Source organism: Pararge aegeria, chromosome 5 (assembly GCF_905163445.1).
Source record: "Pararge aegeria chromosome 5, ilParAegt1.1, whole genome shotgun sequence".
Taxonomy (NCBI): domain Eukaryota; kingdom Metazoa; phylum Arthropoda; class Insecta; order Lepidoptera; family Nymphalidae; genus Pararge; species Pararge aegeria.
In genome coordinates this window covers 10,722,662-10,831,358 of record NC_053184.1, presented here as the reverse complement: position 1 = coordinate 10,831,358, position 108,697 = coordinate 10,722,662, and the positions used below count along the sequence as shown (strand labels likewise).

At 35.3% G+C, this 108,697-nt stretch overlaps 6 protein-coding genes across 13 annotated transcripts; 3 read left to right on the top strand and 3 right to left on the bottom strand.

Annotated features, from left to right (window-relative positions):
- Positions 1–13,918: 13,918 nt before the first annotated feature.
- LOC120623620 (G1/S-specific cyclin-D2-like) lies at positions 13,919–31,324 on the bottom strand. Its single transcript, XM_039889692.1, has 4 exons — positions 30,823–31,324; positions 27,848–28,063; positions 24,791–24,947; positions 13,919–14,391 (listed from the first exon to the last, which is right to left on the bottom strand). Exons 1-4 carry the CDS (start codon positions 31,054–31,056, stop codon positions 14,108–14,110), a joined length of 891 nt encoding a protein of 296 aa, XP_039745626.1. The 5' UTR covers positions 31,057–31,324; the 3' UTR covers positions 13,919–14,107.
- A 5,248-nt stretch (positions 31,325–36,572) lies between these two features.
- On the top strand, positions 36,573–38,990 carry LOC120623619 (anaphase-promoting complex subunit 10). The gene is made up of 3 exons (XM_039889691.1): positions 36,573–36,821; positions 37,957–38,193; positions 38,759–38,990. The coding sequence occupies exons 1-3, from the start codon at positions 36,725–36,727 to the stop codon at positions 38,968–38,970; spliced, it is 546 nt and encodes a 181-aa protein (XP_039745625.1). The 5' UTR covers positions 36,573–36,724; the 3' UTR covers positions 38,971–38,990.
- LOC120623618 (translation initiation factor eIF-2B subunit epsilon) lies at positions 38,886–42,752 on the bottom strand. The gene is made up of 10 exons (XM_039889690.1): positions 42,570–42,752; positions 42,369–42,493; positions 42,075–42,266; positions 41,544–41,727; positions 41,102–41,346; positions 40,910–41,029; positions 40,507–40,814; positions 40,241–40,423; positions 39,822–40,102; positions 38,886–39,381 (listed from the first exon to the last, which is right to left on the bottom strand). Exons 1-10 carry the CDS (start codon positions 42,660–42,662, stop codon positions 39,172–39,174), a joined length of 1,941 nt encoding a protein of 646 aa, XP_039745624.1. The 5' UTR covers positions 42,663–42,752; the 3' UTR covers positions 38,886–39,171.
- Positions 42,753–42,847: 95 nt separating this feature from the next.
- LOC120623616 (Bardet-Biedl syndrome 7 protein homolog) lies at positions 42,848–72,408 on the top strand. Of its 6 annotated transcripts, XM_039889685.1 has the most exons (16): positions 42,848–42,965; positions 43,172–43,294; positions 46,281–46,404; positions 47,002–47,116; positions 47,172–47,316; positions 51,811–52,004; positions 52,135–52,315; positions 52,407–52,591; positions 52,740–52,857; positions 52,925–53,065; positions 54,720–54,952; positions 55,038–55,196; positions 61,078–61,187; positions 61,996–62,098; positions 72,012–72,133; positions 72,259–72,408. In XM_039889685.1, the coding sequence occupies exons 2-16, from the start codon at positions 43,268–43,270 to the stop codon at positions 72,393–72,395; spliced, it is 2,094 nt and encodes a 697-aa protein (XP_039745619.1). In that variant the 5' UTR covers positions 42,848–42,965; positions 43,172–43,267; the 3' UTR covers positions 72,396–72,408. The 6 variants fall into 6 exon arrangements, with proteins under 6 accessions (XP_039745619.1, XP_039745620.1, XP_039745618.1 ...); XM_039889686.1 differs by lacking the exon at positions 42,848–42,965 and having other exon boundaries at positions 43,153–43,294; XM_039889684.1 differs by lacking the exons at positions 42,848–42,965; positions 43,172–43,294 and adding an exon at positions 45,951–46,202 and having other exon boundaries at positions 47,187–47,316.
- Positions 72,409–73,276: 868 nt separating this feature from the next.
- LOC120623819 (probable 28S ribosomal protein S6, mitochondrial) lies at positions 73,277–73,878 on the bottom strand. The gene has a single exon (XM_039890076.1). It carries the CDS (start codon positions 73,794–73,796, stop codon positions 73,344–73,346), a length of 453 nt encoding a protein of 150 aa, XP_039746010.1. The 5' UTR covers positions 73,797–73,878; the 3' UTR covers positions 73,277–73,343.
- Positions 73,879–74,772: 894 nt separating this feature from the next.
- On the top strand, positions 74,773–108,271 carry LOC120623894 (THO complex subunit 2). Of its 3 annotated transcripts, none has more exons than XM_039890180.1 (30): positions 74,773–74,918; positions 75,420–75,585; positions 75,898–76,139; positions 76,215–76,348; positions 76,430–76,686; positions 76,778–76,927; positions 77,911–78,080; positions 78,925–79,090; positions 79,608–79,777; positions 80,895–81,093; positions 82,022–82,269; positions 87,854–87,971; positions 88,066–88,198; positions 88,698–88,861; positions 89,358–89,614; positions 89,696–89,855; positions 90,174–90,422; positions 90,919–91,139; positions 91,908–92,076; positions 93,093–93,206; positions 93,949–94,093; positions 95,552–95,636; positions 95,758–95,827; positions 95,914–95,983; positions 97,046–97,086; positions 98,872–98,970; positions 99,857–99,914; positions 103,811–103,881; positions 106,933–106,982; positions 108,126–108,271. In XM_039890180.1, the coding sequence occupies exons 1-30, from the start codon at positions 74,851–74,853 to the stop codon at positions 108,157–108,159; spliced, it is 4,278 nt and encodes a 1,425-aa protein (XP_039746114.1). In that variant the 5' UTR covers positions 74,773–74,850; the 3' UTR covers positions 108,160–108,271. The 3 variants fall into 3 exon arrangements, 2 of the variants coding, with proteins under 2 accessions (XP_039746114.1, XP_039746113.1); XM_039890179.1 differs by having other exon boundaries at positions 93,934–94,093; XR_005658737.1 differs by lacking the exons at positions 103,811–103,881; positions 106,933–106,982; positions 108,126–108,271 and having other exon boundaries at positions 93,934–94,093; positions 97,046–97,859; positions 99,857–99,880.
- Positions 108,272–108,697: the final 426 nt, after the last annotated feature.

Genomic DNA, 108,697 nt, shown 5'->3' with positions numbered 1-108,697 from the left:
TTATACGTAACAGGTTAAACGTTATTTTTTGATTTTATTGAGAGTTTAAATAATAAACTCTATATTTGTAGGTACACCACTATTATGTTAGGGATATAAAGGAAGAATAGAAATACTAAGATGGAAGGAGCCCGGCAGCGATCATTAAATCATTTTAATTAAATAAATTACCAACTGATTTTTTTTATGTTGATTTGTAATAAACTTGAAGTTGGCTGCGTAGAATAATATAACCTATGCCTAACTGTTAATACCCAATGCTCACCAGTCAAGTTTAAAAATAAATATATATGTGATCCTTACGTAATTCCCATGTTAAAAGTCCAGCGGCTTAGGTTTAAGGCAGAGTCTTATGAATTGGCTAACTTGGGATAGGTCTATTCCCAAAAAAATCAGGAAGTCTAAGTTAGAAGTACTCGTATAACTGAAAATGCTTCGTACTTAATTTGTATCTATTACTTAGAATAAAACTGTAACGGGCTAATTCTGTACTTTGAAGATATTTAAAATTAAATTTGGAGGGCACTATATAATCGACACTGAAATCAAAACTCAAATTTTTATCATTGTCTGTCTGTCTGTCTAAATCATGGCGGCGCATAACGCTGAAACTACTGAATGAACTCAAATAAAACTTTGCATGATTTCAGTTCACACTAAGAGGTAGGACAAATAATACTTTTTAACCTGGAATTCAGCTGTTTATTTTGGAGAGGTGATGAAAGTGTTTGACGATTTAACACCATAACTGCGTCAAATGTTAACTGATTTCAATTATTCTTTTTGTACTGGATAGGTGATATCAGTTTAGTTTTACCCAAATTTCGTGTAGATCTGGTGAATACGATTGGAGATAAACGCCAGAACTTCTCAGCGGACAGCAGCAAACCTCACTTAAGGCTTAACCATACTGAATACATAAAGTGTTGCCAAATTTATGAGTACTTTAGTGCTAGGACTAAATACAAAATTTTAAGATTTTTTTTGGTTTAGCTTTAGCATACAAATAAACTACAATTTGTTTTCGATTGTTTGTTTAATAATTAATAATTTTTATTAATGACAGCTCAGCTCCTTTATCCAGCTCCCACCCAGCCCCATTTTTCAAACTTTGAAAGATTTGCACCCCTACATTTACCGACTTGGGTCAACGTTGCGTACCCAGCGCTATGAACTAATATTTAGTGCTGCTGTTAAGACACACGTAAAAGTGAATTCAAAATATTTTAAATAAGGCAAAACGTGAGTAGGTCCTCGGGACGGGCATTTGCGATTGGCAATGTTTACGTGAATGAAGATTTCAAATGTGATTGGTTATTAAAACTCCAAGAGAAAGACAGATATATTATTCGCCTACACCTCAGTCATTTGTTAAAATATGTTGAAATACTATCTGTACTTAATAACATTGGTTTTTATATTTGACACTTCAAGTACTATTGAATAAAAGGTGTTATTATTCCTACTCTAGAGAGAACATACTGATTATTTTAAGTTATATAGTTTAGTAAAGCGCACTAATCCGTAAATTTGTGTTAAATATAGATAGATAGATACTAAAAAAGCACTTGTAATTTTTAGAAATATGAACATCAAACAGAAAATAAAAAAGGGAGTAACTGTGCTGCAATTAAGATGAATAATAAATAAAGTGACGGGATGCGTCGCGAGTCCCGCGGGACGCGCAGCGTGCGGCTCGCGAATATTATACGCGTCATTTTCTCACGTACAGTGCAGGGATGGGCGATACAAATCGTACCTATCTATATATAACGACGACCTTCATAGCACAGTGGTTACCGGGTTCGATTCCCGGGGCCAATTATGGAATTTATATTTTCTCTGGTCTGTTCTGAGGGGGAAGCTTCAACTGTGACCAGTTACCACCCTACGAAGAAAGACGTGCCGCTAAGCGGTTTAGCGTGTAACCGATTAGGGGTTATTGGTTTAATATAACTGCCATACTCTCTAACGGGTTACCCCGCTACCATCTTAGACAGCATTATCACTTACCAAAAGGAGTCAGTGTAGTGGAATATATTTTTTCTTATATATCAGCAATCGACTGAGGTTCGTTAAATGACCACCAATTGAAGCTTTCGTGCACAGAGTTTTTGACCAGGGTATGCATAAAGAAGAAAGATGGCATGAAATGGAAAAATTCTTCTTCTTTATGAGTCATACAAAAATTTTAGGGTAGGCAGTGCACTACTTGTATGAAGTGCACGCTGCTCACCCAAAAGTACCAGAGTATTTATTACCTTATTATCATCATAAAATAATATACAGCCTATAAAAGTCCACTGCTGGGACCAGCTTCCAACGGGAGGTTTTGCCCATAATCACCACGATCGATACGATCATAGTCGTAGCACAGAGAACGCAACCGTCCTCCGTTATATTTCAAGAGTCGCCTCGTAAGACACAACTTTGACAAAACGGGAACAAAAAACGAGTACCAAATATAAGCTAACCTACAAAGGCTTGGTGACACTTTGCCCACTCCGGATTACTTAAAAAAGGAGTTAAAATCCGTTCAGTATTATATAGTTTCAGTGTTACGCAGGCAGCATTGATATAAGCCTTTAGGTTCTATATCGATAAAAATATTACCACTGATGTTAAAGTTTAAAAAAAAAAAAAAAAAAAATAGTTTATTTCGGTATGAAACAAAGTGGCATCAATATATCGCTGAAGCCTTCTTTTAAGAGTAGTAATAATACCCCTGTGTCAGAAGACTCCGCTCTTCCATTACAATTAAAATAAACTTAACAAAATACATTAAAATGAAGGTAGGTAAACAAACAAAATATAAATAAATGATAATAAAAAAGAAAAAAAATAACAATATACAAAATAAGTATGCGTGTTTCTGTGTATATTTGTAATATAATAAATATATTCATTGCACAGAATTCGTCCAGTTTCAGTATATTTAAAGACTTATTTATATAATACCAATTTAATAACCATCAGGACTAAGCAAAGAGATATAAGCGCCGTTGATTTCTTTATTTATCCGGCACATCCTGCAGGGGATGAAAAACAAGTCCCCAGTAAAATATGTGATCACTTAGCAACCTGCAATCAAACAACTGCTGCGTTGTTTTTCACTCTCGCTATTTTCCCGTTCTTTTCTCACACTAGCCTACGATTTACTTTGTGTAGCAAAATGAGTAATGATAAGTAAATTTTAAAATAAAACACGCTTTTAGGAAATAAGTCACCTATTTTATTTATATATTGTATTCCTCGGTCCGATTACATAAATATAATCATTTGAACTAAATGTAATTTGAATAATTGAATAACAGTATTTTTTTAACGTTTCGATAGGAAAAAAGTTAATAAAAACGGGGAATGTTTATATTTTGAATATTTTTTTTATTAATTAGTACGTAGGTACCTAATGCATAGATTGTCCCTGGGTACTGGACATTAAGCTAATAAAATAAGTTCAGTAAGTTATTATTTTATAGACTACAAGTTAGCTATTCAAATTCCTATTCCAGGCTGTTCTGTGTATGCATAATCAAGGACTTTGAATATTTATTTATGTACCTCATGTTAATTACAAAACAACTGTTACGCATTAAACATATGAAACCCACCAAGAATAAAATCCAAACAAGAACTCTAAAAATCTGAATCTTTCATAGTCTCTTGATTCCAAAATATATGCTTTAAAAATGATATACAACCACCAACCTAAAAAATTAGAGCCCAACGTGATATTTTTTTATGTTAAATATTTAATTGAAGGGAAATCTCTTTATCAACGTTGGAAAAAAAAATTATAGTCACATTTTTCGGTTACGCGGCACATTTTTCCGTTACGCGCCACCTTTTTTTGGAAATAACCATTAAATGTGGTGGACGGTATTAGCAGAAGTAGAGCATTTTGTGACAGAGTGAATTCTGATATCGCCAAGCAGTTCCTCATTGATGTGAAGAGGGCTCCAGTCTGAAGAGGGTGGTTGCTGGTGCAATTACAGAGACCTGAGGATTAATATTTACGCCTCAGGTTGATGGAAACAGTGAAGCGCTTTGTAGGACGAGTTATTTGCATTAAACTCGTCCTACAAAGTTCAATGTATATATAATGTATGTATATATATATATATATATATATATATACATATATATGTGTTTATAAAGACTAGCAGTAACACTATTCGTTTCTTTGGAACATCAAATTTTATTAATTCATTTATTTATAAGCACACTTTAAATATACATATTTTACGTTTTATTTTTAAAGTAACATTGAAATATTCATAACAATAAATAACCTATGTTCTAAAATAAAATGTAAAACGTCTTGGAAACCACCAAAGCGATCCATAGTATCTAAGTTGCTGGCAGCATTTCCCTTTGAATGGCCAAACTAATTCTTTGGCCATGGTACCTGCCAGCTCCAGGGTCGCCGGTAGACTGGTTAAAAACACAGCAACATGAGTTGTTGTAAATCGAAATCTATCTATTTTATATTTCTGTAAAAAAGTTAATTTAAGTTTAAAATATGTCAAGTTGTACTTAATCCATTTTGAATGTCCGCAAAGCATCGCCGACTTCAACTATTAAGAATGTGACGTATAGTTCAGCTATCGTTAATTAAAAACAGTATAGCATGGGGTCGCAGCCGGCATGTGGCCTCAGCCTCAGTCGGGGAGCAAATTGAATTAGGAAACGCACGCGCTCTCCCATAACCGCCGCATTATCAGATTAGTTGCAATGCTTCGAGCATGCGATTACAACTTCTTTGTTTAGCTTTTGATTTACACTTCACTTGTAAGGTAAGAGGATTTGTTAAGACATTTTAGTTTAAGATCTTCGTATTATCGAGTTCGGAGGAATCTAATGGAAATTGAAAGAAAAGTTCAAAGGCTATTGAGAGACAAGAACTTCTGCATTCAAAATAATAATATAGTTCTGAAAATGTTTTTTAACAGGATATTCTTGTCATCACAAAATGCCCAGTCACCGGATCAGTAATAATTACCTATGCCCATCTCCCATTAATGCGGAAGAGGTGATAGCGCACTGGGAAGGAGCTCGAATTCACTCTCGGGGGGCCGAGTTCGAATCCCAGCTCGCACCTGTAACTTTTATAAACTATGTGCGTTTTTTTAAGTAATTAAAATATGATTTGCGTGCAACGGTGTAGAAAAACATCGTGAGGAATCGTGCATGCCTGAGAGTTCTACATAATGTTCTCAAAGGTGTGTGGAGTCCACCCAACCGCACTGGGCCAGCATGGTGGACTACGTCCTTAACCACTTCTCATTGTAGGAAGGTCCCCGTGCTCTGTAGTGGGCCGGTAATGGGTTGGAGTTATGATGATATACCATTAATAATAAGAATTTATTTAGTTCATATCGAAAAATGTGAACAGCAGAAAACTCCTTATGGACTATATACAGTGATACCATTGATTTGTGCATAAAGGAGTGCTTAAACACTCGCACTAAGGTGACTACTGTTACGAGTATCGCAACCTTCCTTCGTACCCATTACAACAACGTGAAATTAATATAATTCTAGTTTATGCAATCATCGCCATACCTCAAAAGATAAAACAAATGCCTTATATTGAAATCTTTTACTAATATTAAGCTGAAGAGTTTGTTTGTTTGTTTACTGTAACGCGATGATCTCAGGAACTACAAGTCCGATTTGAAAAAGTCTTTCAGTGTTGGATAGCCCATTTATCGAGGAAGGCTATGGGCTATAGGCCATAAGCTAGATATATCATAGGCTATTTATCATCAAGCTAAGACCAATAGGAGCATTGCACTAATGAAGAATGTTTCAAAATAGGGGTTTTTTTTATTGCTGAGCTTCCGCTGCGTAAACGGTTAAAGTTTCGATATATATATAAATCATATATAACAAATTTGTTGCCCTTTAAAAGTTCTAGAAAAGTCCAGGTTAGCATATGTCTATCTTTTAAGGTTAAATGATACGCGGACGAAGTCGCAAGGGACCGCTAGTATAAAAATAACAGAAAACAGTGCACCTCTAAGATATTAAATATTATCAGCAATTTATAATAATGATGGAGATGCTTTACGTACTCTTTAAGGTTAGAGCTATCAGTGGTACAACCATCTAATTACTGAATTGAATTAAAGTAATTTAACCTGTACTCTCAAAATGTAGAGTCCACCTTCCGCAATGGGCCAGTGTGGTGGGCCTTAACGCCTTCTCATTGTGTGAGTAGACACGTGACTTGTAGTAGACCGATAATGGAATAATATGATGATGATGATAAACTTATAAATATATATATATACACATATATATAAAATCAATTTATTTATTTTATTTATTTATTTTTTATTTTTTATTATTTTTACGATTTATTTTCGCTGAATTGAGTTTAGGTCCTGATCCCGGATAGAGAAGTACTTTTAATCCGTAACTTTACTCTCTGTAAACGATAAAAAAGCTTGGGTGTTAATTATTGCTCTAACCAGGTTGCTCTTTTAATAATTTAAAATGACATTGTGAGATGATGATAACAAAAAAAAAACACTCGGCTAAGTTTGTGTGGGCTTCTTCTTAGACTAGTACGCGTTTGGAACCCTCGTACCTTTAGTTTTAAGTTTACGAATGTGGTTATCGCCATCATTTCACTACCCTGTAATTCTTATGTACGCATCAAAAGTGCCACCTATGGGCCTACTTGAATAAAGATATTTTTGACTTTGACTTTGACTTTCTGGAACCACTCCCGCAAGAGTAAAAAAAAGGCGACCTAACATCATATAATTCATCAAACTCACATCATCAAAACTTCATCATATAATTTATCGGCTTGCAGGCATGATTTACTTATATCTTTTAGCCCAGGAAATCTTACATTTCTCGCGGACAGTTACTGACCCTCAAGTATGCCTTGCACGTCTTAAAATAAAGATTTACATTCATGAATGTTGCAACAAATGGCAGGTCAGACAATAGCGTCCTTTGCACAGTTTATAATTTCCTCTAGATTACCAGCCCGAGAGGAGAGGGTTCCGACAAGCACCTGCGCCAGTGATTGATGAGCAGCCATCATTGCCAGCTACCGAACGCCCGGCAAACTGTACCTTTATATCTACGTATTGAAATTCTTTGAAGTTCCATAAGTTGTATCTATATGTATAGGTACGTATAACTTAACTTTATAAGAGTTTCAAAATTACTGATTTTCTTACATCAATGATCTTTAACGACAAGATGTGTAGTAAGTAGAACTAAGTAGTATATAGTTGAGCTTCTTGTGACCGCCAAGCTTATTTCTCGCGACAAGAAGCATTTTTTCATTGTAATTATGGGCACATGTGGCGTAACACCTACACCTGTGGGGAACTAGTACAGAGGTACATCCACTTTTTGTACTACAAAAAAAATGCGTTCGTATTATAAAAAATATTAAAAACACAGAAAGCTGTGCGCCTCGTTTTAAAAATTTTGACCGTGCCTTGCATATACATACTGGAAACATGCAAATTTGTAAGAAAACATCCTGATTTTTTTTAAAGTCCATCCCGGCAGGATACATTGCGGCGTATGCGCAAACACAACTTGGTCCTACCGCCATCTTAGTTAAAAGTCCACAGCACCGGCCCAAACCAAAACCATGTGCACAAAAATTTACAAAAAAATCCCAGAACATATAAAAGGAAAAGAAAGTATAAACTTATTTACAAAATCCTTAAAACATTACTTGCTGGAGAAAGCTTATTATAAAATAAACGACTTTCTTAATGAGAATATTTAATATTGGCAATAGTAAATCATATATAACAAAAAATATAATAATTATGTATTCTATATGACATTGTAATGGACTTGTTATTGAATAAATAAATAAACCTATTTCCTCGACCCTGCGAATTATTCCGATGTTTTCAGGCGATGGTTTTCCACTTTTAATATAGGTGTTCATATGACTCTACATCTTAACAGCTGTAAAACTTTCATTCGAAGCCTTTTTATGTCCTGTGCTGGGCCTTCTCTCTCGTAGGAAAGAGGGAATGAAAACATTGACCCGCAACGCTACTAAAATCCGGGCTGGCTAAATGGTTATAACGAATGAATGAATGAATAAATACACTTATTATTATCTCGATATATTAGAATGAAAACATCGTGATCAAACCGGCATGCCTGATGGTTCTCCATAATCTTTTAAAAGACGTTTGATGGTGAACTTTTGCCTAAACACTTTTCAAGCTGAGAGGAAACCCGTGCCATGTAGGCCGCTAAGGGGTTATCTGTACGATTTAAGCTTATTTATTAGGGAGAGAAAAAAAAAATAAAGATTTTTTTCTTTCCATTTACTAACACCGAGTTCAATACGGCCCTAACATAGTCGACATTATTGACAACAAGCACATTTTCAATAATATTGGCAGGTAAGCGGGGAGCCTTACTTACGAGGGATACGAACTTCTAACCAACGATGTAGTGATAAGTTAAACAGAGAAAATATACATTGCCTTTATTAAAGAAACGTAGATGGATCACTAATATGTACTTGCGATGCGATGTTTAAACGCGGTACAATAACAAACGAACCGTTATATTTATACCTAAAGTTCTGATAGCTCTTCAGTTAACCTTAGACCAGTGAAGGGGAAGAATCCTGTAGACGTAGGTCGAACAGTGCTGTCGCTTGTCAAAGTAGCCGCCGCCGGGGTGTTTGAACAACTAATGAACGGCTCTCCGGAGACGCTGTGTTTGCTTCGACGCCGACGCCCCGAGCTCTCCTCGCCTGGCTTTTTCGAACGGCTGGCTTTGCGGAGTCCCCAAATACCCCCTCTCCCCCTTTGAACCTCCGTATGTTTACTCCCTTGGTGTCGTATCGGACTTTGAAGTGCAAATGGGAAAATTGTAGATAAACCTTGTGACCGAGACGCAAAATTTAAATTGAATGAGTAGCTATACCTATGTTTATTATCAAAAGTCTACATTTGAGTAATTTTGGGGCGTGTTATCTTTGCTTTTGCAGTCTACAGTTCAATTGTACTCGTAAATATCTACCCATTCCATTTTAAATTATGACGATGTCTAAAAGGGTGAACATCGTTTTGAAAGCCCCGTTAAGGGCAATATGGAATTTATAATATCTGATTTTTCTTTGGTATGGTCTGGTGGGAGGATTCGTCCGTGGCTTGTAACCATCCTCCATACCAAACAGAACATCGGCAATGTAGATCATCCATCCTCAGGTGATCTTGACTTTACAATGAATATTTGTTAAAAATGTTTGGTGTGGAGTATAAAGATTGAAGAAATTAGGTAAGTATAAGTTACATACAGATTCTCCTGCTTTTCGAGGAGTATAGCAAATTGAGCAGAATTTTCATAATATATCATGGAATTTCGAAAAGTAACGCCTCCTTTTGTCCAATATGTAATGTTATTTTTTGGTACAAAAATATTATATACGGTCCTTCTGGACTTTACAATGTCCTTTTGGCTTTGACAATATTATAATTTTCATAATACCGAAGCGTTGTCGCTAAATTAAGTTTTACAATATGGTAGATTACATCAATTTATCCTCTTTTACCTGGTCTGCAATCTCACCTGGTTCTAGTTGCACATATCCACTCGAAAAATAAAGCCTTTGGTTAAGCTTTGATAATTTAAGAGCGCATTATAGATAAAAAAAATCTATGAATTTTACTCAGACAAACACACTTATTTTTAAATAAAGTACAACTTGAATGAATGAATGAATCCATTTTTATTTTACACCGCGATATACATAGCGATCTCTCCGATGCTCTGAAAACACTGCTCAAGACCAGAGGTAGGTGCATGCATGTAGGTGCACATAAATACTATATATATATAATAAACTTCTACGCAATATTATATATATATCTACTACTAATTAATATATATCTATACAAAGAATATCAATAAATAGGAACATATCCCCAAACAAAACAGAAGAGAATAGGCATTACTAAAGTTCCGAAGATTCAGACAAAAAATGTTTTTAACAAGTTTTTTGAAGATGCTAATCGACTGTGCCTCTCGGATTTCTAGAGGCAAGGCATTCCAAAGCTTAACAGCCTGAATAGTGAAAGACTGTTGGAAGAAAGATTATTTTTTTTTATTTAGAAATTATATCAATCTTTTAATCGACATTACATCGCCATCTGTTGTGTCGTTTAATGTACGTTAAGTAATGCCCTCTCTTGGCAGACTACCTAACTAGATAGACCGTCCTTGTTCTATACGGGTTCCAATGTTTTCCCGGTACTAGCGACATCTAGGAAGGTGTTAAGACTTTTTTTATTTATTTTAAATAAATATAGATGGAGCCAAATGCAGTGTGTTATTTTCTACATTGTAAAGGGTCATGAACAAGAAAAATTAATGAATGTTCTTCCGTAATTTTTTAGGTTCATATTTTTAGTTCGTTTATTCCATGAGGTTTTTAAGAGCTTAGGTCTAGGCTCCTCATTAGACGCAAAATAATAATATCTTACAAACACGAAAAGTAGAGATGGTAAAGATGGGTAGGTGCGTACCTCAAAGCATAGATAGGTTCTTCCTTCTTTATAATATTATGATTATGATAACATTTATCATAGAATAAGTATCACTCTCAGCAACAATGGTACTCCTTGCTTATAGTTTTATCAGTTCACCGTAAGAAGTTGTTTAGTCGTGATATTTCTATTAATAAAACCATAAACAAATTTAAAAAACACGTAATGAAATAATTGTTTTGAAACTTTTCTAATTTTTAACTGTTGATCGAAATTCTTATAATAGAAATAGATAAACGATTTTAATTATCTAGTCTGTAAATATATACTCCGCAATGTACAACTTTTTTTTTTCAATTTATACGTGCTGGACTATTATAATTTTCTCGTGGAAAAACTATTTATATTTATTATTTTTTCTTATTTCTATAGGAATAGACGAAATAATGGGGAGACATAACTCTCTCGTGGCGCGCATGCTAGCCTCGGTTTACTACTGGAATGCGTTTCGAGAATCTTCGAGTTTCGAGAATAATGTAATTTAACAAATTAATGTCAAAGCAAAGTGAATCATTTTGAAATCGTCTCTACAATATTGTGAGCGAATAAATCTCATACCTACAACTGACTAGGTTAAAATCCGTTCATGCCTCGGTGCTCATTTTCAAGTGCTGCACAAACGGACTGAAATAGGCTAAAACTCGTCAAATAACATAGGTACTCTGACGAAAATCAACGTGAACTTAGACATTTACGTTTATTCAGTTTTACTCGAACTCTAAATCAAATCAAATTTAAAGCAAGTATTTTATGAATTACTTTAAAAACCTAACTATGAGTAAACAACTTGCTTTTGTCTCCACATCTTTAGATAGGTTTTCTCTACATAAATATGTTACCTATTAACGTGGTAAACATAAATTTATGATCATCATTGCCCACTGCAGTCTGCAGGGCATGGGTCTCATTTTAGCATTAGAAGGGTTTATCCTGTAGTCCGCCACCCTGGTCAAGTGTGAATTGGTAGACTTCCTCAAGCGGCAAAATGCACAAAACTTTTTTATTCTATATTTTTTATTCTTCTGTGATCGAACTCCGTCTCCCCAAAATTCAGATGCCAAAAGTTCTAAACAGCTATCACCGGCTTTAAATAAAATAAATTATTGTTTTAAGGTGTTTATTTTTCTATAAATTTTTAAACCAAAACTGTACATAGATCTTGAAAACTTAGTAACTAACACACTTTTTTGGCTAGCTAACAATAGTTAGAAATGTGCATGAATAAGTATATAAAAGATTCGGAAAAACATGTACACAATATTCTAATGATTTTATACTTTACATTAATCGTAGTCTTTGAAGAAAAAGCTCCTTTCAACGGAAATTACCAACCTTCATGTAAACCAAATTATACAACTGTCCAACGAACTTTTATTTCAACATTATTTTGGTTTACAATTTATTGATATTAGATAATAGTCATGAAAAGATATGGACACGAGGATAAAACCCAATTTAAAGAAGCTTTCATCAACTTTAATTGTTTTAAGACAAACTTATGAGCTCCATCATTAATTTTCCTAATTAGTTTAACCATCATCGCGTAACGTCCGACACGCCTCGGTACTTCGACTTAAAATAAATCTCCCTTAGTACAAAAGTTTACATTATAAAGTTATTAAATACAATACAGTAGATATAAATTACAGAAATGCCACTTGCTCTACACTATCTCTCTTTGTGTTATGAGTATTAACAAAACAATTAACAAGCTTTTTAAAGCTCATGTAGCATGTTTTACTGCATCAAAAATGAGTAAGTACTCACCTACTGATGTTTAAAAAGTGTGTATGGGTAAGAGTAAGTGACATCTCAATATTACACTAATTAATTAAATAACTATTCATAAGTAAATCTAAATATAAAGTTTGGTCGAAAACAGGAATGTGTAAAACATGTGACTAGAATTTACTAAACTTAACATCGACCTAAATAAACAAAATTACATACTTTAACATTTTTACTCGAAATGATCTAATATTAAACATGTAGTCTCACTGTACAAGTACTTCATATTGAATCTACAAAAACTGAGATCCTATTTAATTTAATCAAACAATACACACAAAAACTCTATACACATCTTAGTCTGTAAAATATCAACATTATAAATGTATTCGAAGTATACAGATGTAGACTAACATTTAATTTTTCTTTTAAGTAAAACCAATTTAAGTTGAAAGTTGCAGTAACATTGATTTATGAGTTGTAGAAAAGCATTAACAGTCTTAAAAATAATTTTTGGAATCAACGGAGATCAACATAGAACAAAACTCAATCCTTGCGCACTGTCGAACTGTACTAATCTGTTTAATCGTAAAAATAATAAATATTAAAGTAGATCTTACGCTAAAACACATAGCTATTACATAAATAATAATTTGAGATCAATGGGCAATTCTTCTAAGCTATATTCCAAGTTAGTACTGAGGAAAAGAAACATACTTCAGTAAATAAAGTTTTTTCTCCATCTTCCTGAGTCCTGACTCGCTTTATTGTACACCCAGGTGCGCGACAAAAAAACTATCGTAACAATGAAATCTATTCAAAACGATACACAGCAATTTCATCAAAACCGATGAGATCAATTGACTCCATATTTATGTAGGATGTGTGTATGTAGGTACCCAAAAACCTGGATAAGACGTCGGTGTTTTGCAGCAAGCGTGAGTGATTCAGAAAAGCAATTTTTTATTTTTTTATTTAAGTTTGATTTCATTCACTATATCTCATTCACTTATTTGTTCTTGTGTTTATGGAACAGTTTATAAAAAGCACCCTGTTTACTTATTAGAATATATAGGTATAAGTACAAGGACTGAAATACAAAAGGAACTACAATCAAGTCCAACTTGTTGAACGATAGTTTATCCATTCGAAGCTCAAGTCTGACACTTAGAGAGTAAGGAGGAATATAAGTGTTGTTGACTTTGATAGTTTCATAGCGCGTTTAAAACATAATTAAATAAGGATGCGTGAATAAACTTTTTAAATATCGCCTAAGTATAATTTTGCAAGTTAAACAGGACCTACAAAACCAAGTTGTCTAAAAACTAATAGATGCTTTGCCAATCGTTCATAAGTTATTTTTTTCAGTAGGTCAGTCATAAATCACTGATGTGTTATTATCTTTTTAAATAAATATATTACGACAACACACACATCGCCATCTAGTCCCAAAGTAATAACTGCTGAAACTGATGAATATTTTTATGAATTGTATACATAAATACTTATAATACATATAAACACCCAGACACTGAAAACCATTCATGTTCATCACACAAACATTTTCCAGTTGTGGGAATCGAACCCACGGCCTGGGACTCAGAAAGCAGGGTCGCTGCCCACTGCGCCAATCGGCCGTCAAAATCTGCCATCTTCAAACGACTCTGGACCATTATCATTTCTTACGCGGACTTTCAACGACGATATAGCTGATCATATTGATTTTAAAATTCTAGAATCCTGATCGCTCTTGATACAAAACACCGACGGAGAATATGTAATTTAGAATTTTACTATATTCTTAGTATAATTAGAAAATATTAAAAGCGTACATCTTGAACGTCTGTGGGAGTGTCCGGAAGCTGCGTTTGTTCTGGGGTGCTTTGTTTCACGGGTTGGACGTGTCTGGCTCTAGGTTCTTGCGGTTGTGTTTCCCTGGCAAGCACTCGCTCGACGTGCCGGGCTACAAGTTCAGCGGCCGCGGCGGGCGTCCGCGTGAGGGTGCATAGATCGTTTATGGTCATGCGCACACGCAACCCTCTTGCTGCTGCCGTTATACACGCCACGGCGATCAGCGATGGAGGCACCAACAGGAACTCCGTTTCTGTTAACAAGAGAATGTTCAGGTCATTAAACTTTCCAATAACATGTGTGTAAAGCGGACAATAAAAATAAATTAAAAGTTTAAACAAGTTGCAAAACAAGAAATTTATCAAGTAGTCTTCTGACGCATTAGAAAATAATAACTTAAAATAAAACTTAAGGCTATGTTTTATCCTAAGTACCCAATATTTTTTAATTGCAGGAGGTTTGTATGAACGCGAGAAAGCTATCTTTATTTCTCAAAAAGTCGGAAAATCTCGGTTTTAATTTTGCCTCTCTCTACCAACATACGGATAGACCGAAGTATTCATTGTGAAACTAGGAGACAGACACATGAAATTTCTGATTAAATTAATGTCGTGGATTTAATTTCTTACCACAAATTTCGTTATGTTAATTCAGACTTAAGTATTTCATATTTCAAGCTCCGCAGTAGTTTAAATATGGCGATACAAACAAGCTCGCAGGCGCAGGTAGAGCGCATCTGTTGCAGGATAATTAAGTAAACCGGACAGGTGGCACCGGGCCCGGCACCTTGCACCTCAGCGTCCTTGCAGCCACTCGTATCCACATCTTAACTTTACCGAAAGCTCACGCAATGAAACAGTAATCAAACTATCTGTATTATTATTATTATAAATGCGAGTGTTTATGGTTTGTTTATATTTAACAAAAAAAATAACACCTAGGCTTTTTTATTTCAAAAATATGCACGGTTTAGTTTATCTTCATGTTCAAATGGCTGAACAAATACTAACTTTTCACCCCGATATACCTACATAGATAATAATTTACGCCGATAACGTAGAACGCCGCCGATCTCGGGATAAATGTTGACAACGTCTAGATAGCGTCGCAAGGGATAGGACCCTTACTACTGAGGCCAGTTCGGGTCCTTTCCTCGCCTCGCACTTAGAAATAAGAAAATAAAAATATGTAGATATCGCAGCAATTTACACCATCAGTAAGTAACAAAGTAAGTCACAAGTAAGTTGAACTTTCGATAGTACGTACATGAGCGCTAAAGTTTAATGCTAAATTCGGTCGCCTTTAGGGGTCCACGTGAAAAAAAACCATCGCGTTACATTTTGCACAATGCGTAACGCTATTGTTGTTTGAGAATAAGGAAGGAAAAGTTGAACAGCTGCGAGATTTGTGCCTGGCGTCCCCGTCTGCATCTTTGTGCATTGCGTACGGGACAATAGACGTGGAATAATGGTAATTTACATCTTAAGTTCGCTAGCCAAGGGCGCAGCTGCAATTTCGCCAGGGCCAAGGCGAGCTTCTATTGTCAAGATTTATTGGAGACTGATATCGAGACTCCCAATGATACTCTTATCGAATGCCGTTATGTTATATGACAGTTTTACTAACGTTCATCGAATTGAAGACTTCTCGTTTATTTGTTTCTTTAAAGATAACGAGCTATGATACAATCGTTACAACCGCACTGCATCGGAAGCAGGGTAACAATTTCGAGTAATTGTTTGTATTTATTCTCTATGAGTTCATATTTAGCAGATAGTTTTTTTTATTTGATGAGAATTATATTTATCTTAGTTGTGGGAGAAACAAAACAATAAAGTATTAATAAATAACAAAAGTGGCACGCTCGCTTGAAAGCCTTCAAAACTTAGGAATTAATTTTCGTTTTAGTTCTGTTTAAACTTTTAAAATGAGGTATACGTTGTGCAACCTTTCACGCAAAAGAATTTATCTTTAGTTTAATACATACTTTCATTCTTATTTTGCCAGTATCATTTATATTTATAAAACCTACGCCTACCTCCTTAAGAAAAATCATAAAAAGTAAATAACGTCAGGCCTAATAAGCGCAACGACTTATTCCTCGTAGTACTGCATATGTACATAATATTTCTAACGGTGAAGGAGAGGTGATGAAGCGAAACAACTCAGAACGTTTAGTCGTAGGTAGTGTGTCCGTGTGGGCTGAGGGAAGTCAAGACGGCAGATGTGACGCCACCTGGCGCGACCCTTCCGTTTGCTGACTCCTTAGGTAACCGGAGGGTCACTGGCCGCCTACATACATCTAAGGCTCGACACATATTAGAATCCTTTTAATCGCAGATAGTTTACTTTCCAAAGATGAATAAAACCATAGAAATATTGTTAGTATGTCCTCATACTAACATTAACATTAATATGGGGCATACCTACTGGGCACAGGCCTCCTCTCTCATAACAGGAAAAAGGGAATTATAACTTAGGTCCTATAAAGCTTATTTTTTAGTAATTTCAAGTTATCCCTTCACTATAATCTCGCCTGGTGGGGCAACCTCTTAGGAGTATTGCAGTTACATTAAACCCACAACTCTAATCAAGTTTCTACGCAAAACCGTACTAGAATGCTAAATCAATATCATGTATAGTACCAGAATGGACACTAATTACGGCCGAAGTCCTATTCATTAGTACCAAATGTTATGATTTAAATAGAATGATGGCTTAAGGTGCTATGTTAACAGCCTCCAAGGTTAGGCTATCAACAAAACTAATTTCTTAACTTAGTCGAGAATTATATGCTTATTTATAAAGTAAGCATATCATGAGCCATGAGAAATGCTAACCTTAAAAAGGAAGTTAATGTACATTAAGATCTAGAAATGCGGAGCCGTAAGCCATTACCTATTGTCAAAACTGATGCTGAGCTTTCTTGTTTTCGCACTAGTAGGTATTTTGAAGAGAAATACAGACCTAAACAAAAATCTAATGATGTGTTTGCACCCTAGCTCTGCCTTCAAGCGTTCCTTTACGCTATTAATTATTAAAAAAAACAATATCGCAACACGCGAGTAGGTAACTCGTTATTTTAATTAGAAGAAAAAAAAAATGACTTACACGTTAAGGTCAAACTTGCGGGTAACTAATTAAATCAACCAGCAACGGTTTAAGGAAATGAAAATCTAAGTGGACGTAGCCCTTTACAGGTACCTACGTGTTTAAGTACGTTTTGTATGTATGTTTTGAAAAAAAATACACTTTTTAAAGCAATTCAGCACTATATAATATTATTTTTCAAAAGTATTTAAAGAATTTTTTTATGTATACCTACTATATATACACCATATTTTTTTTGTCTACTAGAAGTTTCCATATTCATCCAACTTTTTTTTTACAAGTCACACATGCCGTCTATCCCCAAAGCAAACGTTGCTTGTTTTATGGGTACTAAGATGACTGATGGATATTTAAATGAATAAGGTAATCGAACCCACAGCCTTGGACTCGAGAAAGCCGGGTTGCTGCTCACTGCGCCAATCGCAGCGACGACGCGACGTTTAAATTTTAAACTTTAATTATCCTGTACGTGTACACTTACTAGATAGTTCTTTATTTATATAACGTATTGATAGATGTAGGTAATATTATGTCATGGACAATATTACCCAGGAATGCTTTTATATTGATGTAGGTACTTAATAAGGATCATAACGCGTAGCCCGCATCTTGTAAAACAACGTTCAAAGAACTTATCTACTGATACCTAGGTAAATACCTATCGGGGAACTTATTTTAATCGAAAAGGACAACTGTAAAGGTTATGTAAAATAAACCCCGGCATGTCAAACGCGTGACAGTCGGCAGGTAGCTCATTAATGCACCAAAAACGTATGCTAGCATTATCAGACGTATCAGGTACGAACAATCTCTGGCGATCACCGGACCGGAGCGATCCGTTGTACGACAGGTTGGCCGTCAGTTGGGACCAACATCTGCCAGGCACGAGCCAAGGGGCTCATCGCCTAAGAATACACCCCCGTCTTACCCTATTCCTAATTACCCCAACCAATGTAATAAGCGTCGCTTTAACAGACCTTGGAACCGTTAAGTTCCGTTTGGAAAACCTGTCTTATTTCACCCTCATTGGGAATCCTTAGTTATACAAATAGATGCAAAAGTGCATGGGTTGCAAATAGTTAATGTCATTATCTAATTGTGGGGAACTAGATGTAATATAATACTGAATACGTCTAATGTCTAATGTCTATTTTAAAATATTTATCCAAGCTGGGGTTCTTGAAACGGTTGCTCGTAAAATCAGTTGGGTACATTTTATTACGATTTCATTGTGCTTATGAATGCCAATTAATGTGAGAAATGCGAAATATATGCGGAGCGCATTAGTAGCTATCTGGTATTTTTTTATTCGTACAAATTATACATATCCACAAGTGAAGTTAAATGAGCTTTTCGCTCATTTTACTTATGCTTTTGGAAACTCAACTGTTGTGCTTAGAAAAATAAATTACTGATTGTAAAAAGGTCGCCATTGCAACGCAATTTGCATGTTGCACAATATTTGTATTTGTTTTTGTGTGCAACAAAGTATTTCTTTTGATTGATATTCGCAAACAAAATTAAATTAAGTAATTAATACATAAATTTTGTGAAGATTTATTTTTACAGTAATAAAATAATTGATGGACCAAGCAGAAGGTCCACCTGGTGGAAAATATAAAACCAACGTCTATAAACAGCGCAACACTTCTTAGTACATGCAACAGGTCCTGCCAAAGGGCCGCCATGACTCTATGAACCATAAAAATATCAACAATAAAAAATGGGTATACCTCATGCGCCTAAATTCGTTAAAAGACATTATACCTTTCGTTTGCTTTCCCTTAAAGAGATATAAATACTGAGAAGATGCAGATATTTCTAGTAGAAACACATAAGCAACGAGCTTGTTCTAGGCGCTTAAACAGTAATTCTTCAGTATCGCGACATAGACTGTCAATAATGTCATAGAATGTAAACAAGCACTGGTGGCATTCAAGAAAAAAACAAACCGCATCACGGTAATTGAGTTTTTATACGTCGTCATGAATTCGGCAGAGTAGAAATTATAAAAACACGAGGTCAAAAAATAGAGCTTAAGTTAGGTGTATGCAGTGCCTTTACTCAAGTATTAAGTGCACGCCACAACACGTATATATTGGTACGTACTTTATAAAAGATCGGAAGTGACGACGGAAATATAGCTTGACATTCGTATATCACAGAGATTTGAGTCGCTAAGTATCAGGTTAGATAGCTAAGGGTCGGGTCGCCAGGTGCGTACTGAGACGGTCTTTGTCGGGGGCCCTTTGTCGCGGCGGTACAGGCCTGGGTATTTGGGCGACGACAATGGCCGCGGGACGTCTTCGCACATTGTCGCCGACTCAGCTGGCGCGGTCGCTCCCCTCAGTCGCCAACTCGTCTCATAAGTCACCACGACCGTGACACTGTTACTTACACCACTACAACAGTAACACGCAACGTTTGATTGCTATCTTTGAACGTTGAAGATATCTAACTTAAAAATCAACGCATGTATCTACCGTTATTTCTGCTATTTAGCGCTAGATAGGTTGTGGTAACATAATAAAGTTAGGTTCCTACATATTAACCTACATATGTACCTAGAGTAGCGGTGATAGCTTAATGGTTAGAGCCTCGGCCTACCTTTAATTGTGATCCTTTAACTTTTCGGAGTTATGAGCGTTTTTACTTGAAGGAATTTAAATCATCACTTGGTTTAACGGTGAAGGAAAACATCGTGAGGTAACCTTATGAGAGTTCTCCATAACGATCTCAAAGGTGTGTGAAGTCTACCAATCCGTACTTTGCCAGCGTGATGAGCTTCGGCCTAAATCCTCCTCATTTTAAGAGGACGCCCTTTATGGGGTCCTTAATATGTTTATTTTGAGGATGATTATATATATAACAAGCAATGAAAACGAAATATAAAAAGTTGATTTTTCTTTAATATAAATAAATATTTGAGAGGTTTCTTTGTTCGTTTGCAATTGTTTTATCAAGTTAATCTATATATATAAAAGAAAGTTGTGTTAGTTACACCATTTATAACTCAAGAACGGCTGGACCAATTTTTATGATATTTGATTTTTTGGATTTCTCTTAGACTGGAATAGGATAATAAGTATTAAAATATAACATTTATAAAAATAAAAAAAATTATCCGCGGTACGAAGTTCGCTGGGACAGCTAGTATACTATAAAGGTAGGATGGTCAGAAGCGTGCACTTCATAAAAGCGCTGAGTAAAGTCTGCTTTAAGTTTTTGACTGGTATTGTTATTGTTTCGAATCTACTAGGTACTTAGTTTAAAAATCTGGCTATTACAATAAAAGTTTTTTTTTATTTACTTAATTACTATTATAAATATTTAACACTCGTATTAATTACATGGGCGTACATCCAAAATAAACCCCGCCGAAAGATGAAGAAAACTCAGGGGTCAAGAAGTGTTATTAACCTGTTAACACCTAGGGTAATGCACGATCGGTTACCAGCAATTATGGGTACTTCCGGCACCCGACACCGGTGCACTGGACACGAGCCCTTAACATTTCCGCTCTTAATCTAATGTCAATCACCGTCACAGCGTAGTATGAAATATATATGAAAATATTTTTCACACTATCGTTTTGAAATATTTTTTCAGAAATTCAATAATAATTAATTTTGAAGGGAACTAGAAAATTTAGTGTAAAATTTACAATGATTCTCTAACGGTATCGGTTTTTACTCCATCCAAAGTCATTTTCTTGCACGATCAAAGGTTGTCTGGAATAAAATGCAGAGTAAAAATTTTGCATAACCACTTCACTGCAAAATCACTTGTCAATCTCTACTAACATTCATATTTTTTCAAATCATAATATTCTATTAAATTTGTTATTAAACTGGGAAAAATTATATTTTTTAATTAGCCGATCTATTTTAGACAATGTAAGGCAATGGAGGGTAACCAACTGCTAGTCATAAATAACTTTTATCGGGATGCGATGGACCATAGGGGCCGTACAGGGTTAAGTGTCATCACGATCCTTAAATTAATTTCTACGACCGAAATAATTATTCCTTTACTCTCATACCACTAATCTAGAGCTCGTATTCGTTATCTCCGACCGAAATAAAAACGCCACTCTGGGACACAATAATTGTTAAACTCGTTATTGTTTTAAAGCTTAGATCTGGGAGATGCCTGAGTGGAGGTCGGTATGAGATTACCGACCTCCACTATAAAAGTTATGCTAATTTAGACTCTATCCACATTCCTTCAAGTATAGGCACGCTATTTTTCACACAATGATAAAAGCACAAGCTATCATTATATTGACTTCAAAAATGATTCACCAACTTTTTTTTACAACAAAAACTTATAAGCTTGTATTATATTATTAGTACCTACGGTATCAAGCACATGGTTGAGTACCATAAATCAGATTGCTTCGAGATAACATAATCGCTTTAACGCATTAAATAGTAAGCTATACACTAACACGTCGCATATATTCTTGGGTTATCAAAGAAAGACATTAAATCTTATATCTTTAAACGAGCAATTCTTGAATATATATAATTGGAATCTTAGAATCGGCTCCAACGATTTTCATGAAATTCAGGGGGTTTCGGGGGCGATAAATCGATCTAGCTTGGATTCATTTTTAGAAAATGTCATTTTATTTGTGTTTTCCGGTAATAACCGATTTGGTGCAACGAAGTTGACGAGTCAGCTAGTGTATTTAAATATAACAAAGCCGAAGATTTTGTCTATGTGTTTGAACGTGCATAAAAAAAAAAAAACATGTCGTATTTAAATAAAAATGTTTTAGAAAGCCTAGATGGAAGGAAGGTTTAACATAAAATCACACTTCGACTCATTCTTAATGCGGATGCCAGTAAGATACGAAAAAAAGAGTATGTTACATCATAGGTAAAGGTAGTCAAACTAAACCTGTTAAATAAATAAAATAAATAAATAACAAACATACTACGACAGTACAAATATCGCCATCTAGCCCCAAAGTTAGCTTAGCTTGTGTTATTAGTCTTATGGGTCCTAAGGTGACGGATGAATATTTTTATGGAAAATTATAGAAATAAATACTTTTAACACCCGGACATTGAAAAACATTCATGTTCATCGCCCTAACAGTTTCAAGTTTTGGGAATCGAACCCACGGCCTAGGATTCAGAAAGCAGAAAGGATGCCTACTGCGCCAATCGGCCGACAGAGCTATTGCGGTGTATATCTAGGAAAACAGTCTTTGTTATAGACGACTTTTTTTTCTCTGACTACCTAACTACGAAATAATATTGTTACGTCCAATTTAAAGTCAGTTTAAACCAGAATTGTCAAGTGACGCAAGTACACTCTTTCTCCCTATCAATTATGTCACTTCTCTGTGCGTACAAAGAGGTACAAAGTTTTCTCTACATATAAGTAACCTAGATACATTTCGATACGGTTAGCTGTAAATTGTATTACATCGCAAGAAATACCGATAGGTGGGTACATGCTATAAAATTTTATAAACACAATTGCAATAATTTGTGTGTATTTTAACAAAGGGAGGTTTTTGGAAAGGGTCAGTTTGTGGGGTGGCGGCACAAGGTGTACGATAGATATCACAGCACTAGCGGCATGTGCGTTCCGATACATCGAACCCCCCTAAATGCTCGTGACCACTCCACTCCACTCCACTACACGCACTCTAATCGCATTATAACAATAAGAGGACCCATTTCGGTGGGTCTAATGACGCGCTGTAGCTCAAGTTTATATATACTCGTAGTTATACTAATTATTAAAAGAATAGTAGAAAGCTCTTTGCTCGTTTCCTGGTTACGTGAGCTCTATACCTACTAAATGTTATGAATTTGAAGAGGTTATATTTCTGTTAAAAGACTGCAAATTTCAGGAATAATAATATAAATTCCCGATTTGAAAATCAAAACCGCGTTTGCCCTTTTATTGGCCATATTTTTTTTATGATTAGCATAATTAAAACAACTTAACCAGTAAAAAACAATAAGACCATTTGTACCTTCCATTTATTTATCTTTTATTTATTTATTGCTATGGAACTTCGGAGCCAAGCGAATATCAATGTGCTTATCAACAATCCCTCACGTCTTCATACGATAATTAACTACTTATAGCTTTTTTTAAAGGCTCTTAAAATGTGTATTTATCAAGTTTTTGGTGGTAGGCCTCGACGTAAGTGTTGATCAATGCTATATAGACTTTTCAATGGATTTTTAAAACTTGTTTGCCGCAGCTTATCGACAGGCGCCATAACATAAAAGACAAAAGCTTTTTCAGAAGAGTGGGGGGGTCATAGAAACAAAGCACAAAATTATTGGCAAATCTCAAATATAAATTGTTCAATATTGTGTGTTCAGGTTACAATCGCATTTTGTCAGTCCCAATCGTAAACAGAAAGCCTTAATTTTTTTTTCTTAAGTGTCTTAATTTTGAAACAACACTTTCGGTAAACTCGGCCAGGCATTGATCATTAGTTTAAGTTATAAGACTTTAAATACATTTGAGCTAGTGTTTCTATAGTTATTTGATAGTATTTTTATCCAAGCCTTAACTAAGTACCGATAGATAGAGTAGGGAACTCAACTAATATTACAGACATGAAATTACTGATTATACAAAATTTGCATTAAGTCAAGGAAGGCCAAAGTCTATACGACCCGCATGTTACAACAACGTAGACATACCTACATTCCCAAAATATAGATACATACTGCGGCTGGGTGTACGGAAAAAATTATGTATAATGAGTTAATAAATAAATAAAACAAATAATACAAATAGTTAGCTAGTAGTTCGTAATGACTGAGGGAATATAACATTGATCGGCCGCAGCGTCCTCAGTTCTACTAACACTATGTACTGCAGTCACCAAGCGTGGTGATAATGGGCAAACCATCCTATTGGGAGAAGCATCAGCAATGGAATTTCATGTACTATTGACACTGATGATGATAAATGATGTGAACACTTTACGTCCAGTATACACCAGCTAAACTATTTTAAATTAAATAACTAAATATGGTACTTTTTAGTCATCTTATACAGCCGAATTAACTTCCTTTATTTTAGAAGTTTATGTTTATTACTTATATAAATTATTGATCAGTCATCCTAGAACCCATAACACAAGCTACGCTGCTGGTTGGCGATGTGTGTATTGTCTTAATATATTTATTACTATTATATTTTTTTTAATTGGAAAAGATTCATGCTTACTTACAAATAAATGATTTAAAAGTTACGTTTTGAACATGTACCTAATTTTATATACACATATATGTGGGCATACAAAGTACAGCATATCATTGCCTTTTTTTCTGGAAAAGAAGGCCATAAAGCGTTTAGGCAGCGGACGTTAGGTATGCAGCGCTATAGTTTATTCGTTGAATGTTTGTGATACTTTATTGTAAGGTCTATCATTCATCTCAACTCTTTTTATTGTGGGAGGAGACCCATGCACTGTAGTGGGCCGGTAATGGGTTGATATGATGATGGTTTAGCTACAATGAGAGTATGTATAGGGATTCATTAATTATTCTTACCTGTGTAACAAACTGAAGTGAGTGTGAGGGCATGTGTTCGTACGAGAGTATTAGAGCGGCCCCAGGGCACTCGCGCCAGAAGAGGCTCCACAAAATCGAAGGCTGTCGCAATTGAGAGCTGCCAGTTCAGTCGCTGGAGCAGCATCACTTCCCATTGCTGAAACAAATAATCAGAAATATTATACTGGCCGATGCTTTATCTCTACTCTCTCTACGTTTATATGTATTTCAAAACAAAGACTTAAAAGCATTTTTATTTTCCTTATTATATTAAGTTTTTTTTTTTATTAAGTTATTATTTTTGTATTAAGTTTATTTTTGGCTTTTTAGTTGCATATTTTACGATTCGTATACAATATAATCAAAAACCGATGTAACATACATTTTAATTACGTATACTTGTACCTCCAGCATTTTCGATTAAAGCGATCCGCTATCAGAACCCAGCTTATTATTCCAACATTTATTGCAGAAATATTCTAAGTATAGCCGTAGTATATAACTTTATCATAGCAAAAAATACCATACCTAGGTCATATATGTTTGATTGCCTTGCTTATAAAATTGCCAAGGTAAAGAAGTCAAGTGTGGCCCATCGCTCTTTTCACTTTCATTTTCATATTCAAACATTGCTTTAATTTTAAAACTAAAATAATTACAGTACTGCCCAAAGAAATGTATAACAGAGACAAAGACGTTTACGTAGTACAAGTATTTACAGCTGAATCGTAACCGTCATACACGACGGCTCAGGCGGAAACCGCAAAAAAATAGCGAATCATATTACAATTACCGTAAAAGAAAAGGGCAAAACAGGGAAGTCTAGGGACTTTTCAAAGGGAAGCTTTAGTTTGGAATAACAGGGGTGAGTACATGTAAGTAATTATCTGTTCTCAAGAAGAAAAACCGAGGTTTTACGTGCATTCCCACGCTCCTAAAATTTGGACCAGAAGAAGAGCAATAGTTTAAATACATTGTCAAAAATATGATTATCTAGCTTAATGGAAAAAAGACCAATTTATTTCCATCGATGCCAAATGTTAGCGTTCTTTATCGTACACACTTATCGCACCAAAGTATGGGAATGCACTCCTCCATGCCTTTCGGCCTCATTATCATACGCATTGTAGACTTATCAGGATCATCGCCCGAATTAATTGCAAGGAAGTGTACGCTACGAGTACTATGCCATACGGTACCTCTGCGTTATAAAAGAACGATGAGCGCTTTCTCACGGTCATGGTTCATAATTAAGGCATAAGTAGGTATACATTTTACCAAATGTCAGGACAAATTATCATACGAATAGCTAACCTTATGTTTTGTGTGGGAAGCGAATTTGAGTTATCTTACAGAAAGATGGACGAGGAGACCCCACTCATCACGCCGTTTAAAGACCTTTTTAGGTAAACTCATACGGCATATTCTCCATTTAGGTACTAAAATTTAATTACTTGTTTACAAGAACAAACCAAGGCGTTTGTCTTCGCACATAGTGGTGTAAAAATGTCCGTCGTACATGCAAGTACAAGACTCTTAAGACTCTTAATACATAATACATACTCTCAACGCAATTTGTACTTGATAAAATAGATTGGTTTTAGTGACCTATTTCAATGCAAGGATATTATAGAAAAACATTATGTTGGCGAGGGTGACAGTGCGTGTGAATAATGTGACAAGTCAAACTCACGGGTACTACGAAACTAATTGAACGAATCACACCTGCCTACCTGCTCACACAATATTACAATTAATGACAATAATATTCATAATGACCCTTTGTGTGAATTTTCATAAAACAATAGTGATAGTCTGTAGGTACTATTTTTTATTCCATTACAGGTTAACCCTTAACTGCGATCTCACCTGATATAATAACTCCAACACCCATATGGTTTCTACAGAGCATCGTACTAGAACCCCAAATCGGTTGGCGGCATGTCGTTGTCAGTAGAACAGACCATAGAAAAATCTAAGTTATAATTTTCCAAAATTGCCCCCGCCGGCAATCAAATCCAGGACGTCCAACTCATAAGAACACAGCGCTCACAATTGAACCATGGAGATTGTCATAAAAACTGACCACTGAGGTTATGAATGAACTACATATCAAATACTTTGAATATAAAAAGAAAGAAACTTATCAGCGTATCATAACACTTCTTATCATCACACCCACAAGTATGTCGCTACCCACATATCCGTCGGAAGTAAAGACTAATGCTATACTTGGTCACACATCGTACCTACGTACACGTAAGGAAGGCGGTATTAGTGTAGGTATTCTTCGCCCCATGAGTTTGTCCGTCGAGGAAGAAATAATTACCGGAAACCCACAAGCAGTACTTTAAGGAAACAGGCAATATAATGTTGTCCCTTGGGGCGAAGGAATGACATTTGACTCGGCTAATCGAGTTCATTCACGGCACAATCAAAACAATGCACTCCGTCTTGCGGTTGTCGCAGGATGTAAGGTGTATTGCTTTGCGACACGTTGCCTTATAATATAAACTGATCTATTTAAAATTATATCCTTCCTTCACCATAACTGTTTATACGTGCAGAGAATAATTTATTTTCGTCCATTCTTCAAAATTGATATCCATGGACATGACACTATTTGTTGAAAAGTAGGTGCGTGTACGCTTATGTATATACCCACTTATTATATTAAGCTAAAGAATTGTTAGAGCACCCCAGTCAAGTTACGTTAGCGTTTAATAAAAAGGTTTTTAAGTTAGCAATGTTTTATATATATATATACCTATATACTAATCGGCAACAAATCTCCATTATAAGTAGATTAATTTTTATTATTTCTTATAGCATCAGCATAGCATTGATCAAGGTATTTCAATCTCAAAAGAGAAAAAAATATTGCCTATGCATCAGTGAACTTTTAATTTAAAAAGTATCAATACTTACTACCACCATTGGCAAGACTTTAAATAAGATCTATTGTAATCGCACTCTGATGTAGAGATATTAAAATGCTAAAAATAAGAATAATATAAGTAGTGTAGGGAACAAAAAAAAGAGTTCATTATAACTTACCCTGACTTCATGTGGAAATACGGAGTTGTCAGTATAAGCGCAGAGCAGATCTACAGAAAGTGGATGACATTGACGAAACTTGGACGCTAGAAGAAGCGCCGTGACTGCAAGCAACTGCAGCTGTTGTCGCGAAATCGCACGCTGCGCCAGAAACCTGTCCATGTAGCTTACGGCCAGAGGATACACCTGCTCCTCGCACTGTTGCTCCTCGCATACCTGATAATGATAATGAATATGTTTATTTCAATCAAATCCAGTTGGAGCAAAATGCATCAATATAAACAATGAGACGAAAAAAATCTGTACAGTGTGAATTTACACTAATTTGGCTGGCTGGAAAAGACCGCCATGTGTGTGATAATGCCACCAAATTGTACCTTTCCAATCTTGTATAGGTTTTGAGTAACGATTAAAATACGAGATAACTAGACAAATCTGTTGTGGAAGAAATCGCTATGTAGCGATTAGGTTACCAAATTATACCTTTATAAATTCTTACTTCTTTCCGACTTTTTCTTATTTACGGTACCAACCATACTAACCAAAGAATTATTGCAAAGATTATCAATTGTAGGTACATTCTGTGGTCAGCGCCTTTTGAGGATGTTACGGTATCTTAGATAAACGTGTGTAGTTAGCGTAGGAACTTTGGAGGATCAGTATGGTATAGTGAATAATGCTTAACCTTCATCGGTTATCATGGAGTTCACTAAATTAACGCCTGCTTTTATCCAATACGAAAGCATAACGACTGAATCCAAAAATTGGAATTGAATGTTAATCGGGTTACGGTGTTGTAAAAAAAATTGCCTACTCGTTGTTACTCACGTGCTTAAAAAATAGTAGTTACAGGTAGGCGTTCAACTAGTTACTTTCTAAATACACGATTACTGGTAGTCTAGACAATTCGAAGACAGACGTGAAGGTGAACAAGTTTGCATTCCCTTGAAACGATAGATTTACCAATATTGAAATCGCTAAGTAGGTATAGGTAGTTATTATATAAACCAACATATGTAAAATAAAAAAGTAAAAAAGAAAAGTTTTCTTTAAAAACAAAGTTTCCAAAGCGCAGTTTTTTCTACAAATGGTCTTAGACAAGTTAGCATAACTAAAGAAAAAAGTTAAAACAACCTCCCATAAAAACCTTTCATTGGAAGGACAGCCGTTGAATATTAAGCTAAGTCGTTTTTTGCAATCCTAGTTACGCTGCGTTACAAAGATTCCGTTGCTCATTGAACTTGAACAGAGCCCTCGTGATAAAAACTACTGTAAAAAAGTTTCCGTTCGCATCAGACGATTGTAAGGGTTCGTACAGGCTACCTACCTAGATTTACACACGTGCATCACGTGGATTATGCTTGTGTTCATTTTTATACAAAATTAATTTTCGCCCACTAGCATTTTCTTCAGTAGCGGTTTAGAATTCATAATAACTAGGTAGGTATTACCCATTTATGATCATTTAAATTTTCTACAGTTTGTTTTTTTATAAACTTTATGAAATATACATATAACACAAAATTTATTAATAATATACCATTAGGTATAGTAATGTCAAAAATATTGCAAAAAAAACCTTGAATAAGTACCATGAAGGCATACCTAGTATCTAACACAAAATGAAATTTCATCAAACTCATCTTAAACACCACTTAGGATTATATAAAGCTAGTTTTGATGTATAGCAAAAAGAAGTACCTACCTAAAGTAGGTTCTTCTTAAGGCCTGAGGAATACTTGGACTTATTTACAATTCTTAATTAGTTAGGTAGTAGGTACCTACATCCGTGCCTAGTGTTTTAAATTATGATCTACCTAATCTTAATGTTTAGTACGTAATCCTAACTAATAATATTATATCCTAAGTAATATTATAAATGCGAAAGTGTGTTTGTTTGTCCTTCTTTTACGTCCTGACTTAGCATAGAGTTAGTTAAAAGGATGGAAAGTAGGTAGCATAGGATACATTTTATCCCAAGAAAACAAATGGTTTCGACGGAATTTGCAAAAGAAACCTTAATAAATGTAAACGAAGAACACGACAATAGTACCTACTAATATTAAGTATACCTAAATGCGAAAGTTTGTAAGGATGGATGGATGCGGGTGGATGTTTCTTCTTTTACACAAAAACCTACATAGTAACCAATTTGACTGAAATTTAGAATGGAGATAGATTATACCTTGGATTTACACATAGGCTGCTTTTTATCCGGCGAAAATGTACGGTTCCCGCAGGATTCATGAAAAACCAATAAACCGCGTAGGTACAAAGCCGCGGGCTGATACTAAATATAAATTATTATTCGTAAACTAGGTATTCTTATGACACTCATGCGCAAATCACAAATAAATAAACCCTTCTGCGAAGTTTGACAATCAGCTACCTACGTCAGTACTTTTTTAAGTCACTAAGTTACCTATAATGGTTTAATAGTTTGCTTAGGCACCTATACAGAAAAATGCTAAAATAGTCCACAAACTGGTCTACTAAATTAATTACAGCATACACGGAATTGAAGCCAATAACTAATCTTACCAGAAACTTTATCTATTCCTAAGCACAGTTGGAGGTAGACAAAAAAATATCAAGTTCCTTTCAATATCTTTATAGGTATTTAACTTTAAGTACGTACAAGTTTTAATTGAGGTATGTATACGAAAATAGGTCGCCAATTAAATGTAAATATAATATTATATAATGGCAGGCATCATAATTATGCTTAAATAGGAGAGTTTAAAATCAAGATCAGCTTGAAACTTCAAGATCTATAATGAAAGCATACACTCACCCACAAATTTAAGGTCATTCACTTCAACTTTAATCAGCTGTTGTCGGAAGTTAGAGGCATTGGTTAAGTTTTAATATACAAAACTTGTATCTTTATAAGTAGAATAGATATTTTTACTTCATAAAAACAGATTGAAGAAAGTACCTACCCATATCTAAATACGCATTTAAGTTTTACCTACCTCCAGCATCCAAGTAGTGACAACTTTTCTCATAAAAGGTTGTATATCAATTTGTACATGTTGAAAATAATCTGTGTGTAAAGCATGGACTCTTTCTAGGGTTAGGAGGTTCAGCAGCAGCCTAGGATCCCGGTCCAAAGCTCGGTCAGGTCCAGCTACACACATATCCATTCTTCCACTACTATTGCTGTTGTGTCCAGAATTTTGTAGATTTTCCCCACAAGACAAATCCATTTTAATCACAACTTATCACTTTTAAACACTACAATGTCCTATTATATATGTGAGTCCAAAACTAGTTCATAGGTATCACGAAGTTTGCACAATGTTTTTGTTTACGTGTTGTTCACAAGCGCTTCACCGGTCACACAGCCGCCCGACTAGCGGCCACCAGACAAGTGTGTGTTGACTTGACTGACGGGCATGTATAGGAACGCGCGTGTACTGAGCCTTGTCGAAGCCCTGCTAAGGGCGAGTCCCCACTCCTCGGGTTGCTTTCGCTTCAACCTTTTGTGAGTTTTTTGCACGTAAAACCATTTGATAAAAGATTAGGGTTCCGTAACAGACAACATTTATATTTAATTTTTAATATAGATGTTTAAGCCTGGCTTCTACCGACGAAGGCTAAATGGTAATACTGACTGAAATGTTACTTACTATTATTAAGCTGCCTACGTTCTACTATTGTAGCATTTACCCGCGACAAAATCCGTGCAGAATTTATGTTTTCCGGCTTCTTGCGGTATAATCACAGGGTATAATATAGGTAACCTAGCATATACAGGTATGCAACTATGCCTAATGGGGATACCTGACCTATCGTTCAAATAATAATAATTATTATAAAAGTACTTCACCATCATCACCGTGTTTCATAAAAAAGTGGCACTTATGCCTCAAATTATAATAATTAATACTACGGGCTAAATCTTTCTCGTGTCTAGTTACCATTTACCACCCTACCGTCAAAGAAGTGCCGCTAAGCGATAACTGAAAAGAAGTATAAATGCCATAGCCCTAAATAAATACAGTAGGTACCTAATAGCCTGCAATCTTAGATTGCATCATCACTTACTGTCAGGTGAGATTGCAAGGGCAACTTGTAATGGAATCTTATATCTTGTACTAATAAAGAGTTTGTTTGTTTGTTTACTCGAAAGCGATGTTCTCAGGAACAACTGGTCCGATTCGAAAAACTATTATAGTGTTGCACAACCCATTTATCGAGGAAGACTATAGCTTATGTATCATCTAGGCCAAGAACATAAATCTAAAGGTGCATAGCAACACTGAAAATGTTTCAAAATCAGGATTTTTTTCCTTTTGAGAGCTTCCGCTGCGTGCGCTGCGTAAACCGTTAAAGTTTCGATAAAATCATCGTGACAAAGTTGATCCCCTTTAAAAGTTCTAAAAAAAGTCCGCGCCAGCATGTCTATCTTTTAAGGTGGACTTTACGCGGACGAAGTCGCGTTTTTTTTTTTTTTTAAATGTTGGTTTATAATTAAGTGGTTATCTACCTAGGTGACGAAATATGAAGTTTTAATAAACGGTCACAGGCGCGGGTGTTTTTACCAACGGAACCCTAAAAATGAAGAATAGCCATGAAAATGCAGTACTATATATAGTTTACAGGATAGATAAAAATTTGGGGCTTGTCTAAGTATGGATCAAGTTTAACAGGTATTATTTTATTTTATTCAAATAAAAATGCCGTAGAGCGCTCTTACAAAAATTTTAATCTTTACAGCCATTAAAATAATAACAATAAAAAATGGAACATTACAATAAATTGAGAGGTGTTTATTCAGAGGGCGCACGAATGCACGCGCCGGAGGAGGGCTGAGGCCAGCAGCTGCGAGTGCCCGTACCGGGTGCGCGCGAGCCGGTTGACATTTTATTACTCAAATCCCAACACACCTGATCTCTCAAACTAGTCATTATAATTCTCCACGCAGATTTCCATAGAATCAGAACAAGCAAACGTGTGCCCCAAATAATGGCCCCAACAAAACGTGTGCTGTTTCGAATCTAATTACAATTATTCATGAATATTATATAACAGCTTAGACACAACCGGACGATTTTACTTTACTCCTGCGGCTTACGATCCTTGAATTGACTATTGTAGTAGGGAATATATAAACTGATCGCTTTCCATTCGGTAAAATACACCATAGTTATAAATCCGGCCACACCAAATGTAACGACAGAGCCGGTGAACGCCGAAAACTGTTCCAATTGCTTTTTGCCAATACGCCCTAAACTCATATTTTTTTTATTTTTACGAGTTTACAATTATAGGAAACTACAAAGCTTATATATATATAAGATATGGAATAGCTATACTATATTTCAATCAGTAAAGCTGAGCACCGATTGCTAAACTGAAATAATTTCTACATTGGAGCCACATTGATTATTTGGTAATTACTATGTAAACAGTATACCTTATGGTTATATCATAAATATGACATACAAAATGAAAGATAATGAATGAACTAATGACAGAAAAAATATCCTAGATAATTGATATTATCCTCTTTACAGAGGTTACAATTTGCCTAAAGAGGTCAGTGGTAAAGAGGTGGCAACGATCCAAAATGTAGGTTAGCCTACCTACCCACTAGGCTAGCTCCGAACTGCAATGTTGCTATAAAAAAAATTGTAACAGTATTTTTATAACAATTGACTTATTGATACATCATCATCATAATCTCACCTGGACATAGACTTTTATAACCACTCGCGACGGTTTAGTGCCGCTTGTATCAGACTCCCTGCGCCTCGTTTTATGTCGTCTGTCATCATAATACCACCTATATACAATATAACATTTAAAGAAAATTAAAACTATGGACACTTCCGAAAATTTATTTATTAGTAAAAATTAAGTCTTCGGTTTCATAAGCCACCCGGACGAGTGCTCCTCAGTGCACTATCTCGGAAGCAATCATCGTAGGACCCTTCCATCATTCAAATCGTTTCCTAAGGTCAGGTTCGATCTAAGGGCGCCTCACGTTGTTTCTTCAATCCTCACACAAGGGCCCACCCTCCTGGTAGAGCATTCTCAAGCTCGCAACCTCATCTAGATACGCTGCGAAAAGCCCTCCGGTTACCAGTAAAGGACGGTCCGAAGAAAATTTTAACATACATTTTATCATCCACCTACCGTCGAATAAACAACGTTGCCTCCAAAACATATCGATCCTTTCGAAATTAGCGTAACCGACAAATTTAATCTTTTTGAATCAATTTTATTTCTCGGTTCTAATCTTTAAACCTTCTAATTTTTGATATACTTTGAAGAAGTAATACCTTGGGTAATTGGTTACCTTAGGAGAAGTCCTTCGACTGTTTACCGCAGAAAAGACTCCTAGAACCTGATTTTTATATAAAAACCTATTGGTTCGCAAGTCTCGCATGTGTGTTCTGTGAATTACAATCATAAATTGTGGGAACCTACCGTACAACTATTAAAAAAAAATGTGAAGGGTTGTCAAAATATAATTTGTGGTTTAAGTGAGGCAGACAACTAAGTTGGTAGCTATATACATTTTTAGGTCCAATAGTATACTCTGGCGTTCATATACCACCTAACTCGCAGGCGCAATCTGAGCCTTTTCACATGAAAGTAAATAGCTGGTAAGTGGTAGGTCCACATATCGTTCTTTAACATATTTCTCATAATATGTTACGAGTGCAAGCTACTTGCACAATTGACTGCTGCAAGCGACATGCTTATATCTTGGAACTATTCGTACAAGTCCATTCAGTAACTTGTGCAAATAGTAGCATTGTATACCAGCAACGAGCTTTCCAAACTTAAATAGCAAAGAAGCTGTCTGTTTTAAATAACTTTCTTGCCTGGATACCCATACACCACTGAACCACTCTTAAGAAATTTAGCGCTTGCCTATTAGCTTGTTTTTTGTAAACTGAACTAACCTAAGGTGCTAACCAATTTACTTTATTGCCACTCGGTAATCTCGTTAAAAATAATTTTAAATCTCGTAATTTGTACTCTCAGGCAATACTCGGCAAACCCATTAAACCTTGCCAGGAAACGTGGGTCCGACGTTAGCGAATTTATCTACACTAAGAAATAAATGCAAACACTAGACCTTATCTTTCAATCAGTTGCTCTAAAAAATTATCTAATTAGACTATTGGATGGAATTATGTGGAATGTGGGCCCCTAAGTAGTGCAACTGCAGCAATGGATTAGAAGACTATCCGGTTTCGTCGTCGACACGCCAATTTAGACATATCCAATATGTAGCTGAAACGGTCCCAATTCGCCCAGCCCGCCGAAGTTAAGTAAAAGTGGGCGTACGAGGTCCGTGTCGCCACTCTACAATCTACAAAGCTACTCTGATTATATATTTTCATTCAAGCAATTAAAGTATAACTTTCTATAACGATCAAGGGAAACTTCGTGAGGTAACCTGCATTCCTGAGTTTTTCCAATCCAGAGACAAATCCGCGTTTAGCCAACGTGGAAGTGGTGGACTACGGCCTAATCCCTTCTCATTCTCAGAGGAGTCCTGTGCACATCAGTCATAATCAACCGATCATACATGCCGATAAACCGATCTTACAGTGCCAATGATCAGTTGGTGGGCTTCGGGGCTGTGGCTGCGAATGCCAGTATTGAGTAGTGATGTGATGCAAGTGCCCAAAACTATCGATATTTAAAATTTAAAAACATATTTTGTGATATTTTTTTCTGCCGAATCTTTACCGCCCCTTTAAATTTTCTTATTTCTTTTTCAGTTTTATTACCCATTAATAATGGGAGTTGGACAGATTTACTAGATCACAGTAGTAAAACGAAAAAAATACACCGTGTATATCTTGATTGCAATGTTTCGAAAAAATCAACATCATCATCATCATATCAACCCATTACCGGTCCACTACAGGGTACGGGTCTCCTCCCATAATGAGAAGGGGTTTAGGCACAGGTCTACACCGCTGGCCCATTGCAGACTGGTGGACTTCATACACCTTTGAGAACATTATGGAGAACTTGCAGCATGCAGGGTTCCTCACTATGTTTTCCTTCACCGTTGAAGCAAGTGATATTATAATTGCTTAAAAACGCACATAACCTAGAAAAGTTAGAGGTGCGTGCTGGGCTTCGAAGTCAGCCCCGAAAGTTAAGTCGAAATCCTACCGACTGGGCTATCACCGCTACTATAAATTCATTTGTTTCAAGTAGGCTTACTTTATAACACTTTTGAAACGTCAAGTCTATTTGAAGAGTTCATAATATTGTAACGTAAAGCACACGAATATAATCACGATGTCATTAATTTAAATAACAAATCCCCGTAGACCTTAGTGTTGGTGCCCGTAAACCTTATTCTCTTTGAAGTGAACATCACAGGCAACCAGAGTCGTATTTATTACAAAAACATTCTGATAGTGGTGCGGTTTGATCGAAATTATTCGATTTAACAGACGGCGTCGCGAGCGCCTACGCGAGTTGTGTTAACTGATTGATATTAAAAGATAATGGCGAACACCAGCAAGAAACACGTGAACTCTTGTCCATTTGAAGCTGCGACATATAAATATATATATTTCAATAATGTATAAATACGTTTAGTTATAAGTTTTACTGTAACATATTACAAAGTAAAAAAAACCAAAAATATCGATATATCGATAATATTCACAAGCCTATTAGAGCTCAGTGAGCTTAAAGTGACACTGACGTCTGACACAAATTTTCTGAATCTGTAAGTCGCAAAAATCCACTCGTTTATTTGTTGTTTTAATTTATAGTTCGTAACGAAAATCAGTAAACCACTCTCGTAAGTTTGCAAGTAAAAATATCTTATTCAGTCGGTTGTTTTTTGAAAGCTACTTCTAGAACGTTGTAGTAACTAAAGTACTCATGGCTTCTGAAAAGGATCCACTCGCTAGCGAGAGGTCTGGATCAGTAAGGGAAGTCGGAAACCATGCAATATGGAGTTTATCTTCCTGCAAACCCGGTGTGTTACTTTAATATTAAATTTTGAGCTACCTATGTCTTAAGTGTGCGTTAAATTTTGTAAACTAAAACCAGTTAGATATGTTGCCCCTAAAATTTAATATTCATTACTATCCCCCATGGCTTATAATGTCTTACTGCTGGAAACAGCCCTACTGTCTTCTTCATATAAATCGGTTCGCTGGGTCACATCAACTATCAGTCGTCTATGAATTGGACATTGGCTGGCTTGTACCCCAGTACATTTGGCAAAACTAAGAGTTCAAGATCATTCTCTGTGAGAGTGTGTCCTGGACGAAGGATCAGTCTCACATATCCTTTTATCTATATGATATCCTCTTCTAAAATTTCTCATCACTTATATGTCGAGTGTGTTTTAATGTCAGTGTATAGTAGGTATTTTAAATTACCAAAAAAATTACACAAATATATTTTGATTTCAATTTTTAATTTAATTTTTTTCAAATGATTGTTTAATTCATACAACTACTATCGCAGGATGAAATTATGAAATAAACATTTTTTTTCTTCACTGACCACTAAGCTTGGAAACACAAGTAGCTTGGAAAAGGCACAGGCTAGTTGTGCCTTTTCCAAGCTACTTGACACTGGCAAAGTACATTGTACTGTTTTGGCACTACAAAAAGCCATAAATCAAAGAAGAAGAAGACCTCCTGTCATTGGAAATAGGAATTTTCACAATTCCACATTGCCCCACTGTGAACTGCAAGAGCTTACCATATTATCATTAGTGTATTTATTGACAGTGACAATAATTCACCTAAGAAGTTTTCAAATAGTCCAGGTATTTCTGAAAATACACTTAGTTTAACTAAGCTTTTCAACATTTAACCAGCTCAACAAGTAGGGAAGCTAAAATGATGATGGGTGGTTGATAGGATTTCAATGGATATTAGGATTCCAAGGTTCTGGAAGGGCGACCAGGGGCACCAGTATTCACAACCTTGTTAGACCTTCCTCTAGGTAGAGTGCCATAAAAAATAATGCAAAGAACTGTTGAATACAGGCAACTGTCTAGTAGAAATTCTTATAACATAGTTTCAGGTCCAGCAGTGGACATCCATCATGATGAAGCTCGATTTACATTACATAAAACAATCAATTTTCTATTACAGGGTTTGGCATTGACCAATTAAGAGATGACTGTATGGACACTTACTGGCAATCAGATGGTCAACTACCTCACTTAGTCAACATACAGTTTCAAAGAAAAACTATGGTTTCTCATATTTATATTTATACTGATTATAAATTGGATGAGAGTTATACGCCAAGCAGAATTTCTATACGAGCTGGAACACATTTTAATGACCTACAGGAAATAGAAGTTATTGAATTGATAGAACCCAGTGGTAAGTTACACTTGTGAGTGAAATGCAAGCATATTGTATCTCTGTTATAACTATTTGTGCAATTTTGAAATTTACAATTCTATTATGGTGAAACTGATAAGGAAAACTGTATTAGAAGTCACGTCATGGTAAACAGGTAAATTTGTTAAGTTTATTCATGCAACATATGAAACATTGTACTATGAAAATCGGGGAATGGTACTCCTGGATGGTTATACAATATCACCAGCCTATTAACTACCCACTGCTGTGCACAGAACATAAGCACACCATGCTGCTCCATAACATCTCTATGAACAATTGTTATTATCACGTTATTTAGGATAAACAATTGTTATTATCACAGTTTATTGATATTAACTACTCATAATGCTTATGAGTTATAATAGAGTCCATTGCCAACTATTATTATCTGACTGCAAATGTTGTAGTATAACCGCAAATGTTATAGTATATGTAATGTAACTGCAGCATCCAACCTGCATCTGTATGTGTTCAAGATTGCACCCAATAAATCAAGACATACCAAGTGTAGTAGTAGTATTAATTACTCTTATTCTTTTAGGTTGGGAAATGATACCAATTAAGGATATTCATGACAGACCTATCAGGACCTATATGATACAAATAGCAGTATTAAGCAATCATCAAAATGGAAGAGACACACATATGAGACAAATAAAAATACATTCCCCATGTGAACCAACTTCATTTGATATCAATAAATTTAGAAACTTTTCAACTGTACAATTCCAGCAATATGCTACAATTCGATAACTTAAATGTATAAATTATTTTTATCACTAAATTCATAGTATATAGCTGTTCCCCAATTAAATTATAATTTACAAATAAATGTTTTTTTTAAAGGCTGATTTTCAATTGGCAAGGCTAAATTTATCCTGGAATCACTAATTTATTCCGAAATTAAGAAGAATAATGTAGTGATTGTAAAATCAGCCCTTGGTATTTTAATTTTTAGTCTGAGTCTTCACTTTCCTCACTTGCTTGTTGAAGCCATTCAAAGAACTTTACAACTGATGTTTGTTCAGCAAGTATACTTTCATTTTCTTTCAAGTCTCTGTACCATTCTAACAAGGAGTCCTCGTCAACAATATCTGATTCGTACAGAAGGTGGATTATTTGTCCTGTTTTTCCATTAAGCCATTCATTTTTAATACAGCTATCCTAAAAGTTACAAATATTAATAAGTTCAGTTTCATAATAGGAAGTTATATGATCTTAAAGTATTCTTTAAACTAAAAACAATGGCCATATATAACACATTGCAGGCTCACAGCTCTAGCAACTTAATATATAGCTATTCTTGCTTGAAAAAACTTGTCTTGCTGACAAAACTAATAGAACACTAAACGCAACACTCGAACCTCGAAGCGTAAGTGAATTGGCTAAAAATGGTATGCTATCCTTATCCTGCTATTTCACAAAGAGCAGTGAATGTGATGGCATTACTTTTAGAACTTTGTGTACAAAAGAATTGGCACCAAGTGATGTTTTAAAAGTGCAAGACTTTTTAACTGTATCTTGATTTATTTTGAGAAAAATACTTTCTACCAATATATCTGTGGAGTGTGGACATTTTATTTTTAACGTAAGAAAATACTCACTTCAACAGCTCTCAAGCAATCCATAATGGAAGAATCACTCTTAATATAATTAGTTATAACTGGATGGAAAAACTTCATTATGTCTTTTACTGTGTTAAGGACATTTTTGCAATCAACCAATACTGGCATTGAAAGTAGTGCTCTAATAACAAAGAAGTTCACTTCATGCAACTGAATATTGTAGGCATATCTTGAGGAATTAATTTCTAATATGAGGTAATCACATTTGAGTTTATCTTCATAACCTCTTGCTAAACTGTCTATAACTTCTTGAAGGAATACTGGAACAATGTTACAATAAATTAATAATAATTATATAAAATGTATGGAAAATTGAATGTTTTTTAGTTATTAATTGCTCATTTGAAATTAGGCTTTGATTACACACAGCTTACTTTGAAAAGTCTTCTATTACTTACTGTTAGTATCGTCAGGTACTGGAGAATCGGCTAAAGAAGATTCAGCACTACTGTCCGAAGAATAACAGGACTCACTGTCACTCCATTTCTTTTCAAATCCAACAAAGTCATCTTCTCCATCTCTTGATGACTCATTTTCCCACTCTGTTCCACTTTCTGATGTTGATTTTAACAATGCTTTTTCTGTTAAAATAAACAATAAATAAATGCATAAATTAAGTTGTCAACATTATGTCTACTACAAACTACAAAGAAAATACAGTTACCACTCTCAGTTTTCAATCCTTCAAAAATATTTCCTTTGTTTTCACTATTAGCAACTACACATACATTAGATGCAGCAATTACACCTTCTAAATGAGAGTTATTGTCAACTGTGCAATTATTGTCTATAAAGCTGTTCAGTATTTTACAATTATCTTTAATCACCACATTGTTCATAATATGACTCCCTTGAATTTCAACATTACCTCCAATTTTACAATTGTTGCCAATCATAGAATTGGATACTAATGTCATATCACTAATGTGTGTATCTGCTCCAATAAGAACATCCTCTTTTAATGTACAGGATCTGGAATTATATATTTCTTCAATTAATAGAACAAAAATTTATATTTTAATATAATAATGTAATCCTATTATATAACAGATTTCTAATATTTATACCTGCTTAAAGTTGAATTAATCTTCCTAAAGTTGTGATTGCCCATAAACATATAGCTATTTTTATAAAAAGAACCTGTTTCAATTGACAAAGGGTATGCCCAGTTGTGTAGTATGTCCGAACTAAAAATTCAAAGAACATTTATAATAACAAAACATTCACAAATAGAAAACTTAGTAACAAATTTATCTTACCAAACAATTTGGTATGTTTTCCAATTTGTTATGGCTGCAGCATATTGATTTTCTTTTATTAATGTATAGTACAAAGTACTCGCCAAAATGTCCTCATTTATGAGAATTCCATGGATAAAATCACTTCTTGTTTGAAAATCAAAATTATCTGAAAAGAGTGGTGGCACTGATGGAGAGCAAAGAGCTATGTTCGCGTCCACTAAATTATGATGTAACTTGACTTCAGAATGTTGTAAAACAATTTCCTAAAATATAATAAATACATTTTTATCTATGAATTCTACACATATAATTTAAAAATAATATAGCACTAACTACTATGAATATACTATAATGAATGATTTAAAACAACAAAAAACTGGTTATTAAAGCCGTCAACATTCCAAGCAATGCCTAAGTTTCCATAACAATAGAAAATTTTAGTTAAAATAACCAAACTTACCAAAGGTAAAGAAACTGTACTTTCCTTTGATTTTGGTTTATACTTCTGATGCATCAAAACTTTATGTGTATTGCCATCAGCTGCCAATAAAAATGATTTGTCATTGCTAATAATAGGGTGCTCCCAAGCAACCTCTTTGTATACAAGTGTCATAGCAGCTCCTTTATCCTTTTTACAGGTCTGTCTAATAAAATAAATAGTTTTATTACATTGATGTCCATTCTATTAACTTGACATATCTTCTATTTATTTAATACAAGATTTGTTTTATTAGTTCCAAACAATACAGTCTCAGACTAAGTTGGAGATAAGGTCAAGAGTTAGTTATTAATAATAATATAGAAATTTAACCTTCCCATATTATTATTATGTTGAATTTATGTTTTAATAAGTACCTAGCAGAAGACCATAACCAAGAAATTAAATGTTTTTTTACAAAACTTTCCATGATTGTATAAGTGTATGACAGCGGCTGGACACAACTAATGACATGTATAAAATTAGATAATAGATAATAGAAATAATAATTACTTGTGTTGCTCTAACAATGCAGCAAAATTAATATTTGTTATTGTATTTACTCCTAACAGTACAAAGTATCCGCGGACCATAGCAGCAGCATCTATTTCTCTCATTACATCTCCCATAGTTTGACAAATGTCTGAAGTCATGACCTGCACATCCATCATTAACGTCCATGGCACTTTTTCTTGCTTACATTTTCTAAAAATGATTACAATTATGTTAACAACAAACAAGGCATATTCATGTTTAGGTCAGCCAAATAAGAATATGCGATCAGTATATAACACCACAATTTCATACTTTATATGATCCTTAATTTTAGGGGCATCTTGACAGCAAAAAAGAATGGTTTCTCCAACACCTCCAGATACCAAAGATTCCAGTACGTAATCTATTAGAGGTACTCCTGCAACGGAAAGTAATCCCTACAAGATACAAAGAGTATTAGTTAATGTTATACTGCATTTACCAAACTAGTCCGTAAAATAGACATCAACTTACCATAGGTTTGGTATTACTGATTGGAGCAAAGTTGTTATTGAAAACATCCATTATTACCACCGCTTGAACAACGTTTTCCTTATCGTTTTCCATTTTTAATGAAGTTCTAAGTTAGATATTTTAAATATTAATAATCGCAAATAGTTGGCACTTGCCAACTAGTTTTAGGTTATTTTGGATATTATTTTTATGAATTGACAACTGACGTTTAAAAGTCATTTTAAGTAGTTTTAGAGGTTCTTAAACATTTTTTCTGCAGGCATGACAAAAAGCCATTAACTCAAAGAAGAAGAAACATTTTTTCTCATAAACCTTTTCTGCTATATTTCTACCATAAAACCAAAACTCGTCCAAAAATGTGAAGATTAGATCTAACGATGGAAATTTGCGTTACGGGTAAGTTCTAAGTCCATATTCAGAGTAATAAAAATAAAAAGGAAAACAGTATATCTTGTAATACATACTTAATTAGAACTTTTTATTGAATTATTATAAATTAGGATGACTTTATATAGAATAAATATTTAAACATTAATAACGTAGATAACTTAACTTCAACTATGGTGTAATTTATAATTTCTTAAAGACAACATCTCCCTCAGGATGCTCCGGTTCCCAAAGTAACCTGCTTTTATCAAATACCCGATCAAGTCTCCTATTTGGTCTTGAACCACTTTGGAAGCCACTGAAGTAAACCGATGGCATTTAAGTTCCTTCCAATTAGTGTTTGTATCCTCTTTGCTTTTCCTAAATATATTTACTTATGGAGATGGTACTATCATCATCCTGATCATGGCAACTAATGAACGTGGCTCCAATGTTAGACGTAGTGGTTTTGTAGCGAGTTTCGAATACGACACTCTAGTGTGCGACTAGTCTAATATTGTCTTTCCAGTAACCGATCCATCAACGCTGCGTTAACTTCGTGAAGTATTGCAGAAACTTCCAATTATTCTACGAGCTATGTGCCCCAACCATTGTCACTGCTACTTCGTGACTACAGAGTAGATAATTTTTTATCTACAGTTTCGCGACTTGAATGACTAGCGCGGGCGTCACAATCGTTCCGATGTCCAACCGCAGCTCAGGTTCCAGGTGCAAAAAGCAACAATGAATAGTCCGGCAATATTGTAATAATGACATTATCTATATTTTATGCGATATTCAATCTACCTACCAAGTAAAACAAAGTTTATACCTGAAGAGTTTGTTTATAATATGATCTTACATTCACATTAACATTCACATAATTAATGAGGAGACGGGAAGAGTAACACCACGAAATATTAACTTTAAACTTAATGTAGATAATAAAGCCTTAACAACAGATTTCGAGGTGGCTACTGCTTTTGAAACCTTCTTTACCAACATTCCCGTCTCCACAACAGAATCATTAAACTCTTCACCAGATATGGCTCTCTCTCTATTAAAGGAAAATGTGCCTGAGTGTAACCATTCTTTTAAATTCACGCATGTTAGTGGCTCTGACGTTATTAAAGCCTTTAAATTATTAATTAATAAAAAAACAAATGATCTGTGGGGCATTTCCGTAAACGTTGTCAAATCATTAATTGATATTGTTGCACCCGACTTAGCCTTAATATTTAATAATTGTATAGATTGTGGTGTGTTTCCTGACTTAATGAAACTTAGTAAAATAGTTCCATTGTTTAAATCGGGTAGTACTTCTGACCCCACTAACTTTAGACCAGTATCCGTACTACCCACTTTCAGTAAAATCTTTGAAAAACTCATTTTAAATCAATTACTTTACCATTTTCATAAGTATAATTTACTTCATATTAAGCAATTTGGTTTCACACGGGGTCGCTCAACAATCGACGCAGGTGTTGAGCTAATACAAAACATATTTGAAGCCTGGGAGGAGTCACGTGATGCACTTGGTGTGTTCTGTGACTTATCTAAGGCGTTTGATTGTGTTCAACACGAAACGTTAGTTAGGAAACTACACCACTATGGAATTCAGGGTGAGCTCTAGACTTAATGAGTAACTATCTACGCGATAGAATTCAGAAAGTCGACGTGAATGGAAAACGGTCTAATGGATCAGTTATGAAAATAGGTGTCCCACAGGGGTCTATATTAGGACCATTTCTGTTCCTTATTTACATTAATGACCTTCCTTACCTTGCCAAGGATAAACACGGGATAGTTCTGTTTGCCGATGATACATCACTGACTTTTAAAATAAATCGACGTGAACTAGCTTTTGACGACGTAAACAACTCTCTCGCTAAAGTGGTACAGTGGTTTGAAGCTAATAATTTGGTTCTTAACGGAAAAAAAACCAAGTGTATAAAATTCACTTTACCTAATGTTAAACACGTGAAAACCACTGTACTACTTAATAATGAGGAACTGAAACTGGAGGATACGACAGTTTTTCTAGGAATAACGTTAGATTCTAAACTTCAATGGGGCCCTCATGTAAATAATTTATCGAACAGGCTTAGTTCTGCTGCCTATGCGGTAAAGAAGATACGCCATATGACCGACGTAGAAACTGCTAGACTGGTATATTTTAGTTACTTTCACAGCATTATGTCATATGGAATTTTACTTTGGGGTAATGCTGATGATATTAGCACTATTTTCGTGCTGCAGAAGAGGGCTGTTCGTTCTATCTACAAAATGGGTCCGAGAGAGTCATTGAGAGATAAATTTAAAGATTTTAAAATAATGACAGTGTATAGTCAGTACATATTTGAAAATTTAATGTACGTCCATAAAAACATTTCTAAATTTAAGAAAAAATGTGACTGCAATAATTTAAACATTAGAAGTAAGAATAAACTTACAGTGCAATATACTAGGTTACATAAAATTCATAATTCGTTTAAAGGAAATTGCATACAATTTTACAATAAACTACCAATTGACATCTTGGAGATGTCTCTTAAAAAGTTCAAAGTTTGTATTAAACGTAAGCTTATAGAAAAGTCCTATTATAGTATAAAGGACTACGTCAACGATAAAAAAGCTTGGGTGTAAATTATTGCTCTAACCAGGTTGCTCTTCTAATAATTTAAAATGACATTGTGAGATGGCGATAACAAAAAAAAAAAAAAAAAAACACCCGGCTAAGTTTGTTGTGGGCTTCTTCTTAGACCGGGACGCGTTTGGAACCCTCGTAGCTTTAGTTTTAAGTTTACGAATGTGGTTATCGCCATCATCTCACTACCGTGTAATTCTTATGTACGCATCAAAAGTGCCACCTGTGGGCCTACTTGAATAAAGATATTTTTGACTTTGACTTTGACATTTGTAATATTAGTATGGAGTAGGGATTTAAGTAGATAAACACAACATATAGGATAAACCTAGGGAAATTGATATACTTAGAAAATAAGCGTACTTTGGGCAGTATAGTGTTGACAGGTTTCTGTTGCCATGATACCATCGATTAATAGGTGGTCTTTGTTTGATACAGTAATTTGTTTCATTCAAAGATGCATTCACGTATAATTTAAAAAAAGTTATACTCTTGCAAAATTTAACCTCAGTTACAAAATGGATTACGACTTAACACGTATTGATTACGCTCTTTGTGGTATAACATATCCGGATGCATTAAAAATATTACCAGTGTCAGAACAGAAATCACAACAAAAGGCATGAATACTTGAAGTATCTAAATATCATAAGGGTTTGTGTGCAAGTGAGTTTACTGATGTTTTTGTGCGATTACAGTTCGTAATTGGAGATAAAAATGGAATATTGCAATGTATGAGTATAAAAGATGAGGAACCAGTAATTCATTTTAAAACTTTGCCAGGAAAATCCATTACTTCAGTGCAACTTGCATCTTCGTCAGGTAGACTTACTACTTTTTAAAATTAATACATACACTAGATAAGTTTAACAAAAATAAGACCAGGGTCGAAAATTTTGAAAATGGTAAAGGGTTAAGGGAAAAAGCACCCTAATTTTCGAATGAAAATTTGGGTGAATGTTTAATTTTCGATATTAAGTCAAAATAAGGTGAAAAAATAAATATTTCAAATAAAACAAACCAAATTTCGTGAAAAATATTTTTTTTTTGCAAAATATAAAAATAAAAAACCAAAAACTTGATTATTAGAATTAATTTTTCACATACATTTTGAGGTTATGTAAAAAAAGTATGTGGAGAAAAAAGTGTCTGTAATTACAAAAGTTGTATGGACCTTATTGCCCACGACTTTGTAATTTTTTTTCCATAGGACTTGTAGTTTTGCCGGAAATCGAAATACACCGTTTTTACCCTTAAATTATCGATCGACCCTGGTCTAAATAGCATGTGGGTAATTTTAAAAATTTAATGCACTTCAACATCCGAGCAACTGAGTCTGTCAACGCTGTTTAAGTAATGTGACAGTCAAAATACTCACTTTTTGATTAGCTCATTGGCAGTTGGTGTTTGCAATTACAGGAAACAACGTTGATAAAATTTTCGCAGCTTCAGGAAACGAAGTGAAAGGTTACACCAGGAAAGGCAAAGTATTTCTCAGCATTGAAACTTCAGTTGCGGAAACCATAACATCCATGTATGAATTTGTTTTGGAAAAACGTTTAATAGTTCTCGTATTTATTGATAAATAGAATTTGCATCCTTAGGTGTGTGTTCGGTAGTGATTTGGTGCTCTGTAGTGGCAGAACGGTTACATTCTACAGAGAATTGCAAGAGGTTTATTGCTACTTGTGTGATGACAGAGTTCTTGATGCCGTCGCCTTTGCTACGCCAAATGTAAGTTCCTAGTCCATTGTCAGGGGTTTTATTATTTGGTTTATTTGGTGACAAACACTCTGCACAGTTGTCGGCCAACTCTATCTGTACTTATATCATAGTTACCAATGAAGGAAGATGATGTTTTATAGAAGCGATAACGGCAAGATATTCAATTAAGCGTTTACGCTACATCGATGCATCGATGGAACAAAAAAAGGGCCAAAACTATCATAACCAGTCGTGTGCAAAACTTTGTTTAAAAAGCCACCACAAAATGGCAAGAAACTCAGCAGATTGCTCTTTTCCAACGTCATTTTCAAGTTTAACAATGTTTAGAATTTTTCTGTTTTGTGAGAGATGAGAGCGGAGTGGCCTGCTTTCAAGCAGCTTTGTCTTTAAGAAATTCATTAATCGTATAGTAACCACGATTTATTAAATGTATTTTAACACATTGTTTAAACTTATGCATTTGCATGTCCAAAATTAACTTGGGAATCATAATATTATAAAAGCATACTAATACTCAATCCCACAAATTACTTCTGCACCTTTCGCAAACGATATGCAGATATCACTAACTTATGTCCATTTCGAGTAAAGCGATTGTTTATATCCATTTTCCGTTAAAAAGAGTTTTGTCTTACTAATACTATATTATTATAAATATATTGTGAGGCTACCGTAAGTATAATTAATTTACTTTTATTGCACACCACAAAAAGTACATAAAAAAATAAAAGTATAACAAAAAAACGTATTCAATTTGCCTGGCCTTATCGCTTCGTAAGTATACATATTTCTTTAAATTTTTCACGGAGGGATTCACGTGTTTTACGTTTATAAATGACAGTACAGCTCCTTTCAATATCAGCAGCTTTGCCCCATAATAAGAGCCCGCAAGACATTAGGTATACTATAAAAGTACGCAAAGTAAACAGGTCTTGCTGTTTCTACGTTAGTAATCTGTCTAATTTTCCTGACGGCGTGGCTAGCCTGCTAGTTAACCTGCTAGTATACCTATATGGGTACCCCACTGAAGCTCACAATCTAAGGTCATGCCCAGACAAAACAGTGGAATCTTCCATTTCTAGTGATTCTCCATTTATTATTATACTAGCTGTTGTGTGTAGGTATATATAGTTTGGACTGTGTATGGACTGATTGCTGGTTTACTAGGATTTACTTTGTTACAAAGTTTAGTAAATGCACTGAGACCGCCAATGCGTGAATGCTCGTGTGGGCCACGCAAGTCGAGCTCGCGGGTCGGCCCCGCGGGGCCCGCGACCCGCGGACCGGTTTCGATGCATACAAGTGGGCATCGAACACTAGCTGACCCGCGCAACTTCGTCTGCACCTAGAAAAAAACATAGAAAATAATTGCAGCGTCCTAACAGGACCACCTGGTAGGTAGTACCAGGTGGACCTGTTTTATTTCCAAACTATGTTATACGTGTTATTCTATACCGGTCGCAACTTCTAAGCGATAGGTTCAAATTTGCAGGAATTTTCAGGTATATAATCAAACTTCATATTTATATTACTTTATTTCTTTCGTATTTATAATATTAGTATTTAGTAGGATTATACGCATGCATTCGATCGTTGTCCCATATGCCTCGCGACTTGCTGTTATCTGTGAAGAGTTGTGTTCTATAACTCGGATAATATTAATCAGAGCTTCATTAAAATTAGACAGAACATGCTTGATAGTATACACTTTCAAATAAAAAAAGAATTATAAAAAATGGTCGAAATTTAACGGAGCTATGAAGTAAAATTGATAAAGAATTTCATCCCATTTCCCGGAGAAAACTTATTGTTTATCGGGATAAAAGTATCCTTTATGTTGACTCGGTATATCAGCTACCACTACACTATACCAAATTTTTTTTTAATCCGTTCAGTAGTTTTCACGTGATGCCCGGACAGACAGACAGACAGACAAAAATTAAATAAAAATCTGTTTTGGACTCAGTATCGATTATAAAGCATCCACCGGTCAAAATTTTCAAAATATATTAAATGTACAGAAATCTTCCAGTTAGTTTTATTATAAAGATAGATTTTTATTTACTTTCTTTAAATTTCGTAAAATAAATTCCACACATTTAGTTTTTTTACATTTGAAAGTAAATTATTGTCAGCGACACATGCGACATAGCGCGGCTTACATCGTCATAGTAATCTCTACCTCTATCAGTATTAAAAAATATAGATGTATAATATGCAAACAGTACAATGTCACAAATTTCACTGATATTGTGTGGTAGATCATTTATATACACCAAATATAGAAAGAGACCCAAAATTGAACCCTTTGGGACACCCATTGACGTAGATGACCCCTGCGACATCATTTCCTATGTTATTCCTTTCGGGTTCTCTCAATGAGATAAGAGGCAACCAAATTAACTGTAAGGTATTTAATACCTTAGTGGGCTAGTTTAAGAAGCAAGGTAGTCGACACAGTCGAATACTTTGGATAGATCACAAAAAACACAATGGCATTTTGCGAACGTTCCCAAGCATCGTAAACATGTTTTAAATGTTTACAGCCTGCATCCGTAGTGCTACGACCTGTAGTGAAACCGTACTGCTCTAGAAGTAGTAAGTTATTCAAATTCAAATTCAAAATGTCTTTATTCATGTAGGCCTATCACAGGCACTTATGAAGCGTTCATACATATTTGTTTACATAATTGTAACGGGATGGTGATAACTTCGTTCGCCAACTTAAATCTAAAGCTACGAGGGTTCCAAACGCGCCCTGGTCTAAGAAGAGCCCACAACATTTGTTATCACCATCTTCCAGTAAATTTATATTAAGCTATGAAGCTAGAGCAATTCACACCCACGCTTTTTTATCGTTTAAATAATCCTTAATATTATAATAGGATTTTTTTTTGTCAGTACATATATGAATATTTAATTTATGTCTATAAAAATGTATCAAAATTTAAAGAGAAAATGCACTGTAACATTATAAATATTAGAAGCAAAAATAAACTCGTTGTGCAGTTTACCAGGCTACACAAAATTGCAAATTCATTCAAGGGCAATTGCATATTATTTTATAACAAATTACCAAATGAAATCTTTGAGATGTCTCTCAATAAGTTCAAAGTTTATATAAAACGTAAGCTTACAGAAAAACAACATCAATGTATGTATCATCAGCAAACAATACTATCCCATGATTGTCCTCAGCTAGGTAAGGAAGGTCATTCATGTAGATGAGGAATAGGAAAGGTCCTAATATAGATCCCTGGGGGACACCAATTTTCACAAATGACCCGTTAGACCGCTTTCCGTTCACGTCAACTTTTTGAATTCTTAAGATAGGAAATCATTAAATCTAGAGCTATGCCCCGAATTCCATAGTGGTGTAGTTTCCTGATTAATGTTTCATGTTGTACACAATCGAAAGCCTTGGACAAGTCACAGAAGAGTGCGTCCCGTGACTTCTCCCAGGTTTCAAATATATTTTTTACTAACTCAACACCAGCATCGATTGTTGAGCGACCCCGTGTAAAACCAAATTGCTGCCCGTGCAATAAATCGTTCTTATCAAAATAGTAAAGTTATTGATTTAATATAAGTTTTTCAAAGATTTTACTGAGAGTAGGTAGTACAGATATTGGTCTAAAGTTAGAGGGGTCGGTAGTAATACCCGATTTGAACAACGAACTAGTTTACTATGTTTCATTAAATCAGGAAACACACCACAGTCTATACAATTATTAAACATGAATGATAGGTCAGGTGCAATTATATCAATCATAGACTTTACAACGTTAACGGAAATGCCCCACAAGTCATGTGTTTTCTTATTATTTAATAATTTAAATGCCTTAATAACGTCAAAATTTTTATTTAATTGAAGTGATAAAGTTGATATACTTTAATTTTTTCAAAGACCCTACTAAGATTGAAAATGAACGACATTAACAATTACAGACCCATGTCTGTAATCGTTAATGTTGTTTTTATTGCCAGATTTAAATAGAGGAATAAATTTACTATGTTTCATTAAATTTGGAAAAGTACCTCTATCAACACATTCATCTAAAAGTATGGATAATAACGTCTATAATGTTAGACATTACTATCACAGACATGCCCTGACCTGTTTTCTTTAGTTTCAACAACTTAAAAATCTCTGTTTATCTTATGCAGCCTTATTTTTAAATCAAATAAAACGTTGCAATCTTTAACGTTGTTCCTCAATGAACTCTGAGCTGCAGTAAGCGAAGAATTAAGTGAATCAGTTAACAAAATAGGAACATTCTGAAAAAAATTGTAAAGTTAGGTAGGTACTTGTAATCTCACTGTCGGCGGTTACTTTATTATTATAAATAATAAATTTTAAGATTAAGTCTAACAAAACAACAAACACGATTTTGAACCTCAAATTTATATTTTATACAGTAAAATGTATAACGAAAAATAGTGCTTCGTATAGATCTAAATTACATAATTGCTCATTAAGGATATCCAATATTTTTTCCTTAGAATAATAGAGTACGTCTTCTTGTACTTATCGCTAACAAGGAAGCAGTAATAATTGAAAATGGAAGTCTATACAAACGCACTTACATCGCAGCTGGACCGACTCGTATCACAGTTCCATCTTGTTTACATTCAACAGAAGTCTGTGCATTTTATGGCGGTGCTGATGGTTCTATCGGATTAATATTTTATGAGGAGTACGTATTTAATTTATATATCACTCTTAATTAATTAATCAATAATAATCATAATTCATCTTGATGAAAATTCTTTCGAGCAGTAAATAATTTATTCAGTAATAATAGTTATACATGTTTTTTACTTTAGTCCAGATTTATTAAACAAATGCTTAGTAGAAGGATGTGGTTTGGGATCAGTTATGTGCGTTGGATGGTTTTACACCGGTGCAGGCACGCATCTAGCTGTTGGGCGACACGATGGCTCAATACAATTATACCAAATTAATACCGACAATTTAAAAGAAAAACCTCGACTGAAGTTTACTTACGTAAGTTCTTTTACAGGCTCCATCTTACGTCTTTTATTTTTATAAATAATAAAAAATATTTTTCACTCAATGTAATTCTGTAACATTCTAGTTTTCAGGTGAACCAGTTACTTCCGTGTATGGAGGTTGCATTGGAACAGATGAGCCAGAGTTGCTAGTTGCTACTTTTTCTGGAAGGATATTTGGTTTAAGACCACGCAGACTTGTTTCAGGAAATGTTCCCATAAGTAATATTAAAAACGGGGACGCTTTTGTTCTACGACGCTCGAAACTTGAGTAAGTAGATATCTACCTATCCAAACATTGGTATAAATATTTAGTTCCTCAAGATTTTCGTTGAAAATTCAAAAATGGTAAAGCGGAAAATATATATTTATCTTAAACATCTTGAACACATTTTTCATTTAACAAAATTATGTCATAGGACCGAAATTGCAAGATTAGAAAAACAAACTGCAAGTGAACGAGATAAATATCAACGTAACACTCGGTCCATATTTCCAGGAATATCAGCACCACCTCTGCTGGATATTCAATTTGAGGTATCTATCATAGTAACTGATGTTTTAAGTTATGCATTTATTATTATTTCATGGTATGTTTTTGAAGCTTTCAGGAGCCACAAGTAATGGTTGGCAAGAAGTTAAAATAATATGTGCGGTTTCTCTGGATATGTTGTTTATATACTGTCAAAACAAGCTTGAAATTCAGACAGACAGTGCCGCCGTTCTCAGCTTATGTTCAGCACAGGTAAAGCATATTTTGTGAATTTATATTTTTAACCGATTTACAAAAACGGAGGAGGTGCACAATGCAGTTGTTTTTTTATATGTTTGTATGCATTTGCAAAGTATACAGTCTCAAACAAAAAAAGGAGGTTTTGGGTTGGTTTTTATATCGCGCGCCACTTATTTCATTAAAATAAGATGTGCATTCGATAGAAAACAGTAACTTTTAATGTTTTCATTTTTTTAGGCAAATGCGTAGTTGTTGTGAAAATCGAAAATGAAAATTATTGTTAATGAAATTCAATAATATCGTAAAAACTTTACGAAACTGAATTTTATTGTTTTGAGGTGTCGTATCGATAGAAAGATAGTGTCTTTTCATAGCAAACTGCTTTTTTTTCTGCAGAAATGCGTAGTTTTTGTGAAAATCGACAATAAAAATTTGAGGTTATTTTGGTTTTAAAACGCAACTTTAAATATAAGTTAAAGTCATTGTCGTCATCAAGAGGTCTAATTACCCCGCGTACACGCGATATTAATAATAATTTCATTATTATTGTGCATTTGTGTAGATGCATTTAAAAAACCAGGTTAGGTTAGGTTAGAACGTTATAGAACCACTCAGAGCTAAGCATTTCCTATAGTCTATAGTAGTAGGTATATAGTAGTAAAAGATAAACATAACCTCAAAACCTTGTGTGAGTTATAAATTTTTTTTTTTTCAAAAAGTGGAGTAGGGTAGCAAAGGTGGGAACTCTTTAAATATTATAGGTACACATATGGCGAGTTGAGTATTTTTAAAGTAATTTGAGCATTTGCCCTCGAAGCCCCATTTAGTCAAGTAAAAATGATGATGAAGACCACGGATGGCCACCGGAACTACACAATAATCAGTATAACACTGGTTGCGCTTCGATTATTGTATATAGTAGGTAAGCAAATTATGCTTGTCACATTCAAGGAGCTGATGGTATAGTGCCGGGAGAACTCCTCAAACGCCTGGACTTCGGAAAAAGCAATATTTTGTAGAAGGATATGAGCAGTTGACATTAAATTTTTATAATTTAGATATGATTACAAACCTACCCACTAAAAAGTGAGAAAAATTGAAAATAAATGTTATGACAAAAAATAACCGACTTTGTTATGCAACTAAAAAGCAAGAAATAAATATTTTCTAGGTACAACATTTTTAACTCCGTGCCAAGTAAATGTACAAAATTACTGGTACTTTCCTTGCTACTATATAAATAGAAATACGAAGTAGGTATAATATGATCTATACATAGTAACTTTCTACATTTTACTTGGCACCGACTTAAAAATGTTGTAGAAAATATTTATTTCTTGCTATAGTTGTGTAACAAAGTCGGTTTTTTGTGTCAAATTTTATTTTGTAATTATAATTATAATTATTAATTCTGTAAATCCTAGTAAATGTATTTTTTTTTTCAAATGATAATTGTATTTACTTCCTGTCCTTTTCAGCGAGATAAGTGTTTTTACACACACTTATATAATGTATTTTTATAATCAATCGTAGCAAAAGTTGTTCCATATGGTTTACGATCTTTTCTTTCATCCGTTTTGGCTTCTGCTTATAAAACTAGAACCCAGGGATTCTGAAGGTATTTCAGCTTGACGCCCAAGATTAATTCTTATATTATTATACACAGGATACGGAAGATACAGAGCTCCTTGCAACAATTCGATGTCAAGCAGGAACTCGACGACTCTGGTTACGTATGCGCACACTATCACTGAGCGAAACAAAATTGGAGGGTACCCGGGTTTTCATTTACGTATTGCCGGCAGGCGCTCCTAGAGTAGCGCGGATAATCAAATTACATCTACCAACTCTGCCGCACTATTCTAAATACGAGTCGTTAGAAGTTGAAAATCAAAATAGGTGAGTTATGATGAACACTCTTTACAGGTCACCAAAGATAGAATCATTTTGAAATATATTGTTGTTAATTAATGAAATGTTTTAGTTCTTGGTGTGAGGTACGTGTATCAGGAGGCTTTTCGGTAGCCGAAATGACAGCTTGGTTAGCAGAAGCTATTCCGGGAGAATTACCGCGACCAGCTAGTAATGTTGCTTTGGCACGGTCTCACACAATTCTTGGAACATTGCTAATTTGTAGATATCAGTAAGTTAAAATATCCTGTTTCTGTTAAATAAGTATTTAATGTTTCTGTTTTCTACTGTTGGGTTCTTCTTTTTAATCTAAATTCTTTAAGTTAGTAAAATGTTATATCTATAAATAAATTAAACTTACACAAAATTTAAACGTAAACCTCTTCTATTACAACGCAGAGAGAATGGTAGCTGGCAGAATTTCTCTTCTAGATGGCCAGAGTAGATAATTCTTCAGCAAAGGTAATTTCCAGCACTAAGATCCTCGGTTGACTTTATAACTCTTTTTGATGATTGTTTAAAAAGCAATTGAGCTCGCGAGCTCCATGTCCCAAGGTATCAAACCCAAAACGTACAAAAATAAAGCCTCCTCCCGGTTTGCACCTTAGTCCATTCGGCACCAGACGCCCCGATCCAGCTAGGTTATAAATCAACCCAAGCGATATTACCCTATATTCCTAATAGGATTCTACGCGGTATGGCACCGGAACGCTAAATCGCTTGGCGGCATGTCGATTAGGCCGAAACTAACCAAACCCGTCCCAAGAAAAACCGGAGTTACAAATTCCTTAATTGCCCGAATATCCACAACGCTGAACACTGCGCTAGGTTTTACAGGGAGCTCTTCGAATATGTCGTTGGGATAGGTACTAAGCTGAGAAATACGACCAGTGTTTTTTGATAAGAGCTAGTACCCAAATCTGTCTTCACTGTAAGACAGATTTGGTCTCACATTTGGCAGATGGTAGAGCCGCTAATCCCCGGCAGCCCCGCTATTCCTGGCTCTGGCAGCGGTTATGGTAACGGCGGGGCAAGGGGTGTCAAGAATCTCCGGAAGAGATTCCGCTGCCAAACCCGACGACTGGACCTGGCAACTTATAACGCACGCACGTTGAGGACCGATGAGAAAGTTAGTCGAGCTGGAAGCAGTGAACAAGTTGCACTGGAGTATCATAGGTTTATCTGAAGCCCGGTTTCGGATAGGGGGGAGGACACGATAATCCTAAAATCCGGCAACTTGTTCTACAATCGGGAGGGGGAACAGTCTTAAGGTGGTGTCGGATTCATCGTCCACAAATGCCCTGTTCGCAAAATTGTTCAAGTCGAAAGCGTGTCGAGCAGGGTAGCGTACCTTGAACACTGAGTAACCAAACGGTATTCTTTGAAGATTATACAGGTTTACGCATCCAAAACGGCGCACTCCGACGAGGAAATTGAGGCATTGTATGAGGATATTTCGAAAGCTATACATGCCTCAAAAACCTACTACAGTAAGCTGGGCAAGCGTTGTGGTGCAGAGCTGAGAGTAAGGAAATTTGGATATGGGCAACGGAACAAACGCGGCCAAATACTCTGTCCTCTTCATGATGAACTCCTTCTTTGAAAAGCGGCCACACAGGAAATGGTTCTGGCTGAGCCTCGTCGAGACATTAGATCGACTTTATCATGTCGACCAAACGGTATATATTCAATTACTAGCGGACCCCGCGACTTCGTCAGCGTATGAGTCAATCATAATCATCATGGCTAGCTATGTACCTACTAGTATTTTACGTGCTAAACTGAGTTAGTAAATTGCCATTATTTTAGTAGAAACATACATACATACATCCATCCTCACAAACCTTTGCATTTATAATATTAGTAAATAAATAAATAAATAAATAAATATACTACGACAATACACACATCGCCATCTAGCCCCAAAGTAAGCGTAGCTTGTGTTATGGGTACTAAGACGACTGATGAATATTTTTATGAATAATATACATAAATACTTAGAATATATATATAGACACCCAGACATTGAAAAACATTCTTGCTCATCACACAAACATTTTCCAGCAGTGGGAATCGAACCCACGGCCTTCGACTTAGAAAGCAGGGTCGCTGCAAACTACGCCAATCGGCCGTAGTAGGATGGTACGCATGCATTCGATCGTTGTACCATATGCCTTGCGACTTGCTGTTATTTTTGAAGAGTTATGTCCTTATCAGATCTTCATTAAAATAAGACAATGCATGCTTGATAGTATACACTTTCAAATAAAAAAAGAATTATTAAAATCGGTTCAAATTAAACGGAGCTAAGAAGTAAAATTGATAAAAAAATTCATCCCCTAAATGGAGGAAACTTGTTGTTTATCGGGGTAAAAGTATCCTATATGTTGCCCGGAATATCAGCAACCACTATACCAAATTCTATTTAAATCCGTTCAGTAATTTACACGTGATGCCCGGACAGACTGACAGACAGGCAGACAGACAAACAGAAGAAGAGAAATTGACTTAGAACCCGAAGCGCTGAGGCAACTAGCGCACCGACAAGCCCTTATTCTTTGGCGTATGCGTCTTGAAGAGGAGAAAAACGTACGCCAAAGCGCTGTTGGTGCCATACTACCAAACTTCGAGGCCTGGTTGTCAAGGAAAAGTAGAAATGTAACCTTTAGACTGACTCAGGTACTCACCGGGCATGGTTGTTTCAGGGAGTACCTGTGTCGGATTGGTCGTGAGGCGACACCAAAATGTCACCATTGCGGAGGAGACCGGGACACCGCGCAGCATACACTCGAAGAGTGCCCTGCCTGGGACCAGGAGCGCCATCTACTGATCAGCCACGTTGGAAGAGATCTTTCTCCTGCAGCAGTGATAGCAGCAATGCTCGCGGAGGATAGAGCGTGGAAGGCGGTAGTCTCCTTCTGCGAAACTGTACTAGTCAAGAAGGAGGCTGCTGAGCGAAATCGAGAGCGAGCCAATCCTGGTCGGAGAAGACAGCGCCCAAGAGCTGGTGCTAACCACGCTCGTTCACCTGCTCAATAGTTCCAGACGAAGGGACATCAGGGTCGAGAACGGTCTGACGGGGACTAGCAGTCACGTCATCACCTCTACTTTCGACCCTGGGAAGACAAGAAGAGACAAGGTGTTGCCTTACCTCAAAGTGAAGTACGTACAGCAAATCGGGAATCATAAATTTTCCCGGGACGAGCTATAAGCGTTCTGCAAGGGAGGCACCGGTGCGTTCCTAGGAGATTCCGGAGCCTCCCATTATGTCTGAGTCTGGCAACCGAGGGGGTTTTAGAGGGTAGAAATCCCTCATAACCCAAATTCTCCCACAGAGAATTGGGTATCTTTTAAGAAGATTTCCCCCTGTCAACAAAAAAAAAAAAACAGATAGACAGACAGATGGACAAAAATTAAATAAAATCCTGTTTTGGACTCAGTATCCCTACCCTACTAATATTATAAATGTGAATGTAAGTTTGTTTGTTACGCTTTCACGCAAAAACTACTATGCTTTTTATCCCGAAAATAAGCTCAGTTGTTTGGGAGAGGGGACGAAAATGTTTGACTATTAACACCGACAAATGATAACAGATTTAAATAATTACTTTTGTACTTTAGAGGTTATAATGTCTGCTTAATTTTGCCCAAATTTCGTGTAGATCTGATGAATGTGATTGGAGATAGAGGACAGACCTTCTCAGCGGACGGCAGCCAATCCGTCATTTAAGGCTTAGCTATCCTAAATACATAAAGTGCTGCCACATTTAGGAGGCCCTCAGTGCTAGGATTAAATAAAAGTTGTCAGAAATGTTCTTCGTTACCTTTAGCATATGAATCAACTAATAATGCGATTTAGATTCTTCCTTTAGCGATTACTATTCTTTATAAGTGACAGGAGGAGCTGAGATTTATTAGACGGTTAGTTCTTTTTATATATTGTTTATTATGTGAATTGTCTTTTTTTTTTAAACAACACCATATTTTTTATATAAGAATACACAACTTAAAAATTTCAGTAGAATTACACCTAAATCGAATGCACATGTCAGAGCATTGTTGCACTGTCATGTTACAGTTTTATTGTGACTGGAATTTATGTCTCTGTGATCAACAGCGTGAAAACCGGGAACGATCACAGTATGGTTAGAGGCGCATTGAATATTAATGTGAAGCTGAAAAGAATGTGACTGGTAAAGTCTACAGTCCGGCCTACTCGTGCTCCTAACCAAAACCCCGAGAGCTTTCGGACTGCGATTCTGTGGACGATTTCAACAACAGGCTTGTGGAAACTGCCCATACATACGGTTGGGTCCAAGTTCTTTAAGACCCACCGTACAATAGAAACAAAAAGTTCTCAGCCCATACACTCGAGCTTATGGAGAAGAGACAACAGAGAAATTCTATGGATACCTTAACACAGAAGCCTGTTGAAAATAAGACCATAAGGCCAAATTGAGCATACACTTCACCGAAGATATGCCGGAAGTCAGCCTTTACAAGATCAGTATGCCTGTCAAACAACTTAAGAACAGCAAGGCACCGGGGGATGACGGAATCACAGCAGAACTCCTGAAAGCGGGTGGAAAACCGATACTTAAATTCCTTTAGTGGTTGTTCAATTCCGTCATTCACCAAAGCACAACGCCAGAGGCATGACACAAAAGGTACAAAAAAGGTAACAATACCTTGCCGAAGAACTACAGACACATCTCGCTGCTGAGCCATGTCTACAAGTTGTTCTCGAGAGTCATTACGAATCGTCTAGCGAATAGGTTCGACGACTTCCAGCCTCCTGAACAAGCCGGTTTCGGAAAGGGCATTAGTACCATTGACCACATTTATACGCTGCGGCAGGTTATACAGAAGACCGAAGAGTATAACCGTCTACTTTGCTTAGCGTTTGTGGACTAAGAGACAGCCTTTGATTCGGTAGAAAACTGGGCTGTGTTAAAGTCACTGCAGAGATGCCAAATTTACTACCGGTACATCTAAGTGTTGAAGTGTTTGTACAAAAAAGCCACTATGTCAGTACGTATACAGGACCAGACTACAAGGCCGATACAATTGCAGCGGGGATGGTATCTCCCGGAGCTGTTTACCGCTGCGTTGAAGGAAGATTTGAGCTTCTGGATTGGAACGGGTTTGGCATCAACATCAACGGCGAGTATATCACTCAACTTCCGTTTTTCAGTCGCGTTGCTCAATGGCCTCAGCAGAGTTTCTCAACAGATGGGACTTCGTATAAACATAAGCAAAACGATAATTATGTTTAACGCTCATGTTCCGCTCAACTCAGCAATTGTTGGGAGCTCTACACTCGAAATTTTAGACGAGTATATTCCTAGGACACACGATACAGTTGGTAGGTCCAATTTCGAGAAAGAGATGAACCGCCGAATCCAAGTCGGAGGGGAGCGCTCGGGAAACTTTATGACATCTTTTCGTCCAAAATCTCTCAGTGCCTGAACGTTAAAGTGTTCTAACAGTGCGTGTTCCCAGTGATGACTTACGGATTTGAAACGTGGTCGCTTACTATGGGTCTAATAGGAAAGCTCAGAGTCACTCAGCGGGCGACGGAGAGAGCAATGCTAGGAATATCTCTACGTGATCAAATGAGAAATGAGAAGATCCGTAGTAGAACTACAGTTACCGACACATCTCAGCTTGCGAAGCTGAAGTGGCAATAGGCGACCCCGCACCGGTAAACGCAGCGTAGGTCGGCACCCAACGAGGTGGACATCATGCGAATCGTTGTTTGGACCGTGGTTTGCTGAGCTCCCTACAAAAGAACAGAAGTGGACTTCAACTGGTTGAATGGATTTGATAGTGTCAGATGATTTTAGACAGAATGTTGTCCATTTTAACAAATAGGTACTATGAAGGTATTCCTTACACACACACAGTTTTTATTAATTATTTACTAAACATCTTACGGTTAGTACTTAGGTTGTAAAATGTAATGTTGTTTTTATTAGTAGGTATTCATTTTGAACAAAAATATTTTTGGAATCAGCAATCTGGAGTTTAATAATAAAATTATGTACTACTTAATTAAAGTGTTGTTTATATTATAATAATGTTTATATTATAATAATGTTTATTTTTTATAGACGGGGACTAGCGATTTTTAAATCAGATAACATATCTACTATATCGGTGTTAAAAGATGTTATTTATAATTGTTGCGTAAAACGAAACATAAGAGCTGATGTATCATGTGGTTTGTATCTCTAACTTTATCATAATAAAACTACATATTTGCTGCCCGCGACATCATCGGGTTTAATTTGAATTCTTATAAATCCCGCAGGAACACTTTATATACCGACAAAAAATGGTAAAGGAAGGCTGTCTCTAGCATACAAACTATTTCTATGCTAAATTTCACCAAGATTACTTCAACGGTCAAGCCACGGTCTTAATCTATGCCCATTCTTGTTCTTCTTCTTTTATGATAATATTCTATATCCCACTTCCAGTTTGCACGCTACATGTGTGCTAAATATCGTCATGATCGTTTACAAACGAACGCAAACACTTTAGCATTTTTTTTTTAAATATTAGTATGGATTATGGATTACTATCCAGTCCAGTCGGCTTTCACATTGCATTATTCATAGCAATTTTATCGCTCAACATAAAGGAGAAAAATCTAAAGATCTTTATGTAGCTTTTAGTACCATAAATCTGTGTTTATGCCACATGTGCACATTCCAAATAAAGTCAACGTTGAGGGTTTCAAAGGCTTTAGAGATTGTGTGTGTTTCTGCGTTTATTATTTATTTATACGCCATTTTTTACTATACAAATAATATTGAACAAGTAACGGTTATATAAGACTTTTTTCGTTTAATAAGACAAATTACCCACCGAGGAAGTGGTGCGGTTTCCAAGTTTTCTAGTTTAGTTAACTACTTTTCTTCCATTATAAGTTAGCTTCTGGGAGTTAGACTGCCAACTTGTTGTTAGTGCTTTTACCAAAGTTAAACTCGTTACACAAAATATTTTAATTTATGTTGTATTTTCAGATATTCCCGATGATTACTGTGCTATTTCATTTCAAAATATAAAGGACAAATTTAAAATGGAATATGATAGAAATAAGGATATTGAGATAAAGAAGGCAATAAGGTTAATGATAAATTTTAGAAAAAAAGGTTGCAAAGCAACTTTTTTATAAAGTTTTTCTTTGTATATTTTTCTGGAAACATCAGACAAGAAAATGAGATAGAAGAAAATGATTTATTATAAATTTAGTGATGGGCCGAGTAACAGTTTATAACTCGTTACTGCAAATACTCGGCAGTTTTTTAATCACTCTTAGTCAACCGAATAACTCAGTTTAAATACCAAGTTATTCGGAACAGTATGAGTCAGATAGAATGGTACTACACAATATATAGTATACAAAGTTACCAGTTTCCCTACAGACGTACTAATCTTGCATAAAAGACCTTTAAAGCAGTATAATAGACATACTAAGCTTGCATAAAAGACACTAACGACCTGTATATAAGAATTTATAAGCTAGAATAAAAAGACACTTGTTATCTGTACACGACACGTATTAAATATGCATAAAAGTCACTTTCGAACCGTATAATAGACATACTCAACTTGCTTAAAAGACACTTGAGATATGAATACGAGACGTACTAAACTAGCAAAAAAGACACTTGCGTCCTGTACACGAAACTCGCTAAACATGAATTAAATACACTTGCGAACAGTACATGAGACTTGCAAAACATACATAAAAGATACTTGAGAATCTCATACGAGACTTACAAAATTGCATAAAAGACACTTGCGACCTATACACTAGACTGACTAACCTTGCATAAAAGACACCTTTAAATCGTATACGGGACTTACTAAACTCGCATAAAAGATTCTTGCTAATCGTATACGAGACGTACGAGTAGTAAACTTGCATACAGGACACTTGCAAACCGTATACGAGACATACTAAACTTGCATAAAAGATACTTGCGAATGGTATACGAGACTTAGGTACTAAACTTGAGTACAAGACACTTGCGAACCGTATACGAGACATACTAAATTTACATAAAAGATACTTGCGAATGGTATACGAGACGTACTAAACTTGAGTAAAAGACACTCGTGAACTGTACATGAGACTTGCTAAACTTGCAAATCGTATACGGGACTTAATAAACTTTATAAAAGACACTTGCGAATCGTATACGAGCCATACAAATCTTGTATAAAAGATTCTTGCTTATCGTATACGAGACATACTAAACTTGAATAAGAGACACTTGCGAACCGTTTACGAGACGTACCAAACTTGCATAAAAGACTCTTGCGAACTGTACATGAGACTGGCTACACTTGCATAAAAGATATTTGCGAATTTTATACGAGACGTACTAAACTTGCATAAAAGACACTTGTTAAACTTGCATAAAAGATACTCCCGATTGGTATACGAGACATACTAAACTTGCATAAAAGACACTTGTGAATGGTATACAAGACGTACTAAACTTGAGTAAAAGAAACTTGCGTCCTGAATCCGAGACGTACTTAATTGCATAGAAGACACTTGCGAACTGTACATGAGACTTGCTAAACTTGCATAAAAGATACTTGATCTTATACGAGACTTACTAAATTGTATAAGACATTTGCGATCTGTACAAAATACGTATTAAAGTTGCATAAAGGATAGGTACTTGCGTACTGTATACGAGAAATACTGAATTGAATAAAAGACGCTTGCGACCTATACACGAGGCGCACTAAACTTGCATAAAATACACTTGAGACCTGTATAAAAGACTTACTAAACTTGCATAAAAGACACTCGCTAACCGTATACGGGACTTACTAAAATTGCATCTAAGATACTTGCGAATAGTATACGAGACGAGACACGATACGGGACTGAGATATCTTAGGTAAGTCGATAATAAACAACTTAAGATTAATCATTGTGACCAACAAATTACTGCTTTGAATAATATAAACAAAGATGAACATATCGTCAAGTGAAGTGAAGTAAGAGCAAATTGATACGATTCAAACCTTTGAATCGTATCGATTTGCTCTTAGTTATCGTAGGAATTTTAGATGATATTTCACCTGAAATATTATCCAAAATTCCTGCCCTTGTCTTTAAAAACGGTCATACCGACAGCGTTTATGGTACGCTAATTTATACTATAGAAAATGAATTTAACAAAATATTAAATTATAAAAATAAAGATTAAATAAAAAAATTAAAGTTTAGCGATTGGGCTATTATTGGCATATACAAAAGTAGAGATAAGTTGTATGATCTCTATAGTGAAAAACAATATAACTATACTATAGCTTTCCTCCTTAAAAAAGTACTCTAAAACGTTTAAGAACGTTTGCTTTCATGCTAAGTCGCTATACTTTAAGGATCAAATAATAAAATCGGATAACAAAGTACAAACAACCTGGAAAATTGTTAATAATGAAACTGGGAAAGCTAAATCTAGTAACCGCCGACAGTGAGGTTACAAGTACCTTTAAAAACTGTTTTGAGAATGATCCTATTTTGTTAACTGATTCACTTAATTCTTCACCTACTGTAGCTCAGAGTTAAATGAGGAACAACTTTAATGAGTGCAACGTTTTATTGAATTTTAAACATATATCTGCATATGATATAATAAATAATTTTAAGTTGTTGAAACTGAAAAAAAACAGGTGATTTATGGGGTATGTCTGTAATAGTAATATCTAACATTATAGACGTCATTGCCCCTTACTTAGCCATACTTTTTGATGAATGTGTTGATAGAGGTACTTTTCCAAATTTAATGAAACAGTAAACTTATTCCTCCATTTAAATCTGGCAATAAAAACGACATTAACAATTACAGACTCATTTCAATCTTACCAGCTCTTAGTAAGGTCTTTGAAAAAATTATATTAAATAAACTTTTGATTCACTTCAATGTGTACCTACAAATAACTTACTACATTCGGAGCAGTACGGTTTCACTAAAGATCGTAGCACTACGGATGCAGGCGCTAAACTTTTAAAACATGTGTACGATGCCTGGGAACCTTCGCAGAATGCCATTTGTGTTTTTTTTGTGATCCATCCATAGTATTCTAATGTGTGTTGATCATAAAACCTAGATTCTTAAACTAGCCCACGATGGTATCTAAAACGCACTAAATTTGGTTGCCTCTTATCTCAGTGACAGAACCCAAAGGACATTAGGACATATGCATAAAAGACATTAAGTCGAAGGGGTCGGTTACGTCAATGGGTGTCCCACAGGGTTCAATTTTGGGTCCCTTTCTATTTGTGGTGTATATAAATGATTTAACACACCATGTCAGTGAAACTTGTGGCATTAATTGTGAATCACTAAAAATGGAAGATTCCACAGTTTTTGTGGGTAAAAAGCTGTATGGTCAATAAACACATATAATAACTTAAATCACGTGAATCCCTCCATGAAAAATTTAAAGAAATAGTTATACTTACGGTAGCCGCACAATATATTTATAACAATATAGTTTTTGTAAGACAACATATTAGTCTATATAAACAAAAAGTGGATATAAACGGTCGACTTACAAGAAATGGTCATAAATTAGTGACATCTGCATATCGTCTGCGAAAGGTACAGAAGTCGTTTATGGGATTGAGTATACGCTTTTATAATATGATTCCTAAGGTAATTTTGGACCTACCAATACATAAGTTTAAAGAAAATGTTAAAACACATTTATTACAGGGAGGTTACTATACAATTGATGAATTTCTTAATGACAAAAGCAACCTTTGTAAGCATCCGGCTCCACTTTCATTTTTCTATCTCTCAAAAGATAGAAAAATGAATTTTAAAATTAATAAAGTAAAGTGTAAATTGTTGATATTGGATAAGAGCAACTGCTGAGTTTCTTGCCGGCTTCTTCTCAGTAGAATCTGCCTTCCTAACCGGTGATAGAGTCACTACACACAGATAGAGTTGACGTTTCAAAAGTGCTTATATTAGGCCTACTTAAAATAAATAAAATTTTTGAATTTGAGACGTACGAAACTTGCATTAAGACACTTGCGACCTCTGTATTGACTTGAGACTTACTAAACTTCCATAAAAGACACTTGAAAATCGTATACGGGACTTACTAAACTACACACGAAACTTAAAACGTATACGAGATATAGTCAAAGTCAAAGTCAAATATTTTTTTATTCAAATAGGCACATAGATGGCACTTTTGATGCGTACATTACATGTAAAATATGGCATAGGAGTGAGTTGATGGCGATAAATAAATTCGTCAACTTAAAACTAAAGCTACGAGGGTTCCAAACGCACCCTGGTCTAAGAAGAAGCCCACAACAAACTTAGCCGGTTGTTATTTTTTTTTGTTTTCACCATCTCACATTGTCATTTAAAAACTATCAAAGAAGCAACCTGGTTAGAGCAATAACTTACACCCAATCTTATTAATCTTTGACTTTGTCCTTAATGCTATAATAGGACTTTTCTATAAGCTTACGTTTCATACAAACTTTAAACTTTTTCAGAAACATCTCCAAGATATAAACTGGTAATTTATTGTAAAATTGTATACAATTTCCTTTAAATGAACTACTTATTTTATGTAGTCTAGTATATTACACTGCAAGTTTATTTTTGCTTGTAATGTTTAAATTATTGCAGTCACATTTTCTCTTAAATTAAGATATATTTTTGAGAACATACATTAAATTTTTAAATATGTATTGGCTAAAAACTGTCATTATCTTAACATCTTTAAATTTATCTCACAATGACTCTCTCGGATCCATTTTATAGATTGCACGAACAGCCCTCTTCTGCAGCACGAAAATAATGCCAATATCAGCAGCATTACCCCATAGTAAAATTCTATGTGACATAATGCTGTGAAAGTAGCTAAAATAGACTAGCCTAGCAGTTTCTATGCCCGTTATCTTCTTCACTGCGTAGGCGGCAGAAGCCTGTTCAATAAATTATTTACATGAGGGCCCCATTGAAGTTTAGCATCTAACGTTATTCCTAGAAAAACTCTATCCACCAGATTCAATTCCTCACTATTAACTAGTAAAGTGGTTTTTATATGTTTATCATTTGGTAAAGTGAGTATTATGCATTTGGTTTTTCCATTTAGAACCAAATTATTGGCTTCAAACCACTGTACTATTTTAGCGAGAGAGTTGTTTACATCGTCAAAATCTAATTCACATCTATTAATTTTAAACATAAGTGTTGTATCATCAGCAAACAACACCATCCCGCGATTATCCTTAGCAAGGTAAGGAAGGTCATTAATATAAATAAGGAATAATATAGACCCCTGTGGAACACCAATTTTCAAAACCGACCCATTTGACCGCTTTCCATTCACGTCTACCACTTGAATTCTATCGCGCAAATAATAATCGAATTCCGTAGTGGTGTAGGTTTCTGACTAACGTTATAGTTGAACACAGTCAAACGCCTTGGACAAATCGCAGAAAACACCAAGCGCATCCCGAGATTCCTCCCAGGCTTCAAATATATTTTGTATTAGCTCAACACCAGCGTCGATTGTTGAGCGACCCCGTGTAAAACCAAATTGCTTGTTGAGAAGTAGATCATACTTATGATAATGGGAAATTAATTGATTTAAAATAAGTTTTTCAAAAATTTTACTGAAAGTGGGTAGTACGGATATTTGTCTAAAGTTTGTGGGGTCAGTAGTACTACACGATTTAACCAAAGGAACTATTTTACTATGTTTCATTAAGTCAGGAAACACACCACAATCTATACAATTATTAAATATCAATGCTAAATCGGGTGCAACAACATCAATTAATGATTTGACAACGTTAATGGAAATGCCCCACAAGTCGTTGGTTTTTTTATTGGTTATTATTTGAAAGGCTTTAATAACGTCAGAGCCACTAACATGGCTGAATGTAAATGCGTTATTACACTCAGGCACGTTATCCTTCATTAGAAAGAGAGCAATATCTGGTGAAGAGTTCAATGACATTGTGGTGGAGACAGGAATGTTTGTAAAAAAGGTTTCAAAAGCAGTATACTAAAATTGCATAAAACATTCTTGCTGATCGTATACGGACATACTAAACTGGCATTAAAGACACTTGCTTATTGCATACGAGACGTACTAAACTTGCATAAAAGACACTTGCGAACCATATACAGCACTTTCTAAACTTGCATAAAAGATACTTGCACATAATATACGAGAAGTACGAAAGGCACTTGCGTACTGCATACGATACGTACTTTGTTACAAAAAAAAACATTTGCGATCTGTACACGAGACTTGCTAAACTTACATAAAAGACAATTGCAAACCGTATACGAGACATACCAAATTGATATAAGTCAAGTCAAAAATATCTTTATTCAAGTAGGCCCACAGGTGGCACTTTTGACGCGTACATAAGAACCACACGGTAGTGAGATGATGGCGATAACCACATTCGTAAACTTAAAACTAAAGCTACGAGGGTTCCAAACGCGTCCTGGTCTAAGAAGAAGCCCACAACAAACTTAGCCGGGTGTTTTTTTTTTTTTGTTATCACCATCTCACAATGTCATTTTAAATTATTAGAAGAGCAACCTGGTTAGAGCAATAATTTACACCCAAGCTTTTTTATCGTTTACGTAGTCCTTTATACTATAATAGGACTTTTCTATAAGCTTACGTTTAATACAAACTTTGAACTTTTTAAGAGACATCTCCAAGATGACAATTGGTAGTTTATTGTAGAATTGTATGCAATTTCCTTTAAACGAGTTATGAATTTTATGTAACCTAGTATATTGCACTGTAAGTTTATTCTTACTTCTAATGTTTAAATTATTGCAGTCAGATTTTTTCTTAAATTTAGAAATGTTTTTATGAACGTACATTAAATTTTCAAATATGTACTGAATATACACTGTCATTATTTTAAAATCTTTAAATTTATCTCTCAATGACTCTCTCGGACCCATTTTGTAGATAGAACGAACAGCCCTCTTCTGCAGCACGAAAATAGTGCTAATATCAGCAGCATTACCCCAAAGTAAAATTCCATATGACATAATGCTGTGAAAGTAACTAAAATATACCAGTCTCGCAGTTTCTACGTCGGTCATATGGCGTATCTTCTTTACCGCATAGGCAGCAGAACTAAGCCTGTTCGATAAATTATTTACATGAGGGCCCCATTGAAGTTTAGAATCTAACGTTATTCCTAGAAAAACTGTCGTATCCTCCAGTTTCAGTTCCTCATTATTAAGTAGTACAGTGGTTTTCACGTGTTTAACATTAGGTAAAGTGAATTTTATACACTTGGTTTTTTTCCCGTTAAGAACCAAATTATTAGCTTCAAACCACTGTACCACTTTAGCGACAGAGTTGTTTACGTCGTCAAAAGCTAGTTCACGTCGATTTATTTTAAAAGTCAGTGATGTATCATCGGCAAACAGAACTATCCCGTGTTTGTCCTTGGCAAGGTAAGGAAGGTCATCAATGTAAATAAGGAACAGAAATGGTCCTAATATAGACCCCTGTGGGACACCTATTTTCATAACTGATCCATTAGACCGTTTTCCATTCACGTCGACTTTCTGAATTCTATCGCGTAGATAGTTACTCATTGAGTCTAGAGCTACACCCTGAATTCCATAGTGGTGTAGTTTCCTAACTAACGTTTCGTGTTGAACACAATCAAACGCCTTAGATAAGTCACAGAACACACCAAGTGCATCACGTGACTCCTCCCAGGCTTCAAATATGTTTTGTATTAGCTCAACACCTGCGTCGATTGTTGAGCGACCCCGTGTGAAACCAAATTGCTTAATATGAAGTAAATTATACTTATGAAAATGGTAAAGTAATTGATTTAAAATGAGTTTTTCAAAGATTTTACTAAAAGTGGGTAGTACGGATACTGGTCTAAAGTTAGTGGGGTCATAAGTACTACCCGATTTAAACAATGGAACTATTTTACTAAGTTTCATTAAGTCAGGAAACACACCACAATCTATACAATTATTAAATATTAAGGCTAAATCGGGTGCAACAATATCAATTAATGATTTGACAACGTTTAAAATCTCCGCATATTATTAACTTTTTATTACACTTTGATATTTTAAATAACATTTCATCCATTACCTTTTCAAAAAGTTCAAAGTTTGACAAGGGTGGCCTATAAACAGTAACAATTATAAATTGCTCTAGTTCAACCGAGGCTAGCTCTATTGTCCGTTCAACAGAAAGGCTAACAATATCGTTTCTGTTTTTAAATTTTAAATTTTTATTTAATAAAATTAAAGAGCCTCCATGAATCGCTGTAACCCTGGTGAACGAACTACCAACCTGGTCGTTACCAAAATTAAACAAATATTCATGGGTTTTCAACCAGTGCTCAGTTATACATAAAATGCTAATGTTAAAATCATTTAAAAATAATTCAATCTCTAAGTCTTTTCCTCTAATACATTGAATATTTTGGTGAACCAAGTTGATATAATTAGAATTAGATTTTTTATTATATTTTTGGTTTAATAGTACATTGTGCGACCCCTTACTATAATTTTTTTCATATATGCCTGAGGGAGACTCAGTTGTCTGCTTTTCTAAGCAAGAGAAAACCTCTGTTGTCTCCTTAACTAGTTTAAACTAAAATGACTTGGAATAATTTCCAAGGCTTTCATGTCAAAACTATTACACTGCTCAATAAAAGCAGCTGGTTTAGCAAAGTTCTTGGCTGTTATGGTAAAAAAATATGATAGCGAAACAGCTATCTGTTGTTTAAAATAGTGTGATAGGTAATATCTATCTCGGTACAAATTATAAGAAGGATTAGCACATTTGCTAAAGTCTATAACATGAAATTTCTTATTATATGTACATAAATTGTACAAAGTCATATTTAAATTATACCTAATAGTATTTTTTTATATAAAAGACATACATAAAATATTCTTGAGAATCTTATATCGAGACTTACTAAATTGAGAGACGTATTAAACTTGCATAAAATACACTGTCTTGTGTATACGAGACTTACTTTATAGCATAGAAGACATCTGCGACCTCTGCACGAGACTCCCTAATCGTGAATAAAATACACTTTCAAACAGTTTACGAGACATACTAAATTTACATAAAAGACAATAAAACCAGTTAAGACAGGATGTATACGAGGCTTACTAAACTTGCTACCTTATGTACGAGACATGCTAAACTTGCATGTATGAGACACTTGCGACCTGTATACGAGACGTAATAAACTTAAATGAGACATCTGCAAACCTTATATGAGACATACAAAACTTGCATCATTGACACTTGAGACCTGTATACGCAACATACTAACCTTGCATAAAAGACACTTGCGTACTGTATACGAGACATGCTAAACTTGCATAAAATATACTTGCGAATCGTATATGGGACATATTAAACTTGAGTAAAAAACACTTGCTTACCGTATCCCAGACGTACTTGATTGCATAAAAGACACTTGCGACCTGTACATGAGACTAGCTAACCGTAAACTTTCAAACCGCATAAGAGACATACTAAATTTGCATAAAAGACACTAAGACCACTAAGACAGGATGTATACAAGACTAACTAAACTTGCATAAAAGAAACTTGAGACATGTTCATGAGACATAGTACTTGCATGTTGATGGGGAAGCAGGAGCAGACTAACCGCTTGGTCCCAGCCCAGGTGACCGTGCCTGTGTAACCCAACAATAAAAACAAATAAAACTCGGTATTCAGTTACTAAGCAAAACATGTTCTTACTCGGTTCATCTCAAATTACAATGAATATTTAATTTTGAATTTTATGAAAACTGAAATATACTTGCAGTACTCAAAATTACGAGCATTTATCTGAATTTTGTATTCAAGATACATTTTCAAGGAGGTGTCATAGTACCTACCCATAGTAGATTTTGTTTAAGCGTAAGCGTGTAAGTTTAATTCACAATAATTATGACCGAGCAGTTAAGAAAACAAATTAAAATATTTTTAGGTCTTTGGATCTGAACAACTTTTCAGTGAATGATGAAACACAACACATTCTGTGCAATGATTACGTGCAAATATTGAAAGAAGTGGATGATGATGCAGAGACAAACTTTGAAGAATTAATTGGTAAGATTAAATATTTATTAAATGAGATAAAAATATCCTTTGAAGATTATATAAAGCCATTATAGGCAAGACAGACATAATATTTATAGACATTGGGCTGTTCAATAAATAAACATATTTTACAGAAACTGTCAAGAATTGGTATTTAGATTGGTGCAAATTATCTTTGAATAGATTTTACAATAATGAAATTACAACACTTCAAAATGCTTTGAAAGATTGTCAACTAGAAGATGTTCAGGAAATTTTAAGTAAACATTAAACTTTTATGTAAAACTAAAGTTACTTGCATTTTATTTACCCACAAGAATCATTAAAGAATATTTAATAGTTTTCCAGAATTCATCTCTTTACATCTCTTCAACAAGACAAAATTTACAAAATTATGTGAAAAGACTGTGTTTAAATTGGAATGTGTTAGGGAATCATGGCCATTATGGTTGCTAGATTGCCCTGTACTATACATAATTTTGACTGTCAGATCTTGTCTGGATGAATACAGTGGAAAAGAATATGATTTTAAAACCTATCAATTAGTTTAAAGGTTTGTTTAAAACATAATGCTTATACTTATTCAGTAGTCAATTGGTGCTAAGAGATCTTACTACAGACAGGCACTTTTGAAAAAGGAATAAAGATAACATAATATATCAAAAATAATAAGGCCTATTTTTCTGCAGTTTATGCAGGTGTGTGTAATCTTACAAATGGTTCAACCAATTTGACAGCATTTTCACAGGCAGATAATAATCTAGTGATAAACGACTAAAACACAGGGAGGTATCTTTGCATAATTCGAGTCCATGTAAGACTGAAGTATATTGATAACGCAGTAGTGTTTATATCAAAATACCCACAAACTCAACATCAATGAAAATTGGTTGTTACATAAAATATAATAAAAAATGTTTCTAGAAAACTATTTATTAAATAAATAATAATTATACGCATATTTGTAAAAATCCTAATCAATTTAATAAAATATATAGCCAATAGGAATTTATAGTTATCAAAAGTTCAATTGATTACCCACTTTATAAATTTACTGAAACTCTAGTCTACTCTTTTTATAATTGCTAGGTAATTCTTCATGGCATCCATGGCTTATATCATAGTTATATTGATGTCAATAAAAAGCATCCATTCATACTACCAACTATATTTATTATGTAAATTTATATACAACTAAACTAAAACTATACTGAAATTACTACTTTTGGAAAGGATAATAATCCAGTCCAGAGTTATATTTAAATTTATAGGTAAACCGATTTACTTGGGACTTTCCTAATTCAATCATCTTCTGAACTTCTTCTCGATAAGCAGGGGGTAAGAGCTCTTGTTCCAATGTACATGTTTGGTCCGCTTTATCTGGTATTTTATATACTCGCTGTCTTATAATATCCACATCCCTGCTATACTCTTCTTTTAAATCTGCAACTGCTTGTGTTGCGGTGTCTATTTTGAAAACAAAATAATTTGCTTCTCGATGAACTAAACTGTGTGAGCTTGTTTTATAGGGCATCGCTCTAAAACCCAAATTTTCAATATTTCGGATTATACCACCACGGTTAAATATGGCATGAGATATTCGCGTTAAGGTTGTTTTTAACTCTGGTTTAGGCATAGCTTTCAACATCAAAGCTAATTCATAAGAAGGCATTTTGATTCATTAAATAAGAAAGAATCAATTAAAAATAATGTTTTGACTTTTGACAACTGTTTGAGGTTAGAATAACCACAGAATTAGGCTCATTTACAAATGCGTCAAAGAAATTTGGCCACAGACATGGAAGAAAATAGCCATCACAGCAGATAAATACCTAAATCAAATCGATTTTGATAATGATTTACTTTTTGATCAGTAAAGATTTTTTAATTATTATTATTATACTAAAACTAAAATAACCTGTAAAAATTTAAATAAATATTAAGTTAAAGGTACCTAATCGTAAGTAGTTTAAGGCTCGTTTAACGACTAAGATCGAAACCATGAGGAAATTTTGAAAAAAATTGCTTTAGTCGCAAAATATAAATGTAGGATAAAGTTGCAATAGTTAAGTATAAGGTTTTATGAAGACGGAAAAAAAATATCGGACGCGACTGACAGACGTGTTTCTGGATAATAACTGTGGACTGCACTGTGCTAGCTAATAGACGAAAGTCACGGACGTAAAGTCGAGCGTTTGTATGCCCGAGATAAATCTGGTCGCGGCTGTTCGCTGTGGCTTCACTACCACTGACGGCATTATTCAAAGGTCAGAACGTAAAAAACTCTGCACTATTTCATTTAAAAGATAATGATTTGTTACGACGCTATAAACGTTTAATAAAATTGAAAGGTCCCAAATCTTCCATATCTCAATGTGGTTTCTTTGTCACAGCTATTCTGTAACTTGTAAGTTACTATTGACTTTTCATTTAACCAAGCCCAACTTTTCATTGAGTAAATTTATATGAATTATTATTTATTTAGTTTGTTTCCGACTTTCCATTTTTGTTTCTTGTTTCATTTGTGTTGATATAATAAATCAATATTCTTTTAAACGACAAAACTTGTTAAGTGGTTGTATACTTTTTGTTTTTGGTCTATGTTTTTCTGTGTGCTGTGTTGCCTGTATTTTAGATTAATTTTTTTTTTATTTTCGGAAATGGCTGCGGCGTATGTTGTTCGTATGATATTGTTGTGAAAATAAATATAAGACCCATTTATCAACATGGGTACGTTTACAAAATTCGTATCGGACTATTGTAAAGCCTGGGAAAAATTGGGACGAGAACAATTGTGAGTTTCATGTTTACTATATCATTTTGTTATTCACCACATGTTGATTTTTTTTGTTACTTTTTGATTTAAAATTAAGATTCAATTTATTTGCACAGCAATTCAATAACCTAATCGGAATGTTAAACATTGTTACTGTTAAGTTAACTGTTAATAATTTTATTAGGTTATAATGTCAACAAACAATTTGTAAATTTCGTATAATAGATGGTTGTAATCTCGATTAGTGAAATCTCTACCATTACTGTCATTATGATCAAAACCAAAAAGCGTTGCAGAAATTAATTACATAAAAATTCCTGGTTTTAATGGAAAGTAGGTGAAAGTGTTATAATAGGTGGTTATCAAAGTATAAATTTCTGTTAAAGATTCAAACATTTTAGCTTGGATCATATTAAACAATGTATTGTGAAAATAATATTTAACCTCTGTTACAACAACAAAATCTTGTATTTTGTTTAATATAAAAATTATGTTCATACTTAAACCAATTTATTTCAGCTTAAAATCAGTGACACAGTTTATTAAAGATGAAGCAAAGAGTCCTTTATTTTCCAAATCTGATAAACTATCAGGGTTATCTCAAAACATCTATGATTTGCTACTATGTGGCCTACGAGGACTCCTAAAAAAAGATTCAGTTATATCTGTTCTAAGAGACATGATTGTAAGTAAATTATTATTAATAAAAAAAAAAAAAAATAAAAAAAGTAAAAAAAATAAATAAAAAAAAAAATTAATTAATTAAGTAAATTATTCTTAATTTATGGAAACATAATCTTAAACTGTGGCCAACAAAATGAGATAAGTTTAAGTGCAAAAAGTGCAAATACTGTTCTTTACCCTTTTGTGCAAACCTAAGTTTGCTAACATTAATTATGTCTTTTCATAGGCCTTGGTATAGGATATCAATTGATTTTAAGTTTAAATATTGATAATCAAATTACCTTTCAATCTTTTAAAAATATTGTTTTTTTAGGTTTTACATGCAGACATACCATCTATACTACTGGATGTTGTGTGTGTGTTAGATGCAGAAACATCTCTAGAAGTACAAAGTGAAGAACGCAGTAATTTTTGTTATTTAGTGAGAGAACTAGAATCATTTATATCTGACAAATTATTAAAGGAACGTTTAGAGATTGACACACTACAAGATGTAGGCACGTTAAAAAATAAAAATTTCTATACAAAGTTTATTAAAATCAAAACTAAGTTATAGTAAGTATAATTAAACAGATTTTTATAAACTTCAATGTAGTATTATGTTATATTAAATTAATGTCTTATTTTCAGTTACAAACAACGTAAATTTAATTTATTTAGGGAAGAAAGTGAAGGATATTCTAAGCTGATAGTAGAGTTGAATCAAGAAATATCCGAAAATACAGAATGGAAGACTCTTTTAGAAATTATTCAGTCTCTGATAGGTAACATTTATTTTATGTAATTATTTAAACAAAATCTGAATACATATTAATTAAAAATGTATAACTAACTATTCATTTCAGGGTGCTTCAATTTGGACCCAAATAGAGTCTTAGACATAATATTGGAGTCATTTGAGGCTCGCCCACATTTAGACAAATTGTTTATTTCACTAATAAATAATTACATGGCCGATCCACAAGTGATAAGTGAAGTTTTAGGTTTTAAACTTGGTAACATGGAAGTTTTAGAAAGTTATAAGGAGCCACCTGCTTTGATGACTGTTATAGCTTTACTTCTACAGCATCAAGTTATATTCCTCGATGATATCTATCCTTGGGTATGTTATTATTAGTATAATGAAAATTAAAACATGATAAAATGTTCTAAATAAATTTTTATGTATACCTATAAACCCTCTTTTTTTGTAGTTGCGTCCAGATGACACAATCATGGCTAGAGAAGCTGAAAAAGAACACAAGGCTGTTCAAGATTTCATACGTAAGATTAATATTGTATCCACTAAAGGACCGCAAAGTAATGCACCTGCAGAATTCATTGAGGAGAAAGCTGATCCTCAGGTAAAATGTGGTTTATTAAAAAACTGCTTATTGTACTGTTGTCAATATCTAAGAATATTAACTAAAAATATAAGTGAATAGTTTAGGATTTTTATACTCCATCTGAAGGCTGAAGATTTTCATACATACAGTATACTAAGACAACAGTGGACTTTTTTTGAACTAATTAATTAAAAACACTGCCTTGTTTGTCTAGTGTCAGCTCTTTGAAGTATGGGATCACAAAGTCCTGGGTTTGATAGCCACGTTGGCCCCAGATTTATGGTCTTCCCAGGCCATCCTATCAGGAAATTGATGTTATCAACCCCCATTGCTCTGGCAGCGTGTTAATTTGTCAATTAGTTATTATGTGAAGTTGGTAATGGTTAAAGTTCACCAACCTGTATTGCAGCAGCATCATCATCATCATCACTTCAACCAATTGAAGTCCACTGCTGGTCATAGATCATTTGCAGAGAGTTCCAAAATCCACGGTCCTGGGCCGCTTGTTTCCAGCGGCTCCCACCTTCTCGTTTGATGTTGTCTGTCCACCTCAATGGGGGCCGACCAACGCTGCGTTTACCTTTGCGGGGTCGCCATTCCAACACCATCTATCGGTTCTCTGAGCTTATTCCCCGTCCATTTCCACTTGCAACTTCAGCTTTGAAACTCGCTGAGCTTTGTTGGTGACTCAAGTTCTTCTACGGACTTCCAAATTTCTGATTTGATCAAGTAGAGTTACTCCCAACATTGCTCATTTCCATCTTGAGTGATTCTGAGCTTTCTTATGAGGCCCATAAGAAGGCTCAGAATCACTCTGAGCCTTCTTATGCAGCAGCATGTTGAGTCCAAATAACCAAAACCAAAAACCTCTCCCATGAGTGAGGAAGTCTGTGCCCAGGTGTGGGAAGTTAATAGGATGCTAATTTTGATGATGAATCAAAAACAAAATATGAAATATTAGTCTAAAATATATATCTATTAGTTTGTTATCTCTTCCATAGGAGTATTGGAGTAATCAAAAACTGGTGCTTTGTGAAGCACTTCTTAAAGTGACAGCATGGAAGGAATTTGCTGCACTGTCTGCTCGCCTGCCAACTACAAGTGTTGCACCAAGACCAGCAATGGCTCTTTGCACAATGTTGCATGCATTAGTGGAACCACTTTATAGAAAGTAAGAATTTGTCTTTTCTTTTTTTAATCACATGAGCTTATGCTTAACAACAATCCTACCCAATGAAAAGCAACACCAGCAGGGCTAGCACGGGCAGGAGACATAAATTATATCCCTCGATTTTCCCTGACAGAGAATATAATTCACGTGTCAACCTGCTAAAGCATGGGAAAAGGGAATAGGAGAAGTTTACTTCGTTTTATATTACATATATATTATTATGTGCCAGTGCTCCGAGAGTTGATAAAGCTGTGGGGGAAGATACATTTTTATTTCCCCGGGGACATAATTGTCTCCTGCCCATGCTAGCTTTGCAGGACTGGATTAAAAGGGAGTACCTTAATAATTAGGCTAAAAAATGCAAATATATTTTTGTAAGGCTGGTATTTCCATTATTAATATTGATGGAATATGTTATTTACTACTTGCACATAAAAGAAGCTCTCAAAAAACTTTTCTGTTTTTTTCCACTCCTTTTTTGTATTGTGTGAATGATAGCATCAACCCTTTTTTTCTTTGGTTTATCTTTGTTCTTCCTTGATGGACCTGTCCATTTTTTAATAATGTTATCTCTAACTACCTGTTAGTCTTAAGTATTTTAGTTTTAAGGCGTATTAATGTCTAAGTTGAAGGTTTATAGGACATTTTGGTTTTAGGTTTACTATTTTTTCAGGTATGTTCTGTTTATGGTTTCTATGAAAGTTATAAGTTTAATTCAAGTCCAGTTCACAATAAGTCAATTTATATTTGTTTATAAATATTGGTACCTGACCTGGATTACATTTTTGTTTCCTAATGTAATGACAGTAAAAGTAAGAAGTTATTAAATTCTAATCTTTTTCAGGCATTGTCGTATTGCTCCTAAAATAATAGGAAAGCCAGTCCCTCCACTAAAATCGCCTTTGGCACCTAAAGCTTGTAAGACATTTGAAAGCATGAAAGAAACTGTTATACCAGCAATTGTACTCCTTGGACCATCTCTTCACCATGACGCAATATTAATGTATAAGGTGAGCAATATAATTCAAACACATTGAATTAAATCCTAACTAAAAGATAAATGCAAAAGTGCTTTTGTTTGTTTGTCCTTCCTTCACGCCTGAACTAAGCAACTATTCATATCCCAGGGAAAATGTTCCTGTGGAATTTGTACAAAACCGTACTATCTATTTTGTGTTTCATTGTGTTTTGTCCTACAGGATATTGCTATGAGGCAAAGCAGAGAACTGCTGTCCACAGAACAATGATTGTTAAATTGTAATATGATTTAAGAAAAGAGCAACTACTGAGTTCCTTCCCAGCTTGTTCTCAGTAGAATCTGCCTTCCGAACTGTTAGTAGATTAACTACAAACAGGCATACTTGTAGTTTTAAAAGTGCTTATAGTAGGCCTACTTGACTTAAATGACAAAAATAAATAAATTTTGAATACTATTTGAATAGAGAAATTTGTACAAAATTTTTGGCACTCCATATCTCTTACCATCTTTATATTTTTGTTGTATGATTCTTGTTTACTTTGTTTCAGATAATTCGTATTCTAAGAACAGCGCGATCATTAGATGGTGACCCTCTTTATCATGAAGCGTTAACTGTTTTAGACACCGCTATACTGCCTGCACTTACTTTAATGGAGGGCAACTGTTGCATGGCCGAGGAAGTTTACACATTGCTTAAGTTATATCCTTATCAATGCAGGTAAATATTTATTTTGTGCATTATTCCCGTGAAGCCATTTAGATTTAAATAGATTGTATAATAGTTTAGCAGTGACAGCCCAGTAGGTAAGGCTTTAACTTTCCTAAAGTTATATGCAGTTAAATATCATTTATTTTAACAAAGCAGAATATTGTGAAACACATTTACGGATGAGAGTGTTCTTTAGAAGATCTCAAAGGTGAAGTCTACCAATCTTCACTTTGTGAGCGCTGTGAACTAGTCTTATCCCTTCTCATTTTGAGAAGAAACCTGTGCTCTGTAGTGGGCTCGTAATGGTTTGATAATATATTTTCAAAGGGCGTTGCCCAGTTTCGAAGAAGCCTTCTTGGGCCCCTGATGACATTATGTTATGTTAAACCCACTAGTTTTTAATTTTATTACGTAGAAAAACAATTATCTTTCAAAATTCTGCAAACTATTTTGATTTATTCACCCAGGTTTGAGAAAAATCTTTTTTCTTTCTTAAATCTTCTTAAGTTGTTAAAATTGAGGTTATATCTTATTATTGTCTATGATCTAACACAAAAACAACATAACCGCAACCAGTCGAATGTTTTAACTATTTTGACAATCGATTGTTGTAGTCGTTTTTATTATTAAATAATATCGTAATTAGTATTTATTATTGCATTATTTTTTTAAGGAAAAATGATATTAAAGAAACAAAATACAACATAATATAGCTACAATAACAACATAACACAATACAACATGTACATTTTATTGTAGTTATACTATGTATAATTACAATAAAATATATATTTTATTTCTAGCTTTCTAAACTCGTTTCTAGAATTCAACTAAGTACTTAAATTTTTATTATAATTTTGAAGTTTGAATAAATGTCAATTGAATAAATATAATCATTTTTATTACTCAAAAAGTATTGTAATTTTTAAATTGATGTCTAATATATAATTGATTGAAATATAATATATAATTGAAGAAAAAACAAATAATCATATCAGTCATTTTTTGACGACGCCAAATCCAGGGCCTGTCCATGGGCAAATGTCCTTCAAACTTAGTATTTGCCAGAAAAGTAAAATCCAAAGTGACTTTTCTGTTATTGTAATTCATGTCACCTCCTGTTCAGATATTGCATCTATGCTCGCTGGAAAAACGAATCCGGCGAACGGATACCATCGCTGATGCGTGTAAGAGGAAACTCTTTGCAACGTATTAAACACATTATGAAACGTGTTTCTAAGGAAAACATCAAGCCCCAAGGCCGCCTTATAGGGAAGTTGTCGCATGCAGCACCTGCTTTTCTTTTTGACTATATGCTTTTGCAGGTAAGATTAGTATATTCTTTTGATTGCAATTTCGATCTCGTTTTATATAGTACAAGTCGTGTTAACCTTACTTATATAACAAATGCGAAAGAGTGGTTCTTGTTCTTCCTTCAAGCCCTAAATAAGTAACTAATAAACTTGATCTATGGCATAGAGTTAGTTGAAAAGACAGAGAGTAACATAGGTTTCTTTTTATACGTACAAGGAAATCATACTGTTCCCACTGAATTATAAATAAAAACCTGGTTATAAACACAAATGAAGAACCCGGGCAACAAAAAAAAACTGAAGTATTGTATGTATTTAAAAGGTTTCATTAATGATTTTGTTCTCATCAGAATTGTACACTATTATTGCCTATCTTATATATTTAAAGCAGTATTACTTGTGTCAATCTTAGAGGTACAGAGCCAGAAATTAATTATCACGCTAATTAAATACAAACTTCTACAAAGAATTTAATTTTGTTTTTCAAATGTTTACATAAGGGAAAAAAAATGTAATTACTGAGTTCAGCAGGAAAAAATCGGGTGCGAGTCTAATTAGCCGTAGGAGGATTAACTCATGTGCATAAAAGTGTGAAAATATACCTGTGTAAATCCCACATAATTGTGTATGCAATAAAATTGAAACAAGTGATAAGACATCGGGAGGCATCCTTGCATCGTTCGAGTCCATGTAGGACTGAATACCCACAATGTATCGCAAACACATCAAAATACCCACCAACTCAATGTAATGAACATTGATTGCTAATCAAATATAATTTTAATTGTTTCTTGGATACTATTTATTAATTAAATAACAATTATAAGCGTATTTATAAAAATCCTAATCAATTTAATAAAATATATGGCACATATGAAATTACTGTAACACAAGTTTCATTTCCATCGCGTGTTTACACTATGCTATGTGTTTTTTATAGATTCAATCGTATGACAACCTCATTGGACCAGTGGTGGAATCTCTAAAGTATCTGACGTCGTTGTCATTAGACGTATTAGGCTACTGCCTCGTTGAAGCGCTTGCGTCGCGACGTGGAACGGCCGGCGCAGCTCACCCACCAGCGCTGCAAGCGCTTGCCGCTTTCTCGGCCGCTGCTTTCAAAAAGCACAATATAGAACTTACAGCACTGCTGCAGTTTGTAGCAAATAGACTTAAAGCGCAACAAAGGTAAGGACCGTTACAATGTTTTATCTGTGACATCAGTTATTTGACTTGCGAAAGAAGACAAAACATTGCGTAACTACACTTTACAATGTTTATAAGTAATGGGGTTACAATATTGTAGTGTCTGTCGGCGGTGAATAAGCAAAGTTGTTTTATTCATGCACACTCAAACAAAATTGTGCCCTTCCATGATTCACGGGAGGTGGGATCGAAGTGGACGATATAAAAACATGCGCAGTGCAGTTGCCGGCACTTTTATCGAGGTCGTCGTTCCGTAAACACCTCCGAATTGTGACACGGTTCACACGTGATCTATTGTTTAATTACTTTTGTTTACTTAATCAGTTTAATATAATAAAGTACTTTCAACTCAAATTCTGAAGTTTTGTTTGTGGAAATGTCCGAGCAATCAGAAACTGACGACCGAAAGGCTGACCCTAGGGGTCGTGATCCTCCTTCACCAGTTCTACAGAAAATCTCGGTTCCATCCGAAATCAGAAGTCGGATAAACTTGGCCTCCAAGGCCAAACCAGCCCGCTTTGAAGAGAGTGGCAATAATTTGAGCACGAACCAGGCGCTGGAAGCATTGGCCGGCATTATGGATAATCTAACGCGACAACAGCAATCAAGTATGCAAGCTAATCGTGAGTTCCTTGCAGGACTGCTTAGCAAGACTGTGACCCCAACCAAGCGACCAAGACTAAGTGATATTTACATAGCATCGTTTAATCCAGATAGCGAAGTACCAGTACGAGATTGGTGCGAGCACGTGGACAGGGCAAAAGATCACTGGCAGCTGACCGATTATGAAATATGTACAAAAATAGCTGGCTTATTGCAAGGTCGGGCCAAAACTCTTGGGGATACATGGTTAGTAAAGTCACCCGTGTGGACCGATATGCGAGAAGCGTTAATACAAACTTTTGAGCCCGAAGCACGGTATTCAAATGACATATTGAAGCTGAGGAGTTTTAAATTCGATATGGCAAACCCAGCTGAATCCATTACCAAAGCTTGGAATATCTGGAAACGAATCATCAATGGGGACAAAGATAAAGATTCTGTGGAAGCTGTGATTGGCTGCATAGACAATGAGTTTCTTCGTTTGCGTCTGTTGTCTAGTAAATGTTCTTCTGTTCCTGAATTAATTTCAATGGCAGCTACAATAAGACAACGAGACCTTCGACATGGTGAACCACCTGCTAAGCGACCGAGATTAAGGAACAATAGAGATGCTGTAGTTTGTTTCAAGTGTGGATTAACTGGGCATCGACAAGCATATTGTAACAACGATGTCAATATGATTAACAATCCCAAACCATTGCTGAGTACAACTAATATAAACGAATCCTCGAACCAAACAGAACGCCCAAAGCGCAAGTGCAGTTACTGTGATAAAATTGGCCACACTGAATCTACCTGTTTTAAGAAGATGGGAGATGAAGCTGAAAAGATTAATTTGGCCGGAGAACAAGATGGGATATTAACACCAATGGCAGTTAATATAAATAATCAAAAATTTATCGCATTCTACGATAGTGGGGCAGCACGTTCCTTAGTTGGTCGTTCAATTAGCCAATCAATCCCTGGAAAACGTGAAGATTGTACCCTGATGCTGAAAGGCATTGGTAGTGAAAGCGTCCCCATCCTCTCTTGCCAGAAAATTAACGTAACATGTGACATAAATGGCGTTTTTGTAGAAATTGCCTTCCACGTTGTGGAAGACCATGAAACACCTTGTGGTCTTTTAATTGGAGCAGAAATAGTAAAAGGTACAGGTTTAAGCGTACTTGTTACTGAAGCGGGCGCTACCGTAGTAAGGAAATCAACTATTTCAAACATTGAAGCAATTGAAGACCCCTTCGGAAACCTAGACACTGATTTAACCAATGCAGGTGAAATACGTGAGTTGAAAATAGTTTTAACAAAATATGCTGAGGGATTCGCTACTGGTATTCCGAAAAAACAAGTCACGACGGGAAGTTTGGCCATCCAGTTAAAAGATCCAACGAAAATAGTGTCTAGAAGACCTTATCGTATGGCCCCAGTTGAGCGTCAAAAACTGAAGCAAATTATTAACGATTTGGTGCTAAACGGAATCGTTAGAGAAAGTACTTCGGATTATGCCAGCCCTGTAATTCTCGTTAAGAAGAAAAATGGTGAGGATCGAATGTGTACTGACTATCGAGAATTTAATTAAAACACTATCCCTATCAAGTTTCCACTTCCTATAATTTCCGATCAAATCGATCGATTATCAGACGCTACCTATTTCATCAGCTTAGATATGGCTCAAGGTTTTTACCAAATACCAATTAAAGAAGACTCTGTACCAAAGACTGCCTTCATTACACCAGATGGCCTATACGAATACGTAAGAATGCCGTTCGGACTGATGAACGCACCGGCCGTATTTCAGCGTGCAATTATCACAGCGTTACGACCTTTATTGGATTACATATTGGTCTATATGGACGACGTGTTAATAAAATGCAAAACATTTACCGAAGGATTGCAAACTCTGGATAAGGTTTTAGCAGCTTTGACTAAAGCTGGTTTCACAGTGAATGCAAAGAAGTGCTCGTTTTTTAAAACATCAATTGAATATCTCGGAAATCTAATCACGAATGGTACGGTTCGTCCAAGCCCAAGCAAGGTAGAGGCTTTAGAAAAATCTGCAGTACCAACAAACGTTAAACAAGTACGTCAATTTTGTGGCTTGGCCGGCTACTTTAGACGTTTTATACCATCCTTTTCTGAACGCTTGATTCCACTGTATAACTTAACTAAGAAGGGTGTAAAATTTCAATGGACCGCAGAATGTGAAAGTGTCAGACTCGATATAATTCGCCGCTTAACTTCATCGCCAGTCATAACCATTTTCCAAGAAGGACTTCCTATTGAACTGCATACAGACGCCAGCAGCACTGGCTTAGGGGCTGTCCTCATTCAATTACAGAACTGCCAACAACATGTGGTTGCCTATATGAGTATGAGAACGACTGAGCCAGAGAGTCATTATCACTCTTACGAGTTGGAAACACTTGCCATAATAAGAGCAGTAAAACATTTTCGACAGTACCTCTATGGCAGATCCTTTACAATCATTACCGATTGCAACGCCATAAAGTCATCGTCAAGCAAACGCGAACTCTTACCCAGAATCCACAGATGGTGGTCATTTCTCCAGCAATACGACTTCAAAATAGAATACCGCCAAGGACGCCGAATGAAACATGCAGATTTCTTTAGCCGCTATCCTAAAGCGTGCATTAATTTAGCGCAAAATGTTGATACATGGTTAAAAGTTGAGCAAAGGCGCGATGCAGAGTTAGCCAAAATTATAAAGAAGCTGGAAAACAACGATCAAATAAGTGATTTCCGCTTGAATAAACTTATTTTAGAACACTGTAATGACGAGCAAGAACCCGGATGCAAAAAGTGGAAGAAGGTGGTTCCGAAAACATATCAATGGAGCATTATCAACGCCTATCACACCGCCCTAAAACATTTCGGATGGGAAAAGACTTTAAGCAAAATTCGTGAGAATTACTGGTTCCCTGAAATGTCGACAACAGTACGACGATTTATAGACAATTGCGTTATTTGCAAAACTAGTAAAGGTCCTTCTGGGGCCAAACAAATAGAAATGTTTCCCATAGAAAAGCGACCCGTTCCCTTCGACACCATTCATATAGACATGACTGGTCATCTTACCAAGAGAAACAACAAGTATGAATATGTTGTCGTTATAATAGACGCCTACACTAAATTTGTGACCTTGACCTATGCGACTAATAAGACTGCTAACTCAATGCTGTGCGCTCTAAAACATATTGTCTCTCTATTTGGGGCCCCAAGACAAATTATTAGTGACCAAGACACTGCCTTTAAAGCCGAATTTGAAGCGTTTTGTAAAATCTTTAACATCCACCAGCACTTTATAGCTCCTGGAGCTAGTCGAGCCAATGGACAAGTAGAACGGATGATGTCTGTTGTAAAAAATGGATTAACCATCATCCGCAATTACGAAACCCAAGACTGGAAAAAGGGATTGGAAGCACTTCAGTTAACAATAAATTGTACCAAGAACAAAACAACAAATGTGAGCCCAATAAAAGCCCTCACTGGAAGGCAATGTGCAGTACCACCAGAATTAGTAACCTTAATTGACGAAGAAGAAGGGACAGTAAATCGAAATAAACTAAATAGTTATATACAAAAGAAAATTGACACACAAGGAAAACAAGATAAAGCAAGATTTGATCAAGGTAAAGCCAAGGTGAAGAGGTTCCAAAAAGAAGATATTGTTTTATTTAAGTCTAACCCTAGGTGCCAAATTGGACTTGATCTGAAATACCCGGACGCCTATGTTATTTGGAAAATACTACCAAATGACCGATACCAGGTAAAAAAGATAAACGGACGCGGGCGCCCCAAGAAAGTTGCACATGACCAACTACGGATTGCGCCAAAACCAAACGAGGGTATGAATCAGGATTCCATGTCGGCGGAAGACAGACTTAGTATGACACCAGACCGTGAAAGTGAAATCAGATTAAATACTCCTGAAGAACCGATACAAGTTCAAGCAGAGGAAGCCATGCAGTGTTAATGGTAATCTGCACTACTCTTAACATCTTACAATTACAATGAATAGTAATAGCGTAAGTTGAGGACAGGGGCCTCCTTACTTTTACAATAACTAGTGTAAGCTAAGAACAGTGGCCTCCTTACTTTTGCAATGTTTGGCGTAAGTTGAGGACAAGGGCCTCCTTACTTTTGCAATGAATAGCGTAAGTTGAGGACAGGGGCCTCCTTACTTTTGCAATGAATAGCGTAAGTTGAGGACAGGGGCCTTCTTACTTTGGAGTGATGTAAGTTGAGGACAGGGGCCTCCTTACTTTGGAGTAACGTAAGTTGAGGACAGGGGCCTCCTTACTTTCATTACTTTCATAATTTAAGAACAGGAGAACCTCTTTACATAATTAAATTGAAATACTGCGCAATATAATTTCTTCAACAGGTCAGAGGCGACCTGTATGCAGAATGGCCGTGTCGGCGGTGAATAAGCAAAGTTGTTTTATTCATGCACACTCAAACAAAATTGTGCCCTTCCATGATTCACGGGAGGTGGGATCGAAGTGGACGATATAAAAACATGCGCAGTGCAGTTGCCGGCACTTTTATCGAGGTCGTCGTTCCGTAAACACCTCCGAATTGTGACACGGTTCACACGTGATCTATTGTTTAATTACTTTTGTTTACTTAATCAGTTTAATATAATAAAGTACTTTCAACTCAAATTCTGAAGTTTTGTTTGTGGAAATGTCCGAGCAATCAGAAACTGACGACCGAGAGGCTGACCCTAGGGGTCGTGATCCTCCTTCACCAGTTCTACAGAAAATCTCGGTTCCATCCGAAATGTCATATATGCCTATTTATGCAACTATTCGAGGGCCAATTACCTAACAGTTACAAACAATTTTTAAATTTTTTTATTTACTTTATTGCAAAAAACGGTTTAAAAAAGGATATTATACAATATAATTTTTTAAATTTTTTAAGCGCTTCTTTTTGGTTTCAGTCACGATTTGCTCATTTTAAAAGAAATAGTACAAAAAATGGCAGGCATAGAAGCTGCTGAGGAAATGACGCCTGAACAACTAGATGCTATGGCCGGAGGAGAGCTACTAAAAGGAGAGGTAGTTACGAGCTACAATGTTGTAATGTTAAAAAAAAAAAAAAATGTTCTAAATCGATTGATGATTGTGATTTTCGAGAGCTTTTTATTTTTAGGCGGGATACTTCTCACAAGTTCGCAATACAAGACGATCATCAGCAAGATTGAAAGAAGCAATAGTGGGAAATAATTTAGATATTGCACTTTGTATATTATCTGCACAGCAACGCCATTGCTGTGTGTGGAAAGGTAATATTTTTGTACAGTATAGTTAAATATTTAAATCTTTTTTTTCTATTAGTACTTGACAGTCTTTTATTATGACCAAGTATTTTTATGATGTATGCAAACTTGAAACAGGAAAAGCAGTCGAATAATACCCATAATAAGTTTTTCCATGATCTCTGGCATGAACGCCTTTGCCTAAATAGATTCCAATATATTCTGGCCGTGGATAACAAACTCGGAGTAGATCTACTTGCTAATAACTTAATCTAAGATGGTATTTTTTGTCGCGCTTCCCTAAAGCCTCTGTTAAAAGTCGGCCCTCAGGCCAAAAGTCCGAACTGAGAAACATATTTTTGCACCCGGCCGTTACTGTAAGCACGAAATGACTGAAATAGGTTGTCGACCGTGACCTTAGCTTTTCAGTCTTTACTGTACCTCTACACGACATATATATATAGATAGGTATTCAATTTAATTCTATACAGTTAAAACAATATTAAAAGTAAAATAAAATATTCAGAGTATGCAGAAGACAGCCCCAGTTCCGGCGAGCCGCCAGGATCGCAACTGAAGGTTGTGGGACGCCTTGCGGACCAATGCCAGGACGCGCTAGTACAACTGGGGACCTTCCTAGCCTCCTCTCATGCGCCGGATGAATACGCTGCAAGGCTGCCGGCTCTGCAGGTAAAATGATTCACGCGCAAATTTACCAAAACTTCGTTAGGCGCATGTAGAATGCTCTTAATATAGACTCAATACGTGCAAGCCAGCCAGATCTGCGAGTTGTTCACTGATGCTTATATAACAGGGCAGCTATTAACGTAAGCTAGAAATATGAGGGTAAACTAAACATTGAAAACTCGTTGTTTCTGCCTAGACTGATCAATTTGGTAATAACAAACCGTGCCCACTGACCAGTGCTAACCGGCAGTGACGACGACAGGAGTAACTTCGGCCCGCCAGCCTCTCTGCCCCCGCTTTGTAAATCTCTGATTGAGAAGATGTACATTTTAATGATATACTGTAAACCTTACTGTTGAAGCACTAAAACTGCATTACATTTCCTTGCGTAGGCCTAAACATCTAAGCGTACACTTTTTGTACGCTTAGATCTACTTTGGGATCTACTTTGTTTTATACTATGTAAGAGTGTAGGGAATCATAGACTTTTATTTTGCAGGAACTACTTCGAGACTATCATGTAGATGCTGATGTGGCGTTCTTTCTTCATCGTCCAGTATTGGCTCAGAAAATTGCAGGGAAAGCAGAATATCTAAGAAAAGGCTCTGATAGCAAAAGTGAATCTGTAGAAAAGAGTATTGAAAGATATAACATTGCGTCCAAAGAAGCGTTAGAACCAATCGTGACGTCAGTAACGCCTCTATTACCTTCTAGAGTTTGGGAAGATATTTCCCCACAATTCTATGTAACGTTCTGGTCAGTACTAATTTAATAATACATTCTTTACAATATTCTTAACTCATTTTACCCTTCTAATTAGTTAATATTCTTTTTAAGGTCTTTATCAATGTACGACCTCAGAGTACCAGTGGAAAGTTACGAAAGAGAAGTAGATCGCCTTAAAACTGCCGCGGCAAATGCGGCCAAAGACACCTCGCAAGGATCGAAAGGAAAAAAGGAGCAAGAACGTTTTAATACTCTTGTTGATAAGTTACAGGTAAGGTACCTTGCCCCAGTAATGTATTTAATTGAATTGGAGTAGAATATTTTCACTCTGCCTTACACTCTTTATTGCTAGGATGTATGAATTGTACTCACTAAAGTCTCAAGGACACTATGCCATTTAGGGTTTTTTTTAATGAAGAAATTGTTTGAAAGCTGTTTTAAACGTAAAAGTGAGGATTTTAAAGTGCCGGGCGGCACTTAAAGAACCCTGGGTTATGTGGTACTTTAAATGTAAGATTAGCTTGGTTTTTAAGTTTTAGGGTATGCTTTAATACTAAGAAAATTCAGTATTTTTTAATTCAAAATGCAGGAAGAACGTCGTCGTCAAGAGGAGCACGTGTCAAGAGTGCGTGCGAGATTACAGCGGGAATGCGCTGGCTGGTTCCCCGCGCGCGCCGCCAAGTCTGCCAAAAATGAGACAGTAACTCGCCTCATGCAGCTTTGTCTGTTCCCGCGTTGCATCTTCACCGCGCCCGATGCCCTTTATTGTGCAGAGTTTGTTCACACCGTGCACGCTCTCAAGACTCCTAACTTCTCCACGCTGCTATGCTACGATAGGGTGAGTATAATAATGGAGTAGGCCTCATATTGAAATGTGTTCTGCTCTGATGCATATTATCGTTACAAATAACTTATTACTAAGACAAAAAACGAATTACAGGAACGTAGTTTCAAAACATTTTTCTTAACTTTTCACGAATCAAAATAATTCTAGAATATTCCATTTATTTACGATTTCCGTGTAAAGAGTACACCGACTACACCGTAAATGGGGTATTGAGGCCGGCTTTAGGCGCAGCAGAGTGAGTTATTAAGTGTGATACCGAGTAACTAGAAGCAGAGTAAATATATTAAAGTAGTATGGAAACTATGAACAAACGTTTAAAACAGCACACTCATACAGACGCACGCACCGACGAAGCCCCCGATGATTTTATTCGGGGCTTGTGCCTTACTGGGCCACTGCTTTAATATATTTACCGTGCAAGAAGTGTGTTCTTCAACTTTGAACAGATAATTACGATGATGGGTGCTCTATATATCTGTGGTTACAGCTTTTCTGCGACATAGCATACTCGGTTATGTCGTGCTCGGAGGGCGAGGCGGCACGCTACGGGCAGTTCCTGTGCCGCGTTTTGCGCACGGCGATGCGCTGGCACGCCGACCGCGGCGCTTTCCACGCTGAGTGCGCGCACTACCCCGGCTTCGTCACCAAGTACCGCGTGTCCAACCAGTTCACTGAGGCCAACGACCACGTCGGATATGAGAACTATCGGTAGCTAAACCGTGGCTAATTTATACCAAAGTTATTAGTTAGTTAAAATCTTAGATTAGGTTAGGTTTGGTTATTTCAGTATTCCAGGGGTAAATAACATTTTTTTTTCAATTTTACAGAAAATTATAATCACAATTTATTTTAATTTCTATAGAACGCTAAAATGCATTTACCCTTTCCCATGAACGACCTGTCATTTGTTTGTATACATTCGGCCGCAATTTACATTGTTCATTTGTATATTGTTACATTGCTATAGTTTGTGTATAGTATAGTTTTGTATGATCAGAAAATTGCTACCATTCTGTTGATAATAGTAAAAATATCCTTTCATTCTTTTAAGTAATATTAGAAATACTCGTCATTTTTTTCGCCTCACGACTAGCCTTATCTTTCAACTCAGAAGTTTTAAGATAAAGGTTATTTTTTTACAGCCTAACAGTGCTACCATTTGTTTGCACAAGTTTAGTGCTCCCCTAGAGATTGAGTGCTCCATGAGATTGACATAACGACAACCTTGAACCAAAAGCGCATGGGCTCTATTGTCACCTTAGTTATGAGCTTTGAGTTACAGGAGGTACCCTTAGGTTGACAGTCACTTTTATCATTATTCGGGTAGAGCTCCCGAAGCTTATCAACCCCATAGTCGGTGGCCCCCACACTGTAGATTCCAGTAGGACTAACTGTTACCAAGCACATCATAACTTCTCATCTGCACTTGAAATATGATGATCTTATATGTGCTGTAACTTAATTTATATGGTGCAGACACGTGTGCCATAAGTGGCACTACAAGATCACCAAGGCGATGGTGGTTTGCCTCGACTCTGGCGACTACGTCCAAATCCGCAACGCTCTCATCGTGCTGATCCGTGTGCTGCCTCACTTCCCTGTGCTGGCTAAACTAGCTCAGATCATTGAGCGGAAAGTTGAAAAGGTTAGCCAAATTTTTCATCATCCTTTTCTTTTTATTACCCGCTTTATGTATGTATGTATAACCGACCCCTTTGAGCTCGATTGAACGATCAGATTTCGTTCAAACTTTGTAGACATACTGAGGACCGATGACAATACACTAATTTGAGAAGATTATTCCAATTTTCAATATTAAAAATAAGATATTTTTAGTTTTTTCGAACTATTAATTACAATTACTACAGCGTCATCTAGACCCAAATGTAAAAAACCTATGGCGTTACCAACAGATGGCGTTCGCGTACCTAACAGCTCCACAGAAAACATTAAGCTACTAGATGGTAGAGGGCAATAGCTTTTACTTTTAAATGGGCTGTTTTATTACCTTTAAACACAGATATATTTATTGTTAGCAAACGCCAAAATTTTTTATGTGCCAAGATAACTGTCGCAAGCTCTTTAATCAAAAAGGACCTTTTGATACTTTATTTTATCTGTATACAAATAAATATTTAATTAATTACATTCAAATCTCTTTTAACGCACATTTGGAATGGAAAAGTGCAACGAAAGAATGGAAGTTGAACCAGTAAAGTAGTGGCGATCATGGTGCATATATTCGTCGATAAGTTGAAGCTTGCCTGCCATTTGGATTCCTCGTAGTTTCTACGCAGCATATATATAGCATATGAATAGTTTTTCGAAAAACAGAGACAGTTATTTAAATTAAGCTACAAACTTAAAAAAACCTGCAATTTATTTTATTATATGAATGCGTGACTTTTTTAACGTCTTACATCAAATTGCAGTTTGACTCTGCTTAGTTTACTCCACTAGTGGTCATAAAATTAAAAAGCTTTCTACCTTCAAGTTTTGAAACAGCTGATCGGAAGTACATGTTATTCGATGATGATTAATGGTGATTAATACGGTCGCGGGTGCGTCACTCGCACTCTTTATAGGGTATCTTTATACACTGAATTCAGAAAAAAATATCACCCTGCATTGTAACTTGGATTGTTTGTCACTTATCTATAGGTGAAAGAAGAAGAAAAATCGCACCGACAAGATCTGTATGTCCTAGCGACAGGATATAGTGGTCAACTGCGGAATAAAGTACCGCATATGATGAAGGAGAGCGATTTTCATCAGGTGTGTACTTGTCATTGTTTTTTAAATAATCATTTATTTTTATGTATTCGTACTTTATAAGTAACGTGCATTGAAAAGGCCCCCAGTTTCGGATGTTACGACTAATATGTAGCTGTTAAAAGCTCGCATCCCCTTATTGAAGTTAAGACCTACATAACTTTCGCATGAAGAGGTGGCTTGTAAAACATCAATTAGGCTAATGAAAATTACAGCCTAGTTGAGGTTATAATACGCGTCGAAAGTTGTCCAATAGTATCAGCTGGTAGTTCAATTGTTTCCTACTGAACAATCGATATTTCGAGACACGTTTCACGTTGCGTTTTTCTTTGTATGTATAATTTCGTGAAACATGTTATTATCTAAGTCGTGAGTAAGATGGAAGTTTAGGTTTCGCTTCTTTTTCGTTCGACTATCCCCTCAGGCCTTAAGTCCGAACTAAAGATTACGTCCTTGCAAAAGCAGGGCTATTCTGTACATCGGTTGACACCAAATTTAGCTAGTCACTGTAAGTGGCCATCAAATATTTGTAAATGCGAATCTATGCCAACTCCATTTGAAATAGCAGAGCAGTGACTCACATACCTGCAGTCTTACATGCTAGCAACTATTATCTTCAGGATTGGTGCTCCCCCGCAACTTTCGCACCAGGGTGCCAAATCACATTATTATACATTTTGTTATTTTATCTGCCAAACGAGTTGTACCAATGCTCTCTCTCGACGGCAAGATCGTCAACTTGCAGGTTGGGACACCACCCAAGGCCACCACGGTGGCCAGCGCGGTGGGAACGGGTGCGGGAGGGGCGGCGGGGCCAAGTGCGGTGCCTCGGGACGAGCCCAAGCGCGAGAGAGAGTCCACGTCGCCGCCGCAACCAACGCATCACTCGGGTAACACGATTTACTATTAAATTAATATTACATATCAACTGGAAAGTAAAAGTACTTATTACCTTTTTAATTAATATAGATGGTAAAATATGTGTGTACTGTTCAAATTACAGGGATTCTGGGCGCATTCCGCTCAAAGTGCCTGAAGTGAAATTTCTCTATCTATGTTTACCTATTCGATCGCGTGAAAGCTAACTAAGCCTTTTATGGAATTGGGAAAGCGCCATTTGGTGACAATAGTTTTTAACAGTATTGTAAAAATCTTATTGAAACTTTGGTGCGTTATAAGTACACAATAAAAAACCTTGAGCTTCAAATACAGGATAATTTTGAAACCACTGTGGATTTTTTTGGTGGTTCGGTATCGTTAACATATTTCCACTTCATTTTTTTTATTTAAAATGTCCGAGCATAAAATAAGCAAGTCATGGCAGTAATAGGTATTTACCAAAATAAATAATCAGACATCGCAAAGCGTGCGACGCTGGCGCGGGTGTGGAGGGCAGAGTACACGCGACGCCACCGACGCCCGCGCCAGTATTTCAGGAGATAACCTAATCATCGACTAACGCAAAACCGAACGGCATGATGCAATGTCTGGATTTTCGAAATGCGAGTTTTACGAAATGGTGAGAGTGTATTTATTGAGTAATTAAAGCCTTCGAGCAGCTCGAAAGTATGAAAGTTAAAGTGTACCAAGTCTACGAGCTCAAGGGATCCAGAATTCCTCAATCCCCAATGAGAACACTATTCCATGCCCGATGGTCGGGTACATCACGACTGGTGGTTAATGCGTACTGGCTTGGGTGGGAGGCTTTGGCCGACAAAGACGTGCTGCTAAGCGATTTAGTGTTCCGATGCTATGTCGTGAAACCAATTTGGGGTATGACTACCATACTCCCTAACAAGTTAGACCACTACCATCTTATGCTGCATCATCACTTGCGAACAAGTGAGATTGCAGTCATGGGCTAACTTGCAGTGGATTAAAAAAAATACATCGTAATGTGTGGCATGCATAGGTAAGTAATGTGTTTTTTAATTTTAATTGTTTAAATTATAATTATGCTTTATTTTATGGAATTACCGCTGCGACGATAGGACCGAATGGGAAAACGTTGATTGCAAGTTAACAGCTGAGAGCTATTGTAGGGTGTCCATAATTTTCTATTCCGGAGACTTATCTTATGTAACCGTTAATTTCTGTATCGTTAAGAAAAAAGAAAAAAAAATAATGTTCATAAATTTGGTTCATGTGTGACATATTAAAATATATGCACAGAAAAAAAAATTATCCTGTATATGAAGGTAGTTAAAATGCTTATTTGTTGCTACTGTTAAAATCACATAATGTTAATTTGCCGAAGGTTTAGGACAACTGAAGTTATAGGTCAAAAATATACTATCTCAAGTGATAGGCTTTTTGATTGATAATACTTAATCGTTTTTCCTTCACAGATACAGAAAAAAGAGAGTCAAGGACCAGTGATAGACGTCGAGAAGAATCTGATCGTGAAAAAGAATCTAAACGTGAATCAAGATCGTGCGTATTGTTTGTTAGATTTAAATTGAATTACTTGCAACTAATTTAAATGGTTCTACCAAATATTTAAAATTTAAAAATTATATATTGGCAATATTGTTAAAATAATCCATAATTTCAGGTCATTAAAAGAGAGAGTTAAAGAGGAGATAAGAAGTAAAGAAAGATCGCCAAGAGAAAGATCACATAGAGTAAGTCACATTGACGTAAAGATTGATTTAAGAGTAGAGAGCTATGGTCGTTGATAGCAATGTTGCTAATGATTTTTTCTGTTCAGGAGGAACGTTACTTGGAGACTGTTTCACCCCCTCATGAACACAGGCATCCGTCAGATGACTTAGATCGTGGTAAGAAACAAGTTTATTGTTATGGCTTACTCAGTGTTGTTTTTCTTGCATAACAGAATTCAGGTTCTAGGAGCGTTTTCCTTCTGGTTTATCGAAATATTGAAACAATAATAAATTCAACAACGTTTAACCGAATTACACGTTATAGAATTTAATTTGAAATAATGTTGAAGGTTGCATATGTATATTTCGTAAGGAATCACCCTATAAAATACTATATTAAAAGAAGTATATTTATTTTTCCATACAAACGAATTGTAAATATTATAAGTGTTTACTTCTGACAACCCTATTGAAGATAAAAGATCGACACGCGCATAGTACCTACGCTTCGCGACGTGTACGTTAAAGTGATAGGAGTCGCATGTGATTTGGGGTATCTGATTTCTGTTAGTAAAAACTATAGCAGTGGTTTATTCAAAACTTATTAGGTTTTCGGTTTCACAGATAAGTCTCAGAGACAGTACATAAAGTACACTCAGTTCAGATACAAACGTCCATAGGTCTTTCGAACTTAAAGCAACGCCCACTGTCACTGATTCGCAACTCGCTAACCTACGTCGGTAAATTAATCTAGTCCGTCTGATCTCCTTATTTCTAATTTGATCACGTAAGAATACTCCCAGCTCAACTCCCACTATTGAGTGCTTAGTCACTCTGGAGCTTTCCTGTACCATAATAGGCAGCAGTGATTTCCTTGTGAGGGAATCAGCATTGCAATCACCAACCAGCATGCAAAAATAATTGGGAACGCATGTGGGTCTTTCATGGTATAAGTTCGAAATCCCGGGTTTGATCTGATATTGTTTATGAATTTTCTGTTTATTAGATATAGACTCAGCGTCGTTTTACTTCAGAAATTAAGACAAACATGGTCAATACTAACTGGAAAATATATTAAGATTCACTCCTAATACTGGCCAACTCAATGAAACGATCCCTTTTATTCCATCATTGTGGTGGGCGCTAGAGACAGCGGCTGCATTACAGAATTCTTTTAACATCTGAAAAGGTATATGAACATTCAAGTATGCATGTATAATAAAGCTTATTGTATTTCAGATGTGAAACGTCGTAAAGTAGAAAGCAGCAGCAATGGCAAGGTGAGTATCATTATAATTAGCCGGACTCGCCTCACGCTCGCGCCGGACTGATGGAGGGCTGGACTCGGCACTCGGCGTGAGCCCTGCATCGCTGCCGCTAAACAACTTAACACAATCAATAATAAACGAATCTAGTGCCTACATATTTGGACTAAGACTGTAAGACTTTCAAAACAGTGCTAAAATAAAAATTAAATGTGTAAAAAATAATAAAATGTATATCAAAATAAAACGCAATGCAACTATGGACTTTTAAATAAAAATAAAACAACGAAAATAAAGAAAAGATCAAGATCTCAATATTGCAGAAAGAAAATAAAAATCTTAGAAGAGGAACCATAGCTCTTTCATCGGAGTGAGATAAATGTTGCGTTATGTATTGTTTCGTCTTGCATGTATGTGTTAGCGTAAATTTAATGAAATGAAATTATTAGTAATGGAAGATATAAGAAATATGTCAGAGAAGATGGAAATAAATGGAATCAGACTGGATATAATTTAAAAACACAATAAGCTGGAAGAATGAACATAATTACCTCAAGAAGAAAAAGTTACACTGTGAGACCTAATGTAATGTGTGAGGATCCATTTAACGAAAAATAAAACATACAAACACAAACTTTGCAGATTGAAACTGCTGTACGCCTAAAACGACGAAACAAATAAAACAAATTTAGTATAAATAATAATAAAAACAATGAAATCAAAACCAAACATAAAAAAAGGAATTGAAAATCGTGTAAGTTCAGTCAGCCCAGTCCTGTCGAGCATCGGTAAGGTTTTTTTTAATATTCGCTAACCAAACTGAGTCAAATTGACCATTGCACTAAGGCAAACTAGACACGATGAAAAATAATAAAATGGGATCGAAGATAAAGGTGAAATCAATTAAACAGAAAAGACTGCGCTGCAACGGGTTAAGAACGTTTGATAAGTCTACCTGCTCAGAACATGATATTCGAAGTGGAACGTAGTTGGAAATAGCGTTACAATTTTAACGTTTTTGGGATTTCAAAAAGGTTTTCTCATGTGGCTCTCATATTTATGTAACGACGTATTCTTCGATGACAAATGAAACCTTTAACTGCCAAGTCGCCCTTCTGGTATCTTCCTTACGTCTTGTTAATATATTCACGACTCATTAACGAAGAACAAATTGCCAAGTTGCCATGAAACTCACTACAGTTGCAGAAAAAAAAGGTAACATAATTAACCATCAAACTCTTCACAATGTAATTATAGAGGATAGTATAACAATGGACCAAGAAACTCTTGAAAATATAATTACATAGGATAGTATCGTAATAAATCAAGAAATTTCACACTATAACAAAACTATTTCACAAAGGACAATATCATAATGAAACTCAACACAGCATACATTAAAGAATAAAGTCATAAGAGAGACCAACTAAGAGGCTAATCCTAATAGCTGCGAGGGATAAAATCATCACATGTCATCAAGAAGCTTATCACCAGAATATGTTCGGAGAACGTTCGAGGGCATTTAAAGGAATAAAATTCTGCCAACAAAAAGTGTACCTACTGAAGATTTCCATATTGATACGACTTCAAACAATTCAAATATAAAAAATCCCATGATGATGAGAAAATTATGGACTACAGAAATGGAATAGCAACTAGTTTGTCTTAAGTTCAATGTGCTTTTTGGCTCGGCTTTATGACATTACCATTACAACTTTCTATTATCTACATCACATCTGTGGTTTAGAGGATAACATGTTTACAAACCCCTAAATTAATATATAATTTCTGCATGAGCAGGGTAGTAAAGAAATTGAAGAGCGTTCCCCCGAGAAAGAAAAGAGAAAGGCTAAACTGAGGGGTGACGAAAGGAAAGAGCGTAAGATGAACCGCAAGCGGGTGAGTGAATAATTAATATATTTTTGATAATATTCTTAAGAATCCAACATTCAAATGATTTCAAACACTCTTGTTACAAATAATTTAATTTGCAAATTTTAAAGCAATTTTTGTTTAAGTAACTGAAGAAAGACTCATATCTAGGTTTAGTCGGGGACATCGGGGAAAATGGGCGTTTTTAAGTTCGCGGAATGGGGGTAATGGTGTTAAAATAAAAACATAAAAAAATAAAACCCAAACCGCCGACACATTTTTGAGATCTTTAAATTAACATATATAGCATCATATAAGCAAAGAATTTGCCAAAGAAAATATTTTTTCATTTTTGGGAACTGTTAATAATTACTCCAAAGTAGGTCTGGATCATGGGTTATTCAAAAATCCAAGCTTGTACTGCGGCACTTGTAGACATGAGCATTGTCATGCAAAAGCTAGCATTAAATGATAGTATCTTTTAACCGCTGCAGGCTTTTTTAATCTTAATATATTATACATGGGAATAAAAAAAAAAATAAAAAAAATTGGTGTCTGCTAGGGATCTATATTCCTCATTTACACCTTTCCTATTCCTCATTTACATGAATGACCTGCCTTACCTAGCTGAGGACAATCACGGGATAGTATTGTTTGCTGATGATACATCATTGATGTTTAAAATTAAACGTGAAAAATTCTTGACGATGTAAACATATGTCTCGCTAAAGTAGTACAATGATTTGAGGCTAATAACTTAGCTTTAACGGAAAAAACGAAGAGTATTAAATTCACACTTCCATCTTTGACATCTCGCACACTTAAAAACGCACCCTCGTTTTACATTACTATTGCACATTGAACAATATATGATAATTTCGTCAAATACTTTGACAATTTTTTTTTTATCAAGGACCGAGCCGAAGAATCTACGTTATTGGAACAAAAGAGACGCCGTGAAGAACAAAAAGGTATAATTAAAAATCTGTAAATAGTAATTTTTTTGTCACGTGACTTAATTATCATGACTTATTAGCTTGCCTAGTAACGAAGTCGACATCGAAGCATGATTAACGTAATATTTATAATATAGTTTTAAAAACGCTCACTTAGTCATAAACGTATCTTACTTAGACGTAAACTGAACACTCGACCATGACGCTTAGTGTAAATCGCAGATTAAAAACAATCTTATTTTATTTCCTGAACGATACGTCCAAATAACATGCTGTAAAGGGCTTGCTTTATCTACATCAGATTGTCTTGATCATAAAGTGACTTTGTGAGGAACAAAATTTTACTTCTCATAACGACGATTGAAAATCACATATAAAAACTTTTACATATTTCGTTATACATAAAGTGCGATATTATTAGGTTGGGGAAAAAGTATCTTAGCATTTTTTAAGAAATTCAAAACATTTTTTAATATAGTTTATTTACATTCAACTATAGTATGTAGGTACCACTTTGTTCGATAACTTTTTGCCATCTTGTAGGAACATAATCCTATTGCTATAGAAATTTTGGGGCTTCTGATCAAAAAACCGTGACAAGTAGTTTTGGCAGTCCTCTCGTGATGTTTACCTGACACTGCCTAAAGAATTCTGAAGAGACCGAAACAGGTGGAAATCTGAAGCTGCAAGGTCTGGACTATACGGCGGATGCATTAACACCCCCCAGGCAAACTCTTAATTTTTGCTGAATTGCTAAATTGTGTGAGGTACACCTCGTCACACCAGTGTGAGAGTAGCACAAATTTGGTTTAAGCGTTTTCAATCCGAAAATTTTTCAAAAATTTCGCCCTATTACGGATAAAATGGATGCCATTTTTTGAAAAAGTGGAGCAAGATCGGCTTATTAGTAGTTACAACGTAGCTGAAGAACTGGGAATTGATCACAAAACAGTTTTGGCGCATTTGAAAGAAGCTGGATATAAATGGGTACCTCACAAGCTCACTGAAAGAAACCTAATAAACCGTAAACTAATTTGTGATTCTTTATTACGAGGTAATGAAACCGAACCATTTTTTAAGAAGCTGATAACTGGTGATGAGAAGTGGATCATGTACGACAAGAACGTGCGAAAACGGTCGTGGTCAAAAGCCAGTCAGGCTTCACAGACTGTTGCGAAACCCGGGTTAACTCGAAAAAAGGTGATGCTGTGTGTGTGGTGGGATTGGAAGAGCATTATTCATTATCAGCTGTTACCACCAGGCTGGACCATCGATTCTGAACTCTACTGCTAACAACTGATGAGATTAAAAGCAAGAATTTGAGAGAAAGCGGCCGGAATTAATCAACAGAAGGGGGTGTGGTTTTTCATCATGATAACGTTGAATGAATGGCTAAATTGTGTGAGGTACACCTCACACAAACTACTCACACATACTTTTCACAACTACGTACTTACTACAACAAACGTTGGTGGTCAATTCCCAGTTCTTCAGCTACGTTGTTACTACTGATATGCCGATCTTCTTCCACTTTTTCAAAAACGGCATCCATTTTATCCGTAACAGAGAGAAATTTTTGGATTGAACTACTAGTCACACTAGTCGCTGCACTAGGTACATAAACATCGCAAATTTTTTTCGCGGTTTGCGTTGCATTTTTACCTTTTTTGTAGTAAAAAATTAAAATGAATCGAATTTCTTCATTAGATTCACTCGTCTTGCCCGTACAAAAACAAATCACACATTTTCATAATTTGAATTTGGAATTTTCTTCTTTAAAATTTAAACTTTTAATGATACCAAAACCAGCCGGATGGATACAAATAGTATAGCCAAAGAGATTTTATTACAAGTTCATACATACTATGATGCGAACGTAGACAGAGAAGTAAATAGACGAATGGTTGGCGTGCCGCTTGTGAGACAGAGCATATTTGAGAAGTGTTGCTATACATTTTTTTTTACCCCGATTCTAAGGTCCCAGATTTCAGGTCTTCTACCACACTTATAGTTTTTTGGTATTTGTTTATTACTATTTGTTCCATACAAAATTTATTTATCTATTTCCAACTTACGACTAGTTTTATAGGAATTTTCCTAATGCACTAGCGTAGATACTTATGCCTACCTACACACTAAACTTTATCAGTGTAGCAAAATGTAGGCGTTTGTTTTATTAGAAGCAGCTGCACTTAGAAACATATCCTAAAGGATCTGCATAATATTTTTTAATGTTCCGTAATTAACTTAATTGTAAAAAGGGAACATTTATGGAATAACATTAGTACGTTGGTCTGTGAAGCAATTTTGCAGTTTTTTTTTATGAGAAAGGCTTCTGGCTCGTGATTAGTTGGAAGATGAAAGCGGAGCGGCTAGCTTCCAGGCAACTTTGTCATTAACATTATAAATCTATATATATACAAACTAAAGATGATTTTATAGTAGGCTAATAAACAAAAAGTGTCATAATTATATCATCCAGCATATCTCCATACAATGAAAACTCAAAAGCTAAATTATTCACTGACCAGCGTTAGGATACAGAACCGTTAGCTTTTTCTTTTTAATGACCATATTTTTATGAAAGTGTTTGCTGCAAATCTTTGAACTCTTTTTGGGTGTCCAATTAGAGCGACCTGTGGATTCAACCCATAGCAACAATAAATTATGGACCGTAGGAAAACTGGAACAAAATATTTTAAACATAATTTTTAATAATAGTTGGGAGATTCGTTTCTCCGCATAGTATAGTTTTGAGTTTACTCTTCTGTACATGAAAATGGTCAAAGACTATCTTCGATGGATTCCGAAATATTTCGAGGAGTATAAAAAAAAATTAGCTTTAGACTTTACAACGTAGTGCTTGCATATTTGTTGGAGTCAACAAGTTTTTTTCTTACAGTTCCTCCAAATACATTTTTTCTCTAATACATCAACATCGTATCATACATCCATGGAATTAAATTTATGATTATTGACACATAAAACTTGAAATTCTATAATTTTAATAAATTAAACTGCGCAGTTTGGGCAATTTTCATGTTGAATGTAGGCAACACTGCACTCTATTATACTTTAGGTTATGTATGATTAAAATTAGCATAAAACCTTATAAACGATCTTTTTTCTATTGCAAATTGTGTTGTATATTATAGAAATATCATAAACGATAATTATTTATACTTTTAGCAAATCAAAAGTATTGTACTTACGAGTGGAACGACAAATCCGTAAATTTACGTTCACTATCACTTTTACATCCTAAAACACTGCACCGAACCATGTTTTCACCGAAATTCTTCACGGAAGCTGGTTATTAACAATGTCAAATTAGTTAGGTCTGTATTTTTTTGCTCAAAATCCGTTTATCTTGAATTTCTTACTAATAAAAGTATCTCTTACTAATAAAACGATGGCTAACTGTCAAACTTGTTTCGCAAAGTGCTTTGCTAATCCATGAAAAAAACCGGCACGCGTTATGAGACAAAAGACCCTATCGCTTTATCTCGTTTATTTACAAAAGGTATACATAAGTTGTTCTCTTACTTGTGTGAATGCGACGGATGTTATCCATTTGTCTATTTATTTCTCTGTCTACGGATGCGAAAATACTTTTTCCCGAACCTATTTTTATATGCGGCTTATTTATCGGTTTAAGGCTGTAGAGTAATAATGTACGGTATTTAAGTTTGGTAGCGCATTTTTTTGTGGCTTGCATTACAAACATTATTACCGGGTTGACATCTTCTAATTACTGATATGAAATATATCAGTATGGCCTTTATCATTTATACTAGCTTTGCGTTGCCTTGTTTTCTATGGATGCATACCGAGAAGCGCTGCCCTATGAATACGTTACAATAATGCATAAAACTTCCGTTATTTTATTTGTTTGGTTGATTTTTTTCTAGTTGTCGTCAAAGTCGGCGGTCATCAAAATGGTTCACAGGAAGATCACCACTACGAAAAATATCATAAAAGGGTAATAAACAATTTTCTTTCCGTCTTGACTGGTGCGTTAAGTTTTCCTGTATTTAGGATTCCGTAGTCAAAACAGTTCTTTAATGCAATTGAAGTTTGGTTTTGTTGTCATATTCTTTCGATATAAATATATTATAACTAAAAATACCGCCTGGCGAGCCATAATGGTAAAGCTGGAATAGGTGGTCACGGCCCTCAGCAATAAGGTCACGATCAAGAAGAAGAAAAGTTAAGTACAGTAAAAGCTTTTTATTCGCTGTGTTTGTTCTATAAATATGCCGCGAATACAGAAACCGTGAATTTGGAATTCTTAAACCGGCACAGTTTTTTCAAATTAAATGTCACGTTTACAGAGCTTGTTGAAGCCGATATAACGTTTAGATCTGCGCATAAAGAGATCTTTTGCCGCGAACATTTTGCCGGAATTTTTTTAATCCGCGAATGTTGGCAACGCGAATGGAGTCAATGGAGCTTTTATTGTATTTTATAGAAAATCAATTTAAGCTATTTATTAATGGGTGTAGTGATTTATTGAAGTTTTGTTTCTGATAAATTGTCTAAATTTATCTTTAAAAACCCTTAAAAACCCTAAACTATATTATCCTTTATCTTTGTCGTTAAGAAGCCTTCTTTATTAGCATGACTACGGAATACTACTCTATACTCTATACGTCCAACGAAAACAGAAAGTTTAAATATGTTCTTATCCTATAGTTGACAAATATTCCCATTAAAAATTAGTATCTTAGTTATATATCAGAACCAAGGAGATCGTATTCCGAAATGCGCGGTGAGTAAAACATACTAATCTTGCAATGAGTTGAATGATTGTGAGTAAAACATACTAATCAAATAATTAGATAATATTTTTTTCAACTGTGATATGTTAGATAAATCGACATGAAACAATTTAAGATCAGGTCATTGTGGCCAACCCATTACTGTTTTTGATACAATTGAAAATAAACATATTGTTATTGTTATTATTGTTTGTGCAGACCGATAACTCGGAGTAAACTGTCGCGATTTAAAGATGAAATAGCAACAAAATTTCCTGCTGTCGGTTTTGAAAACTGTCATCCCGACAGTCTTTATCGTCCGCTCTTCAATGTAATAGAAAATGCACTTTATAAAATATTTTATATAAAATAAATAGATTTTAATTCAAAAATCTGAAAACTGAAAACAAAATCAAAATTTACGTCCAGAAATTTTTCAATTAATTATTAAAATAATATGGTAACTACTGAATAGAGGTTGCAATTACTTTTGAACACTTTTTTCAGAATGTTCCTATTTTGTTAGCAGATTCTCTAAGTTCCTCTCCTAATGCAGCTCACAATTTATTAAGAGACAACATTAATGACTGCAAAGTTCTATTTAATTTTAAACCTATAAATGCATCGGATATAATTAAAAACTGCAAGTTGTTAAAATTAAAGAAAAGGTGGTCCATGGGGTATGTCGGTAATGGTAATATCAAATATTATTGACGTCACTGTTGATTTGGGTACTTTCTCAAGCCTAATGAAACATAGGTAACTTATCCCTCTATTTAAATCCGGTAATAAAAATGATATAAACAATTACAGGCCTATCTTAATCTTACCAGATCTTAGTATAATATTTGAAAAAAAAATATTTAATCAACTTTTATATCACTTTAATGTGAATAACTTACTACACGCCGAGCAGTATGGCTTTACTCAAGGTCGTAGCACAACGGATGCAGGCGCTTAACTTATAAAACATGTTTATGATGTTTGGGGACGTTCACAGAACGCCATTGGGGTTTTTTTGTGTTTATCTAAAGCATTCGATTGCCACTGTGGTATCAAAAACGTTGCACTAAATTTCGTTGTCCCTTATCACAGCAATAGAATATATGACATACGATATCAGGGTTCAATAACCTCAATGTGTGTCCCACAAGGCTCGAGTTTGGGTCCTTTTCTATTTTTAGTGTATATCATTTATATCACGTATCTTCCATACGTTGTCAGTGGAACATGCGACATTGTCTTGTTTGCAGATGATACATCTCTAATTTTTAAGACTGACAGGATTAAAGATAACTCTGACGAAGTAAACCGTGCCGTTTGCACCGTTTCGCACTGGTCAACAACATACTTTGAAATTAAGAAAAATATATATTTTGAATTTATGTTACCAAATGTAAAGAAAATGATAACAATATAATGATAAATGGTGAATCAAAATGGAGACCTCCATAGTTTTTCTTGGCATGACCTTGAATAATAAACTACAGTGGGAAGCCCATATAGATACAATAGCTGGTAAACTAAACTTGGCTGCCTACGCAATCGGAAAAATTAGACAGATTACTGACGTTGAAATTGTTGGGCTTGTTTATTTTGCGTACTTTTATAGTATTATATCCTACGGGATCTTTTCTGCAATATAAATTTCGTTTCGATATAGCCGCTGATATCGAAACGAAATTTATATTGCAGAAAAGAGCTGTACGATCAATATATAAACTTTAATCACGTGAATCCCTGTGTGAGAAATTTATAGAAATAGGTATACCTGCTGTAGCGTCGCAATATATTGATAATAATATAGATTTTTTTGGGACAACATCCTTTCATTAGTCTTTATAAACAAAAAGTGGATATGAACAGTAGTAGAATTACAAGAAATGGTCATAAATTAGTGTCATATCGTCTGCGAAAGCTACAGAAGCCATATATGAGTTTACGCTTTTAAAATATGATTCCTTAGGTAAGGTTGGTAATTACCAACTTCTGAGTTTCTTGCAGACTTCTTCTCGGTAGAATCTGCCGAACCGTCGGCTGACAAACAGACGGACTGGACGTTTCGAAAGTGCTTATAATAGGCCTTCTATTTAATTTAAATAAGCCTTAAATAGGCCTTCGATTAACATTAAAATTTTATTTCAATATTGCAATATTGAAATAAAATTTTAGTGTTAATCCATTTTGAGTTTCATAATCTAAATGTTTAAAGGAAAAAAAAATATACGGAGCGACACGTCACTATCTAATATTATTTTGTATTTGTTACACAGGAAAAATCACCATTCAGAGATCGTTCACATGAAGAGTCAAGAGAAAAACAATATCCTTTTTAATGAGCTTGAACTTAATTATTTTAACCGTGTGGTGCACATTTTACTGTTTAATGAAAAAACGCAGGATTGCAGATTTGTTACGCCTATCTTCTGTGGTGGAACTCATTGTGTGTGCTACATTAAATAATATAATATGATTTAGTATTATAGGACACTTTTAGAACAACATAGGTCGTTTCAACGTCGGGCTGTCGCTTCGCTCTCGGCTCTGTCCCGTTATACGCATACGTATGTCTTTCTCACGTCTGCGTCAGGTCGGCATATAGCTTCGAGTTTTCTCAAGGTTTCATTCACAGACAATAGATCGCAACAAACGATTGCACCCAGATCGCAGCGATCCACCGCTTTAAAACATAATATAGGTGGGTACCATCCATCGCTAACTCATTGCATCGTGACTTGGCATCACAGAAAGCTCATGCTAGTGGAATGAACCATACAGTTACTGCAATTATTAGGTACCGTATGTGAATTTCGTTAGCACCAGTGAATTGTGTAAGATTGCTCGACTAACATAGAATATGTAAACGGTATAGCAAAATGCTCATGCAAGACCTGAATGGAGATGTTTCACTCTGCGTTGATGCATAGGATGTATCAATGTACAATGAAATAATTATTTGGGAAGTCTGTAGCAGAAGACCGGCAGCGTGATTACGAATCAAATTTATACGAAAATCACAACAGGAGTATGACACCATAAATCTCAAGATCATATCTGGCAAAATTCACTGTATCAAGTTGTTAACAAGAGTGTCGTATGGATGGATAGATAGCAAGATTTACTCCTGTCGTGATATTCGTAATCACCCAGCCGTTGTTCGTCAGTTTGACCGACTGAGTACCAATACCAATTTGACCGACTGAGTACCAATACCAATTTGTTCTGTTAAAAGAAAGGAAATATAGCTAGATATCAATCAAGAGGATTTCCCTGAACAACGCTCGGCTGCACAGGACAACGAGGTATTCCCTACAAAACCTTTCTTTAATATGAAGCTGTCTTGTTAATTTAGGCCATCAGTGATATTTTCAAACAAGATCTCTTATAATTTAAAACTGTATTTTGTTAATGTTGGTGTAAAAGTTAATTATTCGAATGTTATTAAATTGCCTTAACACTGCTATACCAGAAGGACAAATGAGACGAAAATTCGAAGATAAGAATTTGGAAGATAACACTTAAGGAGGAAGAATAAAATAGCATAAATATGTCGAGATAAAACGTGACTAACAGTATGTTTATGCTGTAATAAATTATCGTGTTTTGAATGTCGATGTTGTTTTATTTTGATTGTATAGTCGTTTACGTAAAATAAATTAAGGCGTGATACAAGGGGAGGTCCAAAGGTTCGTAGAATGGTGGGGTTGGAGTGGGGATCGGTGCGCTCGATGATTTTCATATTTATTGCGTCATTTGTTTACTCTCGCCTGCTGATCAATTTAATCCGCAAGAGAACTGAAACTGGAGAAAATTGAACAGTGCTTTGAAAAAATCCTGACCAAGAAAGAAAAGAACGTTCAGACGGAATGAAAAACCGTTTATGGGGAACAGTGCCCTAGTAAATTAATGATTAACAAGTGGCATGGTCTTTTTAAACATGGTCAGGAATCGATTGAAGACGACACTCGCTCAGGAAGGCCAGTTGAGGAGGCCCCACATCAGATATCATCGAAACAACAGTTACCGTTTGAAGAAAAA

Coding starts and splice junctions, on each gene's coding strand:
- LOC120623618 (XM_039889690.1), bottom strand. CDS start 42,662: ATGGAAAACGATAAGGAAAACGTTGTTCAAGCGGTGGTAATAATGGAT. Junction 40,424..40,506: donor AGGATTGAAAACTGAGAGTG/GTAACTGTATTT, acceptor TTATTTTAACAG/AAAAAGCATTGTTAAAATCA. Junction 39,382..39,821: donor ATTGCTTGAGAGCTGTTGAA/GTGAGTATTTTC, acceptor TGTAACTTTTAG/GATAGCTGTATTAAAAATGA.
- LOC120623616 (XM_039889683.1), top strand. CDS start 46,101: ATGGATTACGACTTAACACGTATTGATTACGCTCTTTGTGGTATAACA. Junction 52,592..52,739: donor CTACGACGCTCGAAACTTGA/GTAAGTAGATAT, acceptor ATTATGTCATAG/GACCGAAATTGCAAGATTAG. Junction 55,197..61,077: donor TTGCTAATTTGTAGATATCA/GTAAGTTAAAAT, acceptor TATTTTTTATAG/ACGGGGACTAGCGATTTTTA.
- LOC120623620 (XM_039889692.1), bottom strand. CDS start 31,056: ATGGATTTGTCTTGTGGGGAAAATCTACAAAATTCTGGACACAACAGC. Junction 28,064..30,822: donor TCACTACTTGGATGCTGGAG/GTAGGTAAAACT, acceptor TATCATTATCAG/GTATGCGAGGAGCAACAGTG. Junction 24,948..27,847: donor TATTTCCACATGAAGTCAGG/GTAAGTTATAAT, acceptor TATTTGTTTCAG/CAATGGGAAGTGATGCTGCT.
- LOC120623894 (XM_039890179.1), top strand. CDS start 74,851: ATGGGTACGTTTACAAAATTCGTATCGGACTATTGTAAAGCCTGGGAA. Junction 89,615..89,695: donor CAATTCTATGTAACGTTCTG/GTCAGTACTAAT, acceptor ATTCTTTTTAAG/GTCTTTATCAATGTACGACC. Junction 90,423..90,918: donor CGCTGCTATGCTACGATAGG/GTGAGTATAATA, acceptor CTGTGGTTACAG/CTTTTCTGCGACATAGCATA.
- LOC120623819 (XM_039890076.1), bottom strand. CDS start 73,796: ATGCCTTCTTATGAATTAGCTTTGATGTTGAAAGCTATGCCTAAACCA.
- LOC120623619 (XM_039889691.1), top strand. CDS start 36,725: ATGGCTTCTGAAAAGGATCCACTCGCTAGCGAGAGGTCTGGATCAGTA. Junction 36,822..37,956: donor TTTATCTTCCTGCAAACCCG/GTGTGTTACTTT, acceptor TTTCTATTACAG/GGTTTGGCATTGACCAATTA. Junction 38,194..38,758: donor TGAATTGATAGAACCCAGTG/GTAAGTTACACT, acceptor TTATTCTTTTAG/GTTGGGAAATGATACCAATT.